Raw genomic sequence first — 129,274 nt, forward strand, 5'->3', positions numbered from 1 at the left:
TCAGCTGAATTTATTGTAATGAAACAGAGTTTTTGCAGGCTTCAGCTGCTTTGTGACTTTTGCCTTACACAGGCCAGTGAAGCTTTTTCAGCAGTTGGCCAGAGCAGCTTCCTAATGTAATGTATGGAGGGTCAGATGGAGGGTACAGCCATTTCCCTTGGTGAAAATTGTTGGCCCATGGAGAGCAGCCGTTGCTCTTTTGGACCGCTGAATGACATTTTAACAAAGCAAGAAGTCTAACTCTTCTATTCATTGCACCTTGTCAAGCCAGATGACTTCTGTGTTAAGGGGGTCATGATCAATGTGCCGCTCCCCCTTAAACGGCCCCAGCAGAGGGAGATATCTTCTTTCTGAAAACAAATATATTTTGTCTCACTGTGTGCACAGAGATGACAGCCCTTGTGTGGTGATTCTGAGACAGTGTAAGCATGGGTCCTCCCAGCGGACATGCTCACATACAGAGAATACAAAGACTCATGTTATTGTCACAAGGGCTACTAAGTAAGAGAGGAAGACCATGAGCATCAGTGTCAGGTAATATCAGTGGTGTCCAACTTTGCTCTTCGAAGGTTTCAAGGTGCACACATATTCTTTATCACCCAGCTTTCAACTGACTAAAGACGAGGCTTGTGTGTTTTTTCTGGTATAGACCAGCTGTTGATTTAAAGGTGGCCCTATCAATAGAGGATTCACAGTTTGTTGGAAAACAATCACCCAAACAGGAAAAGGTTGGAAAAAGCCACCAACTGACAGTGTGTGCCATGAAAAACACATTTTAAATGACAAAAAATATAAACTGCCGCAGCAATGTTTAGGAGAAACTACAAAAGCCAAGCCAACTCAGAAAATTGTTTGGGTTTTTTTTTTTTTTTTAGTATTGCTGAACTGACATCAGACATTAATTCTGGGTTACAACCACGTGTCAACAGGCAACTGCAAAACTCACCATGCCTAACATAACATTAGAATATATACAGAAAACTCATCTTCTTTTGAAAAGAACGGTCATATCCCTTATGTATAAAAAAAGAAAATGATTTGGTCACCTGTTTTGGACACTCCTTCATAGTGCTACATGACTGAATAAACATTACAACCTCTTGCACGTGTGCTGTATTATGTATGTCCTGACCCCAGCAGGTGAAAGCCCTGAGGGCCACCGGAAGCACCACATGAGATACATGCAATTAAGCCAACATACCTGCTATCAATGAACCTGATCAGTTCTCAGCCCTACAAAGAGGTTGAAGTCATACCACTAGTTGGGGGTTTTGGGTTTCTTCAGTACTTACTGGTGATTTGTGATTGCTGAGTCTTGTTTGCTGATTTGTGATCTGTGATTGGTGATCCGTGATCCATGATTCGCGATCCGTGATTCCTGATTCATGATTCGTGATTGGTGATGTGGCAAGGCACTCATCACTTCAGAAAAATTTAATAGTGTCAAAAGCGCTTGCTGCTCTGTTTTGCCGTTCTTCTTTTCTGGCATCCAACTGTTATAACTTGGAGGTGAAATTACTGGGAAGATTTCTGGTTTTCAGGATGTTTATATAGTGCATTGATGCAAAATTAACAGCTCTTGCTTGGAGTGCCTTATGTGAAACACTTAGAAAGCGGTGCTGGCCTTGTAAGTTAAACTAATTGGTTTCCTTCATATTTAGTTTTTGTGAAATTGAGCTTTTTATTTATTTTATTTCATTTCAGATTCAAATATCAAAAGGCGAGGTTGACAGGCGAGGTTGTAAATCTCACGCCTTCAAATCTCCATCAATCATAACGATGATCCGCCGCTTCTTTGGTCGTTGCTGCGCCTTTTTTTGTAATAACAAAGAATGGCCACCAGGTGGCGGGCAACACAGAACTTCCAGCGCTTCTGCGTAGAAATTCGTTTATGAGAAGTTATTGGGTTTATTATATCCTATACATCCTGTATATGGTGGTCTTTTAAACTTCAAGTAACTTATCTGCTATTAAAAACTATATAATTCAAAATATAAAGAACGGGTGCACTTCAGCCTCAAATAGTGTTCTGAAACAAATTATATGTAAAGCCTTTTATTTGAAATTAGGATATGGAATGGATGTATTAAAGAAATGTAAGTGTGTGACTGTTTGGCATTTAAAAACCCTTTTAGGAGGAGACAGCTATTATTCAAACACTGTAAAGTGCCCAAAGCATTAAGGTTTTAGAAACTCACTATCTGTCCTGTGTCTAGTCTACTTCCACAGAGATAAACGCTTTTGCACTTTTGCTTTGTTTGGATGTAGCAGCTCTTACCAGGGGAACCTCTTCAGGAGGAAAACCATGTTCAATCTCACTGTGTGTCACTGGTTTGAATGAGTCATTTGTGCTTCTTGTATCTGCCCTGGGTGGGGAAAAAAAAAAAAAAAAAAAAAAAAAACATTTCTATAGCATATCTATTTGAGATATGCTGGGTTGGATTACTTCTGGCCACGGACCGCTTTAAACAGCCTAGTTCCTTCAGCTCCCTAACTGGAAACCCGAGAGATGAGATACGACACGTGGGAAGCAATGATTATGCCGTGTGTGGATGTGAGGGATAAGCTTTGCAAATATCTGGTCTTGCTGAGTTTTAAGGCTTGAGATCTTGAGCTGGACGGGGTTTATCGGTCAGGGCGGGAGATACGGCCACTTCACTCCTCCGACGACTCTTCCTACCCTCATCTCCACTCCCAGCCACAATCTGTGTGAGAAAAAGGAAACGCAATCTCCTGTGCTCGCTGTTTGATTTGTTTGGCTCGGCTCTGCTGTATCTCTTCAGAAGAAATGCTTGTCAGCTGAAGATACAACACGGTAGAAACTGGACAAAGTGACACATTTCCCAACTGTGCCTCCCATCTCCGAACTGTCTGAGGCCCCCCGGCAACACATTACACTTATTAATTTAGCTGAGGCATTTCTCCGAAGCAACTCATAATGCTAAGATACTTTCAATTATTTATCCATCCAGGTGTTTTTGACTGTGCTCAAGTATCTCAGTAGAAGGGGAGATTCAAACCTGGGCCCTTTGAGTTCAAGTGCTACACACTGCTCCGATATATGCTCTTTCACATGTTTTCACAGTTTTCTACTCAAACATTAGTAGCCCAAGACCTACTGGGTCAGTCTTAAGTCTAAGTAGCTCTAAATGTACATTATATTTATTCATTTAGCTGTTGCTTTTTTCCAAAGCAACTTGTAATGTTAAGCTTCCAATTATTTACCCATTTATACAGCTGGATAATTTTACTGGAGCAGTTTTAGGGTAAGTACCTTGCTCAAGGGTACTACAACTGAAGGTGGAGACCAAACCTGCGACCTTCGGATCCAGAGGCAGTAACCCTAACCGCTGTATTACCGGCTGTTGCGCCACCATAGTGGTTAGAGCTACTGCCTCTGGATCGAAAGGTTGCTGGTTTCATTCCTACATCCCCATCCTATAGACTCCCTGAAATGTAATTTCTAAAGCAGGGCTCCTTCCCCTGGATTCAATAAAGATTAAAAGTGCTACCATGCTATTTCCACTGCATAATTTGACATGAAGGTCATCAAGTTCCCTTTTATATAAAGTGAGTGCAATATTTTCATTCAAATTTCTTAAGATATTTTTCGAGCAGGGGTTCCTTAGCTTTTGCCAGATATTTAACATAACTTTATGATCATCCCAAGATAATCCTTTATACAGCCCCTACTCCTGTATGGTATGTAAATGTTTGTGTACCTTATAAAAAAAAAAAAAAAATTAAATTGTAGGAAGGTTGTCCGGATTCATCTATCCTGCATTTTATACACCTACTCGAGCGATGAACACTGGTGCATCAAGTGGAAAGTAACAAACTAGGTTTACTTAAGAATCACATGTCTGCAACTATGTCTATTTCTCCTAACGTCATACACAAATTTGTATTTTTGCTGAGATGTATGTCGCTTTGGAGAAAAGCTTCTGCTAAAAGAATAAATGTAAAATGTAAATGTAAAGGGGTCCACGGACTAGGAAAAGTTTAAAAACTCTGGTCTATAGAGATACATGCGGTTTTTTTTGACGAAGAAAAATTTGGTTTTGCGATATGAAGGACATTTGTTGTGCCTCTAATGAAGAGACAATTAACACTGAGATCAAGTGCTTCTACAATAATATTTCTTTAACAGAAAGTAATGGAGAGGTCGAACACACGGTCGCCCGTTAGCCCATTAAACAGTGGACATTCTTTCTCAGCGTGACATCTGTTATGGTGTTCATTGTGACAATAAGGAACGTGTCAGAGCGAACGGGCAGCTGAAAACTGTCCACAGCTTGTGGTGGAACAGGAAGTTCAGAGGCGAAAGTCATGTGAGAACAGACTGACTGTCTCATGTTGCAAGTTCAACACTGTCTTCTGAACTTTTCATCATCTGAGTGATTTCACCCCTGTTCTTAATTTCAGACCTTTGGCAATGACTACAATGCAGAGAGTAAATTTCCAAACGCAAAATCTTTATGGAATACTTCGTTAAAAAAAAAAAAAAAACAATTGAGAACCTTATTTACTGGAGATACTATTTTGTTTCTTGTGCAATATGAAGAAATTGACTTTATTTATGTGAACATAGGAAAATATCTTCCAAAAGAATCATTGTACTAAAGAGTACGTTGCACACAAATGATTAACATTTTGAGTTACAAAAGATTTTTTATTTTCAGAAAATGATATAGCTCTGTATATTTTGAAATACAAAACACTTGATTGGTATTTTTCCTGTTTTGTCCTCAGTGGTTAACCCAAGCATTCACACATACAGTAAGGCACAATACAAATTCGATTCAATCAAAAATCATATAAACATAATTTCACCCAAATCTTATGATATATATGATCGACCAACACATATTCCTGTAATACTGTAAAAAATGCACATATGTATTATTAGGTACAATTTCCATTTAAAGGATATTTGGTAAACTGTTTAGAAAAGAGAAGGACAATTTGTCGCTCCTGAGAGACATGGGACATGTATCTTAGAAAGTTTTCTTTTTGTGCTAAGGACTGCAGGTGAGTTGGCACTTTCCCCATCTCATTACAGAGAATGAAAATAAAATATGCCTTGCTTCCAAAACTCCTTTTCAATCCTTCTATTAGAAGATCTGAAATCTCTAATAAATAGAGAGGGCACATTAAGAATCTCATGTTTAGCAGGTCTTAACGACGGACCAATCGAAAAGCTATGGCTGGACATTTTTGAATTTTATTAATTTCTTTAATTCAGACTTCTGGGAATTTCTGTCTGTCCAGTCCTCCAAACAATATCTGAAGAGGTGATCGATCTCATACAGAGCTGTGACTTCTTTTCATTCATTTGAATGTTTAAAACCTAATTTCCTGCTGGAAATTAAGAGTAAGATTTATAAAACTGAGTCTTCTAATAAATCTGATCTGTGCTATTGTTTCTAAATGTACAATGGTGTCATATTCATCGGTCAGACGAGTTTAAAGGCCAGGAAATGCTAGCATGTTTTGGTGAAGAAAGATGGGAGAAGCTGGGTTTCCCTGCTGCTACACTTTGCTCTACGTCCTTTAAGAAAGCAGGAATGCACATCATGGGTATCGGAGCAAAAGTGGCCTTTCCTCCAATCCTACCAACATTTTATGTACAGAAAAATGGACACACCACATGCATTTGACTATGTTTACATTTTCAGAACTTTAGGGCTCACCCAGCACTTTACAGTATATGCAAGGCAGTTTAAAGTTACATTTCTGGTTTTCAGTGCTTAATCAATGTATCACAGATATGAATCATGTCTGATGGATGACTCCACCACGCGTAGCCTATAACTTGGTCTTCTTGGCGGAGCTAAAGTCTGAAAGTGACGGAACTACTGATGCCTTCAAGGCTTCTTGAGGAAACCTTAGACTTTATATAGATATAGACACCTCATCCTTTTTTTGCTACATTTGGTGTATGTTAAATAAAGAATAAACATATTCCTTTGTCCTTCAGTTATATGAAAGTTGAAACTATATGAGATGGGGAGAAGGAGAAAAAAAGACTGAAAAATCTTCATTACTTACAATATGTAAGTACACAGCCATCTGTGTGACACATTTTATTGTAAAGAATGCTGTGAATTTCCTGTTAGGCAATGTGGCCATACCTTGTTTTTCCTGGGCTGGGAAGTTCAGATATTTAAGCTTTGTGTGCTGCAGAGGTGAGTTTATGACTGAACCCACCATCTGAACCACAGAAGAGTGTGTACATGACAAGCAGCACGTTTTGCCAAAAAGTAAAAATAAAGCACCAGCTACAACAAAACAGTTATAAAATCTTGCTCCCTGGATGTTGCTGTCATTGCCTTTCTTTTTATTCTGGAGAAGGAAAGGCATGCGCACCCTTTGCATCCTTTAGCCATAAAGTTCTCGCACTGCCAGTTTCTCAGCTACGGCGTTCTGGAAGCACAATAAAGAGTGTGCACACTTTTCTGGGTCCTTGGTATGATTCGTTGTTCAGATCCTGGCTACGGTTGTCCAGCTGAGTGTGCATCACACAAGCATGTGCACTCTCCCCGGTCTTCATGCCATGCTGCTGGTGGGTGTGCTCTGGGTGCTGCCGATGCTGGGGTTGGCACTGCTATCCTGAGAGGGCATGCCATTGCCAGAAACGGGCTGCTGCTTGGTGTCCAGAGAACCAGGACATCCTGTGGAAAAAATAAAGAGGACATGAAAATATGTAGGGGGTGCGGTGGCGCAGTGGGTTGGACCGCAGTCCTACTCTCCGGTGGGTCTGGGGTTCAAGTCCCGCTTGGGGTGCCTTGCGGCGGACTGGCGTCCCGTCCTGGGTGTGTCCCCTTCCCCCTCCGGCCTTACGCCCTGTGTTGCCGGGTAGGCTCCGGTTCCCCGTGACCCCGTAAGGGACAAGCGGTTCTGAAAATGTGTGTGTGTGAAAATATGTTTGCAGCTGCGCCACTTTGGTGTCCTTGGTCCACGCACTTCCTCTTCTCTACTGCTGAGCGAATGATGGGTCAGACGTTACCATGACAGCAAAACACAACTCTTACCTGCGATGCGACAAGCTGTCACAGCGGCACCTGCTCCTGAAAGATAATTGAGAGGAGCAAATAAATGAGAAGATTCATCTACAATAATTTCCGTCGTTTCTATAATTTCTATTATTTCTGTGATTTCGTTGATGACGTTGCATTTGGAAGATATTGCTGTTTACGTCAAACTACAGTGCATGGGTTATATGTGAGAATCGAATGTACATTGAATGAAGAAAGGGTGATCTGCACTCACCTGTGTGAATCTTGATAAACCACAGAGCTCCCATAAGCAGAACCCCTATCAAAAACCCCCCAAAAGCGATGCCGAGGACAGCCGAGAGGTCAAAGTTGATGCACGGCTCTGCAAACAAAGAACGAACAGTGAAAAACAAAGACAAAATAAAACCGTTCTGTCATTTATAATTCATAGAAGAGTAAAATCCATAAATCTATGGCAAAGAAAATAATCCTTTTTAATAACTGAAAGAGCATTGCATGAATTAAAAAAAATTAAGCACTATTTTTGTTTATATTTTTGCTTTGCTGTGAGCATGGCTTACATTTAAAGTCTGATACAAAAATCAGATGGCGAATAAGTTTTTGTCCAAGGTTTTTGCCGTGAAGCTGTGGACGATACCACACAACATAGCTCGGGAACCACCGGCCTGCCAAAGAAAACCATCTGCACCAGTGAGTGGACTGCAATCAATTTCGATTCCAAGACAAGCTGCAAAAAATAAGCTTGAAAGAAAATACCCCGGCACACAGCATCAGTGTTCAAAATCCCCTTTTCTCCAACGAAAGCCCCCACCGTAACCCTTCTGCTCAGATGCAGACCACGGAGCCTGAGGAAGCTAATCACCCATCACGCGGTAGAAGCCATCCTGCAGTCCTTCCAAAAGCCTCTGCTAATTACACTGTTTACACCTTCACAGCTGCCCTCTGCACCTCCTGCATCCTGTGCCAACGCAATGCTCAGCTTTTGCCTTTCCAGAACTGCAGAAAAGTCACGCACTGTGCCATCAAAATACTTTCAGGTTCTCAGTGGGGGTTTACACATTTATAGATCATTTTTTTTTTTGATATTTAAATCACATCATATCAACTTGCACACAGTTCTGGGAACCACTGACTTTAATACCGTTTGCTTCTCAGTTTTACTCCTCAATTTTTGCACGTAATAAAGATAATAAATGACTGAACAGATTAAGTAATATAAATGAATGTAATGCCAGTGAAATTGCACACATTATCTTTAGTAAATAAAGCGGTTTTATGTAAGTCTTAAAACTGGGATTCAGAATTTCACTTCTAATTTGATGAAATAGTCTCTTTTAATTTAGTATCCGGTTGAATTTGTCCTTTACTGCTGTGACATATTCGGATTTCAGTTAAAATCCTAACGAAGTATTTACTGACTTTCCCCCCCCCCCCCCATCTAGAAGTGAACAAGCGGTGATGTTTTTCCTGGCCCCTTCATCTAGCCTTTCATGTGTGGAACCTTCAAAAAACAGACGAGGAACAGTCCGTCTCTCAAAATAGACCGGTAGCTTGGATGTGTTGGTAAAAGTGTACAAACTTGTGTTCAGACGTGCTTCGCAGGTGGACCGCAGTCCCAAGGACCGGAAAAACCCAGGCGCTCCTCTCTAGAAAGCCCAACTCTTTCATTTTCTTGCTTCCTGTTTTTTTATTGTCCAAAATCAACAAAACAGCCTTTCTAAATTCCTTTTCTTGCAAACAGCACCGAACAGAGACAGGAAACAGGCGCTCAGGTGGTCGGAATGCCGCGCTGTGTCTCCGAGCGAGTCGGGGAGGGTTCAGGGACAAACAGAAGGCCAGAATGCCACAAGTCCCCGGAGACGCCCAGCCGAGGGCTCCCAAACAGGAAGAGCTGCCGAGCGGAGCTGCTGGCCCTCGGAAAAAGAGGCAGACTGTCAGGCCCCCTGCAAGTCGTCCGGCCAGAAGATTCCAGAACGGTTCCAGGAGCGCAGACTGCTGCTTCCGGAGCCAAGTCTACTGCGCTCAGAATCCGCACGTTCTGCGTACACGGGTCAGAACGCTAAAGACTCTTCCGAAAACATCAACTGCAAACTCCCAAAAGCAAAAGTATTGAAGCCTTTAGGTAATGCACCATCCCTCTCTACAAAATGAACAAACAACCCAAGTGTATTGATTTAAGGCTGGGAACCAGGGTGCGGCCCAGAGGAACATTAGAAAAATTAAGAATATATACTCCACCTACAACATATTCCGTTGAATCACAAGAACACACTTATAGTTAGGTACATACACTAACACAACACTCCTAAATTAGCTAGAGAGAAAAGAAAAATGTCAATATAGATATTTAGGGATCAGAATGTTATTTACTATGATTTTGACACATGCGGAGCATGAACACAATAATGATTGTGGACCCTGGCCAAAAACAAGTTGGATGCCCCTAAATTAAGGATTTTATATACACCGTTTCCAACATTATTGCTCCTGAGGTTCTCCAAAGCTTTACGAAATAAGCTTGTTCAAAATGAGACTGTGGTTAAGAAAATAAATGGAAGCAAAAGATGACAACTGAATTTATGATCAAAACCATTCATGAGAAAAAATGTTGATTTACGACTAGAAAATATTTGTAGCTTTAACAGAATGTATAATGTATCTCTTAGAACAGATACTTCAGATGAAGGTATTTCCTACAGAAGCAAAGAGAGTTTTGTAAAGACAAAATGTTGCCCGGTGGAATGAAGGAGGAATCTGGCTTGGCTGTAACTTGGCAGACCTAATGTGCCTGAGGCCATGAGGTTGTTAGGTCACAGAAGAGTCGCCTGGGTTTTATGAGGGGAAGCTGATTCGCTGCCCGCTGGCTCTGCTCCTCAGTCCAGCACGTCCCATTGTCCCGCAGCATGCAGCATGCTCGCTATACCCTACGCGCAAGCAAATCGTGACAGCCGCATCAACTCGTCCTCCTGGCTGCATAACGGACAATTGGCTCATCCTGACAGTTGTTTTCTCCAGCGTGGAAGGGAGAGGCGGGAAAGGGACGGGGGGAAGCATAGGGTCTAGCCAGGAGTTTTGAAATCCTTTCATTTTGAATTGTGACAAAATCCAAAATACTGGCTGCCCTTCACAGTGGCCTTGGGTGGGGTGTGGAGAGAGGCGGGACGCAAGGCTTCGGCCGGAACTGTCTGCCGTGAGATGGTCTTTCCTTTGAAGAGCAACACCTTCCCGTCTTTGTGTGCCGGTGACAATGGTGTGGAGGCCCATGTTTGAACTGGCTGCTCTCCAGCCTACAGCACAATAAATCCCCCACAGGCTCATCATTCCTGATTGCTGCCGTGAGGTCAGGCAACAGGCCTTCCTAAAGAGCACGCCCCACCAAGCACCTCTCACTACCTCCCCAAACCAACGCGCCGCCCCTTCTAGCACCAACAGGAAATCCTGCTGCGATGACACAGTTGCTGTCATCATAAATTTTCATTGAGACATCATCTGAAAGGAGCTGTCTGACTTTATATCTATTCTTGGTCTCTTTCAAAATGTGAAAGGAAAAGAGTCATTTTTAAAACACAAAAATATGCTCAAGGCACCTGACAATTCTTATTCTACACACTAACTGCATATGAACTATGACATTGACAGCGGTCAGTTCAATAGAAAGAAAGAAGACTTACTAAATGCTAAATTAGATTTGACGACTTCGAGGCTTCCCTTCACTGTACTCTCGTCTTCACATCTCTAGGGGAAAACAAAACACCGAGTGTTTGACTGCTTTACGTATTGTCAACAATACAACTCGGCGCTTTCCTAATGAGAAGGAGCACAGGCCAAGAAAATACTTCTTACCGCATCAATGTTGTGCAAGGCACAAAACTGGACAGTGCACTCGAGGTCCCAGCTAGTAGAGGGCTGCTCCTGAACCTGGTGGAAGGAGAAGCTGAACCGCGTGCTACCTTGACAGACCTTCGGGGGACAGTAGACTAACTGAAAGGGCATGTCCAACACCATGGAACAGGAGCCTTTGGAACGCACTGAACATTTCATCACTCTAATAGACTGGAGAATATCACCATTCGTCTTGCTGGAGACCTAAAGAAGGCAGAGAAGGGAAGGTTAAGGGGTTTTTGAGATGATGACACAGCTTGGCCTTGGTATGGAACTTTACAGTGTCTCACATACAAATGCATCTGACTGGCTGAACTAATTAAAGAATGCAGTGGCTCACTTACAAATGGTACTTGGAAACATCAGGTGTTTTGTGAGAAGTGCTCCATGAAGTATGAGCAATGTTTAAGCAGAGATTCTAGGGGATTCCAGGGAAAATGTTTGAATGTGTTTTACCTCTTTCCTATTTTCCACATCTGGTGATTCAGATCATTTTTTTCTGCAGTATGTTTTTAATTTTATTTGTATTTCCTTATTTTTATTGACTATTTGTATGTACCACAGACAGTCGGAAAAGCATTTCACTGCAGGTCATACTAAGTATGGTTGTATATGTCATCATCATCATCATCATCAGAACCGCTTGTCCCATACGGAGTCGCGGGCAGCCAGAGCCTAACCCGGCAACACAGGGCGAAGGGCTGTGGGGAGGAGGGGACACACCCAGGACGGGACGCCAGTCCACCGCAAGGCACCCCAAGTGAGGCTCGAACCCCAGACCCACCAGAGAGCAGGACCCGGTCCAACCCACGGTGCCACCGCCCCCCCGGTTGTACATATGACAAATAAAATTTAAATTTGAATTCACTTAATTTCAGTTCAATTCAATTTAATTCACTGAGTTCAATTTGATTCAATTCAGTTCAGTTCATTCTTATAGAACGTTCTTTTCACAGAGTGACACAGAGTGACACAGAGCGCTGAAAAAAGGATCGAGAGAACACCAGAGATTCCAAACACCGGTCGGAGGACACCATACTGCAGCTGCCATGAGAGTCATGGTTTCAAAAAACCAAAAAGCTGCCTAAGAGCCGCACCTTTGCATAGATCCTCTTCTCGCTCTGGATCTTGGTAGTGGTGTCAATGTGAGTAATGTAGTCTTGAGAATCATACAGCTCCAACAACACTGTGTCATCACTTACACTTTCTGGCAATGACGTAGTTTCCATGGTTAAACCTGTGAGGGTTACAAGCATAGTCTTCATAATGCAGTAAAACCACAAACTTCTCTTTCACTTGTTCATTTTTTAATTTTAAGAACAAGATTCAGAGGATTTTAGTTCAGCACACTGATATAATATTGAACTCAATGCACAGAAAAGTAGCATCTATGAAAAAACTGCTTCTGACAATTCCCACTTACAGCACAGATATTTTTTGACAAACATCCGAGCTATAAGAGCGAACAAATGACAAAATTGAAGAGCGTATTCGAAATGTCCAGTTTCCTCACCACAATGCATATCGAACTCCTTAGTGTAATGAAAACCAGACACCTTGTAAACTACATCAAGCTCTTTGCTTTCTTCCACTACCGTCATTCACCTTTTATAAAACCCACTAAAACACCCCTTGTGAAACAAATGACTCATGCTCCTGCTTCCATTTTGTTTTTTTTTTTTTTTTACATTTTTCCTGCAACTGTTTTGTTCTGTTGCAATTTCGCAAAGCACTTCGGGCAAACCATTACATTTCCTCGAAGGACTGTCATCTGCAAAGTGAAATTTCAGCGCTAATGTCACGATTGTGAAGTCTTTTTAAGGTGCTATGGTGCAACCAGAGAGAATATTACTGAAGTTTTATTTAGACGATTTTCATAAACTCTGCATGTATAAGTAATTCAGACAAAACTGCTAAATGATATGCAGTCTAACATATATGATGTTAAATCACCTGGTTATGACATATTTCTCTAACGGACCAAAATCTGGATGAAGTACAGCAAAAATATACTGTCAAAAAACCTGAAACTACATAAAATAAACCTGAGCAAATAATCTTGTGACAATTTTAAAAAGCTTATTTTCTGTTCTTGCCAGAGGACGGGAGAAATCATAAACTCACTTTGATCGGATTCCTTCCCAATCACCAGTCTAATTGCTGACATGTTTGTCTTAATTTCTGTGTAGCTGGAGACGAAAATGTAGCCCGATTTTTGCAGCGCAGTGTTCTGGACGTCCTTCTCCCCGTCCGTCACATTGAAAATCGTAGGGTTGATCATCATTGAGAACTGTTCCATGAACAAATGGTTGTTTGTCTATGTAAAAAAAAAAAAAAGATGCAATTGAATTCAGAGCATCCTCTTGACATGCACAAATAAACAATCTTATGAAATGTTATTGCCTATTGTCCATGATAAATGTTAAATAGCAAAAAAACTGTCAAAATTGGGAAATGGCCTGTAATTTAAACATACCCAAAAACATGCTGGCAGGCTAAATAAAAACAATTTAAAACAGCAATTAGTCGACAGCAAAATACATTTATACATCTACTGCTTACAAATAGTGAGACATGGCCTGCTTTCTCAATATTCCACACTGTCCCCTCTGGTCCTCTCAGAAATAATATGGCTGGACTGGGCGAAATTACGTTAACGGAAATTTCCCTGGAAAAGAAAAAAGATTCAAAAGTTTTCTTGATTTATTAATTTTTCTAAACATCTTGCGCTATAGTTGTTTCCTAAACATGCTGTTTGCACTTACGCGACTTTAACTGCATCTGGGATGTTGACAATGTGCAGTTCCTTTTGAGACGATTTATGTCCAGCAGAACAGAACTTGAAAGGTGGGCGAATAAATTTCATTGCCAAGAGATATTCCTTTGGGTAAAATCTCTTTTCTGGACTACAGTCTGTCAAATTTGTCACTGCTGCAGTGACATAAAATACAGAAAACACCATGAAGCACACATTAACACACACAGTTAAGTTAGTTTTTATTTACTACATGTTACCACGAAAACTTTACCGAGATTACGATGACTGGATCGTACAACAAACTCACGTTCTTGCGCAATGTTCATTTCGTTCATAAAACAGCTGTGATTCTTGCCACTTTCTGTGGTTTAAAAGTTTTACACTAACAAGAACTACAGCAATACAACAGTGTCTTCAGAGACCACACAGTTTTACATGAGAGGATTTTACACTTATTCGTTTAGCTGATGCATTTTTCAACAGCAACTTATAATGTTAAGCGATTAACAGTTGTTTACCTATTTATAACTCTTAAAACCCTTCAGGTTAAGTACCTTCCTCAAGGAAACAACAGCTGGAGGGAGGGATCCAAACCTGCAACCTTCAGGTCCAAAGAGAGCAGCTCTAACCACTGTACTGTAAACTCAAGCTCTGTGAACTCACCTTGATTTCCAGTGAAAGTAATGTGCGATATGTCTTGAGCTGTAGTAAAAGATGTCAGCCCTCCAAACTTCTCTCTGGTCCACTTCAAAATATCATTAGTATTCACTTCTTCAGATTGAAAGTGAGCCTTGTTGACAATTTTTGTTGCGTTTGTGACCTATGGGGTAGGGACAAAACGGCAGTTTAAAAGACAGGGCAGGGTCGGAATTTTCTTTGCTCACTTTACTAGGACTTAATTTCAAGATGTAATTTATCCGAATGTGGGGATTTCGCAGTCCATTCCTGAAATCAGTGATGGGCTATATTACGGGAGCATCACCACAAAATGATGTTTTCCACTATGTATACAGTGCAGCTCCTGCTCTTTTGCCTGCTTCCACCTGCTGTGGAGCAACTAGAGTGTTCGAGCAGCTGAAGTCAGCCTCTTTTTTTCCTCTCCACTCATAGAACAGTACGATTTGAAAAGGATTGTTTATTTCAAAAAGTGTCCACAAGCCTCACTGCACAACCCACTTGGAGCCAGGGTCTTTCCTCCCCTTCCTGAGCGGGGACAGGAAATGAGACGTTTTTAACTATGTGCGTCACAAAGGGCTGCTTTAACAGCGCGCTTGCACTTGCCCATCCACTTCTGTTTTCATTGCGTCTCAACTTTGTGCTTCACCGAGAGGGCGAGCGAGTGATTTAAACTGATTTTTAAATGTGTATTAAATCCGTTCCATGTGGAATGTTGTGTCAATATGGATTGTTCTCGACCTCACTCTGTCCTATTTTTACTATTGTAAATGCTACTTATTGAGCATCTATCCTGCAATAAAAGACAAAAAATGAGAACCTAGATATGCAGTCCTTTCCTATGAGGAATGATGAGGCTATACAAGCATTTCTTTCCAGGTGTGGGCCATACGCTGTTCTTTTCTATAGTCACATTTCGTGTTCTGTTTTCCATTGTCATTAGTTTCCTGTGTTTATTCCGGAAACATCCCTTTGCATTTTTGCAGTGATGGAATTAACCTTTTGTTCTGCTTGAAAGAGTTATCATCAGTCATGTTATCCTTGGAGAAAATTCCAAATATAGCAACACCGCCATGTTTCTTTAAGGCCGGAGCGTTAAACATCCAGTACAATTGTTTGTGGCAAATATAACAACGGGAGAAAATCATCTTTTATGTGTTATGCTGTAGCAGAAGATCAACATCTGTGTCCCAAACTCCACATCTAGGAATAAACACCAACAGAAAATAACTGGATAAGGATGTGCAGAATGTGAGGATCCTTTATCCCTCCAAAATGGACAAAGATGAACTAAAGGGATGGAGAAAAAATATTTGGATGACACTCCAAACGAATGTGACTCACAAATCACAATTTTAAACAATGTCACAAGTAACAAAGGGACAAAATAATGAGGTCTGAGACGAACAGAGTTTTGTGCTGATGAGTTTTGTCTCGGGGCTACAAAGGTGATGCTCCGTAAGAGACACTGCCACATTCAGGAAAGGGTCACAGTGGGAGCAGCTGGCCCCACCAGTGTTTCCAGAACACCCCTGGACTTCCTTCCCCTTGTTTGCTATTCAGTGAAATCTACACGTTCTGTCTTATCACCGAATGTCCTTAACCTTACTTTCAGCAGCTTAATGTGACACGAACTCAATTTTAGAAAAGAATTCCTTCAGCATAAATTATCGCTGCAAGTTCAACTGGGGGCACTTGCTATGAAGTGGAGGAACTAGGGCGGAGGGAGGGAGGCAGGGTGTGAGGGTCCCGCCCTAGATGTGACCAAAGCTGCATTAAAAAGAAACTGTCCTGTTCCTCTCTCCACATCTGGGTTTAATGCCTATGTTCTACATCAGCTGTTTTAGGCTAAAATATATATTTATTAGCCCCAGAGGGTTGGCTTGCAGCTTAAAAGCCTTAGATTATTTTCTACATGAGATAGAGTCATGGCTGTCACTATGCAAGAATAGCAGGTTTCAGTCTTCAGCAAGGTGGCCCTCATTCTGAGCTTCTTCTTGGATCCAACCAGAGCAGAGCCCCAAAATGGTGGGGTTCATATGTCCTTCAGTTTGGTCATGTCATGTAACCCTCTTTGCAGAAACCAAAAGCTTTGTCACTGGGGTTTAGATGCGGGATCTTGGGCATGACTAGACCAAAAAAAGGCAACATGGTGCTGCAGCAGGTATGGCTAGTTTTACCCTGGGCTGTGGGTTCAGACATTGGTTCAAATTTGGCTCAGTTTGTACAGACTTTGTACTGTATGTTCACCTATTATGCGCATGGGTTTCCTCCCACAGTCAAAAGAGGTGAAATTGTCTGTATTGTGTGCTTGTGTAGTTGCCCTGTAATGGACTGGCATCTCATCTTGGTTGTACCCTGCCTCATACCCTATCCCTGTGCTTCCAGAATAGGCTCCGTACTACTGTGGCCCTACACTGGACAATTCGTTATTGACAATGAATAAATGAACAACTTACTAACACACACACACACACACACACAATTTTGATAATTAAATGAGCACACAAAATACTTACATAAAACTTGATGTTTTCGTGGTGATGAACACTAATAAAAAGTGATGTTTGGCTCTGGATGTTAAGAATTAAGTGGGCTGGATGAGCTGCAGAGAAATTGAGCGACAAAATCTGAAAGAAAAAGAACAATATCACCATGATTAATAACTTAATGATGTTTCCTCAAAAAACCCCATGATAAACCTGATGACGCACTGGTACACTCTGGGCTCCGTCCCTGAGCATGAGTGCGTCATCTTCTGAGGGCCTTGTGGTTATTTTTCTCTAAATGAATCATTCCCATTGCATAGTACTGAATGTCAGTGCTAACATGACCTGTCTCCAGAGACAAATGCAGGACACATCACTTCGCACTGGGGGGGCATGCTCGGGGTTGGGGATCCATGGCCATGGCATCTCGCTATAGTACATTGAGCTCCCGAACTGACCTGCCCTTCCCCTGAATTTATTGCACTGATATCCTGCCTGTATTTTCTGATTTTGAGCTTACCTTGCATTTTCATACAACTTATCTTCATATAACGTGGCACAAAACACTTCTCAAATAATTAAAAGCTACTGCTATTAAATAAGCTTTTGTTAAGAAAGAGCATTGCGAAAAATAGATATGACACATCCTACAGTTTTATTCAAGATTGTCGCTGTCAAGACGCACTCTCTGTATTTTCCAAAATAGAGACATTTCTGATAAAACTTCTGATACCTGATATAAAGATAGCATTGGATGGTATCATCAAGATTATCATTAATTTGTTGTCTAACTGACACTTGTACCCACGGCTTTCTCTGTGTGACCACTTCATTGAGCTGATCATTTCTCACTGGGGAAATTTAGTAATAGTAATTGGCTGAGTTGCAAATTCTTTGTTCAAAGCAGGGCTTGAATCAGCAACCTTCAGGCTATAAGTTGATGTCCTTAACCACTACATTACACAAAGGTATTGTGGAAATATAGGTGTTTAATCTATATTAATGTATATGAACACTCTGATATATACCAAGGAAAATTACTTTTTAGTCACGTAAAACTTAATTTCTTAATGATGAATACCATATGATGGGTGCCTTTTCTGTATTCAAGGTACTAAGCTGAATTTGATAATAACTGGAGTGAACACCACCAGTGAAAATTCACTAGTGATACTAACAACAACAGCAGTTTAGACTAATTTCGTCTTATCTGCATAGGAGGAAGCACAGTGGCGCAGCAAGAAACACAGTGCCACTACTACCACACCTCTCCTGGACTGTTCAGCCATGGGCTTAAATCCAACTCAATCTGTGTGGAGTGTGAACGTTCTACTTCAGTCTGTGTGGTGTTCCTTGGGGTGCTCCGGTTTCCTCCCACAGTTTAGAGACATGTTACAGGAGAATTTGTAACGCTAAATTACCCAGTGTGTGCAGCTACCCTATGATAGACTGGAATCCCAATCAGGCTCTACCCTATTTCTTAATACCCTGTGCTATCAGGACAGGCTCCAGACTACCGCAGCCCTTATGTGGTGTGATTGCTCACACATTTCACATAGGCTAAGTAAACAATCTAAGCAAAGTAAAATCTTTTCTGATCAAACAGGGTGACATATAATACCAAGTAAATACGCTATTGTCTCTCACTAGAAACAGTAACTATAGTTTACTCACAAAAAATACGAGTGAAATTTTAAATCTACTAACCCGCATTTCGGCGACATATATTAAAAATCTTCTGCTTACATGTGTTGTTTTCCCTTATAACTACTGTATGTATGTTTATCAGATTTGTGCATTTCATCTATAAATCCATGCGTTTACTTTCTTTATTTTTATTAAAAGGCTAACAATATATTCTTATTAATGATAGTTACAGGGACTTCGCTTAAGGTACACATCGTGAGTTTTCTAAATTACACTTTTTGTTCTGAAAAATCATTTTAAAAAAAAGTTTAAGTATTTCCGTATTTTATACTGCGTAAGAAAAGTGTATTCATCATGTTGATCAGAAAATTAGAAACATATTGCTAAACATACGCCGATCTACTTAACTTTCCAGATGTATCTCTCACTTTCCTTTGACGCAAAAAGTATATTCCTTCACTATTTAATATTTCTCTCTACTTCTGGTACCATATTGAAAACATTTGTATGAAAACACATTACATCGCTGGATTCCTTCTGTTCGCTGTTTGGTTGGCTGCTTTGTTTGGGAGAGAAATGCATCGCATGTGAACAGGAATGTTTTGAAGTTTCTATTGCTTCGCCAGCTTACATTCCATGTTGTCTTACATTCCAGGAGGTCGCCAAGCCAATCTGAGTGGCTCCAGTCATCCAGCAGGCGACTGCTATTTCTTTGCAGTTCAGTAGACACCCCCCCTCCAAACATAGAGACCCCCCCCGGCAGGCAGATAAACCTTCAGTAAACAGAGGCCAGTTTTATCAGCTGTGCAGGATCACAGTGTATGGCAACAGCACTCATTAACAGATCATAACAAGTGTTTAAGTGACACTGACAGAATGCCACAGATAAAGCCAGTACCACCACCACGTTCGCAGTCCTTACCAGAAGTCAGTCACCTCTGTAGCTGTTGGCTCTGCCTACACCGAGAGTAAAATTTCTCTGATTGCGGCAGGTGTGGCAAAATCTCGTTTTTGTCTTCAATGCTCTCAGGGAGGTTATAAATTCATTTTAGTGCAGGAATGCCTATTGCGACTAAAACTCACTTTACACTCATCGCATTATACTATTACACAATAATTCAGCTTAATTTAGAGACTAAAGACATCGTAATTGGGAAGTCTGGTCTGTGCTGTTCAAAAACAGTGTGCTGTCCAAATAGTTTTTCATACTGAGCAAGCCCGAACCTAATTTGAAAGCAGAATTCGCTCTGACACAGAAAGCCAAGAATTCCAGCTTTTCGGATATGTTTTTAATCCAGGACTTGAACTCCTCCAGTATGCAGATGAACTCAAAATGTGCTTCAGTCAATGGTGTTCAATGAAGATGTGGACATGACCCAGTGCAAAGTAAATAAACTTCTGAGGACTCTAAACCGTTCGCAGAGCATTGATTTCTCTTCAAATTATTATTTAATCTTTTTTGTTAATTTTGTTTATATAGCTGGAATGGAATGTTTAATTCTTTAATTTGCTCACAAAATGTCTAAGTCTTTAGGTTTACACTTGCATTCATCATATTCCTGTCAAAATAATTATTTTAAGAAATGTTTTTGTTTTACTTAATCTTTCTTCCTACCAGATGAAATTCTACAGATGACTGTTACTAAACAAACGGCAGACAGGCTTTATTTGAATGTGTCTCATAGACAGGAAGCTGACGGAACACTGAAGACTGATTCATAGGAAGTCTAGCAAAGAAGTCAGACTCCTGCTGTATGTTCTGTTTTTTTTTTTTCCCCCCCCGTTTTAAATACTTATAAAGAGACCATAGAAACCATAATGAATATCTTAAATTAAATGATGTTTGACATTAGATCTTAGACTTCCGCCTTCTAAAAGCTTTATGGGTTAGTCCTCAACCCCTCCGTTTCAGTCAGTTGCTATATGTTATATTAAGAATCAATTCACGTAAGAAGATTCTCTAAAGAGTACGGAAGCAACGAAAGCCATGAAACAAAAATCAATTCGGCTGCACACCAAAGTGCCTGGAGCAACCAGTAGTTGTCCTTTTGCTTCTTTCTGCCTAATAAACGCTTCATTCTGACAACAAAGTAAGTAGCAATCCCTACACACTTACTCTAGCTATTTTTGTTCCCTGGTTTTTCAAGATACAATCGATTTCCTTTTTTTTGGCTATTTTTTTCTTCTACTGCACTTTTTTTGGGAATTTTCTGATGCAAAGCAGCTTCCAGTTATTCTTTCACCCTCCTGTAACCCAAGACGGCTCCAACAGTCCAGTCTAGGCATTATGCCAAGAGGAAAAAGTGTTAAAAAGTGCCTATAACTATGACATCAATGACTGGCTGGCTGTAACTCAACTCCCACCCAGCCCAGTCCTCACATAACACTCCCCCACACATATATGGAAATGGACACTGTCTTCTGTCTTCTTGCAGAACTTCAAATTTATCAGGCATAGCTTCTGCTAAAACTATTTGCCTGCAGTTCTGGAAAGACGGTAAAATGTGCTTTATTGTGCTCCACCTGTTTATTTCTGTTAAATCCCATCTGAAGAAAATCAAATCACCTAAATTAAGGCTCTTCATCATGTTCAACTTTAATTCATAAAGTTGTGCATAGTTGAATTAATCTGCATGACATATCATCAGTTCTTACTCTAGGTAATAATGCAAGCAATGCAAATATTGTAGTGGTTAACACTTTCACCTTGCACTCAGAAGACCCAGATTTTGAATCTTACCCCCTGCTTTTGTACCTTTGAACAAGGCACTTCCTCTAGTTAAAAAAGAAATGCCATTTAGTGGAAAAATGGCAGTTTAGTCAATGAACACAGTGACACAGAGCACTGAACAACTGAGCACAATTAGTGATGCATAAGCGATGGTAAAAGAAGGAAAGAGACAATGACCATAGACAGCACTTTGCTGGTGTACTGTTCAGAAATAAGCCAACTGGTACTCGAGGAAAGGAAAACAGAAAACCAGGAAATAGCAACCAGTCTCAGTCGAGCGACAAGCTTCATTATTTAACTAATTTCTCTGAAATTGTTGGCAAGTATGTTTCACCCACTTGTCGCTTTTTCCTGAAATCACAAAGAGCTTCCAAATGCAGAGTAGTTTTCATTGTTCAAAAGTGGTAAAATGTACCTGGAGTTTCAAGTCATTTTTACACTTCTCCACAAGGCCTTAGGGATACAAATTTTCGTAGCTCAGATTTAGCAAATGATTTACATGACATATTATTTGTTAAACCACAGCAAAAATGTTGTTTCTGCTTGTGGTTACTCTTATACAACATTCTAACAAATTAAAAAAATAAGTATTACCTGCACAAAATCGTAAACTGACAGCACAAGCATCGTTCTCAGACACTGCATAAAGGCCACGTTTGGACTCTGATGGAGGGCAAAAAATAATCTGGATTATGTAGACTGACACTACATTACTTCATTTAATTGAAGCTTTTCTCCAAAGTGACTTACAGTATCAAGCTACTTACAGTTATTTACCAATTTATACAGCTGGGTAATTTTTACCAGAACAATTTTAGGATAAGCACCTTGCTCAAGGGTATTATAGTTGGAGGCTCAAACCTGTGACCTTTGGGTCCAAAGCTGACAGCTCTCACCACTATGCCACCAGCTGCCCCAACCTATGAAAAATCTCCTAACTCTATATTAACTCAATCTTGTGAGCACTGGCAGTATCGGGAAATATTCATGTTGTCTTAATAAAGTTTCTTCAATAAGGATACATATTTTGAAGTTCAGTTTACCCTGGAAATACCACTTTTCCCTAGAGGATCTAGTAGCGGTTACGTTTATATGCTGCTGTAGGTATTCATCCCCCCTCCCACAGAGGAAACTGGCCCCTGGGGAGATCCGGCATGTGTTTGTTGTTATCTTTACAAAGAAGATGTCACACACGTGTACTCTATCACAATGGAATCAGTGTTCTTAATCCTGACCTCAGCCGCTGTGATTCATATGCCAAACATCCAGCCAACATAAACGTTAGCCAAAGTAGTATCAACAAGCAAAATTTTCATCTTAATCACAGTCATAATCTCATAACCGCCCTAAAAATCTAATTCATTACAGCATTTCATGTACACTTTTGCCATATGTTCTTAAATAAAATGCAACAAACAGATATGGAGACAACATAAGGCAGTACAAAATAGTAAACTCATTGTCATGTGTTTTTGTTCAGTAACACAAAGCTGAAACTGCAACACATCAAGACAAGAAGGTACATTCTGAAGGCAACATACCACAAAATATATCAATCTGGACATAGAGCACGTCTAATGAAGTACTGTGAGTTGTTCGGGAGTTGGTTAATATAATTAGATATTAATAGATTAGGGGACTTACTGAAAACCTGTCTGTGATGCTGAACACCAGGTCCAAGATGTGCACCTCAAAGCCATCGAGAGAGAATTTGCTCCAGCAGCCAGGGGACACTCCTGGTTCCACACGGATAAGTTCTTTCTGGGCGTCTTCTGATACTTCCTTCGGCTCACATGTGATGGATTCTGTGTTTAGGGCAGACGTACACATTGCAACTTGACTATTAGTAATATGTTTTGCTGAAGGACTTCAAGATGAATACAGAACTAAAACATGACTCCCGTAGGGTACGACTTCTGACGAACTCGTGGAAAAGTAATTCAGGCCTCAGTGTTAATAAGTGCAATAGGAAGGGCAAAAATAAGAAGTAAAAGGAGACCTAAAAAGACACATGCCTAGCATAAAACAAAAATAAATTTTAAAATGTGACAACTTTGTACTGTGGGCTTCAAAACCCCATTCAAAATATGTCCTATTCAGCATTTATCATATACTAAACTATTGAAAATCGCCTTTCTTCCCAAACAGCTTCAGCTGTTACTATTTGACGATTGCAGGAAAGGCATTCACTTTTAAAATTATTAAGATTTTGTTCTGATGTGAAGAAGAATTCCAGGGCAAAACCTTTTCCAGCCTGCATTATATTAAGGTATATCAAATAGACTATTATTATTATTATTATTATAAGGAAATTGTTTTATATAATTTTACTCAACTTTTAAATTTTTCCTGGGATTTTTTTTAGCTTTTCAGCTTGACAGAATTCTCTTTACTAGTCAATAAATATTCTCCAGAAGTAAATGGCATTTTTTTCTTTGGAAGTGAAGGTCAGGTGTCATTTCCTTTGCAATTGTCAGCTTGGCCCCAAGCCATCCCCGGATTCATCTGTACAACCAAAGATGGAAGGTCCGACTGGCTTTTTATCTATGACCCACAATGGCACCAAGCAGTGAGCGTCACTGCAGAAGAGTGTAAAGATTTAGACTGCACCGTATGCCGCCTGTCTGCCTGTTTTCACATAAGTCTGATACTATTTTGATATCATCAGAGAAAGACTAAATATTTAGTTAAAAAAAAATATTCTGAAAGACTACATTGTCATCAGGGGAAATCCATTCCATCCATCTGTTAATTGTATTTATAATGTTTTGCTCAAATTGTGCTATTGTTACTGTTAATATCACAGAAGTTCCATACAACATCTAAAATTTCTAATTGTGTGCCTTGGTTATACTGTTTGTTAAAAAGTATCAACATACTGCCTTGTAGTAAAAAAAGGACGTCATTATTGTTATTATTAGTGATTATCTTCTGTATCCAGGGGATCAAATTTTTTCACAAAGCTATAGTGACAATACTTTCCAAGTTTTGTTTGCTTGTTTTCAGAAATATTTGAAACACCATTCTTCATAGGCAATTCGTAGCAGAAGGTAGATAAAACAGAATAAAAGAAAACACACACACAGTCTGAAACCGCTCGTCCTGAGCAGGGTTGGGGTGAACCGGAGCCAAACCGGGCAACACAGGGTGCAAGAGGGACACACCCAGGACGAGACGCCAGTCCGTCGCAAGGCACCCCAAGCAGGACTCAAACCCCAGACCCGCCAGAGAGCAGGCCCCGGCCAAACCTGCTGCACCACCGCGCCCGCCATTCAAAGAAAACAATGTGATCATTATACCAAAAGTAAATCGGGATATTTAGCAATGAGATATACTGAAATGAGTATTTCTGCAGGTGTTAGTTATACTTACTCCCATAAAAACTGATCATTTCACAATGTACAAAAATGTAGTTACTGTTTTGTTATTAATATAATAATAATGCCTCCAGCTCTTATATAACAAAAAACTACTTTTACAACAAAAAATTACTACAATGGCTTACGGACATATACATATTTTCATACAATGGGTTTATAAATCAGTGCGGCAGAATTTTTGCCTGCTACACAGTTATTTCACTTCCTCAATAGGTGAAAAGAGTTTACATGAGAAAGCGAGTCGCTGTTACTTTGAATTTGTTTCTGCCAGTGACAGGTTTCCGAAAGGGACAATATAACCCCAGTGCCATACAGTGGCTTCCTGGATTTCAGATACCGTGGATACTGGTAGAGACGAGTGCTGTCTTTTAAAACGGGTAAGAGGTTTTCTCTCAGTGCTGCAGAGCATTTCCTTTTATGAGTACTGTTGATTAATTAACAAACAGCCCCCTCAGATGACTGCTGTAACAGCATCCCATAAAAACTCAGTTTAAAATGGGTAAAAGGGAGTGTTGAAACCCTAGATAAAACAGGCTATGTCCACACCTGCTGCAGCAAAGGAGCCTTTTAGCAGAAATGTGTCTTTAATTCTTCTTCAAAATTAAAACCACCATTTAAATAACAGGCTGCCCTGGACTAGGTTAAGACAAGAGCTTTCTTGAAAAAAACTAAGATACAAATACATTTACACACACACACACACTTTCTGAACTGCTTGTCCTATACGGGGTTGTGGGGAACCAGAGCCAACCCACCAACACAGGGCGTAAGGGACACACCCAGGACGGGACGCCAGTCCATCGCAAGGCACCCCAAGCGGGACTCGAACCCCAGACCCACTGGAGAACAGGACCCGGTCCAACCCACTGCACCACTGCACCCCCCGCCAAATACGTTTATGTTTACATTTATTTACTTAGCAGATGCTTTTGTCCAAAGTAACTTCCAATGAACACTATGTAGTATTATGAGCCCACACACCTTATTCACCAAGGTGATTTACTGTCATGCTGAGGACAGGCAGACTGGAGAGAGACATGTAAGTGATTGACCCAATTGCAGGCTGGTTTTGTTCTCTTTAACAGGTACGAAGGGCAGGACACAGTCAAGGTCAGAAACAGGCGAAGGTCTTTCAGGCGTAGGCGTTTGTAACACGGGCAAAGCAGAACTCGGTAGTCGGGAAAAACAGGCGAGGGTCAATAACCAGGAACACGAGAATCGGGCAGGATGCGAAGACCGCGATGAAGCTGCTGAGACTTGCAAAACCACAAGGGCGTTTGCGAGAATCCGTGCTGTGGCGTGGTCCTGGAGCTCCTTTTATCCCGGTTTTCCTCAATCAGCCGCAGGTGTTGCCTCTCTGCTCTTTCCCGGGGGTGCGACACTTACACTGCTAGATACACTACTTACACTGGGTCACTCATCCATACATCAGTGGAACACACACACACACACACACACACACTCTCTGTCACTCACACATCGTAAACTGTAAATACTACTTTTTTTTTCCAAAACAAATAATAGTAATTTAAACCCGTCGTAATCCTCGTCTAAAGCGGTGGGTTCACACGATCATTAACCCCGTCGTGTGAGCAACGGCTGCGTTAATTGTCCAGCGCAAACTGAAATCTTCTATGTTGTTTGTTTCAAACCCACATATTATGCTATTCTGTAGCTTGTGGCGTATGGTTAGTCCCAGGCCATGTGCAGCAAAGCAAGCTGGAAAATTGCCTTTTTTTTTTTTCCTGTCTGGTATCTCAGTTGTCTGCTGGCTCTTTGGCCTGGCCTGCTCCGCAACTTCCTGTCTCCAAGGGTAACAGGAAATGCCCTGTTTAGACAGCGTGTTGATGACGGCAGACCCCGGCAGGGGCAATGGCGTGACCATGGGGGGATATAAACAAGGCCAAATCACAAATTACCAACTGGTGATGCTTTCCACCAAACTATGGGTTAATTCCCAAGAGGGAAAAAAAGAGCGTCGGCGTTACATGTGTGTCCGTCTTCTTTATATTAACCCACCAGATCATACTGGCTACAGCTTCAACCCACAACAGTGTGGGACACTCAGTGATGCGTCTAATTGCAGCATTATTTTTTCTTTCTTGCTAAGTTAACAATAACCGTGTGCCAGCGAACAGATTTCTAACACAAGGTCAAAGTGCCCCTGACAAACAAAACGAAATGCAAAATGAACTACGCTAAATTTTAACCTTAAATTAAGCACCTTACAGTAAACATTTACTATACTGCCAAGGAAGAACAAAGAGACACGCAACAAGTAAGTGTTATAATGAGAAATGAGAAAAAGCAAAATTAGTAACAAATTAGTACCGTGATTAGTAGTAACGATTAGTAATATGATGGATTTAAACAGCTGGCGCGTTTGATACAGAAAGAATCTAGTTTCTTAAAAACCGAAATTTTATTTATTATGCCGAGACTTGCCTGCAAAATTACTTACAATTTCAATGTACTTACAATGAGTATCTCATCCAAATAGCTGAGTAATTCTTACTGTATAAAATCAAGGTAAGTACGGCTCAGGGGTACTGCCACATGAGCACAGATCCAAACCTGCATCCTTCAAGTGCAAGGTAAAGGCTCAATGCACTGTGCTTCGTGCCTAATATTTAGTTTTATGGATTTTTTTTCCATAATCAAAATTTTTTCGCAATGAAAGCAACACACTTTTAAGATGGGTTTAGTATCAAAGTTAATATCAGCTGTAAACACTAACTGCACAACACTAAAACAATGTGTGCTCAGTAACACTGTATACTTTGTTTTGAAAAAACTATAATAAAATAAGCAAAATGAAGGAGTAAAAACGCCTGCCGAAGCTGCGTATTCTCATTTTATATTTAAACGGAAATCCTAAGATTGGTACATCATCAAGTTTATGAATTGCATTTTAAGATCATCAACTGTAGAATCAAATCTCTTTGAACAAAAGGCAGAAAGCCATATCCTGGAAATAGTGACTTCCTTTATTGAGTCTTCTTTTAGAGAACAAACAACTACTGTAGCAATTGGCACCTTAGTACCAAAGCCAGATAAGAATAACTGATAAAAATAACAATAGCTGGAATTAAACATAAATAAAAAATAATGTACACACTACCCTTGTTATAAACACATATGGGGTGTGAAGCAGAACATATCTCAAATATTAGGATATATTAGGGCTCAGTTTGGGATGTACAATGTAATATTCATATTTATAATTAGATATTATTTGACTGCCCTTCCAAAAAAGAAACTTGTTTTTTTCTGAGTAACTAAAAAAGAAAAGGCGTGTTACATAAACGTATAAATAATTTAGCAGGACTTATTCACAAGATGTTTGTAAAGTCACACAGTTCCACAGGACAGCTGACGTACCCTCCTTCTAAATTAAACTTATACGGTAAACATAAGGAACAATCTAAGTAAGAAAATTTTCTGGCCACATCTGTGCTTTCATTGATGAAGCAAAGCGAACTAAACTGGGAACTAAACTTTTATCACACTCTGTAGCTCAGACTATCACTCCTGGACCTGGCAAGTTAATGCATGTGCTTTACCTTCTACTTAAGGACTTGTACTGAGGTCCTTGGCCATCTGTACTAGGATTCAGACTGCTGGCATCATAGAGCTGGAAATCCTAAATATGCAGCCATTCCGAGGCTAATTTTGTCCGTTTTGAACAACCAGGCAGAGCTCTTGATTCTATGATGTATTACTGATGTTCCAGATGTCATTGAAAATATTGTAAGGAAGATTGTGAAGGGTTGTTGAGGAATAAATTCCAGTATGCCCACTCTGAACTGCAGCTAAGGTCAAGCTTTGCAGAGAATCAGATAACTTCTGGCATTCATCGGGTGCTGTAGCAGAAGAACGATAAGGACTGAACTAGATTTATAATGATGCATTCCCCCACTCCAAGATGTGCTGGAATGGATGACGTGCGAACGAGAAACAAACGAATACACGGCAACTTTGATTCTGCAGAGCTTCTGTTTATGGCCATTTGTCAAGAATCTCATCACACCTGAGACCGATTTAAAAAATTAAAAAAAAAAAACTTCTGCTGAAGGGGAGCGTATGAAGCGATGGAAGTGAATTCATGTGAATTTTGAGTCACTTGGTCGAGTTCGCATGACGATACGACCCACGGAGTTTTTACCCTTACGCCAAATAATTTAGCTGTTCTTAGGAAAACACCAGTAAATGTCCGTAAATGATTTAAGCAACAAGCCAAAACTAATAGAGCGCAGCTGGTGAAAATGCCTCTACTTAATCAAAAACATTTGCTAAAGAACTTGGAGGGACCTTCCAGGACAAAATAAATGAAAAGGTTACTTTTCTTTTTCTTTCTGTTCTCCGCCTTCTTGGCAAGGTAACGTGTCCGGTGCCAGTATTGCTGATAAAGTTTCTGTGGGTTGCTCTATGTTCGTACACCCATTTTCTTGCTTTTCAGCAGCGATGCAAAACCAACAGACTTTTAAGCCATTTATAGGAATAATAATTCCCATGAATGAAACGTTCGACGGCGAAACACAAACGGCACGTAAAACGCTTAACAAATGCACATAATGTCCCGCTTGAGGGGCCACACGGAGCCTTGCATATCGAGTTTAACCGATGGTGAGGAAACCGAGTGGTCTCTAACCACAGTGGTCAGCAAGGAGGTAATACTTTCACTTATTAAGCTTGTCAAGTTCCAGTGCTCCCTGCTGCAAACACCATCCCTCTGAGAGCAGAGAATGCCCACCGGCTACGTTTGCTGGACGACCGGAGCCAAGAAATTGTGTCGCGGGACTCCCCTCACAGAGCGATAAGGCTGCTCAACACCATTATTTGCGCAGATGCCGGCCGCTGGCGGGTGCACGCGAGTGTGGGGTTTATCTCAGCAAACCGCTAATGAGGCGTTCAGGGCTCCGTCTGCTGCCAGAGAGCCCTGGGCACCGGGCCTGCTGCCAGAGAGGCAGACCGCTGCCAGGCTGCCAGCGGGCACAGCCAGAGCTCTGCCGCACAGTCGATGTGGCCGCGGACCCCCGAGCGACAATGAGCAGAGCGCGGCCAAATGCTGCCTTGGAAGACCCCACCGGAGCCTCTCCCGTTTCAGTTTCTCCATAAAAATCATCCCACGACCGCAACGCATATATACCGCAATGGCTGTATCGCCGTTTTTGAAGACCGAGAATAAGGGCACTGAAATCAGTGTAATAAAATCATTATCTTCACTGGAGATGTCCCAGAATGAAAATGACCAGTGTCCCGAGTCGCCAGGCTTCTACACTTGGAAAGGTATACAACTGCAAATTTAATGTTTACTTATTACTCGAGATTAATTTGCTTCGTTAAATTAATAAAGTAATTTCAGTTTAATAAAGTAGTTTTAATTTATTCTCTTTTAGTAAAAGGGGGTGCGTGGCGTCGCAGTGGCACAGCGGGTTTGGCCGGGTCCTGCTTTCTGGGGGGTCTGGGGTTCGATTCCTGCCTGGGGTGCCTTGCGACAGACTGGCGTCCCGTCCTCTGTGTGTCCCCTCCCACCGAGCCGTGCGCCCTGTGTTGCCGGGTTAGGCTCCGGTTTGCCACGACCCCCTTCCGAACAAGCAGTTTCAGCCAGTGTGTGTGTGTTTTAGTGAAACAATTTTACTTCTAATAGGTGCCTTTCTGAAGGACTCAAAAACAGCCCCCACCTTACATTACATTTACATCTCAAATGATATTTTGTAAGCTACAACACAACAGTTCAGTTTTTTCTACAAAAAAAAATGTATAAGTTTGGTGATGCCATTTCTTTTAGAATGATCATTTTCAGAACATATTAATATATTGGATTAATAAATTTAAAGGTTTTTAAAAAGTTTTTTTAAAGATACATTGTCAAATACAGCAGGAACTAAGCGAAAAAGAAAAAGAACACAGCTTTTAAGAGAAGGAATGGAAGAAAGAAAGCTGATTGTTAATGGCGACTGTGAGATAGAAATCGTTCTCCCAGGACGGCAAGTGGTCGCGTCAGTAGGTCTCCCTGCCTACCACCCAGTCTGTCGGGCTGCCAGTGTAGTGTGAGGAAGTGGCTTATTTAGACTTCACTGTATTTACCTTTTTTTTTTTCCCTTCCAATTGTTATTCTCCTTTCAGACCTAAGAGGGCCTTCATCCAAACTTCTCCCCCTCTCTCCAGCAGCGAAACCTTCTCTGCCTCTTATGCCGCTAAATTATCATAATGTTACATAATTGTCCTCCCCATCTTGCTTCCTTGGGAGTAATGTTTCTTTGGGTCTCCCCAGGCCAAGATGACTTTAAATCCCCTTTCAGTTCTCTCGCTCCCTTTCAGAGAACTGGTAATAGCTTTTGTGCTTTTCCTCCTGCCCATGGTACCCAGGGGGTGGTGGGTCTTTACTCAGCATTGCAGTAAGTGCTGACAAGCAGATAGGAGGACTGCTACGTAGGAGGAACAGCACTTCTCAGCTGCAGTTGATGCCGGATAATGTAGTTTGATCACCGGTTCTTATATCGGAAAAAAATCTCTGATGCCAGAATGCTTATTAACGCTAAACCGTAAAATAGCAGGACACTTTAAAAGAAATGTCAAATATTTCAATAGAAAATTATGACACTGATCCAAAGAAAGGGTACCCAGTGATAACATATAATGATGAAGACTGTTATGCTGAAGATTATTACTATTATTATTATTATTATTTCCCAATTTCCCCATATGCAAGTGTTTTCAATATGTTAAGTGTATTAAAACACATGCCCTTGAAATCAGGCTGTGCACTGTGCAATACATTGTGCAACACATTAACTGTTAACCAATACATAGTTTTTTTACACTATAGAATTTTTATCTTCAATATCATCTGATCTAACAATACACAGTGTATTAAATATTCTGCATGGCACTACTCTATGTTTGTTACTGTTCTAAGCTAGTAGCCTCACTCTTGGCTAGGAGATAAATAAATGTCATGTACGTTTCTGTCAAAAAGTGAGTTAAAAGAGTTCAAATCAGTCTACTGGCATTTTAGCTATACTGATGTACATACTTTTCACATCGTTCATATTATGGTAAATGGTGGCATACTGAAGTCATCAGAAAACATCACACAAGTGATGGTGTCACAAAACAACCTTTCGACCTCAACTTCACCACAAATTCTCATTTCTAATGCCAGTTACAACAGACTTATTGTTACAGTCAACTATGTAGCATTCCTTGACTAATTTTAACTCTTTTAACTTCCTTTACTGACTAATTTGAGTACTTTCCAGAAAGACAAAGCATTCAGAAAGGATAGAACCTATGCCAGAACAACCTCACCTGAGCTCACTTTGCTGAGGAGCATCAGGAACAGGACAGCAGCAGTGCAGTCCATCTCTAGGTAAATGGCTTTTTCCTTGGGGATCCCTTAACCGGTGTCCAGGAGGTCAGCTGGAAGACGGATGAGCCCTTTTGGGTGGCAGTGTGATGACGGCTGTTGAGGTGCTTCCGTTTCAGAGGAGTGGCCACACAAATCCAGCCTTGATTTGTCTTGGGGTATGAGCTATCAGAGGAGAAACATTGCAAATGGTCTCGGTGACTCTTTTTTTCACTGAGAACTTATTTTCACATTGGGGTGTTGTAAACTGTAAGGTGTTGGGGGAATGCAGCTCAGCTATTGTCAAATTGGGATATACTCAAGCATAGGGGGGACTAAGGACACTTGAGTGAACATTGCAGGCAACATTATTCACTGATGAGTCCTGCAAACAACAATGAGGACTGAAAACAAAGAGCAAACTTTTCAGTATGACTTACACACAAAGGAATTCACCAGTAAGTGATCCAGCCGACTTCACTGAGCGAGAGCATTTTATACATATACATCCCATAAAATAGACTCTACGCGAGTATATTAACTTATAATGATGTATCTTCAGTCAGCAGAACTGCGATGGCAAATCTGTGCTATTTATGAACGTTAATATTCCAAGGGGTGAAATCCCATCAGGACAAGATTCTTGACCCTGAGCCCCGATTATAAATGAAGAAACAACCCAACCGATCACTTTGAATCCCTCTTAACAGACTTACAAAGATTTCAGAACAAACATCTGGGGCAACAGAGATGGTAAAATGATTGATGACATTATTATTCTTTATTTCTTTTTTCTTCTCCTTCTTTAAGGTCAGAATAAATAAATAAAGTGACCTATAGCCTGTTGACCGACCGACTGTACTTCAGACAGTTCTGCGTTCTTATAAGCACAATATTCAATGCAGATAAGTTTATTCTGGGCAGAAGTGGACTGAATACAGTTGCCTACACGTACATCATCTACAACCTTTCATTTGTCAGATTGGATGAAATATATGGGCGAGCAGCTGAATATCCTCATAACGGGGATATATCTGATACATCATAACTTTTTTATGAACACATAAAGGTGTACAAAGCTGGATGCCTACTGCTTCGATGAGAGCACGAAAGCCGCGTCATGACATGACGGATGGAGGGACAGACCATGTGTCATGTGGACATTTTTCGTAACTCGCTCGATCGCGAGCGAAAGAAGGCACGGGCGGTGCACGTGCCTCGAACTGACAAGACATCCGCCAAGTTTCCTCTGAGTCTGAAAGCGAAACCAGGGCCACTCACTGTGTGGCGGCGACTAGGAGGAGACCCTGAACGATATTCCTTCCTCACGTTCCACAAGCAAATCTAAACACGTCACTGACTGCGCCGAGAGCGTTTTCAAAAAAGGACGCGTCCAGATGTGTGATGACGTGAGGCTAAGAACTAAGGCGCTCGCGACGCATGACACTGACAACCAGACGCCGGGGTCGCGAAGCCAGGTTTGTTTAAAAACCAGAAAGAAAGGAGGACGCGTTCGAAAGGAGCTGAGACACTCACGTGCGGAGACGGAAGGTCCTCGGGGTCGGCGCGAGGACGGGGACGGGGACGGGAGGAGCAACTCCGCCGGCTCTCGTGCGGTGCCGCGAGTGGACTGAGCGGGAGCGAGCGCTCAGCACCGTTCCCTTACTTACCCTGGTATTACCACTCCCACTGACGCCAGCAGTCCGGCGTCAGAGGCGGTCAGGACCCGCAGCACACCGGACGCTACAGTACAAAAGGGGTACGAGAAGCGCTGACGCTAAAACTGCGCTTCTCGTTCAGTTGTGGAGCTGAACTAATTTGTGAGCTGCAGGTTATTAATCATGTTTCAATGCACTAAAACAGGTCACAGGTTCACTAACTTTTTAACGCATTTTCATTTTCTGGCCTATATATCATGTCATTTCATTCTATTCTATTCTATTCTATTCTATACCACAATATACTGTATCATACTATACTGTAGTAGTAGGCATGGTCTAGTGAAACATAGTGCATTGCACTTTACTATGTTGCACTAGACCATGCCTAGTATGTCATACCAAAATATACTAGGTTTTGTTATGCTCTGCTATACTGTATAGTAAAATGTGGTAGTATACTCTGTGTACTGCAGTACTACACTGCACTCTGTGGTCTTTGTTTTATACACATACACGCTTTCTGAACCGCTTGTCCCATACGGGGTCGCGGGGAACCAGAGCCTACCCGGTAACACAGGGCATAAGGCCGGAGGGGGAGGGGACACACCCAGGACGGGACGCCAGTCCGTCGCAAGGCACCCCAAGTGGGACTCGAACCCCAGACCCTCTTTGTTTTATACCAAGTCAGAAATAATGGCAGAATGCAGAATTTCATATGCCACTATGGGCTGCCACGCAGCAAGTAGCAGAGCGGTTAACAACTCGGGACCGAATTCTGCCGCCTTATAGATCCCGGAAAGTGTTCTGTATTGCAGATCACCACAGATAAAAGTGTTGACTGGAGAACATCGTTAACCATCTAACTTTAACTGCAGACGCTGGTGATTTTGGGCCACTTGCTCTTTATTGACAGGGATTCTTGAACAGGGCAGTTAATTGCTTCTGTAGCATAAGTTTTCACATCATTTTCAGCTTAGTTTGCTGTCACGTGCGTAAATACGCTGTTGCCAAAACACAACAAATCAGTTTTAGATGGCAGTCGGAAAGCTATATTTGTAAGTAGACTGTGAGGATGATTTTTGCATCGTTGATGCTATATTTGTTGTTCCTCTTGTGCTGCTCAGATTCTCTCAGGATTATTGCAACTCTTTATTGGCAGATTTTCTTGCATCAGCTATCCAACCTCTCCACCTCCATCAAATTGCCGATGCTCATACAATGTTTCTCACACACACACACACACACACACACACACACACACAGCTCTTCTGCTCTACTTTTCAATCCACATTAACACAAGGATCCGGTTGAAGACTTTCACCTTTATCTACCCCAGTTTTGCTCTTTGCCAAATTCAGTTTTAACACTCCCCACCATCTACCACGTAAGCACATCACGCTCCACTCTTTGCCTTTTCGCCCCAAACACACGAGACAGGATCACTCGTTCTCTGCCGCAGCTCCCAAGCTGCGCAGTGGGTCTCCACTTAACATCAGGTCTGCTTCCACACCCCTGATATTCCACCACTTTTTGAAGATCCATCTCTTCATGTATCTTGAAACTATCTAGCAGCTACTCGTTTGTGTCACACACTGACTATTTCACAAGCATGCATTTCAACAGAGCTGCCAGCCATAGATTACCTTTGTAACAGTTTGATTTTGTTCCACTGAGCCTGGCGATTATGTCTAATCCTGTGTTGATCTTACCGTAAACTGCAATGTCACATTTCACCATATAACGCAATGCTCTAATTGCTACACATGCACAAAGCTAAAATAGTAAATTACCTTGGAGAAAGGACTAAATAAAGAATAAAAATAACAACACATCTTGATTATCTAGAGAATAAAGACTAGGGTCTTGTGGACAACATTGAAAAACACCTTCCTGAAAAGCCAGACAGCAGTTTTCTCGAATGCAGAGAGAGTGATAATAAAAACCTTCATGTTCCCAGTGTTGAGCGACATGTTCCTCAAGGTGGAAGCGAAGACACCCTCACAATTATTAGATCAATTTATATGGTAAAGCTCGGTATGGTCCATTTCCCACTGTTTCTTAGAGTAGACCGCCCCCTGGAGGCCAATCAAATTTAAGGAATGAAAGGAAACATTCCTCACTGTGGAACTGGATGAACATGTAATATCATGGATATGATCAAGCCGTTATATAATGAAGTTCTGTGATTTGGAAACTTCACCATATTTTGTAAATAGGAAGTGACTATTAAATTAAGTTCACTGCTGAAAGAGCATTAACTGGACCGGGCCATTAAAAAACATTATCCAACCGAAAGCCATACAAGAAGAAAAACAAATTTTTTCAAGAGAGGCCAGGCCATGTAATCAGTGGAATAAAATGTGATTATCTTTTACAATAGAAATCTACAATAGAAATGCGTCACTTAACTGTGAACAATCATCCCTTTCCTTTAATCGAAGTCCATTTCAAGTGTTGCCCGGAGGCGAGGAATCCATGCAAAGTAAGGGTGATGAACAAGACAGTGTGTTACTTAAATTTGGCACTTTAGGTGCGTTGGAATACCTGGAATTTGCATTTCAATTGTGTATTATTTAAAATAAAAAAATAATGCTACAATATGATTTTTGTTGGCCTCAAAAGTTTCTGCTCTAACAGCAAAACACAACCCTCCATAAAAATGATGCAATTGAATCCATGTTCTGTATGTGTGTGTTGTTTCCACACAGCTGAATACAGAAATGGAGGAATTTAGGGGATCTTGCCCAAGAATTTAAGACCTGCAGCTTACAAATAAATATTCTTTCCTATTCTCTATCTAATCTACAGAGGGTTTTTTTTCTTTGTTGCTTGTTATGCTGTTATTTCTGTGTATTAAAAGCAGTGATTGTTGAGACTTCACTTGATTTTTCAGGAGTCTGTCGCCCTGCCAACGTGTTTTTCTCAGCAAAGGGAATGCCTGCACACTTCCACATTTCACCCCTCCGAGCCCTTGCTGACGCCTTCTTGCAAAATTTCTTTCCAATTACTACAGCACATCCTTCCTCAGAAACCGCTTTCCTCTTCCTCGCCACGCTGGACACAAGGTAAAGTAGTCCTTGGTGGATAAGCCGGATTTCTGCAGGGAAGTGTTTACAAACCTGTTTTGAAAAGGATGCAGTGTGATGCTTGGCATCCAGGAAAACACTAGTTTCTAAGGATTTTGCCTGTAGAGCTCAGACTGAAATTACCATCTTGACATAACAGGGGAAGTAGGTTAGTTTCTTCTTGCCATGTTAAAACATGGATCGGAACATAACTGGGTAGGTATATTTGAAATTGTCATGAATAATATCTTAAATTAGAACCAGTAGCTTCAAATCCCCTGTACTATGGTAGATCACAGCTTTGTACTTCTCATCCGTCACTTAGCGCTGTCCGGATACATAGCTGTGCAGTTTGTATGTTCTTCCCATGTCCGCGTGCTCTTGGCCAGGTGTTCTGCTTCCCAGCTCTCACCTGTATATGGACAGTCTGAAGCGAGTGAAGCAGTTTGTTCAATCAATTTCAGAGGGCACTGTTTTCACTGCTCAATAACCCAACAACACTTCTTTGATTTTTTATTTAAGGAGCAGATGTTATTTTCAGGTTTGCTTATTTACAAACTCTCTGGTGACAATAGCCTAGTAAACTAAATCATCAACACGCCATGAGCCAGAGGACCAGGGTGCCTTACATGGCAGCTGGAGTTACGCACTACTACCTGTGTACTGAGTTCATAGGAATAAAAGAAAGTGATCATCTCCAGGTGAGTCACTACAAGAGTAAAGTCTGTGCTGCTATGTGCTGGAGAAGTGCTTTGTTAGGGGACAATGGGCATGGGCAACTCTGTAAAATACCAACGGACTAACACTCACCCTCGGATATCATTTCACCTTTTTCCTTTATTCTTCCAATTTTTTTTTTTTTTTAATAGGGGTTCAAAGCAAAATTAGTAACTAACCTCTAAACACTTATTCGTTGCATGTGTGAGTGCAAGAGCAAATGTTAAAACAGTTAAACAAAAAATAAACTTGTGGCTAAGTACAAATCTGGAATTTGCAAAAAAAAAAAAAAAATTATTTCCATCTAAATTAATACAGAAAGCAACCAAATGGTGTATTGCACCACACAACAAATTTATAGCAGTCTTTTTAACTAGCAGACAGGATCAATATTCAGCAAGTTAGTTAATTCATTAATGCCAATTAATTAGTTATTCAGTTTATTAACAAACTGATGTTCAGTTCTATCTGGAGCAACACATGAACTTAACAGTATGCATCTATACTCAAGGTCTTAATATGCAAAAGAGATGTTCAGGAATATTTCTCTTTATTATAATATATATGTATGTATATATGTATTATTATGTTTTAGGTATTATTTATTCTCATAGTAGTGTTTACATACAGCACAAAGTGTATAGTGTGAAAATCTAAACTAAAATACGACATCAAAGATGGGCAAATTCACACTGTAAACAGTAAATTCACAATGCTTTTATGCTTATCGGACAGACAGCAGGCGAACATTCAAATTCTAAGGTACATGTACTTTCATGTCCTAAAATGTAAAATGTATTGCAAAAGGGAATTAAAACAGATCTTAGCAAAATTAAATAGTGTAACTGAACATAATAATTAATTGCTCTGAGCCCAGTTAAGTGTAACTACATTCGTCTCCATTTTATACATTACCGCGAATTTAAAAATAAAGATGAACCCATCCTACACAAAAGCCAGTACAGGTATGTGTGAGTATATATATACATATAAAAAATATAAATTATCAAAATACACACAATATGACTACTATTAGCCTTTTGCAAAAGAGGCTGTAAAACATCCGTTAACTAATTAGACATTTTTTTTTTTACCTTTGCCTATGAATAAGGTGTTTTGGTGGACAAAACAATCACAGCTGCTTGACGGTGGCCAAATAAACTACTTTCTCTTTTGTATGAAACACATTTTAAAATGTACATTATACAACCGGTCACCTAGGTTTTACTTTCTTTACAGTGTCTGCAACTGATTAAAAATGCTGTTGAGTATTACGCAGTCAATTCCAGGCAAGTGTTACAGTCATGCCCTCTGTTTCCCCAGTCGCAGTCGATTACGATTTTTGTCTCAACAAGACATGTAAAATGAGGTGAAAATATAAACACAGAGAGGAGGTGAAGTTTTCCAGAAGATGGGACCTTCAGGACTGAGAAACACAAGGAAGGACTCCCATGAAAGAGAAGCTTGTTGTTCAGCAGGAGATGCCAGCAGTGTTGAGACATTCGCTGGCACACAGTCTCCAGTACCAAGGAAAACCGCTGGAGTGCGAGACTCACGAGGGGGCCCTCGTAACCCCACACCCCACCTGGCTTCACAACAGCAGCCTTATTTTGCTGGTTTCGACGTTTTTTCTTTAAAGAAAAAAAAAAAAAAAAAAAGAAAAAACTGTAAACACGTGAATTATGGAGACAAGACTTTGGCCCAGAGATTTGTGTAACACTGGCTGGTCACTCAAGGGAGGTGAAAGTTAAGGCAGCTTGTCTCTCGAGGGCGTTTCATTTTAAACAAAGTGACTCAACAACTGGATTGTTTGGGCATGATGGAAAGTGTCTAAAAGCCGACGAAAAGACACAGCTCTTTCAAAACACCTTGAACCTATTTCAAGGACTCGATGGCAGCAGCTACATGGCCGAACACTTCATCCACACTGGCTTCGGCATTGATCTGGAGAGAGCGGAGAACACACATTTAATCAGAATCTTCACTCGTAAAGGTTTTCGCTGAAGGATCAAATCACAGACTTGCATACTGTTCTTGTGCAATGTTTTCTTTCTTAACATTTAACACTTAACAAGTATATGCAAACTTAAAACACCCAGATGCCATTTCACATTCTGAAAAGATGTACTGTTAATATTACTGCAAAATACTGAAAATAATCACAGCAGCAAAGGGATGATTTTTGAAAAATTAACAGTGAGAACAACAGCAAAAAAACCGTAAGTGATGAACTATATTGTAAATTAAATGAAATTTACTTACATTATTTAGAATTTCTTTTTTTCATCTCCACTCATGCATTAATACTTATAAAGCCTAAGCAGACTGATAAAATATAGCTTAGGGAATTTATACAGTTTGATATTTTTACTAGAGCAATTCATGACAAGAACCTCGCTGGAGGTTCAATAGGTACAATATCACACACACAATCATCTGAAATCGCTTGTCCCATACAGGGTCGCGGGGAGCCGGAGCCTAACCCAGCAGCGCAGGGCATAGGGCTGGAGGGGGAGGGGTCACACCCAGGACAGGATGCCAGTTCATCACAAGGCACCCTAAGCAGGACTCAAACCCCAGACCCACCGGCGAGCAGGACCCGGTCCAACCCACTGCGCCACCGTGCCCCCACGCCCCCCCGGATACAATATCAGTGAAAATAAATATGTTGCATTCAGAACACCAGCCCATTTTCTAAGCTGCTGTGCTATATGCTGCCTCAATAACACTATATATTTTAGCAAAAAGGTTAATTCTGTCTTACATTTTATTCATGAAAAATGGAAGAAAACACTTAAACTTGCACATTTACTTATTTGTACTTGCTGCACAAACTGCTACCACTGCAGGCTATATTGATGCTTCATGTTAAACCCAGAAGTGTTCAATTGCAAATAATCGCATAGTGTCACGACCCACAGGGACAGCATCCCTTGGGGCCACTTAGTACCGCTAAACCCAAACCCATGCACCTGTGCACAATCTGCTGATTAGTCAAGTATAAAAGGAAGAAATGACTGAGGCTAAATCACGGATTCTTAATCAGCGTTTCACTGTGATCTCCTAGCGAACTTCAGTTACCCGTTTCTCAAGTCTTGTCCCATAGGTGTTTATGTTCCAGTCCCGAGTGCCTGTCCTGTCTACTCCTGCCTCTTTTTCTCCTGTCCAGGTCCAGTGTTCCAGTCCAGTATTTCACCACACCTCTGTAGTCAAGTTCTACTCGCAGATTCTCGTTTCACTTTTCACCTTCGTGAGAATATGCTGTGTTTCTATGTCACATTTCACCTCTACTCTCTACTCTACAGTCTGCACTGTGCACTTGTACATACACTCTGCACGTGGGCTCATTATACTTTACATCTGTGTCCGGATGTTACAGCAATACACGTCCGTGTCGGTCTCTCGTCTGGACATGACAGATTGCAGATTAGTCCTTTTTATTTCAGCTCTAATTGGCAGCGCGAGACACCGTGTGGCATGGCAAGCTAGCCAATCAATTAAAACATATCAATAAAGAGTTCATTTTGATTAACAACCAGCACACAGCAGAGCCCTAGGAAACCATGACTGGACACCTTTGGACGTACTGAGGAAAGTCGAGTTAACAGGAGTGTTCTCTCACCTTTCGGACAATACCACGGTCCTCATAGAAGGCAATCACCGGCTCTGTGGCCTTGTAGTAGAGGTCCAGCCGTTTCCTGATGGTGCCCTCGTTGTCGTCGGCGCGGCCGCTGGTCTCGCCACGTTTTACGAGCCTCTGCAGCATGGTCTCGGCCTTTGCGTCGATGTACAACAGCAAGTCCGGAGGCCCGATCTGCGAGCAAAAGTCAAGAAAGCGACACACAGATACTAATGAGGAGATGTCTGCATGTTGGCAAACAGAATCAAGGAAGTACATGATAAATGTGTCCTTAACTTTGCGCTAAAATCAGTTATCCAGTACCATATGGAAACCAAGGGTTGAGGGGTTTCTTTCAAAATATTTGTGTAACTTGGCAGAGAAATGAGCATTCATCACTTTTTTGTACTAGTAAATATTGTTTTTGAGAGCCTTGCTTCAGAGCAATAATCTCTGATGTTCTGAGCCAGCACCTTCTTCTCAAACTCTTCGCCTTGCTTGACCTCTCGGGGGTAGCCATCTATCAGGAAGCCCTTAGAGACATCAGCTTTGGAAATCATTGCATCCTTCAACATGTCCAGAACTGTGTCCTGCAAAGACACGCGCACAGAGCTCCAGGTGAAAAGGTCCCATAAATCATCATCCCCACTGCTTTTGGAAAGACACCACAAAATGCCAGAGCGTCATTTACACAAGCTTGGATTAAACCAGGCCACGACGGTCTGTTTTTAACAACCTCAGGGCCACTGTGACACCTCACTAGGTAATCACTGCAGCAAATCAAATAAGCCAGGCTCCATTAAAACTCACCAGGGATGGCAGAGAAGCAAATTTAACTAAAAAAATATTGAGAGTTCTGATAGCTCCTGTGGGCCTCATTATTTCAATAATCACCTCCTTTGTCATTTTTTATGAAATAAACCATGTCCCACACTAGATTTTGCTGGACATCTTAATGCAGTTATTTAGATATTTCACATTTTGCAGATAGCTGTAAAAAGTCACTCTCAGTGTATTTAAATGCCTGAAATGACAAATTTAGATTAGCATCATAACAATTGTGAGGCTATAATGATTGTGATTGCATTAGGTTACATAAAACCCTGAAAGGGACTAACATCGCATTCAGGGCTATTATTGTTTTACTGTACCCTGCTTCATGCCCTATGCTGCTGGGTTAGACTACGGGTCACCATGACCCCGTACTGAACAAGCAATAATAACGAACAAAGAACTTAATAATTTAAAAAATTGGAGGGGGTGAGTGTAACACCTTGACCCTTCGATTTGCAGCTTTTTGTTATTTAGGCTGGGTCATCATCCATTACGATACCTTGCCAACCAATGACCAAGATGTCAGATGAGTAGCCTTGCTCACCAGGGGAACCAGCTCTCCCTTCTGCATGATCGCAGACAGCTGCTTGCCTCTCTCAGACCCCGAGTCGACCTCGGCGCGTAGCAGATCACCTGTGGACAGGTGAGTGTAGCCATACTTGGCGACGATCCTCTCGCACTGCGTACCCTTCCCAGAGCCAGGCCCTCCTGGGAGACAGCGAGGAAGAGGAAGGAGCAAAAGAATGGTCAGACGGCACCACTTGTGGCAACAGACAGATGACTACAGTGACTTGGTTGTTTAGGAACGTCAGTTGTTTAAACAGACAGTTTTTGGCATCACTAATAGAATAAAATCTAAATGCGTGTCAATCTATAGATCAACTGAGGATATAACAGGATATAACTCGGAGAGTCAGTGAGTAAACATACAGACCCAGATAAATGTCCAGAAACCACAATATAATACAATGTTGGGTCATACTTTATGATACACCTTACTCGATTTGCCAAGAACACAATTCATTCTGTATAAAATTCCCAGTTTCTCGCTGTCATGCAGTTTCGATAGACTGACAATTTAATTGAGGTCTTTTTGAATTTTTTGTTATTTCACAAATTCATGGGGTGATCCCTGTTAGTTTACCCTCAATTTAGATAGCTTTTCGACTTGCCTGTTCTCTCTAAATAAGCACATCTTCATGTTACATAAGATGCAGCAAATCACTGATATCAAGTGCCTACAATAACACTCACCCACAACAAAGATGATCTTGCGCCCCTTCAGTTTTTCTGAAAGATAAAAAAAAAGAGAAAAATTAGAATATTAAAGATCCATAGCTTCAATATATAATCTGCAGAAACTGGTTCTGTCTCCTGTCTTAAAATCCGTTATTTCTTATTTTAAGAAATTCTTAATGTAATCAGAGAAGAAAACAATACACAGACAAGAGCCATGAATAATATTTTTCTCAATCCAACGTTAGGATATGGTCAGTTTAAATCCTGAAATATTACTTTCATGTACTTCAGTTACATCACCTATTTTCAAAAGTCTCTTGAAGCACACACACACACACACACACACATTTTCAGAACCGCTTGTCCCTTACGGGGTCACGGGGAACCGGAGCCTACCCGGCAACACAGGGCGTAAGGCCGGAGGGGGAGGGGACACACCCAGGACGGGACGCCAGTCCGCCGCAAGGCACCCCAAGCGGGACTTGAACCCCAGACCCACCGCAGAGCAGGACTGCGGTCCAACCCACTGCGCCACCGCACCCCCTCTCTTGAAGCATCATTATGGAAATAATATAAATCTGCTACATTACATTCACATTTTTTCATTTAGCAGACACTTCTATCTAAAGCGATGCACATCTCAGTGAACAATACAAAAAGTGCATTACATCAACAGAGGGAGAGATTTGGGTGCAATGCATACATTCAATACTTTACACAGTTCGTACCGTCAGCACCTTTACATAAACAGCAATACATTTTCACCCAGAGGCATATTCTGTTAAACACTAACCAGCGCATTGTTCAGCATTTCTAGACAATCACTATTTACACCATAAGTGAACTGCTGTCCACTAAGAAGCAGGGTCTTTCATGTGACTGCCTTCCAGGTAAAGTGAAATCTTACTCCCACGGGGTCACTTTCCAGCTGCTGCAGTTGAATTTATTTCCAGCAGGAGGCACTTGTAGGCAGCCCAATTTACACCATGAACCATGGAATATACACTAAAGAAAATAACACTGAAACTCAGCTGTTGAACCGCTGACAGTAAACCTTGTTTTGTACAATCAGTGTCTTTGCTTAAACAAAACTACTTAGTCACGTGATTTAATAATGGCAGTCTGCGCCGCAATCAGTGTCAAACTAAATTTACCCTGAAGCCGCATATTGTAACAGCTAAAATATATGAATGAAGCAAAATAATCATGTAACTGTCAGGTAAATGGCCTACTGTAAACCTCCTGTCAGATCTAACTCATGCTGACATGCAGGGCCATACATTTATAAGCCTAATCATTACAATTAAGTGAGAAATGAGCCACACAATGACAATAAAACAATGAGCAACATGCTTAATGAACTGAAACTTCTCTGGCCTTTTTAAAATGATAAAACCATTCTGACGCTTTATAATTTCTGTGTAGTTACACACCTAAACCAGAACTGCACTCTACACCTAGAGATAAATACCTCAAAATTCACTTCACCTGCATAAGTTTCACTTACCACACTCACTCATTCCGATATCTGCCTGTCCTAATGCAGGGTCATGGTGGACTGGAGCCTATCCCAGAAGTATACGGTGCTAGGTAGGATACACCCTCGACATGCACTAATCAATATTAGTAATTACCAAAATGTTATTGCTCTATGACCCATGAACTAACATATTGTCTGAATTTGACATGTTTTTAGATACGGAAATATAAACAGTTAGGGGTGGTAATTACCCGCCATGATGAGCTGTTCAATGAAGAAGAATCCTCCGACCTGAAAACACATTAGAGACAAATACATCATACAATTGTTTAATTTCAAAAAGGGGTGATTTGAAACAAGCAGCTAATGTGGCTTAATTCATTCACATGTAAACTGATGTGAAACACAGCTTAGGTAGAGTGCTGGGCAACAACAAGCACTCCAGCTAAACTGTGTTTTGCTGTGGTCGATTGAACAAAAAAAAGAAAAAAAAAAAAAAAAGAAAAAACAAAGCTCATTTGTGTTGTAATAATTGAAGGATAACTGGAGCCAGTGTGATGGGCAGTATTTTTTGTGACTTGTACTTTAAAAATGACATTTTAATTAAGAACAATGCTTCGTGAAACGGAACCACAAAAATATTCCTGTTAAACTGCACCCTTTACTAACAAAACAGTCAAGAATCTGTTTAAAAAGGCAGAAATTATAACCACTTTCTCAAGCATGAACATAAGATGAGAGACAATGTGGAAAACCTAATAAAAGAGTAGTTGCAAGAATATCAAAACAGGCTTAAAGGGGATGGCTCTTTCACTCAAAAGCATCAAAAATAAAGCCTTAAAACCTGCATTTTTCAAAATAAGGCTTTTCCAATATGACTTTTTAAGATGATTACTACTGCTGTGATCATTTATTTTCTGGTGCTTTGCTTTAACATCTTCAACAGTTTACAATGTCTTCACAAATTTAAAAAGAACAGTATTTTACTGGACCATTTCTGAATAATTACCTTTTCTCAGACTAAGAGTGACCCAAACTTGAAAACCTATCCTATTACTGAATAGCTGCTTGCTACTATTTTTAACTAATAGCCCTACTGTGAGCCCTAACACTTTTTTCTTCATAAAAAATGTATGTAAACCAAAGCACAATACAAATTCATTCATTCATTCATTCATTCAAGATTTTCTCTTTTGCCCTCAGAAAGGTTCCAGCACTGTTAAAGAATACTTCCATACGACAGATAATATACATTACTCAAGCTATATATGAACTACACATGAAATTGCTAACACCATTCCCACAAAGTGAACCACAATTTAAGGTGACATAATAAATCTATTAAGACATCATTTGCAAGCATGCCGTATTAAAGCTGTTGTCTGCCCTTCATCAAAGTCTTATATTGTAGAGTTTCTCTGGCGTAAGCAGGAGGTCACTGATTTCTGCAGAAACACTATCTTAGGAAGCACTTTGCGCTAAGAGGAAGCCACAGTTTACACACAGGGCCATTATAGATGAACTAAAAGCTGAAAAAATTTGATTAGCAGTTTATTTGATTGTCTTTCAATAACAAAATTATGTCTGTCCAGTAAAATGAATAAAATGCAAAAATCTCTGGATTTAAACATAATCAAATTTAACTGGATGTTTGGCCATGGGGTGCGGTGGTGCAGTGGGTTGGACCACAGTCCTGCTCTCCAGTAGGTCTGGGGTTTGAGTCCTGCTTGGGGTGCCTTGCAACGGACTGGCGTCCCGTCCTGGGTGTGTCCCCTCCTCCTCTGGCCTTCTGCCCTGTGTTACCGGGTAGGCTCCGGTTCCCCGTGACCCCGTATGGGACAAGCGGTTCTGAAAATGTGTGTGTGTGCGTGTACGTGTGTGTTTTGGCCATTTCAGCATTCTTGAATAAACATGTCTCCACTGCAAATGAAAATAAATACATTAAAAATTTCCTCTTCTGCATGTGCATACGCTACGAGTAAAAAGTTTGAGTAAACCAGCCGCAAACTCCTTTTTTATGAGTAATTAGTTAAGTTTGAGCAGGAACTCAGTCAACATGTCTTCCCAGCTCTTCCGCAGCAGTTCCAAGAGATGTAAGACACTTGTGAGTTGGCTTTGCTTTCACTTTCTTCCGTGCAGTTCATGACACACAGGTATCGGCTAGGTTTTCCAGGTGTGCTCAAACTTTTGATTAGTTCTGTATGAAATTTCTGCATAAATAGATAAAAAAAAAAAAAAAAAAATTAAATAATTTCTTTAAATTATAGCAGTACTGAAACGCCGAGTATTAACAATGAACATCTGCCAGGTCAAGCAGAGACTGTGGGAATAGTGACACGACATATGGGATGACACAAAATACAGCTGTTACAGCATCCTCCTCAAAGCAAGGTCATTGTGGTCGACTGACAGCTCACATCTCCTTATGTCAATATCACCTCTTGGACATGCTCGTAGTATTCTCAGCACACACGGGCTGTCAGTCTAGGCTAAGGAACTAGACTGTTCTTCCCCTATACGAATCACAGCTCCAAGAAGGTGCATGTTTAATTACAGATTTAAATATAAGGAAAGAACGAAACGTACTAGTTATGTTCATAATCTTCTCAAAAACGGACCTCGCGGCCATTGTTAGGACACTTGGGTCTTAACGCGGGATTAAATAAAGTAAGTGCGTGAAATGACCCACAAAAGCCCCCTTTTACTGTGATAACCCCATCTACAAACTGAAAGGCAAACGCTTTAAAAATGCTTTTCTGACAACTGCATCACAGCTTCCAGTACAGGAGTTACTACATTAGTGACTGGCACAAAAACTGCTTAAATGTAAACACTGGGAAGCAGTCTATTCAGACTGCTAATGCCCCAGTAGGTCATCCCAGTGTGATGTGCAGCATGTCGTGTACCTTCAAGGGAAAGTTAGGCACCGGGGGGAATTATGCAGTGTTGCAGTGGCGGGATTTGCAGTGGGAACTGGAGCTACCTGCAGTTACCCTCTGCTTTCTACCTTCTGGACTTCTCCGGCCGGGGTTCCCTTGTATCTACAACACAGAATCAGTGGCTTGCAAGGGGTTTAGTCGACACTCGCTATGGAAAGGCTCTAGGTAGCCAGAGCAACACCATGGCTTCCCCTCAAAATCAACCGAAGGGAGAAGGAACAGGATGAATCTCACCGAATTCCTGTATGTTTTGCCATCCAAATAACCTTTAACTGAGTCTCTTGAGACAACAGTTGACTTTGAAATATACGCCCGGCGCTCGTGGTCTTCTATTTATATCCCAGTATTAAGAAAAAAATAAATGGCCTAAGAGAGAAAAGCAAAGCAGGAAAGGAGGGGAGTTTGACAGGATTTCCCTGACAGCTACGCTCTTCCATCCCTCATCGGACCGGGCAGCTTGTCTGAGCATCTGACCGGCCTGTCGCCTTTCCGTTACACTAATCTGTTACGAGGCCGGAGAAAAGCAGCTGATGAGCTTAGACAGGCAACGTGCCACTTTCCAGCCCGCTCGGCAGCCCAGCCTGACCCCCTCGCGCCCCTCCGAGCGCCGATACGCAACGAAAAAACACACCGTTAGCCGCCGTCCTCCGGACTGACTCCTCTCCGCGATTCGCCCGCAGCGTCTAATCCGAGGAGGTCGCGTGTGTGCGCTGCCTGTCAAAGCGGCGTTCTCTGCCTCTCGCCGACCCCTCCCCTCCTCTTCCCTCTGCCTTTTTATAGCGCTAAGGCAGCTCCGGCTGCAGTGCATTCTGGGAAGGTAGAAGCTAGCAAAAGGGAGGGGGGTGCTTGTGAAAAGCTCTCTTGTGCTGTCGGAGGGCGATACTTGCTCCTGCATGCGGTGCTCGCGTTCACATTCCGCAAACCAAGCCTCTCCCGCAGGACAGTTAACTACAGCAAGACCGAGGGCTTCCTGTAGCAAGGGTGGGGTTTTATTAAGATGCTGCGAGCTGCGCTTCCGTTAATAAAAACTGACCCATTTATTTCTAACTTCCACATTCCAAGTCTGGTTACAATAATGCACTCAATACTGGACACCGTTGGCACTACCGTTTCATGTTATTCAGGGGATTGGAGCTGTTAACTGCATGGATGCATGGATAAAGACGATCAGCTTGCAGTTCCCTTTTTTATAAAAAGGTTTTCTGTGCAGGTCAACATGGGATTTTTTTACTATTGAATAAGAACAAATTTTATATTCAGAAAAGTTAGACTACCGAAAAGGGAAGGAGGGAGGACAACGGTAGTGGTGATGCAGAAGGACGATTGCTAAAACCTGAGGTTTTAGTGTGTTTGTTACTGTTACATCCCGTGTGTGCTCGATTTCTCACCTCTCCGCTAGCCCCCGCCGATTCAATTTCCCCATCATCCTCCTGAAGCGCGTCTGCATCGGCAAAGCCTGCGACACCAAAAAACACAAAATGCCGGTTACATTTTTTTTTACCATTTTCCTGTATCTGAAGAGCTGCAGGAAACTGTTCAGCTTTAAGAAAATGACAAATGCAGCATTAACGTTTACTTTATATATGTACTGCACATTTCATTTACAGGGGGCGCAGTGGGTTTGGCCAGGTCCTGCTCTCTGCTGGGTCTGGGGGTCAAATCCCGCTTGGGGTGCCTTGTGATGGACTGGCGTCCCATCCTGGGTGTGTCCCCTCCCCCTCCAGCCTTGCGCCCTGTGTTGCCGAGTTAGGCTCCGGTTTGCCGCGACCCCGCTTGGGGCAAGAGGCTTCAGTCAATGTGTGTGTGCATTTCATGTATTCATTCTTAAAGAAAACATGTTCCCTCTGGCTACTGAAATTAAAAGAAAATTAACAAGTAATGAGTCAAATGCTTAGAATGAAAAGCAACGCACACCAAAAAAAGGAGCAAAATGTGCTTTTATTTGCTGCACACTGGGCTTTCATAACTGTGTAAGCACTTTGTACCGTATTGTTCATTATATGTTGTCTTAGACAAAGAATAAGCAAATTAATAATGAGCTAAATAAATAGTCAAGAATGCTAATTTCAAACAGTGAAATTACTTGAGAATTTTGAGTCAGAGGACTGCAAACATTAAATGATCTGTCATTGTAATGTAACTTGAAACTTTTTAGTTTTCTTCCATTTACCCCCCTCACCCCCCACCCTCCCACTATATGCACAATGCATTTAACAAAAGAACTGAACAGTCATAATTTCTCTAAACAGTAGGCACATTCTCCATACTTAATCACACAAATTTCTGAAGGCAAGAAGTTTCATTCATTCAGTCCATTACATTACTAGCCAAGGCAACAAAAGTTATCATATAAGTCAGTGCTCTCAGACAAACAATTTCCCACTGACATCTGTGAGCATGGACACAACTGGCAAACTTCATGGCCTTGCCTTGAGTCACACTTTCGCATGCAGCGGCAACTTGGAGACAAATATAATGTCAATATTTCTTAAATCTTAGCACAGACTTCTTTTTGATGTGCTTTTCATTCATTTGTGACTGTACTGGAAATAGGTGAAAGCAACAAATTCTCTTACCCTCCATTTCCTCCCCCTTGGGAAAGAGTCTTTCGGACACGACCGCTTTGATGTCAGCGAATATGTCATCCTCCTCTCGATCTGCATCAATCTGGACACCAGCACAGACTTAGCCAAGACCAGGGACACAACTATTTTGGGGTGCTTCATTTTTACTGAACAGGAAGGTGTCATCTCCCCTCTCAGAATGTTACTTTACTTTAAAGCTGAACTTTACAAGATACTAAACTAACAGGCTCTGAGAAGAGCACAAAGCTGGACTGTAAAATGCAGTATGAACAGGGAACGAACCTTGCGGTTATGCAAGTATTAGATGGGAGTTCTGAAAATGAATGGCTTTAATCCCAAACTGAATATACCAATGGATGCATTTTCTGCTTGCGGCTGTGGTATTCTGTGACCATTTACAGGGGATGTGTGTTGCCAAGGCAACAAAATGAAAGCCCGGTTATGTTTAACATAGGAGGTTCTACTGAAGTACTGTAGGTAGAAATGTTTTCAATGTGGGGGACAGACATGTATCTGAGGTTATTATGGAAAAAACAGTGAATTAATGAGTAATCTCACAAACTATATATGGACTGAGATGACCAGTGCTATAAAAATGACAAATGTTTAATCTTCTCACAACAAGCTGGTTTTCATGTGGAGAGTGAAGCTGGTTACCCTGACGATAAGTGCCCTCTCCTGGTAGTACTTGGCAATTAAAGTGATATTCTGTTTGAAGGTTTCCAGTCGCCTCTCGATGGCGTGGGTGTTGTCGTCAGGGCGACCTTGCTGGGCTGCTCTCTTCTCTAGCCGCTGTCGGAGTTGCTGATTGGAACAAGCCAGAAGCACCACCAGGTCCGGCGAGCCAATCTGGAGGCAAAGAGGATGCCTGGGACACAACTATATTGTAGACTGCATCTCTACAACCGGTAAAGGGACTACAGGATTTTTTTAGCCTGGTTTACCATTCATGTGTGATGCAACTTTCTACCGTACCTTTGATGGTTTAGCTCTTTCATAATATAATCTAAGTGTATGTGGTGGAAAGTGGAAAGTTAGGGCCTCTCCCACCTGCTCCTCAAAAGTGAAGGCCTGAGATATTTCACGAGGGAAGCCATCCACAATGAAGCCTTTAGCATCCTGTCTCTTGATAAACTGGTGCTTGAGCTCCTCAATGGTGGTCTCCTGGAAACGAGAAACTGCTACCTGAACTGCGCGTTTCACAGACATACAGACAATCAATTCGAGTTCACGGGAAAACCCATGAAGCCCGCATAAAAAAACTGGAAAGGAAAGGTTAAAAATTCAAAATTTCGGCAGCTTTGAAAGAGACAAGCGTTGATAATTTGAACACTGCGCCAGCGTACGTCTATGGAACGCCGCAACGTTTAAATGGTGCACCTAAATGGGGTGTAGACAGAATTTTTAAATTTACTAACCTTTCCAACAAGGAACATAGTCTCACACAAGCTAATGCTACTGGTTGATTTTGATAAATCTAGCCACAAAAGTACAGTATGAGGTGCCGTAAGAAAGCGGTGGTGTAAAAATATAAAAATAAAATAAAACATAAAAAAACGAAGAGCCAAATTAATAACCAGATACTATTTACGTTAAGAAGCATAGTAATACTGGTAAACGCCGATGCTGTTTCTGCTCTCCATATTTCCTTCTAACGCGGTGTCTTGGATACTCTGCGGCAGCGCATTATTGACCACCAACCAGCACTTAAGCTAAAAGCCAGCACTTAAACACCACTGACATAGTGCAGCAGTAGACGCCTGGGGAAAACGTTCAGGGTTCGGTCTCAGAGAGTACCTGCGGTGCTAGCTCTCCGTTGGCAATTATCTGAGCAATCAGCTCCCATTTCTTGTCGCTGGGGGCGTGCTGCAGCAGCTGGTTCCGCAAGATCTCTCCAACCGAGACACACTCGTAATCGTAGTAGTGCGCCATCTTGGCCGACTGAGTCCCCTTCCCACTTCCTGGTCCTCCTGGGAAGATGTGGAGGGGAGAGAGAGGTGGGGTATGAAAAAGGCTAGGACAAGCAGGGCCAATAAGCGACGCTTCTGAGAACACAGCGCGTGTACTTGCTCAACCTGAATGGTTACCTATGACAAAAATGATATGGGGCCTGGGCTTCGTGGGGTCGAAGACGTCATATTCCTGGATGAGGCCAGAAGTTTCAGTCATATCAGAGTCACTTTCTATGGAGAACTGCGCCTGGATGGGGGGAAGGCGGTCGAATCTGCGGTAGGGGCCAGGACCGGGACCGGGACCAGACTCTGAATGGAGACACAAGCAGACCAGCAGACCACCAGCACTGGTGTGTAATGGCCAGTCATCAAAAGCATCTATACATTCAGTTTCGTTATCAGCATTCGTTTTTGGCAATAAACTGAAACGTATCGATACACCATTTTCACCCTTTAAGTGATTTGTTAGTTCAAAAAAGCTGCACAGAAGGGTCTCAAAACTCACCTCTTTTGGACTCGCTTCTCCCCTGATCTCGATAAACATGTAAATGTTTATGCTTAATAACTTTTTAATAGCAATTTGCTTAATAAGGGAAAAGTCTTCATGCAGTTACTCATGTGATGTACTGTATACTGCTTCACGTGGTGGAACGTGACAACCGCACTCAAGAATCATGAGTGTGCATCCAAATCTCTGCTTCTGTCGATGTAATGCACTCTTTGTACTTCTCTCCGAGATGTACGTCGCTTTGGAGAAAAGCGTCTGCTAGATGAATAAAAGGTAAATGTGAATGCAACTCTACTAACGCCCTACGGCAATTTACTGTGGGCATCCGGGGCAGAATGACCTTCAGGCCTTACCAGCCATCAGTGAAAATGAACCCCTAGGAAGACAAACAGGCCTACGAACCCTTCGGAGGCTGCAGTCACTTGACCTCTATCACTCTCGTTCTTCACAAGGACAAATATGGTGAGTCGAATGCGCACGCAGAGGGATGCAAGTGGAACTGGGTGAGAAGTGCTCTCCCTCAAGCATGTTACGTCACCCAGTGAAGTGTGCAACCCGTGAACAGAAGTGGGTGTCTTGCCAGATGCATATCAGAGGAAGTAGGTGACAAGAAGAAAATATAAGAAAAAGATAACTGGAGCTAAAGTGAAGGACAAAATGTATGCTCACATTTGTATTTTTTTCAAAGGGCCATAAAAATCGTATTACAATTACATACATATTAATATTCATGTACATTTTTGCAACTGGATTATATTGTCCGTTAATTTAATTGTCATACGCATCAGTAAGCTCTGACACTGGCTGCCATGTGACACTGTTACAATTACAATTGTCACAATTATAGCTGCAGTGATTACTGTAGGGGGACATGGTGGTACAGCAGACTTGGCCAGGTCCTGCTCTCTGGCGGGTCCGGGGTTCGAGTCCCGCTTGGGGTGCCTTGCGACCAACTGGGGTCCCGTCCTGGGTGTGTCCCCTCCCCCTCCACCCTCACGTCCTGTGTTGCCAGGTTAGGCTCCGGCTTGCTGCTACCCCACTTGGGATAAGTGGCTTCAGCCAGAGTGTGTGTGTGTGTGTGTGTGTGTGTGTGTGTGTGTGTGTGTGTGTGTGTGTGTGTGTGTGATTACGACAGCACTATTATTTTGTAACATGGATACGCTGATGGTTGGGAACTACAGCAGCGTCACTGGGGTGGCCAGTCTTACAACTTATTGACTGTACCACATACACAGTTCAAGAATGTTCACACCCACCTTCCTACATGCCGTTATTTTTTTCTGTTTGCTTGTCACATTTTTCATATACAGTATATCTAACGGAAAGCACACCGAACATAATCTTACATGGATCGCTCTACATCCATGCCTTGATTTGTGGGGTTTCTTTTTTATTTTTTAAACAAACTCAATTAAGCACTGTAACTTTTTTGTGTCAATCATTTGAATGTTTCTGATTCATCAGACACACAGAGCCAGTAATGACATTTACATTTGTTTTGCATAACAACCTACTTAAGTGCCATTTAATCATCAGCCCTCACTCACCATCGGGCACTTCTTTGTAATGAAATCCACTATCGTCCGAATACAGGATAATTTAAACTAAATTTATTGCAACCTTTGAAAATTCCACCTTTTTTATCCATGCGTGTTTGCTTTATTTCAATTTGTGCTCCCTCTTATTATGTTTTTAGTCTTTTTAATATTTTGATCTGTTTCATACTAAAAGGTTTATAACAAACAGTTGATATAATATCAATACGTATTATATTCACGTTTTTGCAGGGAATGGCATCGTGCCCTTGGACTCACCTGGCCTTAAGGCCGCCTTTTTGCCTTGTCCTACACTGAGAGGGGGCAGAGGGCGGCGATCAGGAGCGATGAAGGTGTCCCAGGACACATGTTCTGGACCCCCAAGTTCCCGGACTTTCTGCAGGCAACTCTCGAGGAACGTCATGGGGTCATCGGGCCGGTGGTACATCAGCCCCGTCAGCATGCTCTGTCGGGGAGGAAATGGACAGAGCGTTTCGCACCGTTGCCCAAATCACAGACATTAATTTCCTCCCAGATGTACACGTCTATTACCATAAACGTGCTAAATGTTAGATACCTGAAGAAAAATAAAGGTGCCGATACCAAAGCTTCAAAACATCTTGCAAATGACCTACTTTAAAGAGAAAAAAACAAATCTGAAACTGACCTGCTAACTATCCAGGACGAAGCGAATAAGTCTAGAGTATCAAGCACACGGTGCTTACTGCGAGTACGGCGGACTAAATGAGAAGCGAAAGAGATTAAATGCGAGGAAACAAGATGCTTGTGAGAGCCGTTACTTTTACATACAAAGCAGCACTATAAACCCTTAGAAATCGAATAAGACACCCAATATGCTGCTTTATAACCGTTGCATTTAACCGCTGCAATGACTCTGTAGAAACTCTGTAGGTGTGGAATGCTCAAAGGATAGATGGAATCCCAGTTTAAAACGGGGATCAGGAAACATGTGAACGTGCCGAAAGGGGAAACTGTCCTATCCCAGACGCATCACCCAGACCACCTCTTCGTGATCCGGGGACTGACGTGTCCTAGGAAGCAGCCCTCACAAACACACACACATTTTCGGAACCGCTTGTCCCATACGGGGTCGCGGAGCCTACCCGGGAACACAGGGCGTAAGGCCAGAGGGGGAGGGGACACACCCAGGACGGGACGCCAGTCCATCGCAAGGCACCCCAAGCAGGACTCGAACCCCAGACCCACCAGAGAGCAGGACTGTGGTCCAACCCACTGCGCCACCACACCCCTATCCCTCACAAACAGCCTTGTCAAATTCACGAGGATGCAACTGTACAACTTTTATTGACTCTGCTCACTATAATACAGAGCGTACGGAAAGAGAGGGTGCGGGGGTCCAGAGAATAAGAGAAAATGACTAATTGCAAATTACTGCTCTATTCATTGCACCAGAGGGCAGCTGTAAACAGGAAAAAAAATTCTCTCCCACATCCATCCTTTTCTTCTTGTGATGCAAATGTACCGAGAACCATATCTGAGGATTTACATGTCAATCCCCCAGAGAGGAAACGCACATTTGAATAAATAATCAACATGGAAAAAAACTGAGTCTCTAATGGAATAAACAGTGTGTATGTCCAGATCCACTTCATCGCCCTACCCACCCTATATCAAGAAACTTGAAACTTTCAGTTTGTGAGCCCGATACTAGCAAAACCTGCACACTCCAAGATGTTCAAACAACATCATATGAGGCTGACTGCCTTTGATTATTTCTCTCGCCACAGCCTGAAAACCGCTGGCGCACAGCATTGCGAAATGACACTCGCGAATCCATTCATTCTGTGAAATGGGGCCAGCTAAATCAATTCTAAAGAACAAAAAAAAAAAAAAAAATTAAATAAATAAATCAGTGGAACACAATGTGCAGAAACCATTAAGAGAAAAAAAAAAATCCATAGAGTAGTGCTCTGATAGCACAGAGAGCCTCACCTCAGATGGTATTCTCCAGTGGGAAGCACAAAAGCAGGAAAAAAAAAAAAAAAAAGCCGTGTGGTGCAAAGACAGATACTATCCGTAGCAAACGGAGACCTGAGTACAAAACACTTTTTTCCTTAGCGCTTTTAAAAAAAATTCTTTATTATAAATCACAGGTAGGTGTTCACTTTAGTACATGTGGAAAAACATATGTACTAAATCTGATTGCCTAAAAATAAGTTGTTCAAATGGAATCTTAGTAACTTAGTGTTTTAATGTATTTCAAATAAATTGCTGTATACAGATGATAAAAATCTGTATTCCACATACATTTTTCTTCTTTTACAAAGAATAGACTAATGGATTACGGCTTGAGCAGCAGCTCCTTCATTGTACGTCAGCTATGTCGGTTTCAAGATGATTTGCCCATCATAGCACCCGCTGGAAGACATTTAGATCTAAGAAATAGCAAGTGTTCAATGTTTTCTGCACGTTTAAGAAATAATGAGATATAGCTGCTCAGGCACTGGCGATGCCAATAAGTAATAGCAATACTATTTCATTTATAGGCAGGTAGGCTTTCATACGAGTGTCTCTACAGCACAGATGATGAGTGTCATCACTAACCGACGTTCCCCAACTAAAACAAACCGTGAGCTTGTGGATTGTGATATTTACTAGGTATTCTCATAAGATGATAAAAAGCACCAAATGCAGTGTATATGTGCAATGTGAGCACAAGCAGCAAAGCATGAAGACTAACACCCATCTGTAAAAAAAAAAATGCTTTGAGAAGGAAAGATCCCTCACTAAATAGATGGGCACAGTAAATTTACTGTATTTCAAAGCTCATTGCCTACAAGCAAATAACACAGGCAACATGGAAACTTTGTTGTTTTGCTTTAAACTTCATCAGCTGAGTAATTTTAGGGACAAACATTAAAAACAGGTGGAACGAAAAGGGGATTCTGGGAAAAACCAGTGGAACGAAAAGCGGTTTCAAAGAACATGAAGTAAAAAAAATCTAATCTTCTATCAAACAGTAAAAACGTCACAATCACAAGTTTCCTCAAGCTTCTCATTTTCTGTTTCTTCGAGAAGCAGCAGTGTCTTTGATGGATTCTGAATCACCTCCTCATGAAGTTTTTCTCCTGTCAGCAGCAAGTTAATGGACCAGTTTCTTGTACGGGCAAGGTGGAGGAATGCAAAGCACAGATTGTTGCTTCACTCACACACATATTCCATTTGTTCAGTATGTGCGAGAATTTGCCTTACATTCCACACACACACACACACACACACACACACACACCACTTGTCCCAAATGGGGTCACAGCGAACCAGAGCCTAACCCAGCAACACAGGGCGCAAGGCTGGAGGGGGGAGGGGACACACCCAGGACGGGATGCCAGTCCACCGCAGGGCACCCCCAGCGGCACTCGAACCCCAGACCCACAAGAGAGCAAGGCCTGGCCAAGCCCACTGCACCACCGCACCCCCCTGCCTTACATTTCACTAGCTCACAATTCACTTGCATTTCACATCAAGGCAACGCGATGAATGAACTGTTCGAACCTATTAAAATTCACCGACACCAACGTTAAAAGACAAGGTGCGAACCAGTGAAACTATTTATGCCATCAAATAAAATATGAATGAAAAAGCTGCTAATGTAAACCAATTTAAAGCCATTATCATTTTCCAGAGAAGGTGGTTTCATAACCCTGTAGTCAGAAAAATGAGCATACACTTCTATGAAGTGACATGACTTCTTTGAATCTCACATATCTTTTAAAGCTCAGAAGTCTTTCACATGTTCTGGCTTTCCCCAACCGGGGGGTTCGGGGGGGACCACAAGGAGACACCGGAAACATAGCTCCGGACCGGGGAAAACAATATCTCTCCTGTCACATATCCCCACCCCCCAGCTATATGCTGTATTTCAATACAGCAGAAAGTTATTGTTATTGTCACTGCCTACTGAGAGTCAAGGGAAATGGGTGCTGCATAAGGAAGATATTAGTTTTAACTGTTGAAACAAGGATTATTCCCAGACACATGGAGACTGGAATTAGTGTTAGCCTCAATTTGCCTTCCTGTTATTCTTTCCATTCCTATTTCATGCCAGCTGTAGTTTCCTCATTTGCCTGCAATATTTGAAGGGGAAGTGAAGCGCATGATGACAGCAGGCTGACTGCCAACTCTGACTAGATGAGAAACTGAACTGGGTTCTAGCACTGAGAACCACTTTGGTAGCACAAAAGCTGTAGTAGTAGTAGCAGACACTGATTGGATGGACTCGCCTACCCTGGTTAAGAACTGTCCACTGACACTGGGGACACCAGCGAAAGTTCAACCTGGGAGACTTATAAAAAGTAGACTACAGGTTCAAAGAAGGGTCACTTTTGTTTTACACTTGAGAAAATTTGTTTTTAATTGTTCTTTTTTCCTTGAGTGTAGTGCTAAATTTATCTATAAACATCCGTAATGAACTTTTAAAAATTATTTTTAGTACTTAGAGCAGTTCAAGCGAACGTCATAGACGCTACGGTTGGGTCGACAAAAAGGTTTCGCCGTGTTTACGAAGGTGCTGGTACATATATGAAGAGCAAAGATCCTACAGCTAATGCTGCAAAATTGCTGGCTTAGATCTTCACAGTAGTTCAGTAAGTTACTCACAGTTTCATCAACAAATCTGTGCAAGTGAATTCATCCTCACTTCTTTAATAGCTAAATATATAAACTCTGCAATGTGAGGTGAAAGTTAGAGAAATGTCTTAATTTTTACCCCTCACGTAGGCTCTCTGAACAACATATTACTGTTATTCATCACACACACACTGGCAGAAACCACTTGTTCCAAACGGGGTTGCAGTGAGCGCAGGGCGCAAGGCTGGTGCGGGAGGGGACACACCCAGGACAGGATGCCAGTCCATTGCAAGGCACCCCAAGCAGGACTCGAACCCCAGATCCACAAGAGAGCAGGCAAAGGCCAAACCCACTATACCACCACACCCCCTTTCATCACACAAAGGAGTATTAAAATTAATAACAAGAAACAAATTTTACTAATAGTAACAGACTTAAATATGCTTTAAATGGGAATTTTTGAGACCAGGGTCCCTTAAATTAATGTTTCTCGGTGTAAAATATAACTATAAATACAAATTAATATACACACACACACACACATTTTCAGAACCGCTCATCCCATACGGGGTCACGGGGAACCGGAGCCTACCCGGCAACACAGGGCGTAAGGCCGGAGGGGGAAGGGGACACACCCAGGACGGGACGCCAGTCCGCCGCAAGGCACCCCAAGCGGGACTCGAACCCCAGACCCACTGGAAAGCAGGACTGTGGTCCAACCCACTGCGCCACCGCACCCCCCAAATTAATATACTTCATGTAGATTACAGTTCTCAACTTTGTGTGCATCGCTTAGAATGGATTTATTGCACAAAAATAAAAATACTGCTGTGCAAGGAGACAGTATGCACAAAGCCTCTAACCAAGAGCAACTGTGTAAGATGCACGAGTCAGCCAAGCTTTCAAGGTAGTCGATCAGGTGCCAGTGATGCTCCTTCTGTGGAATTTCATAAATGAACAAGTGTCACTCTTGCTCTTTTGTAATTCTTGAAAAGTCAAGAAGTGCCAACAAATTCTCCATAGTGATACAACACTGCACGAGAAAGGAAGACACCTTCAAAAAGCAAAATTCTGTATTTTTCGCACTGCCATGACAAATCAACCAGCAAAGACTTCAAAAGCAGCTTACACTATCATCAGTAAGTCTGAATTTTACAAACAGTCAGTCACAAATATCTTGTAAAGGTGTCAAGACTAATAGATGCTGTATGTGTCACTGCTGGTATAAGTTGTAGAACAAGAATTTTTGTTTTGTTCTAAGGAGCCTCAGAATGCAGAAGAGTGCAAAAACATGTGCAATGCAGCACATCAAAACGTTTTAAAGTGGATATATAAGTTCATAGACCTGTACAAAATATTTTTTTCCCAGTTGGAATTTTTCTACTGTGGTTCTGAAAATGTGTGTGCTCTATTTCTTGAACCGAGCGATATGAATTTTGCAATACATCATAAAAATTAAACCAATCTTCCTCAAAGGCTTCCTCGATATTAACATTTTGCTCGCTTCATTATTTTGCTATTCACTATTCAGTCTTCCAGTTACCTTCATAACATTCTCAAGGTCTCCAATGATTGTCTAAATAAGAGCTTTGAGTTACATGCAGTAAACTAGGTCCCGTTGCCGTGGTTACACCCAGGCTACGGTGTGCGCACTGGCCTGAAACTTTGGAGCTGTTATATGAATTATGAAAGAGGAAACTCTACCTCCACCACCTTGTTGGAGGTTCCAGCAATGAATGAATGCAATTTGCAAGAAATGAGAGATACAGCATATCAGCGGTATATTCCCAGCAGTGCTCATTTTTGTGTAACAACAGGCACACTAAATTATGACTACCTTCAACCAGGGAAATAAACACAGAAACCAGCAGGGTCGACCCATTCTGTTCTCTGAACAGAAAACAACACAAAAGCTGTGATCCCATTACACACATTTTATATCCTGGTGTGATCAATAGAGTATTGTGATCAGTATCTCGAGTCATGGAGATGTATTTGTTGGCAATGCTGAACGTTGTTCTCTGTGGCTTCATGGTGATGTTGGTTGGACTGGATCCTTGTGTACAGCCGTTGTAATATACGCATGTGGTGTAACATCTTATCCTGTGTATCTTGAATGAATGCTGCGATCATATCAAAATAAGGAAACATTTGCTCTGTTGCTGAAAAAACAAGTAGAACTCGTTACTCTAGACATTAGTTGGACAAGTAGATCATAGGTGAATTGTCTCACACAGGAACTGGTGTAAGCATACTGCGTTTCTTACTACATCCCCAGTAACTTATTCTGCAACAGGCAACTTTGTATGCATGGGATTGCTGGGTGCATCATCGTGCTCTGCTCCGCTTCAACGTAAAACTTACCACTTGCGGACAAAATCAGGTTTTGGAAGCCTACGATTACTGTCCCCTACTTGGGTCTCCATGGTTTCAGGAACCTCATTTCCCCTATTATTGTCAAAGAGGGGCCTATGTAGCAATTATTGCTTTTATTTTTCAGGCCAAGCATGGACCATATTACTCATCCCTCCTTCAGATGCATTAGCCATGCAAACCGTGTACCTCAGCTTACCCTTCCTGCACATCCATTTGGCAGCGTTAAGATTTCAAGATGAATGCATACGATCATCTACTCTCCCTAATACCGGAACATTGTTATTACTGTAAAATGTTTTACGTTCATTTGGTTATCACTACGCTATTTCCCTGAACTGGGGAGATGCTGCGGTGTAATGTTTGCACTTACATCTTTTATCCATTCCCAGTAAATTATCAGCATAAGTGACTCAACTATTAAAAGTGATCCCACTTCCTTTATGCCAAATTAATTACTTGAATCTCAATTTCAAATTGCTCTCACTCACTGTGATCAACAAGGCTACCATTAGACACATAACATTAAAAACTATATCCTTGACCTATTTCAAATGGAATTTTTCTGTCCCCTTTTCAGTCACAACTTATTGCCTCACATTCCTGTGAGAGTACGATAAACTCTCAGATACACGGGGTGAGACAAATAATGTGCACCCAACATGTCCCAAGAAGATGGTCATGAAACATCCTGATCAGTGATCCTTCTGATGAGGAATGAAGCGCTCAGCTTTTTTTGCGCCATTAGGAAAATCTGAGGCGCTCATCTTCATGGGACTTTATACTTCATAAACAAAGGACATTAAAAACAAAGCTGTGCCTGCATTTAAGATCAAAGCTACATGACTTGGCTCACGTTTAAGAAAAACATCTTCCTCAAGCCGCCTAAGGCCCCATCTTTGAAGACAGGTTCAATGCAGGAGTGCTTAAGTATGGTGGTAAAATACGTTTATGTGATATTCTTATATGACGTGTCAGATATGCTGGTACCATGGTGGTTGTCTTAAAAGTATCCTTAAAAAAAAGTCTTAAAAGTAGGGGTGACGCAGTGGCACAGTGAGTAGCGCTATTGTCTCACGGTGCCTGGGTGGTGCAGGAGTGCGGGTGTGGGTTTGATCCCCGCTCAGTCTGTGTGGAGTTTGCATGTTCTCCGCGTGGGTTTTTTCCAGGTGTTCTGGTTTCCTCTCTCAGTCTAAAGACATGCTGTTTAGGTTCCCCCATAGTGTGTGAGTGACGGAGAGAGTGTGTTATACTGGTGTATGGATGAGTGAGCCATTGTAAGTAGTGTATCTAGCAGTGTAAGTCACCACGGCGAATAAGGTGTGTGGGCTGACAACACTACGTAGAGTTCCCCAGAAGTCGCTTTGGAGAAGTGTCTGCTAAATAAACAAATGTAAGTACCCATTACTAGTCATGTACAAATATTACTGAATACAAAGTGCACAGTTAATGAAGATGCTGCTTTATGAGTTTTTACATGTAATATCACTGCTTAGAAAAATCATGTATCCATAATTAAAAAGCCCTACAGGAAATAGGATAGGACAACATATGACAGCATTTTCAACTTTTTCGGGAAAGTTCTACATTTAGTTCACTTCTCACATACAGCACTGTTGTGGCGTGTGTGTTTTCACCGTAATAATACATCCGGAGTGACAAATTTACTTTCTGAAAGAACACCACCTCACCTGGACATTATTATAAGTGTTGCTCATCTGCGCGGATTTATTTAGAAGCAACTAAATGGAGAACGAAGTCGCTCCATTTCACTTCGTTCGTCCGACTCGACTGTCGCCGGACGCGCTTGAGTTAAGAGCCCGTTGTGTTTGTACTCAGGGTTAGTTAGGGTTACCTCAGGGTTACAATGAATGATGATGCGAACGAAGAATTTCGTGAAGTGTTGCAAAAGCCCTGACTGTCCCCAGGGGGACTGGAAGAAGAAGAAGAAGAAGAAGAAGAAGAAGAAGGGCACATGACGGAGGCGCGCGGTACCTCGAAGAGCTGCGGGACGCGCCGTTTCGACAGGTACTCGCGGGCTTCGCTCGTCGTGTTCATCCTCCGCTCCGCTCCGCTTCGTTCCGATCCGATCCCTTCCGATCCGCTCTCTGTCTCTCTGCCTCTCAGAGATGTGCGCGACTGAGAGGAAATGGAGAAGTGCTTCTCACTGTCACACACACACACACACACACACACACACACACACACACACACACACTTACAACAATCTGAGTGCCTGCCCTGCCGTGAACAGTTTTGCCACCGAGCTGCTCTCGACAATAACCTGCTCGGGAAAGTAGAAGTACGCGACGTGTGTGTGAGAGTGTGTGTGTGTGTGTGTGTGTGTGTGTCTGCGGGGGCTGGGTGTAAGTAAGTTCATGCGCGGTTCGTGGTCCTGCCACCTTTCCTCCGAAAAAAAAAAAAAAACAGCGCACTTTCTCTCGCCAAAATTATATTAAAGATGAAACGCAGGAATGTTTTGCGAACTGAATGTGATGTTGAACACAAGTGCTGTGCGCGGAAGGCCGGACGCTCGGAGCGAACATAATCGCGATTGTTAGACACGCGGCTGTTGTTAATACTCGACGTGCCGTACAGTCTTATATGGAGCTCGTGTTTGCACAGCCGGCGGCGTAACACGAACTTCTTCACCTGGAACACAAGAAGAATACCAGCAGAACTGCATTTGTTTTTTATTTAGTCGTTTTATAGTCCAGCTTTTCGTGTGTCCTCGGTTGTTGGACATATTTTCGCCATTTCGATAAAATCTGACTGAAAGTTGACTCTCAAAATCTGAAACTTGTCAAATATGTCCAACACCCTATAATAATATTATTATGATTACTAGTATAATTATTTCAGAGAGCAGTAATAATAACAATCATAATAAATATGTTAATCTGTTGTTAATAATAATAATAATAATTGTTATTTTTCTCTGTGCAGAATGTAAAACTGGCTTTGACTAAAATTGTAGCCCTTCCCTCCCTGCTGCGATAAACAATTTGAATTTAAACAACTAGGAAACACTACGAATTCTGTCTCTCCTCCTCGTGAGTGTCAGTTGTTACCTTTTTACTGCAGCACTTCTCTGACACAAATGTAACTGATTTCATGTATGAAGTGTGTTTGTCGTTGTGTTCTCACGCACTCACCAGATTTGAAATGGGCCACTGAACTCAAAAGTGAGAGCTGCTCTTCCTGAATATGGGGCTCTGTTGCAACTTTTCGTATGAAAACAGTGAAACTCGGAGCGGTTGTGAACTTTAGCGCCACCTACAGGCCGCAAGTGACACTACAGCCTCCCCTCCTTGTTCCACGTGATTTTTGGGAAGGGGGATCAAGGTAATAAACTGTTCAAATTACCTCCTTGTTTTTAATTATGCTTTTTAAATACAACAATGCATTATATTAAGCAAAAGCAAAAAAAAAAAGCTGTAAACTACCGATTTTCTGTCTTGTTCACTGTGCTTACAGTGAACAAGACAGAAATGTCAGTAGTTTACTGCTTTTTAGTTAAGGTCACATTTTTAGTTTTCAGATTTGATTTTTTTTTAAGCCTACAGGGTCTCCCTTTCAACCATATTCACCTTGTGTCACCCTCCTGAATTCAGTCCTGTCTCCTTTCACCTCCCTCTCACCATGGTAAAGTTCAGGCATCAGCAGTGTTTGTTGCCTAGGGGACATGACACCTGTGGTTTCGGTGTGTTACCCTTGTCTGTGGGCAGGGTTAGTGCTACAAATCTGCATCATCTACAGTGCTACTTGAAAGTATGTGACGCTCATTATTCTTGTATGAAGTGTCACATCTACTCTCTTAGCTGATGCTTTTCTCTAAAGCAATTTACACAGTTAAGCTGCTTTATTTACCCATTTATACAGCTGGATCATTTTTGCTGCAGCTACTTAGGGTAAGTACCTTACTTAAGAGTAAGGCAGCCGAAGTGGGATTCAAACATGCAACCTTTGGGTCCAAAGGTAACGGTGCTAACAATACACTACCAACATTCACCCTGTTAAAGTAGACTTATAAAATCTAAATCATAAATCTTAAGATTAACATTTAAAATTAATAAATGGTTACGATTTACAAATCTGATTCTACGTATCTACTTTAACCAGTACAACTTGGGGTTCACTTATTTTTGCACCTGCACTACTTGTGTTTTTCTACTATACACATGATTTCCTCTAAAACGAACTAACGCTCCTATTATGATAGATGAGATTAGACTGCCTATGAATAAATGAATAATTTTGTGGTAAAACAAAGGCATACAAGGGGTTCATATTCTTTCACACATCATTGTCCATGCTAACCTGTTTTGAATGACCAGAAATCCTGTCTTTCTCTGTTCTACATATTTTGCAGTTGCTCTGACATATTTCGTTTCTGGCATTTTCAACATGTGATGCTCAGTTATTCAGGTATTACAGTCGATAACCATACGTAGTGTCTTGAGCTTACAGTGTGTTTGGAACTCTCATGTTCTTCATAATCAGAAAAAAGGACTGAGCCAAAGTTTTATTAAACATAAAAGAGCGCTTCCCACGTCCACAAAACGAAAATCACACAAAGCATTATGAACTGTACAGGTGGTAGTAAAAGTGGGACATCTTCCAACTGATCCTGAATCAATACACCTTTACAGTTATCATAAATACTTTATATCTGGATAATAAATTCACTCTGAGGTAGAATTGGGAATCCTGTGAAACATTAGCCTTTGTTCTATTATGAAGCAAATCATCTGTGGTCGTCATCCGTTCATCCTGAAAATAAGTAAATATTGGAGCAAAATAAAGCATACATTTTATTATTTGCACACATGGAAATGACTAAGAAATAGAGCAGTTATTAAAAAGTATTAATGTTTATGGTTTTAACTTTTTTGAAGTAACCTGATTTACATTTTTATTTATATTTTCAGCAAAATCTGTATCTCTTCTTTTAGAGTTATATAACACAGTATACAACATAGTTTTGCTGTGATTCTAATACTATACAATCACCTATAAAATAAGCTGCAGTTTGTAGCACCTAAGATTGAATGTTTTCATACAGTTACTTAATAGGCTAAGACTGCCACAAGCACTGTTATAACAAAAGTAGATGTTCTAAATTATGTGTGCCTTGTATAATTGTTATGGTGTTTTTTGCAGTGGATATTCACACAGCATTATCAGACAAATTTCTTTTTCTTTATCCAGTTAATTACAATTAAATATCAGGGCGTTTTGTGATTTTTAGATGAAGGGAATGAAGAATTAAGGGTTAACATTGTAATTAACTTCTGCTATGATACTTTGATATCTTGCCTGATAATTATTTATAAAATTATACATACATGCATAAAGGTTAACAGCACCAAGAAATCCATGTAGTCCTGTAGCCATAAAAAGATGGACCAACCAAGAAATGTAGATTGTGAAAAATTCCTGGGGGATAGAAGCTTACTTTACACTCTAATGGTAAAGCCAGTGCAGAAGCAGGTTTATGGAAGAAATGAAATAAGAATCATAATTCCTCTAGAGTGCTGGCTTTTCACATTAGTCATATTAAAAAAAAACACTGGGCACTACCAATTGTAGTTTAAAAAACATATTTTGGAGCAGCTTTTCAGTATTTCTATATATTTGTGGTATTGTACAAGTTTAATAAATTAAGTTACTATTGATCCCTGCAGTTCAGTTCTCTGAGATCAATACTTTCAGCCATTTCACTGCATCAGTCAATCAGAATGTATTAATCATACCTCATTAACAAAAACACCATAAAACCCATTAATAGGCCATACAGGATTAAACGCATTATTCTGAGTGAAAAATACAAACACCTATTGTCTCTTTTCCATTACAATCAATAAGATGATTAAAAGTCAGCAACTGTCCACTGCTGAGAAATCCAGTTCTTTTAAGCCTCCATCATGCAAGATCACAGAAGAAAATTCCCCTGAGATAATTTGCCAGTGTCATAGCAGGGAAATATCTTTTAAAAATACTATTAAAACAGTTAACACTAATTTACACTAATCATTGTCCTCCCCACTATGTAATACTGTTATCCCAAACTATTTCAAAACTAATTAATCATGATTTTGGGAAATTAGTTCCAAGAAACTTCTGAAGTTGGATCTAAGAGGAAGAAAAAGCCTGATTTCTCTTGCACTTTTAAGCTGTCGAGTATATTTGGGTTTTCTTTAATCTGGTTTTTATTAAGTTCCCATTACGTCCTTTTTACAGCTGGCTTCCACTTTTCCCACATCCAGAGGTATTCAGTTCCAGTCATTCTGTGTGATGATATCTCAAATTCCAAGGATCTAATGCTTGATCCTTTTAGGATGACTTTATCTCAGCTAATATTTTTCACAATGTTCCAGAACTAGAATTTGTCTCTCTCCTGACATTCACATAAATATTTTAAAACATGAACTGTACATGAGAGGAGGGGTGAGTCTCCAAGGCTTAGTGATTGATCTGGCTCCACTGGGCTCTAACTTGAGTCCCCAGAGGGTGGAGTAGCTGGGTCTGAGTTGGTCTCGTCCTGCTCATCTGAGGGAAGGAAGACTCGCTGCTCATCCATGCGTTTGGCCTGGACCCTCTGAATGAGGCTGAAGAAGTCCTCATCTGGAACTGTGGGAGCCCTGGGACCAGGATCAGGTGGGGAACATCGCTGATCATCAATCCTGGAAGACTTTAGAAAGAGAGAGGAAGGAATGGACAAATGAAGTGGGAAATGTCTGCGCAGTATATTAGACAGTATACTAGACAGAATGAATTAACATCTACAAGAAACACCATCTACTGTCTTCCTCCAAGAAAGTATAATGGAAACTTCGAACTTGCACTGTACTCATACAGGTCTTTTCTTACAGTATCAATTCCATTGTAACATACATGATCTAAAGGGAGACTGATCCAAAGCCGAACAACCACAACCTATCTGCAGCACTTAAACTGCACTGTACTGTTCTAGTACCTCAAGGTACGCTGTCTTCATCACCAATTGAAAAAAAAATTTACTGTCATAGCATGGGTCACTCCATACTGCAGGCAATAGGGCTCAAGATATACATCGTTAAAACAAGAAGTTACAGAAGATCATTTGTCATTAGCCAAAAAGTGGCTAAAAATAGTTGGCTGATCCCCATACAATTAAATGTGATCTGAAAGCTGGGTCATTTGACCAAAGGAGCTCTCCTTTTTTCTGGCCATACCTGGCATTTGATCAGCATGTTGAAGAAGTCATCACTGGGTTCCTGGGGATCTGCTTCCCCACGCAGGTGGCCCAGGTTGTTTTGTGTTATCCTCAGACCAGGCAAGTTTCCCACACTGGCCCTCTGGTCGTCCAGCCTCCGACTCTGGGAGCTGGCAATCAGGTCGAAGAATTCCTCAGTCTGCGGCGAGGAGATGAGGGAGCAGGGATCTGCGCACAGCAATCAAAAGTCATCAAGTCGTTAGTTAAATAGCCGTGGAGTACTCCAGCTCATGTACTGTATGCCTGAGCTCCTCAGATGCTCTCATTGTCTGACCTAAAATTCTTCAGAAGTCCATTTTATCTAAATTGTTAAATATTGAAAGCTATGTATGCTTTGCTGATAAAGTCCTCAACGAAGAAAATGAGTTGAAAATATGAAACATATTCGGGACTGTCTGACCCGTCATGTCGCCACCTTGGGACAAGGGAGCCGTGGCGGCCTGTCTCTTCTCCCACTTCTGCTGCTCATTGAGGTTGCAGCGCTGGTCATCCATGCGGCTGCTCTGGAACTTGCTGAGGAGGTCAAAGAAGCAGTCCTCATCTGAGGGGTCCCGGCCTATCTTCTGAAACGCAACAACATGATCGATTCATGAATTACGGGAATGCATACTGCTGATGTTCTCCCACCATTTCATCACTGCTTGTCTTACTTGGGATGATGGTATTTATCATATTTTTCCAGGTCAGGAATGATTTACAAACCAACTGTGGGTAGAGTTTACGTTTAAAGAAGCTTTGTCCCTCCTTGGCTGAAATCCATACGTAGTGTCACCTTGAAAAAATAAATGTAGTATATTACAAGATCCTGTGTTCACCTTGATCTCAAATTTGGGTCAGTCAGTCCAGAAGTAGAAATCTGGGCCACTGCAGCTTGCCTGAAGCCATTGTCATTGTGTGACATTGAAAAGAGAATAGTTATACCACCCAAGGGTGTTCATATCTAACACATCTAGGCCACACATTAATCTCTTTACCTGAAACCACGATCTGAATTGCACTACTTACACTAGATATTTCTACAGAAATGCAGTAGTTTTTAGATAATGTGAAATGTTCTTTTACTAAGCTCAGTGCAGCTAATGAAACTGTTTCACAACGTTTCCTATTAAAAAAAAAAAATCATTGCAACATCGTGAAACACTTTGCGTTTTTTATAATTTTTTTGTACCGATTTATTTAAAGACAATCACATAAATATATATCTCAGCAATCCTAAACAAATGTTCATATGTTTTTTTTTTGGATATGTAAACACTGCATGCAATATGCATTTTTCAAAAAGAGCCATAGCGAGAGATCTGTGTAGCACATAAAAAAGGAACACCATTGGCTAGAAGGAAGGACGGTTAAGGACAAGGACAAGTAACATGAAGGCAGCTACACTAATTCTCACTCCCTGCGACTGCTGCTAGTGCCCTTGAACAAAGGGCTTACTCTGAATTGCTCCAGAAAAGCATTCACGTTAATTTTTAAGTTTATAAATATAAACTTGTGGCAGAATATTGTGAAACCTCGTGATGGTGACAAACTGCACTGCAGGCTTCACAGAAAGAGAAAGAGAACAGCAAACATGCCTTGTGCACATTATCAGGGTAGATCGTCTGTTGGTATGCTTTATTCTTAGCGTATGTGCATTTTTGAAAGTTGTAACATCCTTGAAACAAGAAATTATTTTCCTCCTCTGCAAAACAATGACAATTACACAACCTGTTCAGGGAGTATTATTCATGTGACTATCTGGCTGGGTTCCAAAAACAAGACAGAATTTACAGCGCTTCTGTCAAAACTTGTCTATGCACGTTTGGCCAGTATGTGCACAGTGGTTTAAAAGTTTTAATTACAGTCAGAAAGTTGCAGGCTTTTGCTCCATGACTTTGAGCTTGGTGCCCTTCTAACCAGCTGGCCTAAAGAACAAGTTATGTAAAAGAGCAATTTCGGTTTATTATTTTTCCTTTTAGGCACAGTAAAGAATGGAGAATCCATAATATCTCACACACACAGCTTGTCCCAAGTAGGGTCGCAACAAACCGGAGCCTAACCCAGCAACACAGGGTGCAAGGCTGGAGGGGGAGGGGACACACCCAGGACGGGACAAACCCAGGATGGGGGGACCAGTCCATCACAAGGTACCCCGAGCAGGACTCGAACCCCAGACCCGCCAGAGAGCAGGCACAGGTCAAGGCCGCTGTGCCACTGTGCCCCTGTGCCCCCCTAGAATCCATAATATTTCATTGGTAATTATAAAAAGAGAAAGTATATCCCTGAGTTATGTCTTTATCCTTAAGTTTTGTTGTTTAGATTCTGTTACAACATTGTTCTTGACTTCCAAAACATTCAATAAAACCCAGTTTTGCTTATTACTCCAGGAAGTCTGAACATTTTAAAATGGAGGACACCTTTTATAGAGTGATAATTTGCAATTTTACTGTTTTTTTTTTTCTGATGAATCCAAAGATGTTCTTGAATTGGAACATACCATTACCAGTGCAGTCTGTTTACAATATTTTACTTGATTCGTTTCTGTCTTAGTCCCAAATAATGTCTGGCCAGATTATATTGATTTACAAAGCAATTCAATTATAATAAAGGCAGACTAATCCAGAGAATTAATATGCAGTCCCAGAGGCTTCAAATAGCAGAGATTCCTCTGACTGGTTCCAGCCCTCTGACATACAGTATGACAAATAGCCACTGGGTACCTGAGATGACTGTGGGTTGTAGGATACCACATTCTCTGCTTGTGATCCTTTCCGGTATGTATACGGAGGTCTTGTAAACGGACTCTGGGATTGTAGGAGACAAAAAATAGAGCCACAACAACTGGAGCGAAAAAGATGCCAGTTTATATTTTAAGCGCCTGGTGTGAGTGTACACAGAAGCATCTTACAGATCATAATTTTGTATGTTCTACAAAATATCAGTATGACAGACACATAGTAAAATGAGAAAAGGTGTTCTTGCATTGATGCAGCAAAAATGATTAGAGAAAGGATATCATTAATATTTCTGACAAAATTGCTGAAAGGTCCTTTAGTAATTGATGAGGAAACTCTGTCCAGGAAATACTGAAAAGAAACAGAGTCATCAAAGTAGCTAACTTGGAAAATTTGGTTCCTGCCAAATTTATTCAATGCAGACAGTAACTTGTACAATGGAACATGATCAAAAGCTTGAAGGGAGTAATATTTACTATCATAAGACTGTGTATTTAACAGCCTCTCAGCCTGCGTATCAGAATGACATCGAATTGCTGTGGAGCTTAAACTCCCACTGAGATTCAGCAAGAAATATCACTGTGCATGCTCCTGAATTACCAGTTTAACAAAACAAATGTGTTTAACATGATGAAGGTTACAAGCATCCAGTGCAACCAGGATCAAGGGTAATAGATCAGCTAAGAAGGACTGGGGCTCGACAGCATATAAGTGGAATATTTCCGTTATAAAGCTTCTTGACACTTTTATTCTTGCAGAGGAACACATTCTGACCATGTAGTTCCATGCCATGTGTCTAATAATACAATCTCTCTCGTTCTGTCTCTGCGGATCAAACTAATATCCACTTTTCAGTTGTTTAGTACGAATGATATGTATACGTTAATAAACTATATATTTTAAATTTGGAAATCTAAATATCCCATGTATAGGAGCTTTTCTCAGTATTCTAAGAGCTTTTCTCCCCATTGACAGTAGATACAAGGTGTAAATGATTTAATCTTTAGCAAATGTGCCCATATGAAGCCCAGAAATTCTTTCCAAATCCCTATTCTTAGGCACGAAGTACAAGCAGTCCCGGAGAAGCAGTCAATAACAGGTCCTTTCAGTGTTTGCAATAGCACTGGAGCTGCGTTCACAGGATTTATAATGTTATTAGATTGCTTTTGTTGCAGCGGACTTGAATGCATGTTCATTTATGTCTGCAAATTTCGAAGGCTCAAAGTATTGCATAACCTTGTTATACGCTCTTTAATTTCACAGATAAACCAAGAATGATTAGAATTATAATTGTGGTGCACCTGAAATGCCAAATACAATGTATTCAACCAGGTGGAGATAATAGAGCAAGGGGTTAATGGCCCACAGTAATTTCATTAGGCTATGATGTAAGCGTATTGTCTGTCACTGATGTAAAGCCCAGTTATTACTTATTGATTACCTTTGTGTAGAATGTAGGTGTACATGTTTAAAATGGTTTTCTTATACCAGTTCCTGATTTAAACTTTTGTAAATGACATACGTTTACAAATAATTAAGAATCTGATCCTGCATGTCATTTTATGATTTTTCCCAGACGTTAGCCAGGCATCATTAGAAGATAATAAATAAAATAAAAAAAAAAAGATTAGAAAAATGACAAGCTGACTTCTGACAGGTCAGCCATGCACTTCATTAACTCTGTGGTATTTTAGGATACCAGTGACTAACTGAATATGAAGCATGTCAATATCAAATTAATTAGAGCCGACTGCACAAGATGTAAGATGCTGATCAACTGCTTCCATTAAAGTCTGAAGGGTGTGATAAGTCAAAAATACCGAGAGGAAATGATGAGACTATAGATATGACATGACTATTGACTGGAAGCAATATCGGGAACATCAGGCACGCACCAGACCTTAATCTGTTGCTAAAAATAGCTCAAAACAATTCAGAAGGTGTCTGCACAAGAGTATTCAACTGCAACTGATTCATGGCACAATTAGGCTGAGGATTTTCACTTTTAAAGACAAGTGAAGAGAGCATTGCATGAAGCCTAATTTGTTACACATCCACAGACATTATAACACTAATATTTTTTTGCTCTTTTCTTCTTTTTTCTCTACTACCAATAGTCTCATTGTCTCACCTCCACCCTGAAACATGACCCATCGACCAGATGTCCCAACAGATATTAATACAGGAAGTGTGAGAAATCAATGCCAGGCTAATGACTGCCACTCTTCTTCTTGACATGCTGTCCCACCCAGGCATCGCTAGTGACAGATAACATTTAGGTTTAAAGGAATCGCATACTAAGTCTGTCCCCTGAGCGTCATTCATCACTTTTTTCTTCTTGTCTGCAGTAATTATTATTTTTCTTGCCTAGTGTATTATTTGAGACCATTTTTTGCAACCTATGGAGTTTCTAGAGAGTTGCAAAGTTCCCCCAAACAGTTGCAGCAATTAAAAATAGGTCAGAAGCAATAATCAAATTAGAACTGACATAATGAGCACATGCACTGAATGACTTGTGCAGCAAAACCCCATAAAGAACCTGCATAACCTTAAACACATCAACATTTTCAAGTCTGAGAGATATTGATAAAATATTTCCCAGTTAAACTACTTCTCATTCTTAATAACTTCAGCCCGCCGACACTCGTCTTAAAAGATGAACAGAAACTGCACAATTTCCTGTTAAAAGAAAACTGACCGGAACAGGGCTTCGATGCTGCCGGCAATCCCTGTATTCCTGTTCCTCCTTCTCCCTATTCACCTTTTTCCAAGCCGGTGCCAAGGTCCCCACTGTGGGAAAACGTCTCATTACAGAGTGAGCAATTTGTCCACCAAGATCCCATTTTTGAACCAACCAAGGGGGGGGAGAGACAGAGAGAGAGAGAGACAGAGAGAGAGAGAGAGAGAGAGGGGGGTGGGGGGGAGTGGTGGTCTGGATGTCACAGAAGTGAAAGCACAACCACTAAGCTCCCAGATAAAGAAATTCAGAGAGCAAAATAAAAGCAGTGGCATTGTAACCACACCCTGCGCCCCAGTCTCACAGAGTGTCTCCTACCCCCCCAAATCCAATGCCAACTTTCTCCTCCGTCTTTTGTTCTCCTTCAGTCTGCTGCTTCACTTTTCCCTCCCTTACTCTGACAACAGCAACATCCTAATCCCATCAGTTTTGTTCCACGCAGAGAGACAGAAAGAGCGATGACAAAGAGGGGGAGGGCAATGAGGGAATGGGGGAGGCAGGGGGTAGGGCAAAGTTGCATCCCCCGGCTTACATCATGGTCTCTATAGAAACCAGACGTCAGCCTCCAAACCTTGCTCCTGGAGCCTTGTGTGGTGAGCGTTTGCTCATGACCTGCGGACAAACACACACACACGCATGCATACCGTGACATTCTTGCATCACTGCATCTCGTTACACCCCTAGCTCAGCCCAGCCCATCCCACCCCACTACCCTGCGTTGCCTTGTGCTTCACTTGTTTGCTGTCCTTATGAGAGGAGCCTGGTTCATTGCAAGCATGAAAGCCCAGATTTTAAGGCATCCCACCAGATTTTGAACTGTGGGGGAAGCTGATGCATGGGGCTATTCCCATCTGTTGGCTGCAGCACCTTTACACCCCAATCCTAGAGGAGGCCTGGAATGAGGAGGGTGTCTGGAAAAAGAGTAGCGATGAATTTATCATTGTTTCCATCTATTAATTTTTTTTGCTAATATTGAGGGATATTTCACAAACTGGTCCCATAACTTTAATTTGCAAACCAAATTATGCAGTTTAAATTCAATGCATATTTATCTTTATATTATTATCTTCCATGAATTCACTGGTTAATATTCCTCAGCTGATATTCAAAAATGCGGTGCAACCATGAACCATTTTACACCTTTGAATCATATGTTTTAGCACTCATAAAACAGATAAAGAGGCCAGAGGAACAGCTGAAAGCATATCCTCATGGTGTTTCCTTATGATTTACTTAAACCATAAAGCCTGAAAGAAGCCTCTAAAAGCAGATTGCCTTTCACACCATATTAACAGTGTCAGCATATTCTCCATCGCTTCTGTCAGCATTTAAAAAAAAATATGTGTTATTATTATAAAGCCGGGAGGATCCTTTATTATGTCACCATCTGACCAGATCCAAAAGAGATCTTTATTCAGAGGTAAGAGATATAAGAGAAATATATATGCCATTGTCGGCTATTGTTCTATTGTCATCTGGACAAAGGGTCCATGAGATACCAAAACAATAGTGTCACAGCAGTAGGGGGAGCTGCTCTACCATATTAACCACTTGTGCAGTCCAAATAAAAAAGCACAGAATTGTACGCAATAGCATTGGTTCATTCGCTTGGGCGACAGAGTTTGATTGCATATGTTTAGTACTTTCATGCATAAGCTCTGCTCTGTCCAATTGTTTTCTGAGTATGGTTCCAGCATAACTCGGTAACATTCACATTACATTAAGTAGGACTACATCCATGCGACAGCTCTGAAGGCACATACTACTGAGATGGAACACAACTAGTTCTCAAATAAGCTCACAACAATAAAACTGCTTTTACACAGATAGCTGCAAAACTTAAACTAAGTCACATCCTCCTCAACTAAATAAGCATTTTCCCTGCAACTGACACTTAAAGGACACTCTTCTCTACACTGACACCATTGAGGGTATTCAAACTGTTTAGTACATAGAAAAATGTTCAATCTACCTATTCACACCAATGCATAACAAACTTAAAAAAGTCAGCTGCATTAATGTTACCATACTAAAAGGCTGAGAGGAACTGGTATCCTATAATTTCAGATTTTGGGGGATGAAGCAGAACATATGTAGTTTAGATGAACTACCAACTGCTGTAGTCCTTTACCATTTTTGCATTTATCCCCTGCAGTCTAATTATTACTCTTCTACATTTCTGAGTGTCTATCATTGTAACCCTTTTATTGAGCCACCTCTTAGTTTTCTTCACAAATTACCCAAACCACAACAATCTCCATGGCATTTCCAAGAATCTCTGTAACGGACATAATGGGCAATGGAGATCCAGCTTGCTGAAGACAAATTAAACAGGCTGGACAAAGACAAGGCTGAGTTACCTTTTCTGAAGTATATTTCCACAAATCCACATTCCCCGTGCTGCTTCTCTTGTTGAACTTTGGTCTAGCCCCTGCAGGACAGAAGAGCAGAAGTTGCTTAAGAAAGAATTCACAGTTGTAGATTGCTGTAAAATTACTAAATAATTCAGATGATTTCTGAGATCAAAATCCATGTGAGAGAGATAAATATATTGCGCATAGATCTTGATTTTACAACTGACAGCTTCAAGGACATAGTCTCATGACATAGGTGCATATCACAGAGCGCTCGCTGGTAAAGAAGGTATGTGGGGTGAAGGAGCATTTGAAAAATGATGTCCTTCTACAGCGGATGTGGTTATTTGCCTTCATATTCTTCTAGACCAGTGCACATATTAACATAAGTGTTACATTAAATATAGAAAGTACATCGTCATAAACTGTTTTGACATTTCTGAGACTAGCCATTTGGGTTGAAGTCTAAGAGAAATTTTCCACAAACATGAAAACTGAGATCACAGTATGGTTTTGCATGACTGCAGTGAAGTGTCAGAGTAATGGCAGTAATGGCAGATATGTAGAGAGAAGATATGAGAGGTGCAAGATATTCACAGCATGATCAGTGTGTTTTGAGGAACTGGTTAAGAGTTCAGTGGCACTATTTAACCAACTTGGCATGTTCTTTGGAAGTGGCACATGCTTGACCTCCCCCCATCAGGGTTCACATTTAAAGTCACAATTTCACATTACAGAGACATCATTGGCATTGTTGACATTGAAGGAGACATCGTGCGGGACAGGATGTAAGAATTATGAACAACTGGGCACTGGGGGACAAAATTCCAGAACGTTCCAGTGTGACATAGAAATGGGGTGGCACGGTAACACACTTGTCACACAGGAGCTGGATGGTGCGAGAGGATGTGGGTTTCATCCCTGCTCAGTCTGTGTGGACTTTGAATGTTCGCCCCTTGTTTGAGTGGGGTTCCATGGGTAGCCTGGATTTCTCCCACAGCCCAAAGACATGCTTTGAAATGGACTGGTGACCGTAAAATTGCTCATTGTGTGTGTAAGCCTATACGTGAGAGAGTGTGTTTCACTGGTGTGTAGATAAGTGACTCATTGTGTATAGTAATATCTAGGATTGTAAGTCATCATGGGTGAAAAGGTGTGGGCTAAGTCCAAGTACATAGTGCTCACTGGAAGTCGCTTTGGGGCAAACTGACTGCTAAATGAATAAATGCAACGTTTGTGTGTGACACACTCAGTCTTATACACTGCAATCAAAAATCCAGGGACTGTATAATGTATAAATAAAATATGAACCGTATCAGTCACACAAAGCATAAAAAAACTGAATACCCTCTACAAACATGATGTAATTTTCCATTTTCAGTCATTCTTACAGATGTTAAATGTATAACCTTCCCATTATGCTGTCTGTTTATAGTAATCTTACACCATGGCCCTGTAATGGCAGTGCTAGACATCCTTTTTTCTAATACAATTTATTTTATCAATATCTCAGTGTAACACACAAACATGTGTAGAAATATTCTATCCTTCTGTGATACAGAATGTGAGAAATAAATGGTCAGTACTATTCATTTCTTCATTATGTTCCACAATATCTGCAAGGTCTCGTCGCTGGAATTTTATACCTGCCTATATATATATTTTTTAAATAAACCTTGGCTGACGTTTCAGAAGATTTTATAATATGAATATTTTGAATGTTCTGCCAAAGTTTGACTAGGTTTATATTTTATAATTTTTTTGAGTTGTTAAAAAGGTAAAAAAAGGGAATGACAGTAACTATACATTGTCTGACAAAACTAATGATCTGTGGAAGTAAGTGCAAGGAGAACTACACTCAGTTGATGTCATTTTGCTTCCTCTTGTCACCTGCACCTGTACCTTGCTGGCTTGCACTTCACAGTACTGGGTAGCAATAGGTGGGAGAGACATGAAGTGCAATAAAAAATTAACACTAGGGTCAGACTCATAGAGCAGAAACAAAATATAGCAAAAAAAACTCAACTGAAGTTATTGCAGAACTTCCATCTGGTGCTGTCAGCAAATTGTGTACTTCAGTAGACTATTCCCACTGAAGTTCAAGACAGATGCTAAGCCTTTTCACACATTCTAGATGAGTTCATGTTGTGTCACCCTTTCCCCTTAGGACACATTGGAGCCTTGCGAGGACTGATATAAAATCTTATTCCTTTTCTGACTAGCTGGTAATGCCACTGAATTTTAATATACTATTCCATACTGTCTGGAGTGTAGACTGTATGATAAAAGTTTTATTATAGAAAATGAAAATGAAAAATACAGTCCTGGTTCTATAGTGTACTAGTTATCATGTCTGCTTGACATGCAGAAGGTCTTGGGTTTTAGCCCCAGTGGAAGCAGTTGGTTCAGGGATTGCTGGTAGTGTAGTGGTTTGTGTTACTGTCTTTAGAGTTAAGGGTTGTAGGTTCAGTCCCTACCTCTAGATGTACTACATTTGAGTGAGGTACTTACACTGAACTGTTCTCCTGAAATTACCCAGTTGTATAAAGGGGTAAATGCCTACAAGCTTGTAATTGTAAGATGCTTTGGAGAAAAGCATCAACTAAATGTTACATATATACAGTACTATGCAAAGTTCTTAGATGTTTCACAGAAATGTTTGTTTTAGATGGGTTATTTAATGTCTTCTGCATTAGTGTCAATGGGAAAGAGCACACACACGCAGTCTGAAACCGCTTGTCCCAAGCGAGGTCGTGGCAAACTGGAGCCTAACCCAGCAACACAGGGCGAAAGGCTGGAGGGGGAGGGGCTGCACCCAGGAAGGGACGCCAGTCCATCACGAGGCATCCTAAGCAGGACTCGAACCCCAGACCCACCAGAGAACGGGACCCCACAGGACGACAGGTCTCCTTCACTCATCCCCAAACCCGGCCAAGACCGCTGTAAACCCGCTGTGACCCTGCTCGGGACAAGCGGTTGTTAACGATGGAAGGTTACTAAGCTTTGTAGGAAGTTTATTAATTGAGAGCATTATTTTTGGAAGCATTCTCGCTTCACGGCTTTTTTTCCCCAAGCAAGCGCCTAAAACTTTCGCACAGTACTGTATACAACGACTTAAACGATTAAGAGACCACCAGCTAAAAAGAATTGAGTCAACTTGAACTTTCACCCACCCTTCCCACCATTCCTGCTGCAAAAGGATTAACAAAGGATTGAATACAAATAAAGTGAAAAAAAACAGACAATAAGAGGTTTATGCTTGTATCCCCTTCCAAATGTCACCCTAAGGCAATGAAGTACTTAGCTGGAAGTTAGGCCATAGAAATTTTTCAAAAATATGTTGCAAAAGCACAGGGGTGCGGTGGCGCGGTGGCGCGGTGGCGCAGTGGGTTGGACCACAGTCCTGCTCTCCGGTGGGTCTGGGGTTCAAGTCCCGCTTGGGGTGCCTTGTGACGGACTGGCGTCCCGTCCTGGGTGTGTCCCCTCCCCCTCCGGCCTTACGCCCTGTGTTGCTGGGTAGGCTCCGGTTCCCCGTGACCCCGTATGGGACAAGAGGTTCTGAAAGTGTGTGTGTGTTGCGAAAGCTAATTAATTTGGAAACATCTGTGCAAAGTAGTTTAACTTGATCCCTTTAAAGTAAAGCGCTGCCAGCAATTCAAATTCTCCCGTCACCACACACATGCACAAACATATTCTCTGTCACTTGCAATAACAACTGTTTGCACACTGAGAAAGCCTAAGAGGAGCTGACACATGACTGCCTAGCAAAAGACCCTTGACATTTACAGTCTTTTAATTTCTTGAACCGCATCACTTCACAGTAACCCATTTGATAAATACACAGCCTCAAGTTACTATTACACAACAGAGGCATTAGAGTTTTTTTTTTCGCTGTGGAATGTAACTTACAGCACCACTACTTTTTATGGCAATTATAAAGTGAACGTTTACTACAACTTTTCCTTTTTTTATATATACTGCACGTGCATGCACACATTTAAATTTCAATATCCCATTTCATCTCAGCAACAGCCTACAATTCACAGAACTATTTCTCTACTAAAACCGAAACATTATCACTCTTCACTCACTCTATACTGTATGAGTTCCTCCAACTTACTCTATTGTCTTCTTACTGCAGGCATAGCACACTCATCTTTCAATATTCGGTGTCCTGACATCTGGTCTGAGATTACTTATTGTTAATCAGTCTGGATTTTAACGTATCCGGTGTGGTACTGTAAACTGAGACCACATTGAAAACGAAGGTGTGTGTGAAAGACTGTTAAATGTACTGCATTATGGGACTCAAGTACCTGCTCTCTCAGTTGCAGTTTGGCCCTCTACGGTCTTACTTGCATTCTCATGTATCTGTACCTTGTTCACACCATTGTGCTTTACTTTTCTAGTAATTCATTTAAGTATGACATATAGTCTTCCTAAAGCCAGTGCACTCACAATATTATGGTAAGTTTACTTCACTGAATCTTTTTCTATTATTTTTTTCAAATTATTTTTCAAAAATGCAAAAATTTTCAAGTTTTCAAAAGTTTTAACGTTTTCCAGGACCGAACGGCAAAAAAGTAAAACATGTACAAAGTATAGATACGTGAAAAGCCGAGTGTATAAACTTGTTATTCATTCTGTTTTAATGTGTTACACTACTATTTCTTTGTAATATTAAGCATCATCATTTGATATGATTTTTGGATGGGTTCAGAATGAACTGGAATTTTTCCAAATAAGAAATAATGGAATTTCATCATATGTTTTTTTATAATATGTGGTCCATTTTCAGGAACAAATTATGACCAGAAGGATGTTTCTCTATAACCAGTGCCTGAAGGAATTTTATCAACTGTATGCCAGTGTTTTTATCTTCTGAGCCAATGTCACAATGTCACACAGTTCTGTCAGCCCTTATTAATGAACAGATATCTTCAACAGACATGGAAAATTATTTAAAATACCTATTACAGCAATGACTGACATTTCTTATGAAAGAATTCAAGTGACAGTACTTATTATCATAATATTCTTTGCGAATGTTATGATAATGATTTGGTAAAAAGGCATTTCTGGTACAAAGCTGATAATAAGGCTAAGAAAGAGTTCTCAGACAGCTTGAAGGTCTGCGTTTTTCACTCCAGACAAGACATAACAACATGAAAGTATAAAATGCACATGTCACAGAAAGTAGATTTCAAGGAGGTTGTTCTGATTTTGTCTAGAGACCATCTGTAACATTTAACATTTATTAAACTGGGGATGGTTTCAAATTATTGGCTTCAAGTTGGCTTTTTAGTGTCTTTAGTATTTTCTGCCTTGTAATTATAATACAGAGAGTGATGTTTTTTACTCTGCTTTCACCCTGCACTGTTAAAAGGAGGATAACACAAATTTTTTACAATCCGTTTACTGTAGTATTTAGGTACATAAGTTCTGTTAAAATATTGTGAGATGATAAAATATTTGAGTTAAACTGCTTTGAGAATGGATGTAAGATTTCTGAAGGGGTGCGGTGGCACGTTGGACCACAGTCCTGCTCTCCAGTGGGTCTGGGGTTCGTGTCCCGCTTGGGGTGCCTTGCGACGGACTGGCGTCCCGTCCTGGGTGTGTCCCCTCCCCCTCCGGCCTTACGCCCTGTGTTACCGGGTAGGCTCCGGTTCCCCGCGACCCCGTATGGGACAAGCAGTTCTGACAGTGTGTGTGTGTGTGTGTGTGTAAGATTTCCACCATGGAATACACACACACACACACATTTTCAGAACCGCTTGTCCCTCACGGGGTCACGGGAAACCGGAGCCTACCCGGCAACACAGGGCGTAAGGCCGGAGGGGGAAGGGGACACACCCAGGACGGGACGCCAGTCCGTCGCAAGGCACCCCAAGCAGGACTCGAACCCCAGACCCACCGGAGAGCAGGACTGCGGTCCAACCCACTGCGCCACCGCACCCCCCTCCACCATGGAATATAATTTTGTTAAATTTTTAATACATTTTGCAAAAATTGTAGTTTAAACAAGTTCCTGCCAGTATCTACCAAAAAATAACATTTTTGGGAAGGAATAATATGCATATTGTAATAACATATCAGTACAAAATTTGCAGTGATATAACTACATCTTCCATACAAGTGGTCATATATCATTGTGTTCAGCTGAATAATTCCTCACCACGAAGTCCAGGACTAAGGCAAAACACGGTCTCTGATCTTTAGTCACACATGAGACACAAATAAAAATGACAGTAAGATATGCACTATACAAAATAAGAACCAAGATGAAGCAGCAAAGGACCTTAAATTGTACTTGAGGTTGAAGATGTAATTTAAAATTACCATAGTGGGAGTTCCAAGATTAAGGAAAACTGCAGTTATTGTCTGGGAAGGATGGAAGAGGCAATAGCAGATTGTTTTTCCTAACTAGAGGTTTATGATGGGTTAGTCCAGTCACACAGGGACAGCATAGACTCTCAGTGCATCCTCTGCCATGTTCATGTTCAAATGATCAAATGCCCACAGTACTGATGTGATCTTATTGAGACAGGAAACACCCTGCTATGTATTTAGAAAATTCTTCTCTGGAAAGTGGTTGTAAGGTATAAGTACTGCAGTCAGCTGGGGTTGGGACAGTTGGCAAACTAGTATCACTTTATTTCGATCCTATACCCTGCAATCACTTGTTATAGAACGCAAACAGACCCCAGAGTTAATTTGCCAGGAAACTGTTACTATAGCAACAGATGATGTTCACCAAGGGTCTTCTACTAATATATAGTCAAGATGTTTCAGTCCGGCAAGCTCCCGTATTTACCAACATCAACATTATTCAAATACTGCACACAACTTGTGGCTCTTAAACCAGAACAAATGTTTAAAAAAGGCCAAGTTTGTTCTATTTTTCGATTTGCAATTAAACTTCCTTTTGTATTATTTTGGGTAACTAATCAAACAAATTTCAACTTCATAGGATTGAATTTCTTATAAAATGAATTTATTCTATCAGCAACAGTAACTGAACATGACTTTTTGTCATGACAAATTTCACTAACAACTCCTAGAATGTGCAGTGTCCAAATAAAAAAATTTCCATTTATATAATATGGCTTCTCACAGCAATAGCACTAATTATAGCCAAGCTAGCCCTGTTCAGATATCCCTACCTTGCGCTTCAAACTCAGACCCACAGGATGACAGGTCTCCTTCAGTCATCCCCAGAGCTGCCATCAGCTGTTCCACATTCATCCGAGCTGTCAGCTCCCCATTGCGGTCCCCAATCTGCAGGGAAATCCCAGTATAAGGCATCGCAATAAAAATGTACTGTGGATGTGGTGTCATCCACAATTGTAACAAAAAAAATAAAGCCTGGAAATTGCACGCTTCCTTTTTTCCTGTTTTATTATAGGATATCACAGTCCCTTTGAGAAAAAAACATCTTCAGTAAAGAGATATATTATCATACAAAAATAACCTTACAATATCATATCTTCTACCTTACAATAGCAAGCCTTACACTGAATAATACTCTAATATCTATTTCAGAAGAGCTGTTCACTGGGTCTCTACATGGAACAAATATGTGGATACACTGAGAGCAAAAAGCAGGCTGTGTTATAAAGTCAGTCCTAGATGAGAAAGCGATCGTTCCGGCTGTTGGAGTGAGATCCCGTGCCCAACAGCAGAATGTCATGATGAGACCAGTTTACAAGCTGCATGCCATAGATGACCCTGTTCAGAAACAGAGTGAAGACCAGGCAGAAACTGCCCTTGGGTGTGAGTTCATGAGAAGCTGGCCACGTGGTATCCTGAACGGGGTAAGGGTGGAGAGCAGGCCAAGTCCTGATGGACAGCACCACGCAGTCTTTCACCTTGCATTTATCGTACATCCGTAGCCAAGAGGATGCGGAAATTTAATAAGAGGTGAAGTAAAATGGACATTATGTTTACCACCCAGGGACGCGAGACGCCTCTGCTTTGACGATAATTACATCTGACTCTCAAATCGCTGAGCAGGCACAGGGCCTTAGTGCAGATCAGGTAACTCTCTTTGCGTATTAACCACAAAAGTGGAAGAGTCTGGGGTACACACAGAAAAAATGGTACAGACAGGCCAAGAAGACAACAAGGAACTTTAGCTAAATTATTAGGTGGAAGTACACTCAGCCAACACGTAATAGGTTTCCATACCACAAAAAACTGCTACAATGGCATATAAAAAATATATTCAGTACTTCATGTTACTTTCACAATGGGAATTTTATTATGTTCAATAGGTTGCATCTGATGTTTTGGGACAGAGACTGACATCTCTTTCTCAGAGCCTAAAGGTTTCTGTTCCTCAGTGGTTTCAGTCTATTTTCTGGCTAAATCTAGCATATTAACAAATACATTATCTTGGAAACAGTGAGCAATAGTGTACAAGTAGGGTGTGAATGGTGATGGTTATCATAATGATCAGTGTGTACCCTGCCTATATATGTGTATATATTAAACTCTAACCCTAATCCAAGCGGTTAACAAAAGTGAGTGAGTCAGTGCAATAATTTCAGGTGGCATTTTTTCATACAAGAATGGATTATTTTTTTCCCATGAGAAATTCAACTCCTGACAATAGGAATTAATCTAATGGGGTTATTTCACAGAACAATTTTATCCCATTAGGGGTGTAATTCCAAAGACTCAACAACAAACATACCATCCTAAGAAAAGAAAACTTTACAGTTTTTTTTTCTTTTTGTAAGGGACAGTAAATGTTTTTGGATGACTTTGATTTCTCTACAGTACCTCTCTGGAGATCTCTAGGTGTTTGCGGGAGTAGTGTAGTGCCTGTCGGTGGTTACCCAGAGACACATAAGCGTTCCCCAGGCTCCAGCAAGCACGGCCTTCCCCAACCCTGTGTACGGGAAAGTAGACATGGATTCACACACAGAGTGAAGACTCCAAACGCTTTCTGGGCACCTCTTCACTACAGACAGGGAACCTGTCTTGAATGGGGCAGAATTTGCCATGGCGCAGAACACATGTTAAGTGTGACCAACGGTCTGTAAGCACATATCGCAACAGAAAGCAATCTTGAACAAGTTCCATCTTAAAATACCACCCGTAATAACTTAAAATGCTTGAATTAGTTATCGAAATCTTGATATTCAGAGCTGGGAAATAACTAATTACTATTTTAATTATTTTCTTAATAATTATTTTAAGAATTATTTTCCAGCTCTGCATATCAAGATTTCAATAACTAATTCAAGTATTTTAAGTAACTGCAATAATTACTTAGGGCGTTGGCACAGTATCTGTGGTGGGGTGGTGCATATATCCTTTTCTACTTTCACAAAAGTGTAATTTCAGAAGCCTGAAGGGGGGTTCCTCTATGTTTAAAAAGGCATAACTTTCACAACACTTTTTTTAATATGAGAACTCCACAATTGGCTTGGGGTAAAAGAATCTACTAAGCAAATAGCGTTACGTGATTGTGTAAAGTGATCAGGTTAATCTAATGTGATGCAGAGAGGGAGCCCACCTCTCAGGCCTGATGCCTACCTGTCTGAAAGCTCCTGGGCTATGAGCAGGTGTTTGAGGTGGTAGTCGATGGCCCGGTCATATTCCTGCAGGAGGGTGTAAGTGTTTCCCAGGCTGTAGCATGCCTGTGCTTCCATCACCTGGTCCTTCAACTGGTGCGATAACTGCAGGGTCTTCCTGTACAGGGGAAGGTGAAAAGGTTGCAGAGTGTCTCTCTCAACATCCATTGTGCCAGCTGTTTTTTTTTCACGATGCCAATAATGTTAACCTCTCAACACATGTTATATAAACTAGTTTCAGGCATGATCCTCGTCCGACAAGAATTGCTAAATGAAAAGAATACCTTCCGTTACCTGTAATACTCTGTGGCAGTGTGGAACTGTCCGAGGAAAATGAGAGCGTTGCCTAGGTTACTGTAGGCTCTACGCTCTGCTGCTTTGTCCCCAAACTCCTTGGCGATGGAGAGGCGCTGCCAGGGTAGTAAAAGGGCATCAGATGAGATCAGATGAGAAGGGCATCAGATGAATTTGTCACATTCATGACTCTTGGTTGTCCAGCAAAAAAAAAGGGTCTCCAAGTGAGCCTCACCTCTCGGTGGAATTTGATGGCCTCCACAAAATTCCCCAGCAGGTAGTGAGTGTTTCCCAGGTTCCCAAAGGCTCGTCCCTGGGCTGCCTTGTCTCCCAGTTCCTTGACCAGAGATAGGTTCATCCTGAACATGTGATAAGAAAGACGCACATGTATATGCTTTCTCTCTGTGGGAAAACTGGAGTCAGGAACCAGTTCAGTAGGAACCAGATTAGGTGAATTGCTTTCACAGGGATTTTGCACCACATGGTAAAAGCTGCAGCTGCAAACAAATATTGGTTTATTCTCATACTTGTCAGATCATAAATTAACTCCAATTAAACATCTCCCATTTGATCTGTAAAAGAACAATTAGCTAAACCATGCAAATAAGCAAATAAAGGCGTTACATGTAGGAAATCACACCCATATAATATATATGTATATTACATTTACATACACATAGAAATGTATATAATTATTTTTGTGTGTGTGTATATATATATATATTCATCAACCTAGCACCTTGCATACACACTGTCTCAAATCCCTGCAGCTGAGCTCCACTAATGCACTAATTGCCCTTGGTTTCCTGGGAGAGACAAGTCAAGCACTGGTGGACCATTATTTATTTAATGAGGCATAAGTGTGATTTGCGATGGTGCGCCACGGGGACGAACGTGAGGACACAGCACCGGGGGGGTGTAGCTGTGCTCTCTCAGCCTGAAGTGAGACAGGAAAAAAGCAGAAAACACCCTGGGGAATGTGAACTGTTCTCCTCAGTTGAGAGGGCTTCCCTCAGCCTTTCAATAGAATGTCCCATAAGGAAAAAGCCACTACATAGCTTTGCCAGGCTGCAGAAGAGCTGCCTGTTTTAATCTTTCCTGACATGCTGTTGACTGAGGGAAGGAACAGACTTCTGGTAATATGGCAGGAGATTAGGCTCTAAGAGATTACCTTTAATGAAGTTGAGGATCTGATAAAACAAACAGAGCATTACTGTCAAACTGTAGAAACAGCTGAACTGCCACTGCAGATCCAAAAGATCTGCTGCAACAGATCATGAAGGTCACTCCAGATGACAACATTAGCAGTAGCATGCCTTTCGCTGTATTTCTGCAGACACAGCGCCATCTCCTGCTGAAAGCGTAGCAGCATGGGGGGAGGCGGGGGGGGGGGTTGCAGTGTAATCCCAAGACAACAGTACTTTTCTTCCCACGCTCAGAGTAAACAGTGTTTTGTAAGGGTGAAGCACAGGATGGACAGCCAGCTGTGTGTACTGTGTTTCAGGGAATTTGATCAATCGTGTTTCATGACAAAGTCTGCCACTGAACTCACTCGTAAAACTGGGTGGCCCTCTGTAGGGTGTCTCTCACGTCAGGGGACAGGTCTCCAGGGTCCTGGGTACAGCCCCACACCTGCTGTTTTCCCTTGGCATGGAGCACATTGCCTATATTGTACAGCGCCCTCGCTTCTCCAACCTGGGAACAGTCAGGAACATCACTGCTTCAACATCACAACAAACCTTCCCAGCTTTATTAGTTGCAGCCATATGTTCCATTGAAGAGTGATAAAATTAATAACATATACTTTATTTTGCACCCGAGCTGAAATATTTGTTCATGCAAAATATCTATTTTAACTATTAACGCAGCTGTGAAAGCTATTCCTGTTAACTTCCAGCTGGGATTTGAATCAAAACCTTTTGACTGCAAGACTGTGGTATCAGGGTACTTCCCATCCTTAATTCTGGTCATAAAATAAACTGGAAAAGTTTACCATCAACCTTTATGTAAGATGTACCATCTTTTTGCTCTGTGAATGACATGCTGCATCTAAATGAATTATTTGCAGAGAACAAACACAGTCTGAACCACTTGTTCCATATGGGGTCGCGGGGAGCCGGAGCCTAAGCCGGCAACAAGGGCGCAAGGCTGGAAGGGGAGGGGACACACCCAGGACGGGACACCAGTCCATTGCAAGGCACCTCAAGCGGGACTCAAACTCCAGACCCACCGGAGAGCAGGACCCGGTCCAACCCACTGCGCCACCACACCCCCCTACTGCAGTGAACACATCTTTGATTATATTATTACGTACATAATGTGCACAATGTACATTATGGGCACCTGTTAGGGTGTCAAAATATTCAGTCAAACAACTTTCCTCTTCATTATGGTACTAAGAAGAGGTGCTCATTGTCTCCAGCTCTCCATTTCCTTGAGTTCACAATGGAGGGGAAATAGATTGTGAGGAACGAGAAGTCAAATATGACAGACAAATATGATCAGATGTTGGGGACAAAGCTGTGTGTGTGACTCCCACCTTGTCCCCCTGCTCCCGGGAGATGTCTAGATGCCTCTGGCAGAACATCACTGCTTCATCATAGCGACCCAGGACCTTCAGGGTGTTGCCCAGGTTCCCACTGGCTTTTCCCTCACCTATTCGGTCACCTATGGTTCTGCAAAGAGAACACTGAAGCTACCCTTTACAGTACTTAAGATTACTTTTCACACCGTACATGTTGTTGAATGGCAGTACTTGAAAATTGCGTCACATAGCAGTGAAAAATGTCCCTATCAACATCCAGGGGAAAGTGTTTCTGGTAATGTCTCAGAGCAGGACATAATATGTAGGCGCATATACAAAACTTCCGTTCTCATATTCATCATAGATTTCACAATGAGACACAACATCCTGTGATTCATATTAAAGAAATTTCTGAGTCATACTAATGAATTACCTGAGAGAAAGAAGGCGATACTGAAAAAACAATCCTTGCATTTTGCTACTCAGATTCAAATTTCAGAGCAAACAAGTACAACAATCAATAAGAAAAACTTTGGCACTTTTTCAGGTCTTAAAAATGTTTCAGAATTATTTGCTGGTTGTCTGAGGAGAAAAGCCTTTACAGTTTACCTTGTTCATGCAAAGCAGGAGGTGAATCTCTTACCTGGCAAGAGTGAGGTCGTGTCTGTGGTACTCTAGCGCCTTGGCATACTCCTTTAGATAGAAATAGGCATTTCCCAGCTGGCTGTAGATGGCACTGAGGGTCTTGAGGTCTTCTGTGCCCAGCTCAACAGCAGCCTCAAAGAAAGCTGCTCCGCCCTTAAAGTCCCCAACTTTGCACAAGCGCTCTCCCTCCAAGGCCAGCTCCAGGCAGGAGGCCTCCATCCTGTTAACAAAATGAACAAGAGGAAACATTGACGATGTGAGCACAACTTGGCCATGGAACGAAGGCATCATGGGTAAGTCCTCTCACCTTGTTGCTCTCCATTCTTTTTGTAATAAAGTCCATCAAAAGGTGAAAAGCTGAGAAGACTCAACACAACTGCAAACCCCAATCAGAGTAAAGGGATACTGAATTGTATGGAGTAGAAAGCTACACAGCAGTCACACTCTTTCCATGCCTGTTTAAGAGCTTTAGTAGACGCTCTCTGATTTTAAACTCTCACTGTCCAGTAGGCTCATGGAGTTCCTTTAGTGCTTGAGTAAGAGCTCCATGTTGACTATGTCAAACTGTCTTGTCCTCACCTATTCTGACTATCAAACATGCATTTTTGAAGCAAAAGCTACTACTGTCTTGGAAATTTATAATAAATTTCATAGATATATTATTTATTTATTAAATATATTTATTATTAATGTCATGCCCACCAACTCGGTAACAAGCAACGCCGGCAGCTGATCAGGGTCCGGGCACATAAAAGGGCAGCCCGGACCATAGGAAGCTGCGGAACCTTGTTCAGCCTCCTTACTCACTCACGATCCTAGTAATTGCTCCTCGCCCCGCTCCTCTCTCCTCGCCCCGCTCCTCGTACTCGACTTCCTGGTTTGCCACAACTCCTTGCCTGTCTTCTGGATTATGTTTCTCGGATTTTCCCTTCGGACTACGTTCGCACATCGGTTTCTCTTGCCTGTCTCCTCAACCATGTCTTCTGGATTGCCCCTTGAACAACCCTCCTGTGCTCCACACTTGGGTCCGGCACACCGCTCCGGGGAAACACCGTGACAATTAACACTTATTTTCCTTTCTGTTTGTGGAAAGACAGTAGAAATATAGGCAAACTGCACATTTCATACACTACTTCCATTAAGAGGAAAAGTAATTGAAAGTAACCAAGTGCCTGCAAAGTGACTCTTCTGACTTAGCCAGATGTACGCAAACACAAATTTTGGCCTCTATCAGAGACATTGCTCACAACCTCTTTACTTTCCTGTTGTGTTGGGTTCGGTGATACGTTTCAGCTTTGCTAGACTGACCACAAAAAATTTGTAACTTTCCACAATACATACTTTAGTTTCTCCTTTATAGAAAGACTTCTACACTGGTGGAGGATTATAACAAAAGAAGTCTATGTTGCTGCATCACTGTACATGGAGCAAGTCGCAGTGTTCCTATAATTCAGAAAGAAAGGAGACATTGAATAAGCCCTCCAGACCCTATTCTGCCTTTCACGGTCCTATATCACCATGGCAACAGTACTGTTGGAGAGTGGTTTAGTCAGGGATTCTAAACACACAGAGATGGAATTAATCACCTGAATGACTGGAGACAAAGCTGAAATTTGGCCGGAAGCCTTCATCACTTAAGAAATCACTGTAGCTTTCTCGAAACCTTTTATTTTTTTGCTTCTATGAGTCAGTCTTAACATTTACAGTAAGGCAGTTTTACTTGGAGTTAGTAATACATGTTCATTAAAAGTAGCCAAAGAACTACAATGTTATTTGTATGGTTAATTTTTCACCCAGATAGTTATATGAAGCACAAACAGTGAATACAGAAAATTATCCAGTAGACAACATCATTTTAGCAAGCAAACATCACTTAATTCACTTTTGGCCAATTTGCAAACACAGTCGGTTGCCAACAAATCACAGCTGAGTCAAATAAGCGAAAAGAGCTGCCAATCACATAACAAAGTCACCCACAGGAATCCTTTCTAACCAAATCAAACTTATAGCAAAAAAATAAGAATATATAAAATCATCTAATTTCATAAAAACGGCATCCATTGCAGTACTTTGGTCAGATTCTGGCAGTAACGAGGCTGAGCTCTTACCTCTTCTTCTGCTTTGTGAGGATCTTCTGCACATAGATGCCAAGCTCCACCTGGAGTGGTCGCAGTAGGGGGCGGGGCCTAGGGCCACTGTGAGCTAGCCTGCACAGTGCCCTCTGAGCCCCACTGAGGGGGCAAGAGTCAGGGGGCATCACAGGACCCATCATCATTTCCAACACTGAGTCTCTTGTCCAAGCAGCGAAGGCTACCCTAATCCAAAATAGTACCCCAGAATCCGGGAACAATAGCATGGGAGCGTTGCCAGACTTCGGTGGAACAATTGCTAGTTGACCATATTTTGATACAAATTAACAGGACTACCTCCAGCGCTGCTGCTTTTGGCAAAAGGCTCTGTCACTCCACTATGTTTTCCCAAGCTTTTGCTAATATAATACTGTGTCTGACTGCAAAAACAAAAACAAATCATGATATCCAGTTACAAGACAAAAGTAAAATTAAGATAGCCAGTGACATTTCATCATGAGCAGCTGTCTTCTTCGAGAGACTTTCTCACTAATCTGATTTATCCTTTCCTTTGTTAAATCACTTCTGAAAAAAGTAAATCCACAGCAAAAAAAATACCCAGTATTTTGATGTGCTCTGAAAAGTTCCCACCTCTAGGCAAAGGACTTGGGCACTTCCAGGACAAATAGCTGGAAGACCAACAGCTGAAATATCTTCTTCTTAACATTCAACCGCACAACCGCAAAAAGGAGGAAAACTCATTGTCCATGTGTAATAATCTTGCTTTCCCTCGAATCATGCAAAATCCAGCTACTATGTATTTTAGAAGAAAGCACATCTTCTTCATCGGTTTGGCAATTATAATCCACAGCTTTAAGAAGAGGAATGTCTGGACTCGTGGTCCAAGTAGATGCTCTTGGTGCTGAAGACGTGATATTGAAACCAGCAAGAGACAATCTGCTTTAATTCCCCAGCATGCTGTGCTCAGCAGAGGACACATTGTCCGTGTAAGCGCTCCACTAATCCATCCGTCTCATGACCCCAATAGGAACTGTGTTACAGCCCAGTACAGGCCTACTTGGCAAGAGTGTAAACACCTGCATCCAGAAGACAGCAGGCAGAAAACACACCAGAACTGAAGTGCAATGATAAAAAAGACATCAGACAGACAGGGCCAACAAATTGGCAGTTTTCAGTCGAACTGTTTGTCCAGCTGGAACAGCCAGCAGAAATCAATACAAAACCATGTGGGCCCTGAGAAAGCTCAGAAGTGACAGCAGGACAAATAAAATGTCTCAATTAGTCCTTATAAGTTACTTTACCAGTTCCTATGAGCCACACTGTGATATCCCTTCCTAAAGGCTCAGATATATCAAATTAACTGAAAATCCAATTAGTTTTAATCTTGCCATTAAACTGAATGCCACTGTGGAAAAATTTCCAAAATTTTCAAAACATGCAACACGCTGTGTTGTTTCTCTTCAACATTGGTCATTCAATAATTCTTCTAATCATCCATATCTGCTGAAAATCTTTCATTTTTAATATATATGTGAAAGTAAACATTGAAATCAATAAGAAAAGAATTAAAGGCCTTTAAAAAAGACAAGGCAGCTGGTTGCATGATAATCAAGGAACTCTAAAATGCACCTCTTTTTCTTTAACTTGTCTATCCATAAAAACATGGCTCTGCACCTACTTGTTTAATTACATGCCTACGCTGACGTATGTGTCAGTGACATCTGCCAGTTTATGTTGTAAAACATGGTCCTCTGCTGAAAAAATCTCTTGTGTGCAGGCTGTTGCCTTTCCCCAAAAGCATTTCACACCCTCCAGTCTCTCCCATGTTTAACAGTTGGACAAGTTGAAGAGCAGCATTCCAAGCACCCCCTCCCTGACACACCTTCAGTTATGCACAGCTTCTTCAATGGATCATTGATCTGCTGCAGTTCGGGCCTCACCTAGGAAAATCTATCGCGGTAGTGTGCTTAACGGCTTGTTGCTTTACTGAAGGGTGACAGAATAGCGAAAACAGATGAATATTCTACTTAACATTCATGTTGACTGATTATTTTGCCAGTTTTTCACTGCACTGCAAACAGAAAAAAATGTCACCAATATTAATATTATTATTTATTAATAATTCATATTAGTATATAGAAGCTATTTTTAAGATCAGGGTAGTTAATCCCCTTACAGAAATTCCTTCTGGATCTCCTTGGTACTTTACAAGGAGTGATAAGAGCACAAAAACTTGCTCAGCTAAAAAAATAAAAAATAGGCCAAACTGTCTAAGATGATATACATTTCTTAACTTTTCTCCAAAGCATCGTGAGCAACACTTCTAGAAAATACTCTCCACACCTACAAAACAAGGAAATGTGTTGCGGCAAGCAGTATTATCAGTTGGCAAATATCCATTTACTTAGAACATTTCCTCCTCATGGTTTATAGTCCTGCTCCACGAGGATCTATAATGAATGAATGAATGAATGAATGAATGAATGAATGTTTATGAAATGCAAAACTTGCTCATGATATCTCCATCTCTGGACTGCCACATGGAGATTAGTCCAGATAATCTGGAATTACAGTAGAAACCAATGGGATTAACAAAAGAGAATGCCAGTTAGGTTCAGGGACCTAAACTGAGAACCTGGGCAGCCACTGAGGCTCATCAGGGTCTAACACAGCTAACTCCTCCCTTCTACCCTCCTCCAACAGTAGCAGAGCCATGGTAGTCTCTCATTATATGAACATGTTCTCATTTAGTAGACACTTTCCTCCAAAACAACGTACAATGATTACTATGTATTTTGATCTGACAAGGTTTTCAAGGTGACTTAAACTACTAGATAAATTACGCTGAACTCCCTACAATCATTTATACATCTGAGCAATGTCACACATACATAAATGCATACTAAAAGCGATTCAGAGTCACTAAGTCCCCTGAAGAGCATGGATTGTGGGAGGAAACCAAAGTCCCTGGAGGAAATTCATGCAGACAGGGAAGAATATGCAAGCTTGTATCCAACTGAGAAGCCCAGGCACTACAAAACATTAGTACTGTCCATTGCGCCACTGTGCCACCCCAACACAATCCTGCCTTTACAGACACTGACTTACATGGTAACAGTCCCTTTGTCATAGATTAAATACATACTTTCGATGAATTTAGCAGATGCTTTTCTCCAAAGTAGTTACAATTCGGGTCATATAAAAGTGCCTTTCATAACAGACTAAAAGTTTTACATATAGATACAAGAACAATATGTTTGTCTATTACCACTGCTCCTGGTTCTTTTACAACACTGTTATACTCCAGACATACTTTTGAACAACTAACCACAGTTTCCAATAGTTTTCATACTTTCTTACCAAATACCTTGCTAGCAGGCACTCATGACTGCAGACCACTTTCTTTTGGTAGTGTGTCAATATTGTATTCAAATAACTTTTAAGTGTAAGGTTATGCAAGACTTTGTGTATTGGCATCGCTGTGCATATCTCTTTGAGTTGAAGTCTATCTATATGCTTGTTAAACAGCCAAGAGTTATGTGGCTGCACTTTAAAACCCATCTCATATCTGCATTAACTATTAGTGTTTGAGCCAGTATAAATACTTGGCATGGAGAGGAGCAGCAAACTGCCTTCCTGTGGTACATATCCCACAATTCTTTGTTGGCCATGCTTTCACCACAGGTCATTAACTTACCATTAATGCCAAGTAGTTGGATGCTGAACAGTTCTGATTATACTTGTAGTTTCATCTTAATGTCCTGATACTAGAGGATAGCAAAGAACAGGATGCAAGGAAGATACTCAGAGAACGGACCATGCGCATTAACCTACAAGAGGCTTAAAGTTATGTCTGTCTAAAAAAAAAAAACAAGCTTCTCTTTCTTTCGTGAAAGCATCTACGGAAACACCGTTTGCAGTCGACTTGGTAAACAGGTGGTCAAGTGATCTGACTGTAAGGACAGATTGTGCCTGGAAATAAAGAGTTATGGAAAAAGCAAACCTTTTTAGAAAAAAACACTGAACTCTTGTAACAGCTCTTCTTAGCAAACAAAATGACCTATTTCTTCATTTTCATGATTAAATCAAGAATAAGAGAACATATTTTAAATCTTTTCCAAATTCACTATAGTAGACACTTAAGAATGTGTTTCCTTAGCGATATGTAGTGTAATTCACAGTCCACTTATCAACAAAGATCACAACTAATCCACATTACATTGCATTCTACAAACCAAGAAGGTGTTTTAAATAGGTGATTAGCCTTCATTCTTTCTTTCATAAGAAATTCTGAATAGACAAGCACAATATCAAAACGCAAATATGGGGTCATTAAAGTCAAACATTTAACCCAGCATAACTCAATACCACCGCACACCTGCTCTTTACAAAGCTGCATCAGACGCTTTTTATTATGGGACTCGTTTTTGCTGCTACCTAATACTTATTGCTGCTACACTACAGAACGGTTTACAGTTTACAGCCATGTCCTGTGAATTTATTGTCTTGTGTATCTACTGTTCTGTTCTGTATATTTACATACTCTTGTGCATTTGCACTTTACGTAGCCTTGTGTACTGTTCTGTGTTGGACCATGGTCCCGGAGAAACGACATTTCGTTCCACCGTATATGAGCCATACAGGAATGACAATAAAAACCCACTTGACTTGACTTGACTTGATTACTTGCAAAGAGCCTCAGTACAAAAGGAGAACCTTCCTTGTCTCCTCCTCATGAGTCATGAGTTTACAAGTTCATGCGATACAGCCATGAAGCCCCAACATGCATTGTCCCACTGAAGAATACTGGCAGAGAGAGGAAGGAGGCTGCTCTCCCTGGGTCAGAGTCCGGACTCCCTGTGGCCGCAGCAGGTCATCACCAATCCAACAGTGAGCTGTTTGGACACAGTCACTCTGCAATTACAGGCCTGTGGCTAAGCGATGGTACATTTTCTACTCAATCACAAAATCACAATGGAGACTCAAAGCAGCATATTATGTGGGGGTGCTTCAGGGTAAAATGGTTATGGATATTAGCCTTTTAACCTTCCTGCAGCTTGTCAGCAGCTCTAGCACTGTACCAGTTGAGTACATTGAAAAGTGTAATCTGCCAAGCTCAGCACATGATCAGATAATTTTGTTTACTTTTTTCCTGTTAGAGTCCCATTGGAATTGTTGACAGTTGCCAGCTGTGCTCAACGCCCTCCACTACGTGCCAGGAAGCAGTGACAGCTGAGGGTGTGTGGTGCTCCAGTGCAAACTCGTGTCAACCAGCAGCTACTGCATTTGTCTCATCACACAGCATCACACGGGAGGGTTTGTCATCCAGTGCTAGTGATCGGCAGCTTACAGGCATTCACAACATCTCTTAAGGAATAGTACAAAGCAGTGGGCCTAGATCTTCAAGTCAATGTAAACCATCCACTACTCTGGAATATAAGAAGCCACAGAATTCCCGGTCACATTCACCAGATGGCTAAAATCAGAGCGTGTGAAACTGCATTTGGAAAGAGTGCCTTTACTGGCTGAGCTGCCTGGGAGTCTTTCCCACTCTTTTAACCAACCTTTCTATGAGAAGGAAAAATCCAGTTGCCACGGAAACCAGTAGGCGCCCCACAAAAAACTCGCAATAGCGTCTTCATTTCTCTGCTGTCCTGTTTTTCTTTTAACTTCTATCGCTTTCCTCTATGCACTCATTCTCTTTCTCCCTGGCTTGCTTTCCTTTGCCCTCATTCTTGGAGTATTTCTACTGCTCTGACTTTCCACCATCAACAGAACACCGTGATACTCTTCCTAGGGAACTTAATAGAACCAGCCAGTTCACTGCAGGCTTGGACCTGAAGAAAGGTAACTCAGCTGTGAGTCGGTTGGGTGTGCACATCAGCCCAGTTCAAAGGTTGACCTACACTGAAAATGAACAGTTTTACACTCTTTGGCAATATTCAGTCATCTTCTGCATGATGTCTTTTACACTGAATGCACAAGGCACTAAAATATTTATTTCATAAACTCACTTTCTCCACAAAGCAAGTAAATGTAGGTCAGAATTAATGGTGACAGTGTGTTTAATATAGATTCACCTATGAGATGAGCAATGCCAGGAAACAATGGCTACTTGAAACATCATCTGTGCAAATGGTTAAAATATAAAAACTTGCATATGAGTGTCGAGCACACTTAACATGTAGTGTTTTGCCTAGTCTCCTCTGGTATCCCATTCCACTGGTTTCAGCTACACCTGAACAATGAACAACCTGTAGATTGTTTTAAAAATGTTGACTGTTTTCAGAATTTAAAAAAAAAAGGGCAGCAAGGAGTTAATTGTCCCACAGCCAGTTATCTGGAGTTTCCTGCAAACAGAAAAACCTCTATTTTGAAGAACTCTGAATTCGCAATGTATTTATTTAATTTATAGTTTTCAGTTTAGACCTTATGTGTAGACTGGTTTCTTAATGTTCTTTCCTCTAGTTTACATATGAAACCCTGGCTTTACCAACCTAGCTGTCTATTCAGCAGTCATCTTGCTGTACGTTATGTGTAGGTATAGTATGTTATTGCTCACATTTTGGCCTGGCTGGGTGGGCACCTTTATTCACATGTTGACCAAGCAAGCCTACTGATACAGCTGAGAGGTGGCTGAAGTTAGTATTTACAACATGGTTCTTAAGGTACCTTGCCCTAAGGTGAGGAAGCCCATGCAAAAAGCCTCTTGGGAACCCACAGTGTCCTCTCCTATTACTATAGGAACCTGAGGTATTTGACTGTCACGTGTCACCAGAATTTACAGGGGTTCTCTAATTTTTTTTTTAGTTCTTCTCGTCTTTAGAACTGTTCATCAGTCATGGATATTTCTGACAGCAGGACAGTGACTGGCCGCAAAAACCACTAATGACCATTAAATGTATGTGCTACTGGAGCAGGAGAAGAGTGTCATTTGGTCATTATTCTCTTCAATCACCTTCAGCCTTTGCGTCCCATGCGCATCATTGCCATTGACCGAAAACAAACATGAGTCAATGGGAACAATGAGGACGGAGGGCCGTCTGCTGTACCCGCTAGATAGTTATCAGTGACAAATTGGCACAGGTTACAAGTTGACACACGCAGAGAGCTGGTACATCAAGTCGGCAAGAACTGAGCACACAGGCCACGCCGGCATGAATAAGAACCTCTTGTGAAACACCAAACAGAAATACCTTCTTCGCAACATATGGCATTTGTAATCCTGGCAGGAGCAGTTTTGGGCAACTGAGGAACTACAGAGGAGGGTCTGGGTGAGACAGTGTGGCTGGCGGACCCACACCGTCAGCTAAGACGAGAGAAAACAAAGGCAGGTTCACTGATGCATCTGCTGTGCAAATGCTGGGAGAACTGAACAGAGCTGTTATGTGTTTTGTGTGATGTGTGTATCACGAGCTACTGGGAGCTGTATTCCATACTCAGCACAGGATATAAGCCCTGTCCAGAACCCAAGATCTAGAATTAAACACTGAGTCCAGCTTCTGCAAGTTCCTACAGATGCGTGGTACTAAAAATCCAGGCTAGGAGGTGTTCTCCTGGGGAACATCCCGCCGGGACCCCATCACCAGCAGTTTAAGTGTCGGCAAAGCACCCCCCCACCTCCCACTCTCGTGGATCTCCTACCTCGAGTGGAGCCGCTTGTTGGCCAGCTCCCGGGCCATGCCGCTAGCACACTGAGCCATGAGCCGGTTCCCACAGCCCCTGCCGCAGTGCCAGCGTCTCCGTGAAGTCCTCCACGCTCCTAGAAAAGCAAAAGCAAGAGTCAAGGAAGTGATGTATTCTCCAAATAAACCATAAAGGCAGGCACCTCCCCCAGCGATGACATCAGTGGGCTGTGTGTATGCAAGGTTTTTTGCTGGAGGCTGTTTCTCTCTCTTTCGCTCTCCCTCTCTCTCTCTCTCCCTCTCCCTCTCTCTGTGTCCCTCTCTCTCTCTCTGTGTCCCTCTCTCTCTGAATTTAAATTTCAAAGTGTTTTATTACCATTAAATATAACAGTTTTTTCTCATACACTGACTGCATTTTGATTTGTATTTGCATTTTTCATCTTGTCCTCTCCCCTGAACTTGCTGTTTTAACGGTTTCCTAACCTGTTGCAAAAAAAAAAAAAAAAAAAAAAAAAAAAAAACATGCATAATCAACCAAAATGCAATAGGCCAACTGGTACAAAAAAGCAAACAGTTTGTTTCTCATCAAAAATGAGATCAGTGGTTTTAGTCTAAAACAAAGTTTTCAAGTAACTCTAATACAATATTCATTTTTGTTTAATTTTATAAACTGTACTTGTGTTATAACACTTGCTCTATTCAACAATTTACGTTCTTTCCAAGATATATAATTCCCTTTTTCTTTTTAATTCATTCAGCCTCAAAAAACTTTGCTGGTATAAATAAATAGCTGGCTGAAATATAAAGTACTGCAAAGAAAAATGTGTTGCGTGTGTTTCTTTGAACGAAAACGACACTGGCACTGAAAACAAAGATTTGATCCACTGAACACAATAAAAAGGAAAAAGCACTGCCACATAAAAGAGCACTCAGCTGTAGTAAATTAGAGAAATTCACAGATTCATACTTAAAAGTCCAGCAGGAGTAAGATTTCTGTTTTTAGCTACAAAGTAATAAAAGTTTTACATAACACTAAAATGTTTCCAGGAGAGACTGGAGAACCTTTTTGATTAAGCCTGTCTGAGCTTCTTATGTGGATGACTTGTACTTTGTCTTGTTATTTCAGGTCCAAACGAGTCAATTTTCAACGGAAGCTTAAAAATGTACAGTTAAGTACGGAACACATCCAGTGGTCCACAAGCGGTTTTGCTGATGAAATCATATTCCAAGTTAATAACGTGGGGAATCTGAAACAGAGACATGTATATGTGGTACCACACACATTTTGTGGTAATGGCTCTTCAGGACCATGTCAGTAAGAATTCGTAGTGAAGCTGACCACACTTTTCAGAAGTGTCTACACCGGACAGGGCGGTGGGGCACCGCTTATTGTAATCGTCACGTGGTGCAGGGGGCACGACGGAGGGCAGAAGATCATGGGAAAAGACTTTGAGAAGGTGTACATCTCTGCCTGTGAACCTGTCAAGGAGGGACTAACACATGGAGCTGATGATCATCTACCCATGCAGTGTTCACAGCGTGACACCATGTGTACTGAAACAGAAGAAAGAAAGAAAATGGAGTTACCAACAGAACTACCATCTAATTTTTCCAGAACATTCACCACCATCTCCAGACTTTTTTTTTTTTTTTTGATAACCGTGCATTACTGTGGTCGACTTTGCCTTTCATGCACAAGTCTTCTCTTGTTCATAATTTTGCAGTCCATAAAATGCAAATTGCATGTAGTCCGGGGTAGTGAGCAGAAATCTAGGTCCATTTTTACATGCAAAAGAAAACGATGGTCAAAAACCAAATCTGTTGAATTTATTAGAAATGACTAAATATAGAGAAATTATCCTCTGGTGCAAATGATCTGGGTATAATTTAATAATAATAAGAAGAAAAAGAATAAGAAGAAGAAGTGCATCCTAGAACCTGGTAGCTCTGGTGCAGCGTACAGGAACAGACTACAGCAATTGTAAATACATTCCAAAAATATAAAATAAAAATAATGAATCAATAGGCAACTTTTATGAGGACACTCTCTGTCCTGATGCCATAGTGTAGTGGTTATCATATCTGCTATGTACATGGAGAAGATCCTGGGTTCGAGCCCCACTGATCCCCATCAACTTTGCTTGTACAACTGTAATATATTCAGTACTACCACATTATACTCTGCAGGTCAGGGGTTCGAATCCCAGTCCCACTCCGGTACTCGATCCCAGAGGCTACGCTCTCTGAAGTGACAAGAGTACCAATACCCTGCTGTATAAATGTCTAACTCAAGTTATGATTATGTAATATTATAAGTCGCTACGGGAAAAGGTGTTCGTGTACGAAAACAACCGGTAACAGAAGAGGCGAAAGGGAGCTGAAGAGCTTTGGCGCCACTCGCAGCGCGAGCCCGCCGTTGCCGCGCGCGGCTCGTAACGTCCGCGGAGAGAAAGCGGAGAGCGCTGAGGAGCCTTAAACACACAGTTTGTGTGAAGAGCACACACGTACACAGCATCTCACACTCGTTTATTAGCAGGTCCTATGCTCTAGACTACAACATGGATTAAAAAAATAATAATTATACGCGTTATATAAGCGACAAACCCCACTGAATTTATTTACACCGGTGGAAATTCTTACTCTGAAGTACTAAGTACTGTAGCTGTACCTTGGTGAAGGGTACAAGAGTAGTACAGTACATAGAAGTGAGGCGACAACATGATTGTACATTTTCGGTTGGTGCCCAAGTACTAAAAACAACAAGTAAGAAAATATAACAACCTCGACGCAGTAGATTAACTAGTTTCATGATATCTGTAGCTCACACGAGTCTATGCAACTTTACTCGCGTCGGTACTGTAACATAGTTTTTAGTTGAAAACAAACATAAGACCGCGTTATAATAGCAATCTGGGGTGTGTATGATGTAAATAAACACGCGCTGTTAGCGTCACACGAATCCCAATATTAAAAAACGAGAAAAAAAAACACTAGTCCAATGTTGAAGGCTGGTGGCCCTGGCGCGCCCTCTTGTGTTTGGAAGTAAAAGTGTCGATCTGGTGATGCCGCCTAATGAAGGCGTTCAGAACCCCCCCCCCCCCCCCCCCCCCCCCCCCCCCCCCCCCCTTTCCCTTTTCGCACCCCTAACCACCAGGACACTAGTTGCTCTCCCGTCTTGCTCTTTTTCTCTTGTTTCTCATTTTAATTCCGTACCTCTGCTATTCAGGTATGTTGGATTATTTGATATGTTTTAAATGTGTGTTGGTAACACGCACCCTTGAAAAGCTACGTGATTTGTAAAACACATTTTTGCTGCTTTAAAAGTTGTTCTGCAGCTATTCCATGATTCATGAACTAGTCAAGACCATTTCGCTTACCAGAAAACTCTTTTGGCTTTGCCATTGAACAAATGAGAAATTTAAGGGTTATTCAAATATGAAGCTACGTTTATCTGACAACTTTCTCCAAAACAATGTTACATTTACTATAAGCTTATAATTTTTTATCCATTTTGACAGCTGGGTAGTTTTAGAGTAAGTAAATTGCTTAAGGGTATTACAGCCACAGGTGGGGATCAAACCCACAACCTTTGGGGTCCAGAGGCAATAGCACCCACCACTATGCTAGTGATTGTTCCTCGGTAACACTCATGGTTTTCCATATTTGCAAACAGTTTTTTTTTTTTTTCATGAGTAACAGATGTGGGCTCAAACCTGTATAATTTAAGTATATTCCAGATACAGCTCAAGAACCTTGCTGAAGAAACAGACTAGGTTCCTTGTCACAGGAGCTCAATAAACTCTGCTCTTGGACTCTAAGTAATACTGTCATATCACTCTAAGGAAAGGGTGGTGCAGTGGCTTGGACCAGGTTCTGCTCTCCAGTGAGTCTAGGGTTTGAGCCCCGCTTGGGGTGCCTTGCGACAGACTGGTGTCCTGTCCTGGGTGTGTCCCCTCCCCCTCTATCTTTTTGCCCTGTGTTGTCGGGTTAGGCTCCGACTCCCCGCAACCCTGCATGGGACAAGCGGTTTCAGGTGGTGTGTGTGTGTTCTAAGTAATGTTGTGATGTTCCATAGCACACTTGCAGTGTTAGTCTAAAAGTGTATGAGTTGCAAAAGGAATGACACTCCTGGATGCAGTATATTTGAGGCACTATATCCTCAAAATCCCCCTTAGCAGAAGAGTGATTGCCTTCCTGTGCTAGAAAGCAAGTCCTCCACTTCCATGAGGTGTCAGTGATTACACATTACATCACATCCTTAGACTCACGTCTTAGAGAGGCTTGGGCCCTGAATGAACTAAAGCTGGACTTCATACTCCTCTCCATGAATTGTAGCCGGGGCAGTTTGGGGCCGGCCATGGGAAGTTGAGGAATGCGGAGCAGCACGAGGAAGACTTCCAAAAGGGAAGGAAAGGCCACTCCCTCTGTTGTGTTGACATGCATGTCTCTCCAGAGGAATGTTGCCTTCACAGTGGCCAAAGAAGGTGCACACGGAGGAGACAGCGGCAAAGGCTATTTTAGACTGCGTTCAGTCCCACCCATCCTGAAACTGCGTAAACAAGTCACATTGCACAATCCAGACCATTCTCTAATAAATCGTGCATGTCAACAAGAGACAGAGAATTTGTACCTTCCTGTTTATTTTCCTTTCTCTCGTACGTGCATTGGCTCCACAGCTTACAAACACAATTGGAACGAGAGGGTTGTTTGTAAGTTATTTTGTCTGTAACTCCAAAGTCACTTTTACCCCTGAGATGCAATCAATAACGGTTTCATAAAAAGGCGTCACTCAGTTCATTCACAGGTTAGGTTTTGAAAAATTCTGAGTCATTGCAACAACGAATTAAAAAAGTATTATGTAAGGTTTTTTACTTTAATATTTTTATTAACTTAAAGGTACACTTACTTTTACTAGACCTGGGTTTGGGTGTTCTTTACTGTCATCTGTTGATGTGCCGAGTAAACACAGGTCATACATGTCCATCACAGAAAGAAATTTCCAAATTTTTAAAAAATAAATGATCAAGAAAATTTAGTTATGTATAAATTAGTAGATTAGGACAGCACAATGGTGCAGTGGCTAGCACTACTGTTTCACAGCACCTGAGGTGTTCAGGCATTGGTTCAAATCACACTCAGTATGTATGAAATCTTCATGGTCTACCTGTGTCTCTGTAATTTTCCTCCCACACTCCAAAAAAACACAACTGAGATGAACTGGTGATGGTAAGTTGCCTGTATCATATGAATGGCTAAGTGAGTGTGTGTTGATATCATGTGATGGACTGGTACCCCATCCAGGTTCTAGCAATGCAACCATATAAACTTAATGTGTGCACACACAGTGGCATAGAACACAGCTGAAAACTTTCATCACAGCATGTGTGGTCTGATGTTTTGGGAAATGACTTTGATCAAAGGGTTGTGTCACAAAAGATATATTCAGACTCATTTCTGTGTGTAAGAAAAATTACCTTTCATATATTAAGCTCTTAAGGGGGTGTGGTGGCGCAGCGGGCTTGGCCAGGTCTTGCTGTCTGGGGTTCAAGTTCTGCGTGGGGTGCTTTGTGATGGACTGACATCCTGTCCGGGGTGTGTGTGTGTGTGTCCCAGCCTTGTGCCCTATGTTTCAAGGTTAGGCTCCAGTTTGCTGTGACCCTGCTTGGGGCAAGTGGTTTTTGCACGTGTGTATTAAACTCTCAGCCACAGTAGAAAATGACAAGGAATAGGTAAGCATTGTTAAAGTCACAATAAATAAGCTATTTCAATCAGTGCAAAACACAAGCACTCAAGGGTGCACAGGCACAGTTCAAAATTAATTCTGTTTTCATTCTACAGTATAGTTCTGTTTACTATAATACAGAACAATAACAAGAAGGGAGCTAATCTGATGTGATTCCCTTTATGGTTTGTAATTTAAATCTGACTGTTTCCTCTGAGAGGTGTACGAAGCTCTACATGCTCCATATGCATTTCCAAGGCAACTGATGTCTCCCTTCAAAGGCAAACCTCAGTCATGCCATTGTGGCAGTAATGCAGCTTGTAATTTGGATGCTAAACTAACTCTTGTGTTGTGTTTGAGCAGACACTGGGTTGAGGGTCCAGCTGTGTCCATGCCAAGTGACACCATGGCTCTGGAGATTTCTGGGCTGGCATTTCAAGACTCAGGGTACCTTTGGAAAGCTGGCCAAGGAGGGTGTTGCCAGCAGAAGAATGCTTTGGAATGGCAGGAGCTCTCAAGTGTGCAGAGTGCACAGACGGTCACACTTTCAAACAGGCCCCCTCCCCAGATGAGACAAAGGGAGAAGCTGAAGACAGGCTTGCCCCAGAAGCGAGCCCTCAGAGAGAGGATCGAGCAGCAGAGACAGGGAACGAGGGCGAGTACTCCTGCTGAGTACACAGCCAGTGTCATGCCGCTCACTGAGAGAGGTCACGTAACCGAATACATGTCCAGGTTGCTTCCGCCAAAACCTGCCCTCAGAGGTTAGCATGATACGTGATTGGACATAGATTCAATCTCTCTTATTCTCTGCTGAGTTTAAATGTTCTTCTCATGTTCCTGGGGGTTTCCTCTGGGTGCTCCAGTTTCCTCCCACAGTCCAAAGTTATGGTTTTCAGTCAGATTGGTGACTCTAAATTCCCCTTAGTGTGTCTGTGTGTGTTGCTCTGCTGCTTCAAAATGTGAGTAATTGTAGGAAGTTCAGTGCAGGGGCAGCAAAGCAGCACAGCAAGAAGAGTGGCTGTCTCACAGCGCCTGGGTGGTGCAAAAGGATGTGGGTTTGATCCCTACTCAGTCTGTATGGAGTTTGCATCTTCTCCCTGTGTCTCTGTGGGTTTCCTTGGGGTGCTCTGGTTTCCTCCCACAGTCTAAAGACAAGCTGTTCAGGTTTCCCCAGAGTATGTGTGTTCTGCTGATGTATGGATGAGTGACCCATTGTAAGTAGTGTATCTAGCAGTATAAGTCACCTTGGTGAACAAAGTGTGTGGGCTCATAACACTACATAGAGTTTTTGGAAGTCACGTTGGAGAAAAGTGTCTGTTAAGTAAATAAATGTATGCAAGTACAGTGTATATAACACTGTAAATCCCTTTGGATCCAGGTGTGAGCTAAATACTACAGTAATCATTGTATGTTGCTCTGGAGAAAATTAACTGCTAAATGAATAAATGTCAACATGCACATGGTTGTAGAGTCCTTTTAAAGCATTATATCATCCAGCAGTTCTTTAGTATGGTTTTGCGTAGAGTGAGAATTTTTTAATACTTGTGTGAAATCCAAGTCTATTATATGTGTTTGTAGGGAGTAGAAAAATAGAAGGAAGAAGTGAGCAAGTGGCTGAGTCGACAGCTCCAAGTCCTGTTGGTGCTCGTCATGTTTAAAGTACGTAACTGGCTCTTATTAGGCTCTTATTATTGAAGATTTATTTATTATAAATATAGAGTTCTGGTCAATAATGGTGTGATCATGCTTCATATACATTACCAAGATAAAGTCATCAGAATAATTTGTTTCAGCAGTAGTATGTTCCCTCTTCAAGTCAATGCTTTTACATCAGTAGCACATTTTCAGTAATTGTTTCCTGTCTTGGACACTGCTTACGTAGCAATATTGACGTTAAAGTGGCAAGACACATTACATTCATCTTGAGCTAATGAAAGTGAGAAATCCCAGGTAACCGTCCATCTGAGAGCTGAAAATCAAAACCACTTCGACCCCTGTGAGAGGTAAACATTTCCAAGCTGAGGGTCATTGCATTGAATCTGTGGACTAACCTTTGGCCTTTTGACAACACAAGGGATCAGAGACAGCGCGTGACATTTTAGGGAGATTTTTTAATTTGTTTCGGAAAGTGAAAGCAGGACAATCCATGGTATTTTTTAGTTCCACAAAAATAAAAACTCATGCGCCATGCTTTGGCGAAAATGATTATCTGCTTCCCTCGTGATGCTTGATCGTGTAATGAGTTCTGTGTACAGTAGATATGTATCGTGTCTCTGGCTGTGCACTTTTATTCAAGCACCATGACCTTTCTCTTTACTGCTCAAGGGGACCTTATCCCTAGGCTGGAAATTTGGCAGACATGACCTCATAGCTTGTAAAAGCCATGATTGCTTTCTGTTTTACATCCTGGGAATGATGTCATTAAAGACTGTACACTAATTAAAAGACTGCACTTGCTAATTTGATATAAACAATACCAGTAAAACATGGAAACAACAAACTCAGCAGTCCAAGAACATGTGGTTTGTGAGTTGCTTTGTTTTGCGGAGATTCATGGGAAAAGAGCTGATTTACACTTGGATTTGGAAAATGACATCTAATTTAAGTCCCCTGTTTATGTACAATCAAATGAAAATGAGTGCTCAACATGGAAATATTCAGTCTTCTTTAAAGACAAACCCATCCTGGGTGTGTCCCCTCCTCCTCCAGCCTTGCGCCCTGTGTTGCCGGATTAGGCTCCGGTTCTCCTCGAACCCGCGTGGGGCAAGCGATTTTGGACAGTGTGTATATAAAGACAGACACAAAGGCATTAGTTATAGTATAGTTCACAATAAAATGCTCTATGTTTCTTTTTTTACATTAAAGGTATCATGGGATCTATTTTGTCCTGGCATCAAAGGACAAGTTTTGCTGTTTTTTTGTTGCTGTGCAGTATCTGGATGCTTCTTGGATGACCCTAAAGAACTATGAAGAGTTCAGGAAATCATTTACAGTGTTATTTCTCTAGTCACTATTGATTTGGCACGTGTTTGTGATTTGTTTACCCATGGGGGGGGGGGGCTCTGATGACATAATAGCATGGGAAAAGTGTCAAAAGTGGCTTCTTTCTCCAAGGAAAGAAGCAGTAAACAGAATGGGAGGTACATGTGAAAATGATATAAATAAAGGATTAAACTATTAGAGTTTATATTGGTTTGTTAATGTACCTTGTTTTCATTTACATTTACTGTTTAATAGAAAAACTACGGGTTCTGTCTGCATAGCTCAGCAGGTAGGACTTGTGCTTCACAAACTGTGGACTCTGGGTTCAAGTGCAGCTCAGCCTATGTGCAGGTTGCATGTTCTCCCTGTGTTCACATGGGTTTCCTCCTACAGTTCACACACGTATTTCTGGTGAACTGGTGACTCTAAACTGTTATTAAAACTACTCTGAGGGCCTGTGAAGAAGATGTGTGCCGGCTCTTCCAGAAACAGAAGACAAGGAAAGCGCCAGGCCCTGATGGCGTCTTACGTGCCTGTCTGAAAGTCTGTGTTGACCAGTTGTCACCCATGCCTTGACGTCTGCAGTCACAAAGTCATTCGAGAAGCTGGCGTTGCCCTGCCTGAAGGACATCGCTGGACCCCTGCTGGATCCCTCAAGTTTCGGGTCAGTGGATGACACAATCGACACGGGACTGCACTTCATCCCGTAACACCCGGACAAACCGGGGACTTATGCGAGGGTCCTATTCGTGGACTTCGGCTCGGCATTTAACGCCATCATCCCGGACCTCCTTCGGATCAAACTGATGCGGTTTTCTGTGGCCACCACCATCTGTCAGTGGATCGCCAACTTCCTGACAGGTAGACGGGAACCGGTGAGGCGGGGAAATTCACTTCCAGCACCTGCACAGTCAGCATTGGTGCTCCCCAGGGATGTGTGCTCTCCCCACTACTCTTCTCCCTGCACACACATGACTGCACCTCCAAAGAGCCCTCTGTGAAGCTCCTGAAGTTTGCAGACGACACTACAGTTATCGGCCTCATCCAAGATGGTGATGAGTCTGCATACAGGAGGGAGGTTGAACAGCTGGCTGGCTGGTGTAGTCAAAACAACCTGGAGCTGAACACACTCAAAACAGTGGAGATGATTGTGGACTTCAGGAGGAACCGCTCTGCACTTCCCTCACCTCACCATTCTCAACAGCACCATGTCAGCAGTGGAGTCCTTCAGGTTCCTGGGTCCTACAATCTCCCAGGACCTCAGGCGGGACACCTATATTGACTCCATCGTGAAAAAGGCCCAACAGCCGATGTACTTCCTTCACCAACTGAAGAAATTCAATCTGCCACAGGACCTGCTGATCCAGTTCTACTCAGCTGTCATTGAGTCTGTCCTGTGCGCCGCTATAGCTGTCTGGTTTGGCTCGGCTACCAAATCGGACAGAAATAGGCTACAAAGGACAGTCAAGACGGCTGAGAGGATCACTGGTGCAAAAGTGCCTTCAGGTCTTGAACGAGTACAGAATGAGGAAGCGGGTGAGCAAAGTCGTCACTGATCCCACACACCCCGGGCACAAACTCTTTACACTTCTCCCCTCTGGGAGGCGCTACAGAGCACTGTCGGCCACAACGACCAGATACAAGAGCAGTTTTTTCCCTCGGGCATCACTCTCATGAACAGTTAACTCTCCCCTATACTGTAGGTTTCCTGTCAGCGCAACAATATCCAATCACCTTTTGTAATTTAATTCTTATTTACTTACATTTTTTTTATTATTTATACTACTAGTTATACTCTTGTAAGGGGGTGCGGTGGCGCAGTGGGTTGGACCACGGTCCTGCTTTCCGGTGGGTCTGGGGTTCGAGTCCCGCTTGGGGTGCCTTGTGACGGACTGGCGTCCCGTCCTGGGTGTGTTCCCTCCCCCTCCGGCCTTACGCCCTGTGTTACCGGGTAGGCTCCGGTTCCCCGTGACCCCGTATGGGACAAGCGGTTCTGAAAATGTGTGTGTGTGTGTGTATACTCTTGTGTTTTTATGTGCTCTAAATTTGCTATTTATTTATTTATTCTGTAATTCTGTCTAAGCTGTTTGTTTGTCTGTAAATACTGGAGGCACCTAGAACCACAGCAAATTCCTTGTGTGCATGAGCACACTTGACCAATAAAATCATTTTGATTCCGATTCTGATTCTGATTCTAAACTGCCCTTTAGGGTGTGCTTATATGAATGACAGAGTGTGTGCTATAGCCTTATGACTGGCTGGTGTCCAGGGTGTAAACTGCCTCATGCTCTGTGCTTCAGGGATAGGCTCTGGGCCACTGCAACCCTGCATTGGACAAGCAGTTATATAATAATGGAAGCATGGATACACTTTGCTTTATTTTTTTAGGGACCAAAAAGGACAAAAATGAGGATCCTTGCAAACCTGGAGTCAGTGACAGTGCTCAGAGTTCAGGGTACTTGAAACAAAACCAAGACCAACAAAACCAAGGGACTTTGCTATTAAAAGCTCCTCTCCGTCTTGGAAAAGCAGGCCCACCAGCACAGCTTCTAGTTCTTCTCCTTTACACTTAAGCTTCCTGAAGCTTGAGAAAAGTGCCTTTCCTTGTCAGGGAAGGTCATTGTCATTCACAGCTGAACGATTCAGACAGTTCAACAGAGCCTGCAGCATGACCGCAAGCCTGCAGGACAGTACGCACTCTTCAGCAGCCTTCACAGCTAAGGTTCCACCTGGAAGCCCAGACTCTGAAATCAAAGCTTCTGCCCAAACTGAGAAAAAGAACCAGGAGCCCAGGAGGCTTCATAAACCACGATGATACAACATCCAGGAGGTATGTGAGTACATGGATCACCAGGAGAGCAAGCGGAGGAGGAAGGAGAGAAGGAAAAAGGAGGTGACGCTAAAGAAGTCCGAAAGGAGGAGAGTGAATGTACAGGAGGTGCTGGAAAGTCAAAGGGCTGCCTTGCTCAAGGTCTGAGCAAGAGCACCAAACATGGCATAGGTCAGTGCAGAGACTCCATGTCACCACCTTATTTTTTACACATTCAGAGTGTGCATGAAGATTTGTCTTTCTTGGCAGGAGAAGCAAGGTGTCCAAGGTGTCCCCCAATCCACAACACACATCGTTGGAAAGGAACTGAGTCTGTCAGTGTCTTTTAATCCATTTATCTTTTATTTATTCTAGTCAGTACCGGTCAGAGTTGTTTTGTAATGGGGTACCTGTGAATCCCATCAATACTTCATTTGTGTGCTTGTGTTGAAGAAGTAAAATAAATTCTCAAGGAAGGGTAAAATGCGCTGGAGTGTTTCTACTCCTCACTCCCTGTTCTTCTAGAGGGTTGCTAAACAAACTTGGAATTAGGTTAATTAATACCTGTAATAGGTGCACTTATAGTAGTTATACTTTACAGTATACTTCAATAATGATCATGTTAATAAAACATATTGCCTGTTTTGCAAAATAGCAGACTCTCACACTCAATACAAAGTGCAATACAAGTAGGACAGGGGAGGCGGCTCCTGCACACCGTCACATCCAGCTTCAGTAAGGCTGCGGCAGGAGCTATGCTTCAGCCAGTGATGGCTGTTCGACACGCTGCGACTACACTGTGCACCGTTGCGGAGGAGGCAGTCACTAAGTCTGGTGTGGAGGGCGACTAGAAAGTCAGACCCAGAGGGCTTGAAAATGAGGCAACCTTAACCGTGAAGTTGACCTCTGGTCATCCAGGTGTCATAGACAGTGATTCCACCTCCGGCAATGAGGACTGGGCTTAGCCAGAGGAAACAACACTGTCTGTTCAAGATAGTAATTTTAATAAAGGTAGCATTTCATATTAGGGTTTTTATGTTTATTCCATTGACCGTAGAATAAATGGTTTTAACAGCATTTCTCCTGGGGTTTAAGCCTGCAATGTTCTTGTCCCATAGTTCCTAAGCTACTGTGGATTCTTCGTGTGTGATAGAGGTGAATTTAATTTAATTCCGTCCAGTTAAGTTTATTTTTATAGAGTGCTCTTCTTTTCAAAGTGACTCAGAGCACTGAACAAAGTTCCAGGGAAAGATTCAATGCAGAATAGCACCAATTACATATAGTTAACTAGGGGGATGCGCCAGCTGTCAGCTTAGCCCAGGATCTACCCTAAAATAATATACTATAGAATATTTTACAGTATATAAAATAAAATATATTATTTTAGGGGAGGGCACCTGGGGTTCACTCTTAAAATTGCTGATTTTACAAAAAGATAGGAATTTATTTAGAAGATACATTTATCCAAGACACCTTCCAGGGCTTTGTACATGTACTGAACTACTTATCTCACTCAACGGGAGTTTGAATCTGAGATATTATAACTGCAAGGTGACAGCTCTAAATGCTGAGGTACCTGCAGTCCCCCTTATCCTACCTGCAACAAAAAATGTTTGTTGTTCTGTAACCCTCTGTAGAGCTAAGATACAAGAAACCTGACAAATAGGTGGAAAATATTATACGGTATTATTTTATCGCTTTCATTAATTGCATGACATTAGGGGTCAGTGAATAGTTCTCTAAACTCGTACTGATATTGGAGAATGACCTTGCTGGTCTGGGATGGGGTGACTTTCTGTCTTCTCCTGCTACAAGGTGTACAGAAGGCAAAGGCGGAGTGCGGAGGGTTCTCTGGTACCGTCAATGGGACGACAGACAGGCAGCCATCAGTGTAAGTCATGGTCCTTCCCATATTTAAGTTTGCATTGCTGGAAACCCTATCTTGACCAAAAAACAAAATGTGTAAAGTATGAAGAGGAAATGACTGTAAATAAAAGAGCTCTAATGGGAATGCAAGCTCTTCAGCAGGTATATACATTGGATGGAAGTCTTGTCTTTTGTGGAAGACAAGCTCTATAAGGATAAATTATAGCTGTGAGCTGTTTAATAGGCCTGTTCAGTGGTTACTTGGCTGCAGCCTTATGTTACCTATAAACTCCCCTTTCCTCATACTCACACCAGCACAAACACATACGCACACATGTCCCACCTCCATTAATATACTTATCCCAATTACTGCTGCATGAGTGAGCTGACCTTTCTGACACAATGGTCAGGAAAAGGAAAGAAGGAAGGATTATTTGTTTTCACAGTGCCTCCGCTTGCATATGCTTGGATGAGGAGTCAGTTTTTATTTGACAAGCAACATAACTTAGACCATCATAAACGGTCTCCGAGCCTGTGTGCATAACATGCATATGTAAATGACCATGATGATGTTCTCATTAATAGCATCGAAGCAACGAAGGAGAATGCATGTCCCTTGATGAAACTCTAGTTCCGAACGGGTTTCAATCTGCTGAAGTTTGGTCAGTCTTATTGCTCTTGTGACTTTCTCATCCCCGTTATCCAGATTTATCAACAAAATAATTACTTTAATAAAACAGATGATCATAACAAGTAGAAGTAGGAATTGATATGATTTTAACTGATGTTTTGATAATCTCTCAGTGAAAGCACACCACAGGCAAGGGGTATTAAATACTTAAAAAATTCTGTAACTGCCTGAAGTTTCTAGAAACAATGGATTGATTACAGAAAGACGTATTATTTCAGTGGTACTCATTTTAAGAAAACAAATGAAACAGAAAAACATTAATTGACTTCTGGATTAAAGGATCATTGATTTTAAGCCTTTTAATCCCTAGGCCAGTTTCACTCTAATTACTACTTGCATTTACTCAGATTTCCATGTACATTTATAGGAAACTGGCAGTTCTGAGAGAATAGAGTGCAACTTTCTGACAACTGGCTTCTGTTCAGTCGTGATTGACTATGGATGTGCGCCCTGGAGAGCTTGGATGTACTGTTTCAGCAGTGCCACATGTTAAAATCTGCAGTTCATCCGTCTTTGGAGCCTTAACTCCTTTTTTCACTTTATTTGCCAGAACAGGAAAAGGGTAAATAGCACCTTGGCCGAGGGTAGTCTTGATCAGCCCGCAAAAAACAGAATGTGGTGAATTAGGCCTGTTCTCCTCGCTCAGCTGTTCTCTGAGTCATGTGAGAGCGTGATATTCCCTTTGAGCAGCGAGGCAGGTCAGGCTGGCTCCTTGCGTCCCCCCTCCTGCTGGCTGCTGGCCACAGAGCACCTGCCAGCTGGACTTGCCTGCTGTCTGGAAACAAGCACTGTTCACTAATATCATGCACCTAAAGTTGTATGCCAGCATTTTGTAGGGAAAAATGTGCCCTGTTTTATATAACAATATCAGATTTCCATCGAAATGTCTGCTCCACTTCATTTGTTTCCAAATAATGCAAAGTGGCAGTTTAGCACAATGCAGATATGGAGCTCACCTTGCAGACAGCACTTATCCTCAAAGTCTTGATTTTTACATTCTTGTGGCACAATGTTGGTATTGGATTGCTTCTAGAAGTTTATGAAGCAAAGTGAAAGTAAATTAAATGTAACCAGGTTCGAAAGCTGTGCTGAGGTTTTCATACTTAAAGATTTAAGCTCCCATTTTTTTGTTGCGTACTGGTGTCAGTCCAGATTCAGTGAAGGTCACTGCAAACAGGCACTGTCTCCATTCTGATTTTTGGGGCAAAAGGTAGTGTAATGATTAGAACTACTACCTTCAAATCAGATGGTGTTGGGTTTGAATCCCAGCTCCCAGCTCCCAGCTCCCAGTAGCACTCCTGATCACAGTACCTTCAATTGCTCCAGTACAGCGACCAAGATGTAGGCTATGTATGGGAAGGTAACTATAGGTAGGTTACACACACTGCCTGAAACCGCTTGTCCCCGAGGCAAGCTGGAGCCTACCCCAGCAATGCAGGATGCAGGGCTGGAGCAGGAAGGGGCACACCCAGGATGGGACGCTAGCCTGCCACAAGGCACCCCACGTAGGACTGAAACCCCAGATCTGCCAGAGAGCAGGCACAGGCTAAACCTGCTGCACCACTGTGCCCCCCCCCCCCCATAAGTAGGCTAGTATACCAAAATAGCACTGGAGGCTGCCATGGTGCAAAGTTGCCCTCTGAATAATGAATAATGATACCTTGAGCCAACATCAGAATTTTAAGTGTTCATGTTTCTGCTGTGGGGGTGTGGTGGCACAGTGGGTTGGACTTGGTCCTGCTCTCCGGTGGGTCTGGGGTTCAGGTCCCACTTGGGGTGCCTTGTGATGGACTGGCATCCCGTCCCGTCCTGGGTGTGTCCCCTCCAGCCCTTTGCCCTGTGTTGCCGGGTTGGGCTCCGGCTTCCCGTGACCCTGTATGGGACAAGCAGTTCAGACTGTGTGTGTGTGTGTGTGTGTGTGTGTGTGTGTTTCTGCTGTGGCTTAATGTTATGCTCCTAGTGGATTGGAGCCACTAGAGGGAGGTGTGCACCGGCACTCAAATCGGTCTACACTAATCCCGACTGTATTCATCCGAGTCCCCTTAGCCATCTATTCACCAGCTCTGCAATGACTCCACAGTGAATAACAAGAATAGAGCATGTGATAAAAGAGCATGTTTTCCACCAGTTGTCTTGTATACACTGAGCGTAACATTCTGGATGACTGGGTTCCTGGGAATTCAAGGGATTTTAAATAAGTAATGAATAATCTTTACTGACCTCTGAAAGAAAACATTTCAGAATAGATGTCATTTTTAATTTATTTAGTGCACCTCTATTGACAGTGAGAATCCAGTGAGCCATAATTCCTGTGGATTTATAATGCTGTGCTTTTAACACATTCATTATCCTGAGACATCAGTAGAATATAATCTTCAAGATAAAACAGTAACCACTTGCCTGTGGTTCTTTAACTTGTTTACCATAGCGGAGCAAAAAGGAAGCAAAAACAAGCTGTTTTTCCCAAGAAGAAGCCCCCCTACTGGGTTTTTTTTTTATTCCTCTTTAATCTTCAAACTGTGAGTCTGCAGGGAAGGCTTTTACTGGAAACACAGCAAAAGTAACAGCCTATTAAGGACAGGAAGAAAAAAATAAGACAAAATGGGATTTGCGTAAGCTGCAGATTTAAAATGGCAATTGAAATCTATTTCATTTTTTTTCCCTCTATATGTTCTCTGAAAGCAAGAACCATCTGTCTGCATTACCTTTTTTATTAATACATTGTTATTGTTATTGTCACTTTAACCAGCTTTGAATTTATGGCAGTGCTAAATCTGTGTTGACCAGTGGCATTTTTGTCCCACAATGCCTTGTGTGTGAGCGATAGTCCCCCTGCTCTCCTGATGTACGCCAAATATAGTTATGACCTCTGACCTGTGTTTGAGTCTGATTAAAATATAGTCTTCAGAAAACGGCAGTTTAATGGCAAAATGTCGTCTTGAGTTTTTCCATAAAGACTAATTACATTCATTGTACTACTGCACATTCTATATAAAATTGTATTATGCTACTGTTTAAAGCTAACGTGTTTTATGAGCTTGTTTGTCACGTCCATGCCCATAACTCAACCGACAGCACCTGACTCTGGTCTAGCACCTGACTAATTGCTCACCCTTTAAAAGACCCTCCTCAGCTCCCATACCTTTGTGGAATCTCGTCAAAGACAACCGCCCTCCCTCGTGATGTCCAGTACACACTCAACACTTGTTCTCCGTTCTTGTCTTCCGCTTTTCGTCCCTTCGCTTTGTTTCCCCACCATGTCCACAGACCTTCGTTCCAACATCGACAGCAGACCGACCGACATTTCGCTTCATCCGCTGACCTCATCCATGGGTCCTCGCTCTGACTCCGACCGCCGATTGACTAACCATTTGCCTGTCCCCGACTCCAAGAACTTGCCTTATCCCCTGAATCCAGACAAATGACTCCGTACTTGGGTCCTGCTGTCGCGGTTCTCTCGGCCCCGTATGACATTTTTATTGTATAAAATAATTGTAAAATAAATTACGTGATAATTTATTGGCAGTTAATTTCTATTCCTCACTGCAGGGGGCTATTTCTTTTGAGTTCAGAGCAGTTTTGCCCTAACATCATTTAAAGTGGGTGTAACTTATTTCATATATATATGTTCAACATTAAAAACACCCACCCATCATCAACCGCTTGTCCCAAGCAGGGCCACCATGGGCCGGAGCCTAACCCAGCAACACAGGACGCAAGGCCAAAGGGGACACACCCTGGACAGGACCCCAGTCCATCACAAGGTACCCCAAGCAGGGCTTGACCCCTAGACCTACCACACAGTGGGCACTGGTTAAACCCGCCATACCACCACGAAGAAGCAGAATGATTCAGGTATGTTTAGCTGTTGTGTTTTTTCTGACTGACATTTCACTCTTTCAGTAATGTGACTATCTTATCAAGCAGCTTTTTCAGTCCCATTTCATTCCTGATTATTGTGAAAATATTTTTATGTCCCCTTCTTAACTCAGTACTTTTACTTAGCTGAAATCTATATTTTTCTCTTTTTTAATTGAAACTGTATGGAAAGGGATGCCTTATGAGGGAGAACCACGTGGCAAAGCTTTTAGTTGGATTTAACTCGAGTGCTTTAGTGGCAGGGATATAGCAGTGTGAGCGCTCAGAGGGCTTGGTGCCAAATGGTGGAGGAACAACAATCTCCTGGGAACCATAAACATGGTATCAACAGTGTAGAAAACAAGAAGATACTGTGTTTTTCATCTCTTCATCAGCTTTCTTTTACACAAAATCCAAACCAAGTCCAAAGATGAAGTTTGATTTGTTTACTTCATTCAGTTTTCTTAAAGAGAGCATCAAGTTTATAATGTAAAGCTGTAATGTTGTGTTATTTTGTAAATTCCTCTCTTTTTGGGAACCTGGAACACAAAGGTATCAGTATCATGGAAACAGTACGCATTGAAATTCACACAGATATCCTTGTGTGAATTTTTTCAGTTGAAAATATCTTAAGATGTATAAAATATAAAGATGAACATGAGAACCTTTTTATATATATCCCACAACCACACCCTAAACGTGAGCACCTGGCTGTAATCAGCACAGCAGGATAAAAAGGGTACCACTCCACCGCTCCCTGGTTGCGGAATCTCTTTGAGACATCCGCCCTCTCAAACCATCCATTCACCTTACCCAACCAGCTCCTTGAATCTCTCTTCCTCGTTCTCATGTCTATCTCCTCGTCCTCAAACCCCGTCTCCCAGAGCCACGACATTCGCTTTGTTTCTTTGACCACGTCTCCAGATAATCTTTGGTTCAAAGTTTGCTCCTCCAGTGTGGACCTTCTCCCCCCCACGAGATTGACCACGAGATTTGCTTCGCCCCTTCAATGTGCCAATAAAGGATCCTGCATCTGGGTCCATCCTCCTGTGCCCCGACTCATCTTTGTTACAACTAGCTTAATTTCTGAGGACAGAATTAATGCCTATGCCTTGGAATTGTGGTGACTTATATCAAAACTGAGAAAATTTATTAGAAATTAAATTGTAAATTGAACTTGGAGTGGACTAGCATTTTGTCCGTGGTGTACCCTGCTTCAGGCCTATGTTTCCAGGATAATCTCCAGACCACCAAAAACTTGCACTGGACAAACAATTATGGATGGATGGATGGATGGATGGATGGATGGATGGAAGGAATATTTGAACTGACGGTTTTAAAAGGAGTTCCTAGTAACAATTTTTGAAAAATATTTATGGAAAAGTCTGTTCAAAGCAAGACAGTGTAAATTTTAGGACCCACTTCTGCATTGTATATGGTCACTTTAAAGGTTCATCTAATAGGCTGTCAGTTCGCTGGCCCAGCTACGAAAGATCCACTTCTGTTAGCTGGTTAAATCCAATAGTGCACACACAAGTGTGCCCAGCCTACGCGAGCAGAAAACAGGCTGCCAGGTTATGCAGGGGTGGAGCTGAGGAGGAAAACCAATTTGAGTAATGAAAAAGTGTGAGCAAATCATCCCAAAGCCCTGTTCTGAGATCTCAAGCTGGAATGGGAGGATGAGCCAGTAAATCCAGAGCATTGTCTTCATTGGTTGCGTACAATATCTTCAGAATCCAGCCTGGGCTGAAGTATTTTAGCCCTCCAATAAAACCTCTTAAAACTCCCAGCCTGCTCTGCAATCCCAAGACAATGCTCCCAGCTTAGCCAATCTCCTTACACTAATGGCCATTTTGCCGTGAATTTCACCCGATTTAGCTGTAACATAATGCCCTTTTCCTCTTGTTTGTAAGCCGCTCTGCAGTTTTGGCTTAGTGCTGGATTGGAGAAATTAGGGTCTTCCTTGTGTTTTGAGAGTAGGGAAAGTACTGCAGCTAAAACCTAGTGGGATAAATGGCCAAAGAGCACAGCTTGTTGATGATCTATATCATCTCTGGGAAATTTAGCACATCCAATTTTGTCTTTGGCTGACATTAGAATGTTTTTGTTTTCTCTTTTGCCTTAAATTCCTCTGCATTTCTACTGAACTATTATAAAATAGGGACAGCAGGTAGTGTAGTAGTAAAGGACAGAAATATGTAGCCTATGGGTTAGCAATTTAAGCTCTAGTACAAAGCATATAATACACATACATGGAATTTACAGGTATTTATTTAGCAGACACTTTTTTCCAAAGCAACTTCCAATGAACTCTACATAGTGTTATCAGCACACACACCTTATTCACTGTGGTGACTTACACTGCTAGATACACTACTTACAATAGGTCACTCACCTCTACATCAGTGGCACACACTCCTTCTGTGACTCACACACTATGGGGGAACCTGAACAACATGTGTTTGGACTGTGGGAGGAAACCAGAGCACCCTGAGGAAACCCACACAGACATGGGGAGAACATGCAAACACCCCACACATGGAGTGAGGATTTGAACCTATCGCCTCTTACATCACCCAGGCACTGTAAGAGAACAGCACTACTTGCCATGCCACCACACTACCTACACAGATTGTGTTGCTCAGTTGTGTAAATAGGGAAAGATAGATATTTTGGGTAAAAGCATTAGCTCTAAAATATCAAAGGACAGATATAGTACCCAGTAGAGTACTGCACTTGGACACATAGAAAGATAAGATGACTTGTGTTTTTTGTGTTTCTCCTGTGAATTCTACATTTTATATTTCCCTTCTCTTCTGCTTCACCTGACCAGAAGCTTTATGTCTGATTTTCAGTTAACACAGTTGTAATACAGGTGTAACATCTCAGCCAGTTGTTTTGCACATTGGTCTGATTGATGCAGTATTTTCTGACCTTAATTGGCTTAAAAGCAATAGCTTAATGTATCGTCTGTATTTTATGTAAAGTCTGGCGCAGTAAAAGGGAAGCACCTACAGAGGGCCGATGTGGCCGAGGGGCCACGGCTGAGCCAGAGAAAAGTGACAACATCATCAGCTCCACCAGCAGAGTAAGTTGTAAAAAAGTTTTTTATTAGGAGACTCGCCTACTTTCAGATCTTCCAGAACTTCCAAATATGCTATCAAACCAAAATTTCTTTTGTTCCTAGATTATAGACCTTTAACCAGCAGTTAACAGTGTTGGGTGTTGGACTGTTACATACTGTAGAGGCAGTTTATTCACCGCTTCAGTCTTGTCTGTTTGAATGCATCTGGGGGAGCTGAGGAACAAAGTGAACTCTAAAATCAAGCTATTAATACACATTCACTATTTAATTAATACAGGGGGTGTGGTGGCATAGTGGGTTGGACCAGGTCCTGCTCTCTGGTGGGTCTGGGGTTTGAGTCCTGCTTGGGGTGCTTTGCAATGGACTGGCATCCTGTCCTGGGTGTGTCCCCTCCCCCTCCAGCCTTAGGCCCTGAGTTGCCAGGTTAGGCTCCGGTTCCTCGCAACCCTGTATGGGACAAGCGGTTCAGAAAGTGTGTGTGTGTGTGTGTGTGTGTGTATTTGATTAATCAACAGCAGTATGATGTATAGCTTACATACTATAGTGTCTTAATTTATGCTATCAGTTACAAATGTTAGGTGGCATGTTGGCACAGTGAGTAGCGCTACTGTCTCACAATACTCAGTTGGTCTGAGAAGGTGTGGGTTCGATCCCCACTCAGCCTATGTGGAGTTTGTATGTTCTCTCTGTGTGGGTTTCCTCTGGGTGCTCTGGTTTCCTTCCACAGTCCAAAGATGTGCTGTTCAGGTTCCCCTACACTGTGTGAGTCTCACAGATAGAGTGTGTTCAACTGATGTATGAATGAGTGACCCATTGTAAGTAGTGTATCTAGCAGTGTAAGTCACCTTGTGAATAAGGTGTGTGGGCTGATAACACTACGTAGAGTTCATCGGAAGTTGTTTTGGAGAAAAGATTCTGCTAACAAAATGAATGTATTAGGACAATACATAGCAATGCTTTGAAATTTCTACTGTATTTCATAGCAAAGCTTAGTGGGAGATGCCTTTGGGTTGGTGTTGTGACACTTGTGCTTATGTGCAGGTTGCAGCGGAGCGAGGCCAGCAGGTCCTTCAGTGACGATTAGCTTCTGAACCACTTCTTGTTGGCACTGTCCCAACACTCACTGAAGCAGGAGGAACTGCGGACTTGCCAACGCGCCGCCCTCTGCGGGTTGAGAGAGGAGGCTGTGCGGGAGAAGACCCGGGCCAAGCTTGACTGGCTGCAACACTGTAGACGGTGACCACTGTCGTGTTTTGCTCATGTATTCATTACACTCGAACGCAAATAAAGATAAGACACGATGGATTGTGTTTTCTTCTTTCCGTTTACTGAACCACGTGCAGGCAACAACTCCTGTTCTTTTTGGTACGTATCACTGTCCAACGTTACTATTAAGAGTGGCCTATTAACACTTATCCTTGAGTTTATCCAACACTCGATACACAACAACCTCAGACTCTTCACAGATTTTCCTCTGAGATTTTGAAACATAGAGACACACAAGCACCTATTAGCCCTTCTGTATTATTACAGGACATCGGAGAATTAAGCTGTTTCCTGGAAATCAGGAATACAATGCATTACTTTGACGTTTGTGAGTCGGAATAAACTGTTTTGGAAAAGGAACAGGCAGCGGCACACCTTGATGCTTCAGTTAGCTTTCCTGGACGAGTCTTGCAGATTTATCTTCCCATACCGCTCACTCGCAGTCACAACTTGCATACTGTGACTGGAATATTATGTTCCTTTGATGTACCTCTGCAAGTATTAATCAAGTAATTGTTGCTACTGCAGGGCACAGGCTATGGAGGGGGAGGGCTGCGGCGAAATGCTGAGGCAGTCTCGAGCCGCGATTCGCCGTGCGAAAGTTACAGACTTAATTAGCAGTGTTTTCAGAGAGCCGGGCTGCAAAGGACAGATAATGTAATGGCTGTGAGAGGCTGCAGGGAAGAGCGAGCAGGCAGCGCACAGGGAGGTGGCAGGGTTCTTTTTTTTTTTGCACAGAGCTGCAACGATTTAGGACGGAGGGGGGGTCGGAAGGAAAGGAACCGAGAGCCACATACCAGCAGCAGTGTGCTTAAAACGCACGCTTAAATCTGCTCTAATTTCGCTGTATTTGTGAGAGAAAATACAAGCTGCAAAATTCATTTAAAGATATTAAATGAAGTGCATGCAAATACCTGCATGAGTTCAGTCCTATGTGTCAGCTTATTTGTTCACACACACATTTTCAGAACCGCTAGTCCCATACAGGGTTGCGGAGCCTACCTGGTAACACAGAGGAGAAGGCCAGAAGGGACACACCCAGGATGGGACGCCAGTCCATCACAAGGTACCCCAAGCGGGACTCGAACCCCAGAGCCACCCGAGAGCAGGACTGTGGTCCAACCCACTGTGCCACTGCATCTATTTGTTCATGTATACCTTTTTCTTTTACTGTAAAGTGGTGTAGCATATCCCTTCCATAACAACTGGTTGTCACAATATGTTGATCTGATTTAAGCTGTTGATAGAATCCAGCTGGGATTTCATTTTTAGGAAAGCTAATTTGATTTGGCACGTTTACATAAATACGTATATTTATATAGGCAGTAATAGTGACCTGGCTGACTTTAGTGTAAAATGTTTAGTCAAGTTCACTGTGATCCTCGCTATAAAAGTCTATACGCTAAAATACGCCTTTTGACTTTACAAAGCTGGTTGTATTATTTGCAATAAAATGGAAGGTTTATACAAAAGGTAGTGTTTTACACAGTCTGAAGCCGCTTGTCCTAATTGGGGACGCGGTGAGCCAGAGCCTAACCCCCAACATAGGGTGCAAAGCCAGAGGGGGAGGGGACACACCCAGGACAGGACGCCAGTCCATCACAAGGCACCGCAAGTGAGACTCGAACCCCAGACCCACCAGAGAGCAGGTACAGGCCAATCCCACTGCAAAACTGTGCCACAGCACACCCGCTACTGTTTTACTATTTTTCATTTATTAACAAGATTATCAAATTCTTTCTATGTATTTTAATAACGATGTAAGAGCAGAGGGATAATGGACAGTAATGTAAATTCGTGGAAGAGCATGAACAGTAGCTTAAGTATCTAGCGTGAGCGCTAGTGGACTAGCTATAAATCCCTTATACTTCTTCAGTTTCAGAATACAGGCTGCGGTCTGTTTTAAATCTTTATTCATCATAGTCATTTTCTGAATCCTTTCAAACAGTGACATGTTGACTAGAGAAATTGTTTATCGGCATACAAGAAGCTTTTAATTCTCACATGGTGATTTACACAAACGGAATAATCAACAGCTCCCGAAAATAATAACGGTACTCTAGGACTGTTTTCAAATTCATAGTTTAACCTGAAGCTCATTAAAAGAGGTGCTCACTGTGCTCCAAACAGCCACTTAACACAGTAAACCGACACTCAGCATTCCCTTCGTAGTATGTATGCATGATACCAACCATCCAAAACACAATTGTATGCTGTGGTTAATAGGCATGGATAACCACGGAAAACGTGTGTGTTCGTATTATGTGTTGTGTCTGTGTGCGTTTCCTATAGGTGTTTGAGGAATGAGGAAAAGGAAGCTCTGGCTGACATCACCAGGAAAGAAGAAGAAGTAATTGGCGGGATGCTTTATGAGCAGGTCATTTCAAATATATGCATAAACCCATCCTTCCATTAGTTATATGGGTTACACTTTGAAGTAGTGATTTGAACCCCAGGGTTGTGTGTTGAACAGTAGCTTTTGATGATAACTAAACCATACCAAACAATCTGCTCATCCCTCTAACAAAAAAATGTTTCCTGAATTAGGCAGAGATGTGCCATTGGCAGGAAGAGCACCGATGTGGGAGGCAGCAGCAAAAATGGCTGCTCTGTCAGCAAAGGAAATTGTGGGAATCAGGTCAACTGCTAAAATCCAGCACAACCTGCAGGACCAGGGATCAGCAGAGTGGAGCAACAGATGCGAGAATCCCAGTGAGATCTCTTTCGTCAACGCAAACTGCACTGATGGCTTGCACCCTTGTAGAGTAAACAACATGCTGACTGTTCCAATACCAAGCGCTCATGTCCCTGTAGAGCAAACCAGCCTGCTGACTGTTCTAGTACCAAACACCCACATCCCAATAAGGATTTGTAGTCTTTGCACAGTCTAAAGCATGCTCCATGGCAAAAAACGTGAAAAGGCCCACACCCTCACCTTCCAATTAAAGCATTACTGTGAAAGTGATATGACACATCAGATTCACCCAAGCCAAGATGAAAATTTTTTAAATGGAGAAAATAGGTTTCAGAGGAGTACAAAAAAACAGCCTTAACACCAGGCTGGTGTTAAAAACCACATAGAAGCAGCAGCTGCTGAGTTTGCCATGCAGGCAGACCTTTCCCACCATGCCAGGAGAAAGGTTAAGCACCTGCTTGTATCAGAATGAATGCCAAAAATCATTTGCCATAGAAAACATCAACGAAGGGAGCCAAAAGTGTAGGAAGGGAAAGATGGCAACACAGAGCATGAAGTTCTTCAAAGTTCCCTTGTCACAAAATAGCTATGAATGGATTTTTTGTCACTTACTAGCTGCTTCATATGCTTTCGTTAACTGCTACCACGTTACACAGTTCCAGATGGTCTTTATATGGCTTTTGGATTTTTATGTTTCAAATGGAAAATCAGGGACCGCACTGGAAATCAAAGCCAAAAAAAAGAGCCCAAAATATGTAGACAAAGACAGAAGTCATCAGGAGAAAAGTCCCTGGACAACCCGCAGCATAATGTAGAAATACAATTTTAAAAATCACAGGAATATTCTATCATCTAATGCTTATAAACCAATTTATAGAAAGTGCACGTTGAACAGTTATAAAATTACACAAAGCTGAATACATAAGGTAAAATAATAAAAATTATTATTATTATTATTATTATTATTATTATTATTCAAGTAACAGTAACTCTGTAGCAGCAGACAAAACATGATCTTTCACATGTATTCATACTAGCCAAGCATTACATTCCTAGGGCTTCGCTATACCTCAAATTGTGAGGGTGTGTACTGCCAGCCACTGTCCACAATGCCTTTCCATTAATATTTTTAAGCATGAATACTGTATGAAGAATTGCTTTTTAGATAGGAGTGACCTTGTGCTAGCAAACAAAAACAGCTCTTGCAGTTTAACGTTTTCTTTGAACCAAAACCTTTCATTTTGGATGATGCAGCTGTGGTGAATATTATCCCAGGCAGCAGGAGAGAAAAGCTGGAAGGTTTTTGAGCAGAGGTACTTCAGAGTAAATCTAATCAGCCTGACCGTACATGTCTGCGTACGGTGTAATGTAATAAGATTTAGAAAAGCTGCCGTGTGCGGTTGTTCCTCGGACCGTTCGTTCCATTTTTCGAAGGATGAATGTAAACGCTGAGCAGTAGGGTGCAATGAGCATCTAAAAGTTGATAGAAAAAAGAAATCTTTGCTTCATGCCCAAGGGAGATGAGCCAGGGCCCACTGTGTCATATCTATGTTATACTGCGCCAGTCAGGGCAGTTACCGAGGGAGATGGACGGAGAGAGAGGGAGGGAGATGAAGGTAGAGAGAGAGATTGTGAGTAAGAGCGAGCGGGAGGGAGAGAGAGAGAGAGAGAGAGAGAGAGAGAGAGAGAGAGAGAGAGCGAGAGGGAGAGAGAGAAGCTGGGCGGTGAGATGTGGGGAAAGGACTGAGAGTGGAGCAGGCTGGAGAGGATAGGGGAGGCAGAGCGGTGGAAAGCAGACTGAAAAGGAAGCCTCAGAACCTGCAGGCTCACCCTTGAAGCTGCGTGGCTCACTTGGCCCTGCATGCTGACATGAAAAGGGCAAGTGAGGTGTGCCTGCAGCCTTTCTCAGGCAAACCTGGTCTAGGACGTCCTGCCTTTGGACCTGAGCTGCGGTGCCTCTGACTGCAAAAGTACTGCCAGTATGCCAGTCATGAGCAAACCGGGGTAGGTGGAGTGCTCCTTTTTGTCATCGCGCTTGCTGATCCCGCTGCATGCACATCCGTTTTAACGGCTTGTCTTTCGGAAAGGGACACCAGGGCTCCTTTCCAATTTGACCCTCGGGACTCCGTGCGGCTAAAGAGCGAGTGACAGTACCGTGTTGCTGCGAGCGCGCTGCATGGATGCACGAAAAAAAAAGAGGGCAGGACCAGAGTGCTATGCTAGATACGACCAGGCCTGTAATTAGCTTGACACAAGAACAAGAATGCCAGAGCCCAGGGGGCAACGCGTGGAAATGTAGCAATTTTGGAGGCATTTATATAGAGGAGTATTTCATTTGCTTTTTTTTTTTTTTATTTCTTGCTAAACATTACAATAGGCTTACAACTTTCACCAGACAGCAAGATATAGTGTGTCAATCTATATACTTGAGGCAGAGCATGATGTGTTGAAATACGTGGTTAAATGGCCTGCGGACGTTGATGCAAATCTGGAATAACTGAAACATCTTGCGAACAGTGGTTTTGCATCTCATGAATAGTGGCTTTATGTGACCTCTCGGTTTTTGACAAATATGCTTAACCTGAGCATTGCCATTTTTATGCCTGCAATCCTTGCTAGTGAATGGAGTCACACTACTTTTTTTGTGCTTTTGTGTCAGGTTTTTGGCAAAGACGGACTCGGGGCTCAGAAGACTCCTCTCTGCGGAGGAGCTGTGGAATTGGGGGAAAGAGAGAAGTGGCAGGAGAGGAGTCGTTGCTGGGGAGGATGAGCAGCACGCTCTAGAGGCAACGCAACCCGGTTATCCCAGTGCCTCACTGAAGTGCCCGTGCACCCACCAACCCCGCCGTTCGGAGGTGGACAAGCCTGAGGGGTCGTTTAACAAGGACGAAGAAAAGGGTCAACAGAAAGCTTGCACGACAACGGAAGACAGAGCCAAAACAGGTGAAATGAAAAGCGATGGTGACAATCAGCATTTCTCTTTCATACATCTGAGATTAGATGATTAGGCCACAGAATGATAAAATAAAGAAAATTTGAAACATTATCTGAAGGTATCTCTCAGAGTCATTTACTTATAATGTGAACTGTTGGCAGACATTAGGTAAGGTGCTGCATGAACTTGTGTCATCATGATGACAGGGACTGGTTCATGCTCACTGACATCAATTCCCAGTGGACAACACTTCACAACTGACAAAATCAGGCCCTTTCCGTGTCAGAAATGCCATATTTCACAAGACAGAGTAATTCTTGTGGTTCAGTGAATTTTGTGTAACACAGAAAGCAACATGCAAAAGCCTTTCATTTTACATAGGTGGAGAAATCACCTCTTATTGTATAATTTGTCATGTTGTTACAATTATTACAATTTCTCTGTGTTGTACAGTAACCTCTGAATTAAATTATACATGTTAAACTTGCCATCCTTTGCCAGAAGCTTCTGTGAGCCTTTAATCTGGGTTATTATTCATAGGATGTCACTTAGATGCAGTCATTTTTTTTGTCCACTGCCATGCAAGCAGCTTTTTATAAACTGGGCTCAGTGAAGACTGCAGGCAGCAGAAACAGAGAAACTGCCTCCATTCTTGAGAAGCATACGCTCCCACTAGCCATCCCAGAACAACAGAGTGGTGGTCCTGCTGATTCTGTCCCGTGGCTGTCAATAGACAGGCGTTGCTGACTCATGCATCCTTTTCAGTCAAATGACTGCTCCACGCTCCAAACACAGATGCACTCCCACTGACACATAGGAGGTCTTTAGATGTAATAGGGCTGACTTTCCTACTGCCTTTACAAAATATAATTGCATTACTGTGAATGGCAAAATCAATACACAAAGTAATCCATCTTATGTCTGTTTTTAAGTGGTGTGTTATAGTTTTGTGATTCATTGATATAGCAAATAACATCACGCAAAAAAATTATCTTTATAATAGGACTACACATAAGGGGGTGTGGGGGCGCAGTGAGTTGAACCGGGTCCTGCTCTCCGGTGGGTCTGGGGTTCGAGACCCGCTTGGGGTGTCTTGCGACAGGCTGGCGTCCTGTCCTGGGTGTGTCCCCGCCAGCCTTAGGCCCCTGTGTTGCTGGGTTAGACTCTGGCTCCCCATGATCCCTAATAGGACAAGCGGTTCAGACAGTGTGTGTGTAGGACTACATGTTAATAAAATATATTTTTCAAGACTTGTTCTAAAACAAGGTAGTGCTATGATGATGTTTTACCAATCTCTTGTTTTTAATGTTCATGAACGCACTGATTTCAATATAAAACAATAAAATCTTTAAAACAAGATAAAGAGACTAACATTTTTTTATTCTTGAAGTCCAGCAAGTACAGCTCTACCTTCATCTAAAAAACACCCTGATGTTTCCTAGTGATGAATGACAATGCTGTTAACGCTACAACTGAATTCTGTGTTTTATTGTACTCGAGGTTTCAAATAGTCTGAAGTTAATCTTGTTAGCTTGGCACATATGTTCTATTAATATGTAATATTTGTTTTTCAGAACCCCTGACCAAAGCTATGGTACAGAAACAATCCCATCAATACCTGCAGGAGGAGTCAGACTCTCTTGAAAAGAGCAGTGTTAATCCATCCTCTGAAGATGAATCATCATCGTCATCATCATCATTGTCCTCATCATCTGGGGGGCCTATTAGAGTGAGATCCCTGCCTAATTCTCCAGATGGCTCTTGGAGGTCTCATAAAAGTGTTGGTTCCTTTGCATCACTCCCAGAATTCCAGAGAGCAACTGCAATCTGTGCTAATATCTCTGAGGTATCTGTCTCCTCATCAGATATTGAGGAGGACCTGCCATATGACTCAGAGAACATCAAACAGAAGTTTTCAAATCCTGGCAGCCCAACAAATCTGCAAACCACAGTGGGTTCATCCTCTGAAATCTGTATTAGTCTTGCTGATTGCGAGAAAAAAGAAATAGGCAACACTGCCACCTGCAATGTTCGGAACAACCTAAGATTACAGAATATGCCAACCCTTAACAAGAATCATGACAACAGCCCCTTGGGAGCAGGGGATAATGAGAGTGTCTCACCACCAACCCATTCTGGTGTAAAGATCCAGAAAGACCATGAGTGTACTGAACAGATAGTGTGGCCTTTAGTCCAAGGTACAAGCGACAGAGACTCAGATGTAAGTCATGAAAGCTCCTCTGGTGATGATGGTCTCTCAGAGACAGAAGAAAAATCAGAGGCATTCTCACATAGCAGTGAAGGTTTGGCTTCATCTGACGAAGAAATTGTTTTAAATAATGAACTGGGTAGTGGAGAAAAAAACTGCCATTCAAACAGTTTAGACAAGGGGCAACTGGAAACAGAAGGCCATGTTTTAAACCCAGAGCAATCAATGCATTACAAGAGAAAACAGCTGTCCCTTGACATCTGCAAACACTTTAACATCTTGGAAAA

The 129,274-nt window shown here is 41.8% G+C and overlaps 3 protein-coding genes across 6 annotated transcripts; all 3 read right to left on the reverse strand.

Annotated features, from left to right (window-relative positions):
• Positions 1-4,699: 4,699 nt before the first annotated feature.
• On the reverse strand, positions 4,700-33,598 carry LOC108938643 (endoglin-like). The gene is made up of 14 exons (XM_018759433.2): positions 33,469-33,598; positions 31,896-32,118; positions 22,846-23,006; positions 16,854-16,964; positions 14,323-14,479; positions 13,667-13,832; positions 13,464-13,569; positions 13,026-13,218; positions 11,999-12,138; positions 10,863-11,105; positions 10,691-10,754; positions 7,273-7,380; positions 7,035-7,070; positions 4,700-6,674 (listed from the first exon to the last, which is right to left on the reverse strand). Exons 2-14 carry the CDS (start codon positions 31,948-31,950, stop codon positions 6,550-6,552), a joined length of 1,665 nt encoding a protein of 554 aa, XP_018614949.2. The 5' UTR covers positions 31,951-32,118; positions 33,469-33,598; the 3' UTR covers positions 4,700-6,549.
• A 3,590-nt stretch (positions 33,599-37,188) lies between these two features.
• LOC108938634 (adenylate kinase isoenzyme 1-like) lies at positions 37,189-64,224 on the reverse strand. Of its 2 annotated transcripts, XM_018759421.2 has the most exons (15): positions 64,203-64,224; positions 63,043-63,214; positions 54,346-54,532; positions 52,159-52,332; positions 51,869-52,041; positions 51,122-51,235; positions 50,729-50,920; positions 50,063-50,153; positions 48,875-48,942; positions 44,799-44,838; positions 43,083-43,118; positions 42,373-42,536; positions 41,468-41,584; positions 40,998-41,189; positions 37,189-39,319 (listed from the first exon to the last, which is right to left on the reverse strand). In XM_018759421.2, exons 2-15 carry the CDS (start codon positions 63,103-63,105, stop codon positions 39,251-39,253), a joined length of 1,680 nt encoding a protein of 559 aa, XP_018614937.1. In that variant the 5' UTR covers positions 63,106-63,214; positions 64,203-64,224; the 3' UTR covers positions 37,189-39,250. The 2 variants fall into 2 exon arrangements, with proteins under 2 accessions (XP_018614937.1, XP_018614938.1); XM_018759422.2 differs by lacking the exons at positions 48,875-48,942; positions 50,063-50,153; positions 50,729-50,920; ... (4 more) ...; positions 63,043-63,214; positions 64,203-64,224 and adding an exon at positions 48,118-48,284.
• Positions 64,225-66,791: 2,567 nt separating this feature from the next.
• On the reverse strand, positions 66,792-99,034 carry LOC108938607 (G-protein-signaling modulator 1-like). 3 transcript variants are annotated; one of them, XM_018759323.2, is made up of 14 exons: positions 98,889-99,034; positions 89,153-89,374; positions 88,525-88,660; positions 87,538-87,680; positions 86,221-86,344; positions 85,986-86,101; positions 85,654-85,809; positions 84,895-85,003; positions 83,274-83,388; positions 76,117-76,187; positions 71,005-71,088; positions 68,721-68,868; positions 68,265-68,473; positions 66,792-67,741 (listed from the first exon to the last, which is right to left on the reverse strand). In XM_018759323.2, the coding sequence occupies exons 1-14, from the start codon at positions 98,945-98,947 to the stop codon at positions 67,541-67,543; spliced, it is 1,893 nt and encodes a 630-aa protein (XP_018614839.1). In that variant the 5' UTR covers positions 98,948-99,034; the 3' UTR covers positions 66,792-67,540. The 3 variants fall into 3 exon arrangements, with proteins under 3 accessions (XP_018614839.1, XP_018614838.1, XP_018614840.1); XM_018759322.2 differs by having other exon boundaries at positions 68,706-68,868; XM_018759324.2 differs by lacking the exon at positions 71,005-71,088 and having other exon boundaries at positions 68,706-68,868.
• Between the last annotated feature and the right edge of the window lie 30,240 nt (positions 99,035-129,274).

This window comes from Scleropages formosus, chromosome 17, assembly GCF_900964775.1.
Source record: "Scleropages formosus chromosome 17, fSclFor1.1, whole genome shotgun sequence".
NCBI classification, from domain to species: Eukaryota; Metazoa; Chordata; class Actinopteri; order Osteoglossiformes; family Osteoglossidae; genus Scleropages; species Scleropages formosus.

What these genes read in the sequence shown, in the direction of transcription:
- LOC108938607 (XM_018759322.2), bottom strand. Translation starts at nt 98,947, where the DNA reads ATGGCTCAGTGTGCTAGCGGCATGGCCCGGGAGCTGGCCAACAAGCGG. An exon ending in GGAAATATACTTCAGAAAAG is followed by an intron (nt 71,089 to 76,116) that starts GTAACTCAGCCT and finishes CTACAATCCCAG; the next exon opens with AGTCCGTTTACAAGACCTCC. An exon ending in ACAACCCACAGTCATCTCAG is followed by an intron (nt 68,869 to 71,004) that starts GTACCCAGTGGC and finishes GTTGCGTTTCAG; the next exon opens with AAGATAGGCCGGGACCCCTC.
- LOC108938634 (XM_018759421.2), bottom strand. Translation starts at nt 63,105, where the DNA reads ATGAACACGACGAGCGAAGCCCGCGAGTACCTGTCGAAACGGCGCGTC. An exon ending in CGGCGGGGGCTAGCGGAGAG is followed by an intron (nt 44,839 to 48,874) that starts GTGAGAAATCGA and finishes ATGTGTTTTCAG; the next exon opens with GTCGGAGGATTCTTCTTCAT. An exon ending in CAAGATCATCTTTGTTGTGG is followed by an intron (nt 42,537 to 43,082) that starts GTGAGTGTTATT and finishes GCTGTCTCCCAG; the next exon opens with GAGGGCCTGGCTCTGGGAAG.
- LOC108938643 (XM_018759433.2), bottom strand. Translation starts at nt 31,950, where the DNA reads ATGGACTGCACTGCTGCTGTCCTGTTCCTGATGCTCCTCAGCAAAGTG. An exon ending in CCTCAGCAAAGTGAGCTCAG is followed by an intron (nt 23,007 to 31,895) that starts GTGAGGTTGTTC and finishes CCCTAAACACAG; the next exon opens with AATCCATCACATGTGAGCCG. An exon ending in CAGGCCATGTCTCACTATTT is followed by an intron (nt 13,219 to 13,463) that starts GTAAGCAGTAGA and finishes TTTTTTACATAG; the next exon opens with ACAAACAACCATTTGTTCAT.